The sequence below is a fragment of the Musca domestica genome, unplaced genomic scaffold (assembly GCF_030504385.1).
Source record: "Musca domestica strain aabys unplaced genomic scaffold, Musca_domestica.polishedcontigs.V.1.1 124, whole genome shotgun sequence".
In the NCBI taxonomy this organism is placed as follows: Eukaryota; Metazoa; Arthropoda; class Insecta; order Diptera; family Muscidae; genus Musca; species Musca domestica.
The window spans coordinates 177,883-292,945 of NW_026712162.1; the positions used below are offsets into that span (position 1 = coordinate 177,883).

The 115,063-nt window shown below is 34.2% G+C and overlaps 6 protein-coding genes across 10 annotated transcripts; 3 read left to right on the top strand and 3 right to left on the bottom strand.

The window, feature by feature from the left end:
• The first annotated feature begins 8,007 nt into the window (after nt 1-8,007).
• Nucleotides 8,008-12,818, top strand: LOC131800707 (rab5 GDP/GTP exchange factor-like). Its single transcript, XM_059118382.1, has 7 exons — nt 8,008-8,649; nt 8,709-8,963; nt 9,680-9,992; nt 10,058-10,215; nt 10,283-10,539; nt 10,604-10,846; nt 11,687-12,818. Exons 1-7 carry the CDS (start codon nt 8,511-8,513, stop codon nt 12,704-12,706), a joined length of 2,385 nt encoding a protein of 794 aa, XP_058974365.1. The 5' UTR covers nt 8,008-8,510; the 3' UTR covers nt 12,707-12,818.
• A 2,726-nt stretch (nt 12,819-15,544) lies between these two features.
• Nucleotides 15,545-18,811, top strand: LOC101889930 (transmembrane protein 11 homolog, mitochondrial). 2 transcript variants are annotated; one of them, XM_005185325.4, is made up of 3 exons: nt 15,545-15,770; nt 16,632-16,968; nt 17,784-18,811. In XM_005185325.4, the coding sequence occupies exons 1-3, from the start codon at nt 15,745-15,747 to the stop codon at nt 17,946-17,948; spliced, it is 528 nt and encodes a 175-aa protein (XP_005185382.1). In that variant the 5' UTR covers nt 15,545-15,744; the 3' UTR covers nt 17,949-18,811. The 2 variants fall into 2 exon arrangements, with proteins under 2 accessions (XP_005185382.1, XP_005185383.1); XM_005185326.4 differs by having other exon boundaries at nt 16,632-16,965.
• Nucleotides 18,812-28,459: 9,648 nt separating this feature from the next.
• Nucleotides 28,460-42,623, top strand: LOC131800708 (peptidoglycan-recognition protein LD-like). Of its 2 annotated transcripts, none has more exons than XM_059118384.1 (5): nt 28,460-29,075; nt 35,502-35,879; nt 41,773-41,954; nt 42,036-42,183; nt 42,248-42,623. In XM_059118384.1, the coding sequence occupies exons 1-5, from the start codon at nt 29,042-29,044 to the stop codon at nt 42,406-42,408; spliced, it is 903 nt and encodes a 300-aa protein (XP_058974367.1). In that variant the 5' UTR covers nt 28,460-29,041; the 3' UTR covers nt 42,409-42,623. The 2 variants fall into 2 exon arrangements, with proteins under 2 accessions (XP_058974367.1, XP_058974366.1); XM_059118383.1 differs by lacking the exon at nt 28,460-29,075 and adding an exon at nt 35,245-35,415.
• A 4,872-nt stretch (nt 42,624-47,495) lies between these two features.
• On the bottom strand, nt 47,496-85,223 carry LOC101890201 (clavesin-2). Its single transcript, XM_005185327.4, has 2 exons — nt 84,998-85,223; nt 47,496-48,825 (listed from the first exon to the last, which is right to left on the bottom strand). The coding sequence occupies exon 2, from the start codon at nt 48,768-48,770 to the stop codon at nt 47,793-47,795; it is 978 nt and encodes a 325-aa protein (XP_005185384.1). The 5' UTR covers nt 48,771-48,825; nt 84,998-85,223; the 3' UTR covers nt 47,496-47,792.
• Nucleotides 85,224-90,079: 4,856 nt separating this feature from the next.
• Nucleotides 90,080-93,635, bottom strand: LOC101889486 (transcriptional repressor CTCF). Of its 3 annotated transcripts, none has more exons than XM_005185323.4 (7): nt 93,495-93,635; nt 92,866-92,986; nt 92,611-92,796; nt 91,289-92,513; nt 90,395-91,206; nt 90,262-90,317; nt 90,080-90,197 (listed from the first exon to the last, which is right to left on the bottom strand). In XM_005185323.4, exons 2-7 carry the CDS (start codon nt 92,981-92,983, stop codon nt 90,114-90,116), a joined length of 2,481 nt encoding a protein of 826 aa, XP_005185380.1. In that variant the 5' UTR covers nt 92,984-92,986; nt 93,495-93,635; the 3' UTR covers nt 90,080-90,113. The 3 variants fall into 3 exon arrangements, with proteins under 3 accessions (XP_005185380.1, XP_019892968.1, XP_019892967.1); XM_020037409.2 differs by lacking the exon at nt 93,495-93,635 and adding an exon at nt 93,366-93,471; XM_020037408.2 differs by lacking the exon at nt 93,495-93,635 and adding an exon at nt 93,069-93,344.
• A 3,265-nt stretch (nt 93,636-96,900) lies between these two features.
• LOC105261925 (uncharacterized) lies at nt 96,901-97,636 on the bottom strand. Its single transcript, XM_011294986.3, has 2 exons — nt 97,538-97,636; nt 96,901-97,480 (listed from the first exon to the last, which is right to left on the bottom strand). Exon 2 carries the CDS (start codon nt 97,475-97,477, stop codon nt 96,989-96,991), a length of 489 nt encoding a protein of 162 aa, XP_011293288.1. The 5' UTR covers nt 97,478-97,480; nt 97,538-97,636; the 3' UTR covers nt 96,901-96,988.
• Nucleotides 97,637-115,063: the final 17,427 nt, after the last annotated feature.

The window sequence follows — 115,063 nt, forward strand, 5'->3', positions numbered from 1 at the left end:
GGGAGTGTTATGATATGCGTTTTTTTTTTTTTCAACAATTTTTATTCCCCATACCACAAGGTGGTCAGGGTATTATGTCTTTGTGCATTTGTTTGTAACAGGCAAAAGGAAACGAGATAGACTCATAGTTCCTTTTGATGATCTGCATAGAATCACATTCTGAGTCGATTTATGCATTTTTGTAAACAAAGTACAGGCCGCATTTATTGCCCGATCCAGAGGAAATTTTGCACAGATCATTTGTTTGGACCAAGGACGAACCCTATTGAAATTGGAGATAATCGGTCAAAATTTAGATATAGCTCCTATATATATCTTCGTCCGATTTGCCTTTCATTGTGCACCAAACGTGTAATATCAGCCCGAATTGTATGGAATTTTTCATATACACCCAAATTAGGCCTGAAAATATGTAAGCCAAATTTGATCGAAATCGGTTCAGATATAGCTATAGCTCCCATATATATTGTTCATCCGATTTGTTATTTTTGTCCTCCGCAGCCGTAATATGCACTCTGTAACAACAATATTTGGGAAAATATATCAAATACAGCTCAGAAATACATTTGCTAAATTTTATCGAGATCGGTTCAGATTTGGATATAGCTTCCATATATAACTTCGTCCGATTTACCTTTTATTGTGCACCAAACGTCTAATATTTGTCCAAATCAGATGGAATTTGGCACTTACGACCGAATTGAGTCTAGAAGCTAGTATGGTGAAGATCGGTTCAGATATAGCTATAGCTTCCATATATATTATTCGTCCGATTTGTTATATTTGTTGCCCACAACCGTAATACGCACTTCGTAACAACGATATTCAGGGAAATATATCAAATACAGCTCAGACATATCTTTGCCAAATTTTATCGAGATCGGTTCAGATTTGGATATAGCTCCCATATATATATTTATCCGATTTCAAATTAATTGTGCACCAAATGGGCAATACAGTTCCGAATTTAAAAGATACAAATGCTTCGCCATATTTAGTCCTTTGAACTTTAAATTATAATTATAATCATAGCGTGCATGATTGAATTCTCCAATAAAAACTTTTAATTGTTATGTGGAGCTCTACTAAATTAGCAAAGTGGTGTAGGGTATCATAAAGTCGGCCCCGCCCGACTTTAAGACTTTCTTTACTGGTTTCAATTCCAAATTGTCCCAGCAACTGTGTCGATGCGACTACCTGTATTATTCTACCATGGCTCCTACAATATAATAAAATAAAATATTTCATTATGAACTAGGTGAACTAAAGGAACTTTGGGAACTAGTTGCACAAAAGGAAATATCAAATTAAAGCTGTTATAAAGAAAATATTTTTTATTTCGTTTCTTTTATAAAACAGGAATCCAGTCCCTGGATATAGTTCCCTTTATGGCCCAATCGTAAGGCCTAGGAAATAGTTTTCATTTCATATTTTCCTAGATCAAGAATCAAGCCCAAGGGCTTGATTCTTATCCCATATAAATGTGAAATGAATACTTTTTTAAAGAAAATTTTATTAAAAATAAAAAAAATGTTAAAAAGAAAATATTTTTTACCTCAAATTTTCATAGAAAAAAATGATACTTTTGAAAAAAAAATAATCTTCATAATCGATCTCTCTGAGGTTATGATTTCCATCAGTTCCCCGAGATAACCCCTTAGTTGGTGAAAAGTATACTTCATAAAAATGTTACCAAAAAAAAAAAAGACAAATGCATTTTTCCCATTTAAAATATTAATTTCAATTCCTAATCTACATTATAAACCAATGTTTTCTGTGTATATCTCTTGAATTTTGGATTTATTTATGTGTATAACTTCAAAAGGCCCCCTGAGACAAGGATTTGCAGAATATAGATAAGTTGTAGGTACGTATGTATATGTTGTAATTCCCACATTTAGCCTTTAGTCTTAAAAAGGCTTTGAAATTAAATGCAGGTTTACACAAAGTGTATTTGTGTGTGTGTGTGTGTATGAATATGTGGCAGCAGATGAGATTCTGGAAGACAAAGCAAAGATTGGTGTCAATTAGTTGTATGATAACAAAAAATAATTAATAAGTTAATTTTAGATTACAACTTACTATATATGTATATTTATGTACGTATGTGTCGGTAGTTATTTATGTATATTATATTATATTATATTAAGTCCTTATTTGGTTTCTTCTATTTCAACTTACATGGTCATTATCCCTACCAAGACTTATTAATATCTCCAAAACCCTGAAATACGAAAAACAAACTAAGATTTCTGAAAGAACTAATAAGAAAAGAGACTCAAGCGTTTCATGTTTCCTCTACATACAAATAAATAATAATAACAAATTAAAACAATTTTCATCTCCAATTTCCAAAAGTTGTTTTCTCCTAAAATTGTAGTTTCATCTTTAAACTCACAAGAAATAGTAAATAGAATTAGTTTATGGATAAAACCTAAAAGCAAATAGCGACAACAAATGAACGAAACTTAAAACACCATAACCTACGAAAGAAACAGTAGATTCCATAGGAAATAATTACGAAAACCAGAAAAACACCACACCACCAACGATATAGTAATGAAAAAACCCAAAAAAACAATATTTTTCTCCAAAAAAGTAAAAAAAAATGATAATACGTCCAGTTCCAAACTACTTTAGCATGAATGAATGAAAATACCAAAGATTGAAATAACACACGTTTTAACCAAACAAAAAAAAATACATTGACATCCATTCATACAAATGTACGTAAAAATATTACCAACAAAACAAAAAAACTGAAAAATATTTACTTAGAATCATGCTTTTTATTATTAATTAACACCCCCCTATAAGAAACAAAAAACAAGGAATTTCATGGTTTATTTCTGAGAAAATCAAAAACATTAGAATGGGGAAACTCGAATTCATCTAGTCATTAAATATTATAATAAAACATAAACAACACATAAATACACAATAAAAAAAAGTTATAAGAAAAAAATCACATCACAACAATTTGTCAACTCAACATTAAGAAATATAAACGCAAAGAAATAGAGAAAAAAAATGGAAAATATGGAGATTTTAAACAAGTTAGTATTGGAATTTTATTTGGAATATTTAAAAGTAAGTACAAGTTTGGTACAATAACAGAATGCGAAGAAAGCTAACTCTCAAATAATTTTTTTTTCTCTCTGTTCGTTCAAAACTTTTACAGTGCACAGTGGTCGAGGTCGTATGGGAACAGCGGCCAAAAATACTTTCAGTGAAGATATCAATATGATTCTTTGGTTATGGTACCTTGATAGGATAAAAATAAAAAATGTGACAAAATGGATATGGTCGATGCATGTTTTGGCATGGTCGCCTTACAACGTACCTCCCGAATAAGGGTTATTTGCCCAATTTTGGTCACATTTCTACACTAGATTGTTTTTTTATTTGACATTTTACGTTCTAAAGAGCTAAAAAAATGGTCTTACTGAAAATTATTTGGAACGGCCCGCCTTCAGGTAGAGGTATTTTTTATACAAATCAATTCCAAATTTGATTATTTTTTGTAAACAAAATAGACAATTTTTCTGTAAACAAAATAAACCATTCAATATAAAATTAAATCAAAGTTACTAATGGATATTTATACATTTCAGTGTTATTCAAGTAAATCAAATGCAGATTTTAATAATATAGATTTTTTATTGATTGGTAACGTTCGCTGTTCCGTTATAAAAGGGTCAGAGCTCAGAAGAAGGCGGTTAATAAGATCTGTGTTTGTTGAAACACGAGAATTTTTTCGGGTATGATTTAGTCGAAACTTTTTTATATCTTTGTTTCTAGACTCCACGTCCACCTCCTATAATTCTCCAATCAATACAATGACAAATTTATAATGTCGGGTGCATGTATTAAAATGTTATTAGCTGCGGTGGAAGATAGTGCCATGGATATCTATTTGTTAACTCTTTAGCCGTTTCCTGTGCAGAGGCCTTAAATTTTTCGACATTAATATTATACCCAGAAGACAATGCAGGCAACATTATTGAACACCCCTCAATTATATCCTTATCAATCCCAAACTACAAAAACATATCCTATGTCACTAGCACCATAGAACTGACAAAATTGGAGCGAAGTCACTTCAGTATATTGGGCATAACATACAAATCTGACAAAATCTGAAAGTTAAATTAGCACTTCTAGAATCTTAGGACCATTACTAATGGCGTGAAAAAAATCACATTGGAGGATTCAGGGGGGAAAACAATTAAAACTTTAATTGAAATCCACTTTTATTTTCAAAATTAATCTTAAAGGCCACTCAGAACACTCACATCGTCTATATTATACACAACTACTAAACACACAAATTACTGCACTAAAAATAAGTCAATAGGTGTGTCTGGTTACCCCTAAAATTTGTAACAATTGTTACAAATTGTTACTGGAAGTCGTCTGTTAACCCGAAAGTTTTGCAAAAGAGAGCAATTGGAGAGAGAAATTTTGACAGTTCTTTCAGTGAGAGTTTGCAAATTTTTGCTGGACAAATTTTTTCTTGCAATCTCTTGCAACTCTTCTTCTTCTCATTCATCGACATTCAATCAGATGTTTATTATTTTTGTTTATATATTTTTTTGTGCTTTTAATTTGAAAATATTGTTTTGGAATTAGCAAGGCTAATTGTTTTTGGAGAACAACTTTACAAATTGTGAAAAACACAAATTAATATGTAATTAGAAAATAAAAGACCAATATTTTTAGACAAACGCCAATAGCAACAGGTTTCAAGGATTCCGCGGAACACATCAAATCTATCTTCCTTTTATTGCTCATATTATTGGCAATTTGCTTTTTATTTATAAAACTTTGTAGAATTGGTAGTGCTCCCTTTCTTTTAATTCTTTTAATGGGGGACAAATTGGTTTGTTTTGACAAATCAGCTGATTGGTTGCAAGCTTGTGCAGGAATGCCGTCTGTTTACTTTTCGCATTTTCCTTGCAAAAGAGAATAAAACTACCTTACTCTCTCAGAAAGATGTTGCTGGACAATTCCTGCAGGAAAAGTAACCAGACACACCTTATGTTTTCTTTAATATCTTGTGTAAAGACGAAAATGAAAATACATTAAATGCTTTTTTGACTGGCTTAAGTCACCGGCTAGTTGGTTTCTTTAAAAAAGAACAAACAAAGACATAGGCCGGTTATTACATCTTGACGATAAACAAAAAAGAATTTTGTCGGACACATAAATCATTTTTATACCCTCCACTATAGTATGGAGCATGGTAGAAGAATCTAGGTAGATGCATCAACGCTTGAGGGCATTGATATGTCCCAGCAGCTGTATCGATGCGACTACCTGTATTCTTGTACCATGGTATGGAGGGGATATTAAGTTTGTAACACCTCGAAATATACATTTTAGACCCCACAAAGTATATCTATTCTTGATCAGCATAAAATTCTATGTCGATTTAGCGATGACCGTCTGTCTGTGGAAATCACTCTTAGCTTCCGAACGAATTGAAGTAGATTGATACAATTTTACTCAAATGTAAATTATGTCTGCAGGACTTTTGGTATTGAAAATGGGTGCTGTAGGTCCAAGTCTTGGTATAGCTCCCATATAATGGTACCTCCGTTTTTTCGGTATTTCGGTGATTTAAGCGATATTATTCACCGGATGTGTTTCAAATTTTGTATTTGAAGTTCGTAATGGGTACTACCGCCTATGGCAGAAAATTATCTGTTTAGGTACACGTCTTCGTAGTGCCCCCATATAACGGTACCTCCCAATATTCGGTATTTTGATGATTTTGGCGTCATTCTTCGCCGGAATTGTTTCAACTTACGAATTTAGAGTTCGTAATGGGAACTACAGTCTGTAACAGAAAATTGTCTATGAAGGTCCAGGTCTTTGTATAGGCCCCATATATCAGTACCTCCCTATATTCGGTATTTTGACGAGTTTAGGTACAATACCCACCGAAATTGTTTGAGATCTCTAATTTGAAATTCGTAATGGATGCTATAGCCTGTGACAGGTCTTCGCATGGCTCCGATATAACGGTACACCCTTTTATACGGTATTTTGATATTTTTAGCTACATTATTCACTGTTTATTTCAAGTTTCGAATTTGAATATGGTAATGGCTTCTGACAAACAATGTCTATGTAGGTCCACGTCGTTTAGACCCCAATATAACGGCTATAATCGGTATTTTTAAAATTTTAACAGAATTTTTTAAGGGTTTTATTTTTTTAAATTTGCAAATTCGTTCCAATTCGTTCCGAACTTACTGCTTTTTAACTTGTTTTAATTTTATTGAATGAAAGCAAAAATGTCGGAAATAGCATCAACTTTTAGAATAAGTTTAGATTTGTTGGAATTGGTCATCATTGGCACGAATTATGGCCTTCAAACGGCCAATGAAACCGTTACACGCCGCCTGAATGTTACTCAGCGGTATTTTGGCCCATTCCCGGCGAAGCGCTTGCTTGATGCGATCGACACTTTGTCATTTTTTAGTGCCAACCTTGCTTTCCAAAATACTCCAGACACAATAGTCTAACGGATTGGTATCCGGAGTTTTTGGTGGCCATTGTGCACTGGAAATGGAGCGAGGAACCTCATTTTGTAACCATTCTTGCGTGGCGCATGCTGGGTGCGATGGTGCTGAGTCCTGTTTGAATGTCCAAGGTCTGCGGCCAAAATGTTTGCGTGCCCAAAGCTTTAATACACCCTCCAGAATATTTTCGCGATAATATTCGGCATTTATTCTAATGCCACGCTTTTTTTTTTTGGCTTTAACCCGAGCTCATTTTTTAATATTTGCCGAATGGAATATTGCGATATGATATGAGATACGCTACCAATATCACGGTATCGAGCGATGGGACGAGACACAAAAGATTAATTCACATTTAAATGCCGAGTGCTCTAACGATAGCCACTTGTGGTTTGCCAGCCAAATATAAAGAAATCTCAGTATCACGCTTTAATTCCATCACGAATAACTTTTTTTCTGGAAAATGTTCATAATGAGCTGTCGGATGAGTGGCTTAGAAATGACAGCAGTCTGAAGTTGGTTGCAGTTTTTTCATCTCACCCTGTATGGCAAACTAAAACTCATTTGTTCCTCTACGAGGAAGTCAGCCGATGACTTAAGCCAGTCACAAAAGCGTTTTATGAACTCTAACCTTAAGACTCCCGTACTGAGTTGAATTTTCCTAGTTCCTTTGAGGTTAAACTACTTTTCTGCTGCCATATTGTGATCAAGTAACGCATAAACAGGTAATAATGAACATATTACAAATGTTGATGTCCACATATTTGCAACAGCGATTGCTATATTAAGGCGAGAATGCATAACACGCTTAAGTCATCGGCTGCTGACTGGCTTATGTCATCGTCTGGCTTCTTCGGAAAAGAACAAAGTAGCCTAGGACCAAAATCGAACTAAGTCAATCTAAAACTCCTTTGTTCCTTTACGTAAAAGCCAGTCAAAAAAGCGTTTTATGTATTTTCACCCTTACTTCATCGGAGACGGAGAATGATAAAATTGACTCAACTGACTTCATTTATTGCTTGCACTACAGTTATGATGGTTTTATTTCAATGTTTTGCCCAAAATTACAACTATTTTCCAATTTTAAATCTAATCACAAAAAAGAATTTGTTAGTAGAGCCTTTTCATAGACTTGATTAGAGATATATTCATAGGTCAGAGGAACACAAAGAATATTTAATGCAAAAGATATCGCGAACTTCAATTCGGGAGTTATGAATTGTCCATTAACAAAAACTAGTGAAGCGGCGTAACAAAATTATTTGTACAAATATATAGTTTCATTGATATTGCTTTTTCCAGTTCTCAATAAATCACCCTAATACAACCCCCCATTTTATCTAGTTCACTTATTCATTTTAGTGAACTCTTCAATTGAACCACTTTCGTGGCTAATTTCCAGCGATTGTGTTTCATTCGTCTCATTCGTAAACAAACAACAGAAAAATTTGTTTTTTGTTTACACTTTATCCGGCCTTGTGTTTTGTCTTTCTCATTCCTTATTTGACTATTTTGGAATATTTTTCATTTAGGAGTTGCGATAAGAGTTGGAAACAAACGAGTTTTAATAAATCTTTTGTTATGGTATATTGCAAAAACTCATTGCTCTTGTGTTGGTGTCAGCTCTATTAGATAAATTGTCAATGGAGCCCAGTAAATTCTCATTTTTGGTGACTGTAATGACAGGAAAATTGTGGCCGCTAGTCAAAGAAAATAATGACGTCGCCGCCGTTAGTCAACGACTGGCAACTGCCGTCGTTGAAAAAAAATCAATCAACTTCGTTGTCTGCATACGATGAAGAAAATCTTGGCCGCACGGGTGTGTTCCAAACCGATAATCCAATAACAACTGGAAAACTCAATATGTTTCGCAAGAATTAAATGTGTGATTTAAGGCAATAATAGAGATACAAAAGTGAAACAGGCATAAGAAAAACAGATAATATAACAACGCAACTTTGACAAAGAATACGACTAATCATGTCCAACACTAAGGTGCAATTACGTATGCCACAACAGGACCTCAAGTGCAGGAATGGTTGTGGCTTTTATGGTTACTATCAATTTGAGGGTTTATGTTCCAAGTGTTTTCGCGAACGTAACGAGCAGAGGAAAAAATGTATGTACTGCCAAAAAAGAGTTTCATGACTTCACATATTAATTTTAGCTATTTTTCAGTGGACCAAGTGAGAACAGCATCCCCAACATCATCGGTGACAGGTGGTCAACGTCATGATGGTATATCGGTTTCACCTAGACATCAACCTAAATCAACTTCAAGTGGACATCAAAAGAAATCGGAAACACCGGTTGAAAATATTAGCAATACCATGACGAAAAAGAAATCTTTGGTGCCATCGCTGGTAAAATCTTTGACCCTACAACCCAGCAGTCAATCATCGAAAAAACATTCACGCCAACAACAGCAACGAAGTAAGTCTCTGTGTTTGTGTGTCACACGCATAACGTTTACCAGAATGTAAGCGACACAAGTTTTTTATTTTTTGGAATTATCAATAATTGCCAGCCACCAAGCGAGACCATTTATTTCATGTAATCTCAAGAAAACAGACTTCATAAAACAACAATTACACGGAAGTGATGATGCCACTTGACAGTGGCATTATAAATATCTGGGCCACGATAGGAAAGACTTGTGGAGAAAAGAACTAGATAAGAGGAAATTTATTCTCAACAAAACCAGTCTTGTTCTTTAGTTGAGCAAGGGTTGAATAAGATTTTCTTGGAAGAGTTAGTCATAATGCGTTTATTTAAATGATAAAAGAATAATAATAAGCTTATTTTAGAAGTCATTTTATTATTGCAGCGTAGAGTAAATTGTCAGTTCCTGACCCGAGTATGGGAACGAATACCTCTTAGCTAGGAATATCGTGACATATTAGGATCAAAATATTTCTTCAGTTTTGGTATAAATTAAATTTTTTAAGGAAACTTAAAACACCATATCATTGGTAGTTCAAATTTAAAAGCTTCTGAGAAACAGAAACATAAAAATTGTCTAATAATTTCTAATTTACATTTGTATAACGCCCAAATGGGCGTTACTGTTACCCAGATTGTGGTGTCAATTTGACCTACCAATTTTGAATTAATATTCTTATTGGTTTCTTAATTTCTAAATACAATAGGCCATCATCACAAAGATTATGTTCCTGATCCAACCGAAGCTCAATTCATTTTGAAATTACGTCAATTGCGTATACCCGATGATGGCCGGGCGAAGTTGAAAAACGAAATTCAACACCTTGACTATGAGATACGCTCATATTTACAAGGTAATAACACCAAAAATATCGATGAATTATCCGAATTGGTACAAAATGCCTATAGTAAATTTTCCGATTTGGTACACAATGATGAAAGTTTTCAAATTGCCACAAATGAGGATAGAGAGATGACAATTGATTTTTTCGAAAAGGTGGTGATGACTAGGAATCACAAGTAAGTTGGAATATCTTATTCACATTGTGGTGAAGCATTTTTTTTATTAATATCTTGCTGCTTAGATTCCTTTTTAGTCCATACTTTACCAGCGATGAAGAGAATGATGTGAAAATCCAAAAACGTATACGGCAACTAAGCTGGATAACAGCCAAACACCTGGCCTGTTGCATCGATGAAGTAAATGCCGAGTCTAGGGAATTGGTTTATAATGCAATAACTGGTAAAATTCAATTATTTTTGTAATATTGTTTTCGAATTAATATTTTCCGGACTACTTTTTCTTTCAGAACTTGTCGGCATCGATTCATTCTATTCACCGCAAGAGAAACTTGAGTGCACTGTGCGTTGTTGCCGTCACATTTTTGAATTGCTCAAACACTCTGTGGGTGGACCAGCAAGTGCCGATGAATTTTTACCAGCTTTAATTTTTGTAGTTCTTAAGGCCAATCCTGTACGTTTACATAGCAATATTAATTTTGTGACACGTTTCACAAATGCCTCACGTTTAATGAGTGGCGAGGGTGGTTACTATTTTACAAACTTGGTAAGAACACCTTTGATTTTATATTTTTTTTATTTTTGTATTCACTTTTGATCCTTTTTTTTAGTGTTGTGCCATTTCGTTTATTGAAAATCTAACTGCTCAAAGTTTGAGCATGGACCAAGAAGAATTTGACATGTTAATGTCCGGCTCCAAGCCATATAGTACACCATGGGAAAGTGCATTAATGGCTTGTGAAAGTTTACATTTGATTTCGGAGAATATGAAACGCATGGAAATGTTAAATACACGCAATCAAAATATTAGCAAGGGTATAGCTCAATTCAATGAGGATTTGAAAGAGTTTCAGGTAATTATGAATTTATTACTTTAAGGCAATATCAGTTTTAAAAAGGAAAATAAGTTCAGAAGGGCACAGAGAATGTATATGCATTTGAGAAATAGAAAGTATATTAAATAAGAGAACATTTTAATATATTACGAGAACAGCTTTAAAAAAACATTGCCAAGACCATAAATGCCCGACTGCAAGAGACGCCTCAATGCTCCTTTAGCGTTGTTTTCCCCTCCAAACTCTTTAGGCGGATATTAGGATAAGGCGACGATAAGGAAACTCATCTAAGTGTATATGCCAATCGCAGATTCTGACAAACAATCAGGTTAAATAAAATCAAAAATATGTTGTTCCGATAAAAGTACAAATGGTCAATACAAAGGACACCTAGTAATTCTGTTAAAGTAATAGCGAAATTTGTGTCACTCACACTATCACCAAGAAGGTGTTAAAAAAAGCATTACCTGAGTCAGACGGGCAAGTCATTCAAAAAAAAAGAGATTAGTGTGAATGTGCTTAGAATATTTACAGATTCTTTTTTAATAATATTGCAGCATGACTGTGTAGTTAGTTGAACCAATTTTAGTTCTTTCTACCAATAAGTCAACATGTTTTAAATATAGTTGGACAATCAGGTCACCTTGTAGAGCTCCCAATTTTATTAGTTAATTGAGTTGCAGTCATTTAGCGTAAAATTGTGAAGTTCTATTTAGTAGATGGCCATTGGGAAGTTTGTAATCTGGCGGCTCTCTGTGAGTGCAACTTTTGCCATCAGGGATGTCAAATATCTTGTCGTAGGGTAGAAAATATTAATAAGTTTAAAATACGTTAAAAATTCTTGTTTTTTCCTTCCAGCTTGAAATAACCAATAAAGTTGAAGCGGTATTGGCCAAAGCTCCCCTCACAATATTGGATATAAAAACTCCGGAATTTCTGATACCCAAAGCAAGGGCCCATTTGGAACGAGATCAAGAGCAATTACAACAAATAGCGCGGGTGTTAGGTGGCCACTATCAATACAACTTAATCTCCGCAATGGATAATAGCAACAAATTATCGACAACCTCAACTTCACGCGACAAACATTTGAATTCCAAAGTGTTGCCTTTACCGTTGACACCACAAAGAGTGGAAACCAGTAGCTCTCCTAAAAAGGGTATCTCAACGGATGATAGCCTCCTGCAGACTTCAACTCAAAGTCATTATTTAAGTGCTACAGATAATGAGAATATTGCAAAAATGCCGGGACGTTTGTCGCCGCTACCACCAACGGCAGGTGCTAATCCAACTAATGTGGATCTTCTGTTTGCTTCACCCATCTTCAATTACACTCCCTTTGACGAACAGCATATAAGGATGCATGATGAGACTAACGACTCTACAGATGATCTATTATTAACCGCGGAATTTCGTGGTGGTCTTACAAACATCAATTATGATTTTGATCTGTCCGATCACAGTAATGACAATAGTACAACGGAAGATGTAAAAATGAATTTAGCTGAATTCGATCCATTGGCCGAGACCACGGGGCTAACAGCATCGTCATTTGTAAGCGATAGGCCAACATGTCTTGCATCTACACCGCGATTTCCAGTTGAATTTCCACTCGATGGACCAAACGATCAACAACAGCGTATTAAACATGAAATATCCATAAATTTAGCAGATCCTCCAAGCTTGCTGGATGATTCGCCAGCCAATGAATCACGTTTGCCGTCACCCCTCAAACCCATGGTTACCGACTATCGTGGTTTCTCTTCCTTTGAAATACCCTCAATCTCATGTAATACCGGTGATTTTAGCTCCCTCAATCATAGTGTTAGCAATACAGATGCCGATTCGTCAACCTCAATGGACAACAAACCAAAATAGCTGATAATGATACAATGATCAGGAACTAAAATTTGTTACCCATTTATAATGAGAAGACCTTAAATTGTACATTTTTTTCCTTTTTCTAAATTTTGCCTTGTTTTATATTGGAGCGTTTAATTTATATCATATTTGTATATTATAATTTTAGTTTAATTTACAAAATATATATGTTGTTTTTGTAAACAAATAAAATACTGTTTTATCTGAACATGAAATATAACGAGTGTTGTCAGAGTGGAAGTTATAGAGTATATATTTTTATGGATTTTAAAGTCACAAAACTCGGATTTTTTTGAGAACATGTTTAGGGACTTTCAGAGAAATACAACATAAATTTTCCAAGAATATTTTCCGGGACCAGCAATGCCACACAAATATGAATAACCATATCAAGTCAGCTATGTAATTATTTGTCCTCCCAAAATGCCAAATCAAGTAAGAAATTAGTTCACAAGTACATTTAACGTTTAGATTTTGAAAGAGAAAGCAGAAAGATTAAAAATTTCCTCATCAAGACACAGCCAATAAAAAAATATATTTCTAAAAAGTCAAATAATTTGTATATTTTCGTCAAAATTTTCGCAAAATATGCGATCCGTCTGGACTTAAAAAATTGTCTGTATAATTGCTTACATATAAATACCAACTCCTATGCATTTTCTATTTCACGCTTTAAGCGCAAATCTTCACGGTGTTTATGGGTAACTTCCAAAAATTTTAAATATTCCAAGTCAATGTCATCTGCAGCATTTTCAATTTCGTCCACGGTACTGTAATCATCCAGAAGCCCATCTTTCTCCTTCTCCTCATCGTATTCTTGTTCCTCCTCAGAGGAAGATGTTTCATACTCATCAGCATACAACTGCAACAATGAAGATTCATTTGTTGCACCATCGAAAAGGTTAGTTCCATGATGCAGCCAATGTCTTCGCTGTTCACTGTGATACTGGAGTGCCGTGCAATAGGTTCTCCACCATAATTTCATACTTTCCGTATAGGCATTTATGCGATTGTTTTGTAGATTTTGAAAGTTCCGTTGATTTGGGAAGGTGGGATTGGTATAATTTTGTTTATTCCTGTTGTAACTCTTGCAGTTGTGGCAGTTATTGGCGGCAGCTAGTTTCCTTTGATTTTCTAATTTATGAGAGTTTTTGCGTCTGTCCTCTCTTTCTTTTTCCTTCGTTTCTGATACATTTTTCTTCTGGATGGAGTTTTCATTCAAAAAATTTGTTAATTTGTAAAATAATTGGCTTATTTGTTTATATTTGTTATCAGAGAACGACAATTAGGAGCAACAGAGAGTTAAAGTCAGGGACATGTAAATCGACCTTTGACCGTCGTAAAATCGAACTATCGATTTTGTAATTATAGATTTGTGGGAGATTTTTCTTTGAGCCTGAAACAAGTAGTATAATAATCATGGTAGAAAAATTCAGGAAGATGCAACAACCCATGGTACAATATCAAGGTAGGGCTATGATACCATATGATTTTAATTTTTTTTATTTTCTTGGCTTAATATGTCATCTTTATCTGTTTATGTATGTATTTTCTTTTCAATAACAAAAAAATTGTTCAGAAAATATTCAAATTCGGGTGTTTTCAAAATGTTTATTTCAACGTATGCATCGACAAAATCTAGAGTTATTGTAGCGAAATAATCCTTTAGAGATATAGTATATGATTTTGAAAAGAAGTTTTGACCTTTCATTCAGTTATCGCGTTTTTCAATTATTTATTCAAAATAAATGCAACAAGTTGTTTGATTTTTTATTGTTTTGATACTAATTCTGACATTACAAGCCGAACAGGTAGACCTCTATACTTGCAATTTTTTCAAAGTTGGCCTACCTTCTCTTCATTGTACCATGCAACAACCCTTGGCAACATTGATTTGTTAAAAAATATTCTTCTGTCATGATAAAGTCATGCAATGTTTAAAATTGCTCAGAACGTACAAGAATCTAATAGCATTGCAAATTTTAACGATATTATAAATGAAAAATCGGTTATCGTAGTTAACAGCTTTACATTCTTGCAGTTTTGGAACAAACCAAAAATACGTACGTTGAGCCATTTTACGCGTTAAGCAAAATTAAACAACGCGTTTATACTACTAAGAGATTTAATAATTGTTGTTATATGTCCCCACTGAAAAAAAAATAGTGGAAAATGTACGGCAACGGAAAATCTTGTCAACAATAATGTCACTACCAAATAACTGATGAAAATAAAATAACAAAATTAAAAGATTTGTGTGTTTGCAGATTTTTTGACATTTTTCATAGGAAATGTAACATAATTGTCCAATTGGTTTCAAGTGAAAATGGATGAAATTAGCTGTTTGACAGATTTTCAAAGCTTACACGACCAAATTCTAAAGAGAACAAAAAATCGAGGAGGTTGTTTAAAGGAAAAATAATATTTTGCAAGTTTTTTTGGAATAGGGAAATGGCTTTTTGGATAAAATGTGCAAAAGTAACAGAAACTTTCTAGTTCTGGAACACAACTACTGGTAAAATTGAAAATATTTCACTTTCCTTTTCCTTTCAAGTGTCATCCCTATTCATATTATGTTTACATTAGAGCTTTTTGTAGAATTAACCTCTTTGATGAGGATTTATTTGACGTTCGTTGGATGGAATGGGCAATTTATCGAGTTAATAAATCTAGTAAACTCAACGTGATATAACATTCATTGAAATATGTGTGAATGTTAGCACCCTAATAAGAAGTATGCAAGAATAAGCATAGAACGAAGGAAACCACAACTAACCGATTAATAGAAAATCGACTTTGAGATCCCTTGTCTCCAAACCAAAACAAAACAAAAAAATGTCATGTTGTCTGTGTTCAGTGTTTTCTCTCATCAGATTCTCAGATTCGCTAGATCTCGTCCGTCGATTGAATATTTAATTTTCGATTTGTTGTGTTTTTGTGCAAAAAATATACGGGTAGCAGCTATTGACAAAGATAAATGTTAAAATTTTAATAACCAAATACGCAGTAGAAGAAATCAAACGTCCGAAGGAAACATGGTTGCTGTTACAGATGATGAAGGGTAAGCAAGCGTAATGAAATACATACCAACCACCGTCCGCCGCCGCCGTCGTCGCCGTGCCCAACAAAGGAAGTGGTACTGGAGAGAATTTTCAAGTACAAAGACCAATGACCAGAACATCCATAGCATCATCATCTTCGTTGGATTTTTTTTCAACACTAATGTCGCATTTCAGACCTATTGAGAAGAAGGATGAGGCATGGATGTTTTCACTCGGGTTGCAAATGATGTCGCCACTGTTATGCAATGCAAAAAAATTTTGGAGTCTCAATGCGTTCTGCCCCGCTGGTAGATTTCTGTGGAGCTATTGTTGTTGTTCTACAACATTCAAATGCACAATTGGTCAAAAATGTTTGGCAGACGACTTGCTATCAATAAATAAATATAATCAGTTATCAGCTGGTTATTGGCGTTTCGTTTGTCGCATTACGTTTTTATACGCTCTATAACAAGCGGCTACTTGCCCCCCACACCTTTCGCACCCCACCTTTAGATATCTTCACCCATTCAATGATTGTGTTTGTATTCTCTCGCTGCCTCTCTTGAGACGCAAGTACCATCATCTAGCGGTGGGTGGCTATTGGTAGTATAATTGGACCCTACAATAGATTTACCTCTCTGTTAAGTTTACTTCATGTATCTCTCTAGGTTCTGTATACATTCCTTCGACCATACGAATCTCATCATATCCGATGATAAAAAAAAAATGCACGTATAACTGACCTTGAACTCTAAATAATGCGATATTCTCTATCCCCCTCCCTATACCAGCTGCTAGCTATTTGTTGTTGTTATTTGCTTTCACTTGTGTATTACTTTAGTATTCTAATAATAATTTTCTCTTTTTTTCTTATTTTGCAGTACCAAAAAAGTGCCCACATTTCATATTATACGTGAGGTGTATGACAGTGCAAATGCCCATCAACGGTTCGAGGCTGAACTCGAAAAGGCCCTGGAGGCAAAAGTCGATTATATTATCATAGAACCCCCCAGATTGGGTGATGAAACTGGTCGCTGGATATCTGTGGGTAATTGTCTACACAAAACCGCTGTTGTTTCTGGTCTGGCCTCGTTGCTGTCGTCATTGATATGGCCCAGCCGGCCTGTCATAGCGGGGCCCATTTGTGCAGTATCGTTATTTTGTTCCGGCTTGTATACAGTATCATGGAATTATGATCCCTGCTGCCAGTACCAGGTATTAGTAGAAAAGCAAATTTAATATTTAATTTTATCATTTATATCACTTCAGAAAATTAATGTCTTTAAAAATATCGGATTACATTCCTATAGACCTTGAGAAATATTTCCTAAAAATCTACGCTGCTTATATTCACAGTCGTTTTAAAAGTTTTTAAAAATTCGCAATTTACCTGGTAGATAGCTTAGAATAGCTTAGATATGTTCTTAGAAAACTCAATTCTACGGCTGATATGCTGAAAGGAGTGTTTAACAGTCCACGTTTTTTGGTTCCATAAATCGTTAAAATTTCACGTTATTAAAAGGTCAACGTTTTGTGGCTCCGCTAGCTCTTGAACAATATTTATGAGTTATGACCCTAAGGGCCTTTAAAAATTTTCTCAATCTACTTCATTTCGGTCGGAAGCTAGAGTGATTTCCACAGACGGACATCGCTAAATCGACATAGAATTTTATGCTGATCAAAAAAATAGAATTTTATGCTTGAAAAAAAAAAACTTTCATAAAAACACGTATTGTGACATGGTTAGTCCTTGAAAAATATTTTTAAAAATACAAATACTATAGCTGTTATGGTTCTTAAAAAATGCTAAAACTCCAAAGTTGAAGCGCATCATTGATGCTTTAAAAAAATATTCTTAGAAATTCCATATTTTATTATGAAAAAAACTCCTCTTTAAAATCAACGTTGTCATTGAAAAAATATACTTAATACCTTGTAGTCTTTGATAGTCCCCAACATTTATATACTTTTTATTTCAAAGATATTCTTAAAAAATCCACAGTTACTAATTCTTTTCCTTTCTCACCCAACAGGTTGAAAACGACGAAGAAGTTTTGAATAAACTGCCCTTAGCTGATGTCTCATCTCCTGTGATCTTGGGCTATGAGCCCAATACAAAAACCAAATATTTACAACGTAGTGTTACCCTCCTTTCCGCTGCATTCTGTGCTTGGCAAATCTGGCGATCCTACAAGTAGTCTGGCCAGACCACTAAACACAAATATTACAAAAAAGAAAAAAGCAAAATCCAGCAGTAAAAAATTCAAAATATATCCAAGAAAACGCGAGCTCATCCCTCTAAAAGAAACAAAAAGCAACAACAACAACAACAACACAATATTACTTCTCTGCACATTTTGTTGTAAAAACGCAGCAGCAGTAACAGCAATCCTTAATTTTTTCGTGGCATAGAAAAATTTTGAAGGCCAATACCGAAATATCTCAGTTTTATTTTATATACATATAAAGAATTATTTTCTGATTTTATTATATTTGTTAAAATATACGTATTTTTGTTTTGTTTGCAAAGAACAGAAGAGACAGACAACACAAGAAAATGAAACGCAGAAACAAACAAACTATGAAACAATAAGTTTTTAACATTGATTACTTAGCAAGAACTTATTTTGAACAATTGCGCAGTGTTAAGGTTTACAATTGTGGACATTTTAAATGCATTTTTTAATTTATATTATAAAGTTAGTAAGACATAATTAATTAATTATTAAATACTACTTATTTTAATTTCCAAGTTCTCTTTTAAATGTTTTTGCTTTATTATTTTAGTTGATGTTTGAGTGTTCTGTCATGTCTAACCGACCTGCCCAACTGCAATTGAAGCCAGCCAGCTTCCAAAAATTTAGATATTTTGTCAATTCAAAAGCACTTTAGAAGAAACATTTTTCTTGATTTCAAGTACTTTTTTTTTTTTTGGTTTGTAGAAGAAATTTAATTTTTCGTTCTTATAAAAAAATGCATTTCTGTTTCTTTTTATTAATAATGAAAATAATCCTTTTTTGTTTTTTATTCCATGTGTTTGCTGTTTTTTTTTTTTTTTTTGGTTTTATTGAAAAAAGAAAAACAATGCTAGAATTTTCTTTATGTCTTCAATTGTGTAAGAAAGATCCTGTGTTTATACTCTGTTTTCTTTTCTTAGAATATTTTATTTTCCAACGTAAAAGAAAAACAAAGCATGGTTATTTTAGGCGATTTTGTATTAGTTGTAAACGTAAATGAAACTCACTCAAAATTGTTAATAATATGTAATATAATTCTAAAGTGAAAATAAATAAAATTAAATAATATAAACGATGTAATGGCATATATTGATTATGGATCTAAAAGTCAGGGAAAATATTAAAAAAAAGTCACGAATATAGCGACGAATATAGAAGACATAGTAGAAGTAGAATAAACAAAACAAACACCTCAATATAAAATTTTACAACATGACTGTGCCACTCAATAAGTTATAAACAATTTTTGTATTATACCCGTTTTTAGCTTCGGATACCTCCTGTGGATGCACGATGCTGACACCTGAAGTCCAGACGGGTGTGAAGGAAAAGAGAAAATTGGCTTTATGTTGTTAACTAGAAAGTATCCTCTCTGGTCATGGAAGTGATGGTCCTTTAGACACAACTCGTTGCAACTCGCATTATGTTGCAAGCTGGCCACGACTTAAGCGGTTTACAAGCTGGTCACGACTTATGGTGTGAGTTGTTTTATTTTTGGACATGAGTCATTTGACATTAAAAGATTCAGAATAGGGTTTAGCCGTGTTTCGAGCAATTTAGGATGAAGCTTGACGAGTTGAGAGAATATAATATATACAAGGTGAGATGAAAAAACTGCAACCAACTTCAGACTGCTGTCATTTCTAAGCCACTCGACAGACAGCTGTTAAAATTATTCCAGTGACAGCTCATTATATTGTTTACAAGCGTACAAAAGCATTTTGGTGAGAATTTTCCAGAAAAAAGTTATTCGTGATGGAATTCAAGCGTGATTGTGTGATTTCTTTATATTTGTGGGTATTGTTAGAGTACTCCACCATTTAAATGTGAATAAATATTTTGTGTCTCGTACCATCGCTCGTTGGACGGAAGAAAACAGCAACATTAACAGAAATGGTTCGAAAAATGATGAAGCGACGTGATCGAAACCCGCGTCGCATTGGCCGAAAAATAGCTCGTGAGCTGAACATATCACAATATTCCATTCGGCAAATATTGGAAACTGAGCTCGGGGAAAAGCCATTGAAATTTCAAAAAGTGTAAGAACTTACATCGCACTTACACCTTCATTTGGCCGAAAGTGGTGAACTGCCGAATTTGGTTTTCTCCGATGAGAAAACATTCATTGTCCAGCAGTTTGTAAACAAACAAAATAATCGTGTTTACTTGCCAAAGAGGTCAGTTAAAAATGTGCGCCTTCTGTTGGCCCCCAGAACTTAAGCGCCGGCCATGGTGATGGTATGGGCCGCCATAACAGCCGATGGTCGCTCTCCGCCACCAAAATCTCCAGATACCAATCCGTTGGACTATTGTGTCTGGAGTATTTTGGAAAGCATGGTTGGCACTAAAAAATATAAAAGTGTCGATCACCTCAGTAAGCGTTTCGCCGGGAATGGCCAAAATACCCCGGAGCAACATTCGGGCAGCGTGTGACGGTTTCATTGGCCGTTTGAAGGCCACAATTTGTGCCAATGGTGACCAATGCGAACAAATCTAAACTTATTCTAAAATTTGATGCTATTTCCGATATTTTTTGCTTTCATTCAATAAAATTAAAAAAAAAAACAAAATTATGGCGCTTGACTTTATTGCATTTTTTTTATCTCACCATGTATTCTGCAGATGCACGATGAGTCTAGTTTACAAATGGTCACAGGTGAACTGATTTCTTCACCTTTATATCTATAATTTTAGAGCATACCTTTAGGCGTTCCCTTTAACTTTTTAACCTAAATAAAAAAATTTGTTAACTAGCCTTTAGGTCATCTAGCTGTATCGTAGACTAATAAATATATAGACATCGAAAAGTTAGTTTTGTCTTTTTATCCAGGTGGCTCCTAGCATGTTTTGCATAGTTAACATGCTGATTAACGCATTCGACCCGTATTTTTCTGTCAAATATTCTAAAGTTTTTGTTATTTTTAACATTTTAGAATTGAGTGACTTTAATATTTTCACTCATACCCATGGTAGAAAAATACAGGTAGATGCACCAACGCTTGGGAGCATTGATATGTCAAAATTTTTTTTAATTTATTTTCAAATATAAGTAGATTTTTATATGTTTTCTTATGCGACGTCATTCGGAGGTTATTATAAAGTGCCTTTTTCAACAATTTTTAATTGCTATTAATACTCATTTTTAATCATAAGATGATTCGTATCACATTTCAAAATGTTTAGCATTTCTAATCATCAGTTTTATGGTTTGTTTCTCAATTGCACTCATATGGTTCATTTGGCGCTGCGGTTATGTGGTTACATTTGGCTGGTTCCATGTGATATTTATGGAAATGAGGTGGTAGAAAAGATGAATGTTGTTAAAGTATTGAAAGAGGATGGATTTAAAATTGCATTTAAGTATTGCATAGACACTAAGGTGTGAGGTGGAGTCTTTCCTATATAATATGGAAAATTTAGCAAAACTCGTAAATTTTTACAGGTTCTGGTACAGAGTACTTGTAAAATTTAACTGTAAGCAAGTAAAAAAGGTGCTAAGTTCGGCCAGGCCGAATTTTTAAAACACTCCCCCAATTTGGAGGATCTTAAATAATTTCAACAAATCCTTTGAAAATGCCACTTTATTGAAAACCGAATTGAGACGTTATTATGATTGGTATTAATAATCATTTTAAATCATAAGATGATTCGTATCACATTTCAAAATGTTCAAATACCAAATTTGAAACAAATCCGGTGAATAATGTCGCTAAAATCATCAAAATACCGAATATCGGGAGATACCGTTATATGGGGGCTATACCAAAACGTGGACCTATATGGCCTATAGGTTTCAATAACAAAAGTCCTGCAGACATAATATACATTTGAGTAAAATTTTATCAATCTACTTCATTTCGTTCGGAAGCTAGAGTGATTTCTAACATGTATATTTCGAGGTGACAAACTTAATATACTCTCTATATTGTGGAGGGTATAAATAAATGTTATAATAACTATAATAGCATGAAGCCCCCTTTCCTATTTATATAATTTTGTAATGCAATGGAGAATGCCTTTCATATATTCTAAACTTCCCTCCCTCAAATCAATTTTTCTTACTAGGCTCTTGAGCTATTAATGTTTTATCGAACACACCTAATACATTTACATATATCATCTACTCAAAAAAATCCTTGGTCGTATTTTAAAATTGTAACACATTTGCAAATAGACCTGACAACTCTACGGTCAGCAGCGGCAAAACAAAGATGGTGGTCATTATAATGGGTGACTTTGTTTATCAAACAAAAATTATCACACAGATTACACAGATTGGCTACGGCTTTGCCTGTGACATAAATGTCAACATAAAACGCCATTCTGCCATTCTCAATGGGAATGCTGTACCAAAACATACATAGGCATAATTATTATGTTTTCAATGTACCGGCAGAGCATCAGTAAAGTAGCAGTATTTTAAAAACTAATTTTGATTTAATTCTCCTCTCATTTGAAAAAAGAAAAAAATAGAAATACTCCTTGTTTTGTTTTTACAAAGTGTTCTCTCCTCCAAAACTCTCTCTCTCTCCCCCGTTCTCTTTGAAACTATCAGTTTTTTGTTTACGGCTTCTTATCTTTACGACCGTGTAGCGAAATTGCCAATAAGTTTGTTCCATCCATGGGTTTGACCACGCTTTGTCATGTCATCTGTACATACATATAAAAATACAAAAGTGTTATTTATTATGACTTCAAATTACGTTACTTTATTTGTTCTTATTTACTCTCAGAAATTAAAAAATAGTAAAATATGTCGTATATAAGAAGAGAGAGAATGAGATCAAATTCAAAGACAACAAAGATTGTTGAAATATAAGTTGGTTGAAGTTCTGTACTCAAATTAGAGGATACGAGGTTGAGCTATTAGAAATTTGGCATCGAATAAGAAATATTCAGAAAAACTTACAATATAAGGAGGTAAATAGAGGTAAATAAATAGTACCGATATATAGTGAACCGATTCCGACAAAATATGGCATTCCTATGTGCCGACAAAGTATTGCTCTGTTCCAAAACCTGCAAGAATCTACTAATTTTGCAATTTTTTGGATATTATAAAAGGAAAATCGGTTATCGTAGTAAAAACTTGTACATTTTTGCATTTCTGGAACAGACCAATTATTGTTCTAGAGGGCATTATACAATATTGTGGGACTTAAATATGGTTATGGTCCCAACGCCAGACTTATATTCCTTTCGGCCCCGGGGGGACTTATTGAATATAGAAATTTCTCTTTTTGTGTTTTGTTGATTATTTTTAATATTTTGCAATAGTTTAAATGAAATAGCAATATTCAATGTTTAACTCCAGATACAAATTATTTTTAGTCGAATCAATTGAGATATTTATTTGCAGCTTCGAAAGTAGGGCGGTACAATTGTGTGGCGCCCAAATCAAAACGTGAATCTTAGACTCCGATATCCCAAAAGTACAGTGGGGGAGAGACAGAGAGAAAGATAGAGAGAGCGAGGAAAGAGAGCAAGATTGACAGTTGAATTACTGGGATTTTGGAAATTACGACTGGGAAATTGTTCTCAGTAAGAATTATTTGAAAATGTTTAAACATTTAAGGAAATAATTATTATTTTTTTACACCATTTACTGAATAAATTTTTTACTATAACAATCTTTTGATAACTATTTGCAATGTTTTTACTTGAGAGAGAAACTTTTCTCCTCAAGTCTGGCTGGCTTCTTCAGAAATGAACAAAAGAGCCTAGGGCCAAAATCGAAATAATTCAACCTAAAACTCCTTTGTTCCTCTACGAAGAAGCCAGCCGATGACTTAAGCCAGCCAAATATGCGCTTTATGTATTTCCACCCTTATTTTTTCATTTTAGTACTCAAAATGTACAATTTGTTGAATTGCAATTGTTCTTGGACAAAATATCCAAACAAATCTTCATACATCGCACTAAAGTCGCATCAAAGTCTTCAAAAAAATTCGTTTTGAAGTTTGTCGATGAACATATTAGTTAAACCCTTGTACAATGGTTCCACATCCAATTTTTCTGAACAAAACCATTTCAATGTCAATAATAATTAAATAAAAAAATAATAATAATAATATAATAATAATAATAATAATAATAATAATAATAATAATAATAATAATAATAATAATAATAATAATAATAATAATAATTATAATAATAATAATAATATAATAATAATAATATAATAATAATAATAATAATAATAATAATAATAATAATTATAATAATAATAATAATAATAATAATAATAATACTAATAATAATAATAATAATAATAATAATAATAATAATAATATAATGAGAATAATAAATATAATAAAAATAAAAAAAATAAATAAAATAATAATTTCAATAATAATAACAAGTAAAAAAGCAGCTAAATGGGGCCGACCCGAACTTTTAATACCCTCCGCTATTTGGAAGGAACTTGCAAAATGTTAATAAAATTTCGTTTTGTTAATAAAATTTACGAATGCGTAGACCTGTATACTCAAATTTTTGTCATTAGCTGTAGTACACATTACGAACTTTAAATACGAAATTTGAAACAATTCCAGTCTATAATGTCTCTAATACCATAAAAATATCGAGTGTCGTTATATACGGACTATACGAAGGCCTTGACCTGCAAAAGCTTTTTTTTGTCCCATTTTTTTAGTACCCATTAACATCTTCCAATACGAAGTTTGAAACGATTCCGGTCTATAATCATAATTATATGGGGACTATACGAAAATATGGACCGACATTTGCGAAATTAACCTGTCTGTCTGACAAAATACACATTAGGTCTGACATGAGTATTTGGAGAAGTTACAAACGAAAATATGGACCGACATTTGCGAAATTAACCTGTCTGTCTGACAAAATACACATTAGGTCTGACATGAGTATTTGGAGAAGTTACAAACGCAATGACGAAGTTGATAAAAAAAATTGAAACCAAGAGTGACATCAATATCAAATTTCTGGATTCAAGTTCTACCCATTCACTCAAAGGTAAATTATGTACATTTTGGTACTTTTCGAACAATTATAGTACGCATTCCCAAATGTACTTACTTCTCTCGAAAGTATATACCAACAGTAGCCTACAATCAAATGTCAGAGTTCCAACAATATCCTAAGATCAAATTCCAATTTTATTACCATATTTTTCGTACAGTTATGTCTAAAACCACCGCCTTCTCTCCACCTTATACACAAACAGTGACCTCGATGCTAACTTTCAGAATTACATATCAATCTCAACTCTAAGCTGCACAAACCTCCTCTTTATCAAAATTCCAACAACTCAATACCAACCAATTCAATACTCAATTCAATACCAACAGATACCTCAATATCAAATTTGCGGATTACAGACCTATCCCTTCACCAAACACCAAATTTAATAATATATAGTACTTTTCATACATTTATAGCACATATTTGAAAAACCACCTCCATTTCTCAATATCAGATGCTAACAGTGACCACAATATCAAATTTCGGGATTCCAGCTCCCAATACCCAAATAAGTGCCATGTAATACTTTTCGTACAATTATGGTATAATTTCCAAAACCACCTACATCTCTCAATTCCAGACCACACAGTGACCACAATATCAAATTTCGGGATTCCAGCTCCTAATACCCAAATAAGTGCCATGTAGTACTTTTCGTACAATTATGGTACACATTTCCAAAACCATCTACATCTCTCAATTCCAGATATCAACATAGACCTAAATATCAAATTTGCGGATTCCAGCCCTATCCATTCATCCTATACCACCCTATTTAGTACCACTTAGTACTTTTCGAACAATAATAACAGTAATAGCAATAATAGTAGACATTTGCAAAACCAAGTTCATATCTCAATTCCAGATACGAACAGAGACCACAATATCAAATTTGTCCATCCCTCTCAAAGTTCAAAAAAAAAAAAAGCATCCTCCTCTCAAAGCTCAAACACACTCTTATTCCAAAAGTATTCAATTATAAGTACTTCTCGTACCCTTTTTGCATGAATTTCCAAAAACTCAGCGCTACCACACACCTACGCCACCAAGACTGAACTTCGTGCAAAATTTCAAGATTCCAGTTACATCCGTTTCGCCTGGACTATTTTTCTTCTTTAAGAAACTACAATCAAAATGATGCTAAAAACCCCGAAATGTCAATATTTAAGGAGTTACGAGCATTTTAAAATTGGCTATTTTTCCTCTTTAAATATCTGCAATCAAAATGATGCTAAAAACCCCGAAATGTCAATATTTAAGGAGTTATGAGCATTTTAAAATTGGCTATTTTTCTTCTTTAAGAAACTACAATCAAAATTATGCTAAAAACCCCGAAATTTCAATATTTAAGGAGTTATGAGCATTTTAAAACTGGCAATTTTTCCTCTTTAAGTATCTGCAATCAAAATGATGCCAAAAACCCCGAAATGTCAATATTTAAGGAGTTATGAGCATTTTAAAATTGGCTATTTTTCCTCTTTAAATATCTGCAATCAAAATGACGCTAAAAACCCCGAAATGTCAATATTTAAGGAGTTATGAGCATTTTAAAATTGACTATTTTTCTTCTTTAAGAAACTGCAATCAAAATTTTGCTAAAAATCCCGAAATGTCAATATTTAAGGAGTTATGAGCATTTTAAAACTGGCAATTTTTCCTCTTTAAGTATCTGCAATCAAAATGATGCCAAAAACCCCGAAATGTCAATATTTAAGGAGTTATGAGCATTTTAAAATTGGCTATTTTTCCTCTTTAAATATCTGCAATCAAAATGACGCTAAAAACCCCGAAATGTCAATATTTACGGAGTTACGAGCATTTTAAAATTGACTATTTTTCCTCTTTAAGTATCTACAATCAAAATGATGCCAAAAAACCCGAAATGTCAATATTTAAGGAGTTATGAGCATTTTAAAATTGGCTATTTTTCCTCTTTAAATATCTGCAATCAAAATGATGCCAAAAACCCCGAAATGTCAATATTTACGGAGTTATGAGCATTTTAAAATTGGCTATTTTTCCTCTTTAAGTATCTGCAATCAAAATGATGCTAAAAACCCCGAAATGTCAATATTTAAGGAGTTATGAGCATTTTAAAATTGACTATTTTTCTTCTTTAAGAAACTGCAATCAAAATTTTGCTAAAAATCCCGAAATGTCAATATTTAAGGAGTTATGAGCATTTTAAAACTGGCAATTTTTCCTCTTTAAGTATCTGCAATCAAAATGATGCCAAAAACCCCGAAATGTCAATATTTAAGGAGTTATGAGCATTTTAAAATTGGCTATTTTTCCTCTTTAAATATCTGCAATCAAAATGACGCTAAAAACCCCGAAATGTCAATATTTACGGAGTTACGAGCATTTTAAAATTGGCTATTTTTCCTCTTTAAGTATCTACAATCAAAATGATGCCAAAAAAACCCGAAATGTCAATATTTAAGGAGTTATGAGCATTTTAAAATTGGCTATTTTTCCTCTTTTAAATATCTGCAATCAAAATGATGCCAAAAACCCCGAAATGTCAATATTTACGGAGTTATGAGCATTTTAAAATTGGCTATTTTTCCTCTTTAAGTAGTAATAATCAGTAATTTCAGTTCTGAACAGATTACGCCCAAGATACTTGCGGATGAAATATACTTTCTATAGTCATGAGGCTTGAATGGTATCTCTCCTGTAATGTTTTGAAATATGCTAAAAATTATAAAGATAGCGATTTTTCATATGTTCATCATAGATTAAAGAATCACGGAATCTTAACCCGGCGTTTCAATGAGTTTAATATTTGTCCCGATCAAATTTTATATCTATACCCTATTTAAGCATTTTTCCATCCCTGTCATATATAATACAATCAAATTTATCACCTTCCGCCTTGTAGTAATTTAGTATTCCATCAGACATTTATTGAGGTATTGCTTTAATATTTGCCAGTCAAGGCGATAACCTTGACAGATGCTGTTAAAAAATCCATTAAAGATTACTCAATTTAAAATTTATTTTTAGTATCAAAATGAGTGAAATGAAAATAAAATTATTCTTCCCGAAGAGTACAGCTGCTCTAGAAACACCATTTTCCAAACGTTTTTAAACCACCCTCGTATCTAAGGCCTATTTACAAGGAAATGATATTTACATAAAGCGCACTTGTTTATTTTCATACATACCTACATGCAGATCTATTTGATCTCTCAAATATGCCACTTACCGCTAGAGAGGGAAAGGGCAACGATGGCCGACAATGCAACAGAAAGAGTATGCGAAATGGAGAACGATGGACGGCTGGGTGGACGGACGGCAAGAGGAGGTACAGAATGATCTGTCAGCAGTATTGATTGCATTTTTGTGTTTTTGTTGTAAAAGGAACACCCAAAACAAAACAAAAGTCGAACCCACGCTTTATCATAAACGTTCTATCAACAACAACAAGTGAGCTTCGTCGTCGTCAATACACGACTCTTCTCATAAAACTGGCAGCGGCAGAACTCTGGCAGGCAGGCAGACAGACAGGCCGGGCATGAGGAAGAAATGCATTAAATAGACCTCAATTTCATGGCGAGAATTCAGTTCAGTGAAGATTGTGATTTGAAAAGAACGAAAAAAGAATCGGTATTGAAATTTGCATTTTGTTTGTTTGGGGGGCAGCAAAATTTCAATTGAATTTCTTTTTTCAAATTACCAACTTTCTTGTAGTTGTTGTATTTTTACTCTTTCCTGTAACAACAACACACATTTGTATTCGTGTTTAGAAAATGGTAAATGTCAGTTCAGCGCGATACCCAACAAATCACATCACATTTGTGATTGAAAATCACCAACCTTTTGCCAAGGATGGACTGCATTAACAATTAAGTCAGTGTTTGTATTGAATGTGAGAATTAATGTGCATCCTCCTGGATACCACAAACGAAAATTGCACAGTGAAGAGTCCAAGTCCAAGGAAATTTGTGCCGAAATAAGAAAGTGATTATTACTTGGAGAAAAAAAATTAAAATAAGAGTGAAGAAGTAATTTACATCCAAAAAGATAATACCACAGAAGCAATGAACCCCAGAGATAACAGTAACAGCACGCGAGGTAAGCAAAACAAAATCCATAAAGACAATTAAAAGTTTTTATTTCCCATATGGGGATATTGGATAAAGAATAAACAACTCGGTATTCAAGTTGAAGATCTCGCATATCTCCCCGGCAATGTTAATGCATCCTTTGTTGGGTTTCGCGGAAAGTAGAATAAAAAGCAGGAAAAAAGTGCGTTTAGTTTGTGGCCTGTATGAATCCTTCCATACTCCACCTGGTGGAAAGGAAGCAAATTGATTAAAAAATGCAGTTAAATCTTAAATAAGTTGACATTACCAAACAGTGGATCTGATCATGTTTTGCTGAGATAAACATATTTATACCCTACACCTCATAGTGGTAAGGATATTATGTCCTTGTGCATTTGTTTGCAACAGGGAGAAGGAAGCGAGATAGACCCATAGTTACTTTTGAGGATATGCATGGAATCATTTTCTGTGTCGATTAATGCATGTCAGTCCGTCCGTCCGTCCATGTATTCTTGTGAACAAAATGCAGGTCGCATTTACTATCCGATGAAGATGAATTTTTGCAAACAATATTTGCTTGGCCCAAGGACGAACCCTACTGAAATTGATGATAATCGGATCTGATTTAGATATAGCTCCCATATATATTTAACCGATTTCGGGTTAATTGTGCACCAAATGGCCTATATAAGTCCTAATGACCTGAATTTTGGTACATCTGACCGAACTCAGTATAATTTGGAGAAAATCGGAAATTCACCGGAATTGTTTCAAATTTGGTATTTGAAGTTCGTAATGGATACTACAGCCTATGACAGAAAATTGTCTGTGCATGTCCGCTTCTTCGTATAGCCCCCATATAAAGGTACCTCACGATATTAGGTATTTTTGTGATTTAAGCGACATTATTCACCGGAATTGTGTCAAATTTGGTATTTGAAGTTCGTAATGGATACTACAGCCTATGACACAAAATTGTCTATGCAGGTTCGCGAGGTACCATATAAAGGTACCTCACGATATTAGGTATTTTTATGATTTTAGCGATATTATTCTTCGAAATTTTTTGACATTTGGTATTTGAAGTTCGTAATGGATACTACAGCCTATGACAGAAAATTGTCTGTGCATGTCCGCTTCTTCGTATAGCCCCCATATAAAGGTATCTCACGATATTAGGTATTTTTATGATTTTAGCGATATTACTCTCCGGAATTGTTTGAAATTTGGTATTTGAAGTTAGTAATGGAATGAAAGCAAAAACTGTCGGAAATAGCATCCACTTTTAGAATAAATTTAAATTTGTTCGAATTTATCACCTTTGGAATGAATTATGGCCCTCAAACGGCCAATGAAACCGACACACGCTGTCCGAATGTTGTTCTGCGGTATTTTGGTCCATTCCCGGCGAAACGCTTGCTTGAGGTGATCGACAATTTGGTATTTTTGAGTGGTACCCTTGCTTTCCAAAATACTCCAGACACAATAGTCCAACGAATTGGTATCCGGAGATTTTGGTGGCCATTGTGCGCTGGAAATGAAGCCATTCTTGGGTGGCGTGTTTGCGTCCCAAGTGTTTAATACACCCTCCAGAATATTTTCGCGATAATATTCGGCATTTATTCTGCTGCCACGGTCGATTTATACGAGCGGAGAGCGAACATAGGCTGTTATGGCGGTCCACACCATCACCATGGCCAGCGCTTGAAGTCTGGTGGCCAACCGAAAGTGCACATTTTCAGCTAACCTCTTTGGCAAATAAACACGATCATTTTCTTTGTTTACAAACTGCTGGACCAGGAATGTTTTCTCATCGGAGACGGAGAAAACCAAATTCGGAAGTTCACCACTTTCGGCCAAGTGAAGCAACTTTTTACCTCCTTTGAGTCTATTTCCTATCCGTTGCGGTGTAAGTTCTTGCACTTTTTGGAATTTCAAAAAGCTCCTTTTTCAAGCTCATTTTCATGGCTCACGAGCCATTTTTCGGCCACTGCGACGCGGGTTTCGATGAAGTCTCTTCTTTGCTTTTTGAACCATTTCTGCTGATGTTGCTGTTTTCTTCCATCCACTTCCTTGACGTCGGGCTACGCTACAAGTATTACGGTAATGAGCGATGAAACGAGACACAAAAGATTTATTCACATTTAAATGCTGGAGTGCACTAACGATAGCCACTTGTGGTTTTCCGCTTGAATTCCATCACGAATAACTTTTCTTCTGGAAAATTCTCACTAAAATCCTTTTGTACACTTATAAACAATATAATGAGCTGTCACTGGAACAATTTTAACCGCTGTCGGACGAGTGACTTAGAAATGACAGCAGTCTAAAATTGGTTGCAATTTTTTTTTATCTCATCCTGTATTTGTCACTGTTGGTGACTGTGGTGGAAATTTGGTGGTGGTTTTGAAAATGTGTACTATAATTGTACTAAATGGTACAAAAAATTTGTAATCAGAGAAATGAAAGTGCTGAAATCCTGAAATTAAATATTAATGTCACTATCTGAGGTTGAGATATGGAGGTTGTTTTGAAAATGTGTACTTTAACTGCAGGAATATAACTAAATAGTACTAAATTTGGATAGAGGTAAGACCCTAAAATTTGATATGTATGTCACTGTTGATGTCTATAGTTGAGAGAAGATGGTGGTTTTTGAAATGCGTGCTATGAACTTACGAAAAGTGCGAATTCCTTCGAAATGTTGGTATAGAGATATAATTTGGAAGCGAGAGCACTATTTAGTGTCTAGGGTGGAGAGAACATAGACGTGCGTAGTATATAACAAGTAAAAAGCTGTAAGTTCGGCCGGGCCAAACTTTTAATACCCTCCACCATTTGGTAAAAATTTGGCAATTTCCAAAAAAAAAGAAAAAAAAAATAATAATAAAATCCGTTAAAAATTCTGTTAAAATCTTAAAAATACCGAATGCTTATACGACGACGTGAACCTGCATAGGCAACTTTTGTCATAAGTTATTACAATATTTAAATGCGAAACTTGAAGAAAAATCTGTTTATAATGTAGCTAAAATCATCAAAATTCCGAATATGGGGGGTACCGTTATATGGGGGCTATACGTAGACGTGGACCTGCACAGACAATTTTCTGGCATGGGCTGAAATATCCATTACGAACTTCACATGCGAAATTTGAAACAATCCCGGTAAATAGTGTCGCTAAAATCATCAAAATGCCGAATATCGGGGGGTACGGTATATGGGGGCTATATGAAGACGTGGACCTACATGACCCATTTTCTGTTTTATGCTGCAGTATCTTTCACGAACTTCAAATACCAAATTTGAAAATGCGATCAAATACCAAATTCACATGCGAAATTTGAAACAATTCCGCTAAATAATGTCGCTAAAATCATCAAAATACCGAATATCGGGGGGTACCGTTATATGGGGACTATATGAAGACGTGGACCTACATGGCTCATTTTTTGACTTAGGATGTAGTATCTATTACGAACTTCAAAAACCAAATTTGAAACGATTCCGGTAAACAATGTCGCTAAAATCATCAAAATACCGAATATCGGGGGGAACCGTTATATGGGGGCTAGACGAAGACGTGGACCTGCACAGAAAATTTCCTGTCTTACGCTGTAGTATCCCTTAAGAACTTCAAATCTCAAATTTGAAACAATTCCGGTAAATAATGTCGCTAAAATCATCAAAATACCGAATATCGGGAGGTACCGTTATATGGGGGCTATATGATAACTAGGACCTACATGGCCCATTTACGAACTTAACCTGCCTACTGGTAAAATATACATGTGTGCAAAATTTTAGCCTTCTTGTTTTTAGCCTTGTTCGAAAGATAGCGTGATTACAACAGACAGACAGACGGACAGACAGACAGACAGACACACAGACAGACAGACGGACATGGCTAAATCGTCTTAGAATTTTACGCTGATCAAGAATATATATACTTTGTTGGGTCTGACATGAGTATTTCGAAGAGTTACAAACGGAATGACAAAATTAATATACCCTCCATAGTATGGTGGAGGGTATAAAAAGTATGGTAATACATTTGGGGTTGGGTCTTGGGATAAAGCTGGTGCTACTGAAATTTGATATGGAGGCCATAGTTGGTTTATAGTTTTTAGAGAAGGAGGTGGATTTGGGTTTAGTTTCAAAATGTCTTGACATTTTTGAGTAAAAACTTTTCCAAAAAAAAAACAAAACGCGTTCGGCGATTGTTTTTTCGATACTAGGTTTTGGTATGACATCGATATAATGTTATCGCAGCGGACTGGGTCCCCAAATTTATTATATTTAGAAGGAAGAATTCTTCTAACTCCTATTATGGTACCAAGGGAAGTATGCATATTTTTTATACCCTCCACCATACTATGGAGGGTATATTAATTTTGTCATTCCGTTTGTAACTCCTCGAAATACTCATGTCAGACCCAACAAAGTATATATATTCTTGATCAGCGTAAAATTCTAAGACGATTTAGCCATGTCCGTCCGTTTGTCCGTCTGTTTTAATCACGCTACAGTCTAAACGAATTAAGATAGGAAGCTAAAATTTTGCACAGATCTCTCTTTTGTCTGCAGGCAGGTCAAGTTCGAAGATGGGCTATATCGGTCCACGATATCGTATAGCCCCTATATAACGGTACCCCCCGGTATTCGGCATTTTGATGATGTTAGCCACATTTTTCAACGGAATTGTCTGAAAATCCACACAAGGAGTTCCTTGTGGGTACTTTATACCTCGACGGAGAATTATCTATATAGGTCCACGATATCGTATAGCCCTTATATAACGGTACCCCCGATATTCGGTATTTTGATGTTTTTAGCCATAGTTTTCAATGGAATTGTCTGAAATTCCACAAAAGGAGTCCCTTGTGGTCAGTTTACCCCCTCAAAAAGAATTGTCTATATAGGTCCACGATATCGTATATCCCCCATATAACTGTACCCCCCGATATTCGGTATTTTGATGATGTTAGCCACATTTTTCAATGGAATTGTTTTAAAATCTACACAAGTAGTTCCTTGTGAGTACTTTACCCCCTGAGAGAGAATTGTCTATATAGGTCCACGATATCGTATATCACCCATATAACGGTACCCCCCGATATTCGGTATTTTGATGATTTTACCCACATTTTTCGACGGAATTGTCTGAAAATCCACACAAGGAGTTCCTTGTGGGTACTTTATGCCTCCGCAGAGAATTATCTATATAGGTCCACGATATCGTATAGCCCGCATATAACGGTACCCCCGTTATTCTGTATTTTGATGATTTTAGCTATATATTCCAATGGTATTCTCTGAAAATCCACACAAGGATTTCTTTGTGAGCACTTTAACCCCTGAAAGGTATTTATCTATATAGGTCCACAATATCGTATATCCCCCATATATCGGTACTTCCGATATTCGGGATTTTGATGATTTAACCACATTTCCCAATGGAATTATCTGAAAATCCACACAAGGAGTTCCTTGTGAGTACTTTACCCCCAGACATATATTTGTCTATATAGGTCCACAATAACGTATATCCCCCCATATATCGGCACCTTCCGATATTAGGTATTTTAAAGATTTTAACAGAATTTTCAATGGATTTTATTTTTTTTTGAATATTTTCTAATTCGTTCCAAATGGTGAGGGTATTCAAAGTTCGGCCCGGCCGAACTTACTGCTTTTTTGCTTGTTTATTTTTTAAAATGCTTCTTGAATATGAAATTCCGAAACCTATAACTTATCTCGCCAATATATGTCTGTAGTGGAAATGATGCCAAAATGCAAACAATGTAGCTTTAGTATTTTCGTCTGCTGTTTGTTTGAGCAGACATCGAATTAATCGGTCACTCAACTCTTTTTCATATGCATGTAGATGTCAAATAAAACATTTTAATGGTGCCTTCATATCCATATATTCGCTCTGCAGAAGTTCCACTGTTTACATACCCCCCTAATATATGTAGTTGTACATGGCCATTGCAAAATTTATATATTTTTTTGCTTCCAACAGCATCCCTACATGATTTATCTTGCTGAAAATTGAGATCCACAGATAAGACACCTCAAGATATTCCGTTAGGTGTTTGTTTTTATCTCTGGACCTTATCAAATGTCTACAAAGCTACTCGTTATTTTTATTATTATTTTTTTTTTTTTTGCCCCCGTACATTTATTTTGTGAAACGCATTTCATTACAACACATCGCCAACAACAACAACACTTACAAATACCATAATTAAAGGCAAAAAAAAAAAAATGCCCATCTTGCTTAGCAATGCCGGTGTGGGGCTCTTCATTTGGAAATTGCAGTCGGACCATGATGTCACTTACCCTTTGTATCACCTTTACAACTGGTGCCGAGATCTTCTACAGCAGCTGATGCATTTGTTATTAGCATTGAATTTATTAAATTTGATTTCAAAACGTTCTATCTTCAAAGGTTCCAAATATGGCGGCAAATCGTATGGATCGTTGGATGCCAACAGTACCGTTATATTGATCGAAGCTGATGAGAGTACGCCTCTGTTGGTGGATCGCAGATGGGCATTGCAGGGTAATGGTGATGGCAATAATAACCAAAATATCAACTTCAATAACAACAACAACAACAACAACAACGATGGAAATGGCAATAAGGACAAGGATGATGGCCAACCGGAAAATGTGTCCTTGTGGTCATACGGAAGTAAGGATAGCCAAACTTCCGGCCATAGCACCAAATCCTTTCGCAGCCATTTTTGGGAATTGAAAGTGTTAATGTTTGCCCTATTGCTAATCTTTGGACTTGGTATTGCCATCTATTTGCTAATAATAGAATGTAAGTTTTGAGTAATTGTAGTGTTGTTGAATAAAGTATTGTATGATAGAGTAGATTTTTTGAAAAAAAAAAAAATATACATTTAGTAAATTGCATATGGAATCCCAATAGAAGGTCAAAGTGAAGACCATTTGATGGTCAAATTAAATACCAATAGATGGTGTTATATGTACAATAACTCTGTAGAAGGTTTTGGAGGTTTTAATGAACTGGAAAAGTTCATCCATTTATGTAAGATCAATTTAAGGTCATCCATCTATGAGAGGATACATGGTTTTCCTGGTCAGGGTATTATGTCTTTGTGCATTTGTTTGTAACAGGCAAAAGGAAACGAGATAGACCCATAGTTCCTTTTGATGATCTGCATAGAATCACTTTCTGAGTTGATTTATGCATGTCAGTTCGTCTGTCCATGTATTCTTGTGAACAAAATGCAGGATTGAGATGAAATTTTGCAAACAACATTTGTTTGGCCCAAGGACGAACCCTATTGAAATTGGAGATAATCGGTAAAAATTTAGATATAGCTCCCATATATATCTTCGTCCGATTTGAATTTTATTGTGCACCAAACGTGTAATATCAGTCCGAATAGTATGGAATTTTGCACATACAACCAAATTAGGCCTGAAAATAAGTATGCCAAATTTGATCGAAATCGGTTCAGATATAGCTATAGCTCCCATATATATTGTTCATCCGATTTGTTATTTTTGTTCTCCGCAGCCGTAATATGCACTCTGTAACAACAATATTTGGGGAAATATATCAAATGCAGCTCAGAAATACCTTTGCTAAATTTTATCGAGATCGGTTTAGATTTGGATATAGCTCCCATATATAACTTCGTCCGATTTACCATTTATTGTGCACCAAACGTCTAATATTTGTCCAAATGGGATCGAATTTGGCACATACGACCGAATTTAGTCTAGAAGGTAGTATGCCAAATTTGGTGAAGATCGGTTCACATATAGTTATAGCTCCCATATATATTGTTCATCCGATTTATTGTATTTGTTACCCACAGCCGTAATATGCATTCCGTAACAACGATATTCAGGGAAATATATCAAATACAGCTCAGAAATATCTTTGCCAAATTTTATCGAGATCGGTTCAGATTTGGATATAGTTCCCATATATATATTTATCCGATTTCAAATTAATTTCGCACCAAATGGGCAATACAAGTCCGAATTTAAAAGATACAAATGCTTCGGCATATTTAGTCCTTTGAATTTTAAATTATAATTATAATCATAGGGTGTATGATTGAATTCTCCCATAAAAACTTTTAATTGTTATGCGGAGCTCTACTAAATTAGCAAAGTGGTGTAGGGTATCATAAAATCGGCCCCGCCCGACTTTAGGACTTTCTTTACTGGTTTTCTTTCTGTGTTGGCAGAGGGTCTTCCTTCTGTGGAAGACGTGTAGAATTTGTTGTGTGTTGAATATCTATTGGAGATCTTCTATGTATGGTTAGGTTCTAAAAAGTTATCTTCGATGAAAGTTCATTTGAAAAACTGTAAAAAGTATGGAATATCAGTAGAAGGTTTTCTGTCTATGAAAGATGGGTACACAGACAGAAGGTCACAGACAGAAGATTTCTAGAAGGTCTTCTACATATAAAATAGAAAAATGTATGTATCGAAGACCTATGGAGAATCGACCATACAGGGATGACCTATCGAAAATCTTTTGTAAACAGAAGATCTTTTATGTCTGGATGGCCAACAGAACGTTGTTTTCTATACACAGAGCACCTGCAGAGGATGTACAAATAGAAGGTCTCCTATGTAAACATAAGCATAGACTGATGAATATATAGACAAAGAAAAGTTAAGGGGTAAGTACATAAGAAGCTTGAAGTCATGGCTAGGCATATTAATGTCAAATCCAATTTGGCATTAACATGCCTAGCCATGACTTCAAGATTTTTATGTATTTGCAGCCTTAGTTTTGTCTTTTTATGCTTCTCTTATGGAACAGTTTTAAAACTGTCAAATATCCTTTTATTGTTGACATTTTTAAGATTTTCGAATTGAGTGACTTCAATATTTTCACTTAAACCCCTGAAACGACATAGACGACATCTGCTGATCCGGTTTTTTCGATGACAAGCGATAAGAGCTTTTATTTGTTTATATATTAGGTCCTTTCGTTCGCTTTCTCAGTAAAATTTACTAATAAAAAGTTACTGAGAAAAGAAGTTACTTTAAAGAGGGAGATAGAGAGAGAGAGAGGGAGAGAAATCAACTTGCAACAAGTAAACGAACAGCATCGTGCAAAACATTTGTAATATTACAGGTGATAAAAGAAAACTTGGCTTAGCTATAATAAATAGCTACAGTTCCTGCATCTTCCATTAATATAGGCATGGGCAAAGGTGTTCCACGGATGAACATTTTTATACCCTACAACACTATGTGTTGGGGGTATTATAAGTTTGATTGGGCCAGAATTTATGTAACACCTCGAAATATTGGTTTCCCATATAGGAAAGTATATATGGATCTTCCTAGCTCGCCGAGCTGAGTTGATCTAGCTATGTATGTCCGTCCGTCCGTCCGTCCGACTGTCCGTCTGTCCATGTTAATTTGTAATCACGCTACAGGTCGCAATTATGGCCCGATCCTTACGAAATTTTGCACGAAGGTGGGGTTAGGGTCAGAATAGAACCCTATTTCTTTTGGAGATGATCGCCAAATGTTTAGGGGTTGAAATGGACCAAATACTGAAAAAATGTCGGATTTTGCAGTAGCTATACAGGTCGCAATTATAGACCCAATTTCGCATGTAGCTAGAATTTAGGGCGGGGAAGAAGCCTACCAATTTGGGTGGTCATCGGATAATATTTAGCGGGTAAAATAGAACATATATTTTGTGTTGAAAAAATTCAAAATTTTTCATTAAACCGCGAATATTTTAAATCCCGGCGAAATCACAAAGCCATGACAAGGTTACTTCTGATCTTTACATTGATGTTAACATCCATCAAATCGGATATATAGCAAAATATGTGCGATATATATGTCTATCAAAGAAGATATGCTTGAAAGATCTCTTATATGTCGAGAACGGCTGAACTGATTTCGACAGTTCTCATTAATTCAGAATGGCCTCTTGGCAGGAAAGGAAAAACGTCTAAAAAACGCATACACATATCTCTCTAAAGATGAAAATATTGATTTTGTAAAATTTTCTCATATTTTTTCAATTTTGTCATATTTTTGGCATATTTTCATTTTGAATTAAACATTTGGTAATATTTCTACAGCTAACAAAACTAAGTAGTTAGGATATCAGGATATCATATACAGATCGCATTTATGGCCCGATCCTTATGAAATTTTGCATGGGGATAAGATGAGGGTCAGAATAGAAGCCTACTCTTTTTGGAGATAATCGCCATATATTTAGGGGTTGAAATGGACAAAAAAAAACTGCAAAATTGTCTGCAGGTCGTAACTATCGCCAGATCCTCACGCGCATTTGAATGGAGGTTACCGGACATTGCAAAAGCCAAATAGTTTTGGATGGCCATCCAAAAATATTCAATGTGTGAAATAGTTTGCCAACTTTTGTAGACAAAATACGAACATGTCCATTCCAGTGACTTTTTCGAGAATTCACAAATACAGGAAAGACGCACTTCTGACTATTTTGTTAACGCTGATTTCGTGGAAGAATGTAGTCAAATGTCTGTATCTCATATAGATGCGTTTGAGTCAAAAACGAATAATAAATGTTAATCTTTTGCCACTTCTGAGAGATTATAGGTCTTTGGGAAATATTGGTTCCAGATCTAGGAAGACCATTTACGTGCAACATCTACCAATAAATTGGAAATCAACAAATTAGTTTAAGTTGCTATTATTCGAAAATTAGAGAACGAAACCTGATGGTTTTCTTTTATAATTTGTCACAATATCTTGTGGAATTCTTTCGAGTATCTCGCCTATATAAACTGTATCATTTATTATAGTGTTGTAGGGTATTCAACGGTCGGCCCCGCTCGACTGTAGCCTTTGCTTACTTGTTTTCTTTTACTTTTTTCCTATTTGAAAAGTAGGGAATGTTAACTTTGTCACTCTGTTTTTAGCTTCCCTAAATATTCGTCGTAGACCCCATAAAGTATATATACTTATAATCCGCGTAAAATTCTAAGTCGATTTAATGATGTCCGTCTGTCTGTCTGTTGAAATCACTATACAGCCCACATAATTTGACGAAGAGCTTAAAAATTACGCTGAATCATTTTATTGTGTCTAGGATGGTTGGCATTGAAAATTAGATATATTGGTCCACATTTTGGTATAGATATATAACGACACCTCCCGATGTTCGGCATTTTGATGATTTTTGCAACATTTTTTTATGGATTTGTCTAGAAATTGGCTCTTGTTGGCCTTAATAGGTTCTAGGTTCGGTGGCGAAACATTGTATGTATAGGTCCACTTTTTGGTGTAACCTCCATATAAGGATTCCTCCCGATATTCGGTATTTTGATGATTTTCGTCACATTTTGTCACGGATATGTCTAAAAATTGGTGTTTGTAGGTCATAATGGCTTCTAGCTCTGGTGGCGGAAGATTCTATGTATAGTTCCACGTTTTTGTATAGCCCCATATAAGGGTACCTCCCGATATTCGGTATTTTCATGATTTATGACACATTTTTTATGGATTTGTCTAAAACTTCTTGTTGGCCTTAATAGGTTCTAAGTTCGATGGCGAAACATTGCATGCATAGCTCCACTTTTTGGTGTAAACCTGATATAAGAATTCTTCCCGATATTCGGTATTTTGATGATTTTCATCACATTTTTTTACGGATATGTCTAAAAATTGGTATTTGTAGGTCATAATGGTTTCTAGCTCCAGTGGTGGAATATTGTATGTATAGTTCCACGTTTTTGTATAGCCCAACATATAAGGGTACCTCCCGATATTTGGTAGTTTGATGACTTTTTTCCACATTTATACGGATTTGTGTAAAAATTGGTATTTGTAGGTCATAATAGGTTCTTGCTCAAGTGAGAAAAGATTGAATATCTAGGTCTATGTTTTCCTATAGCGCACATATAACGGTACCCACCGATATTCGGAATTTTTATAATCCTAGTAACATTTACCCACGACATTTTTAAATTTTCAAAATTTCGCATTTAAGACCCGCTATAGATAAGAATTGTTGTAATATCAATTTATCTATATAGGCACCCATTTTGTTATGGCCCCATATAACGGCCTCACGCACTCTATGGTTATTAACTGCATTATCCAAACGGTTTTACATGTATAAGAAGTTTAAAATGGAAAACGCTTGAATTCAGATACTTTTATATAAAAATGTTTCCTTTACCCAAAGTTGGAGGGTATAAAAATTTCGGCCCGGCCGAACTTAATGTTTTTTCATTTGTTATTTTTTGCGTGCTTCTTTTCTTTTTTTGCTGTTGCTGTAACATTGTTATTTCTTGACAAAACAGCTGATTGCTTGCAAGTTTTTACAGGGTCTCCGTCTGTTTACTGTTCAGAGTTTTCTTGCAAAAGAGAATAAAATCAGCAAAAGAGAATAAAAATCAGTAGGAATTGCTTGACTATTTCTGCAGGATAGGTAACCAGACACACCCATTGTGTATGTGAGAAACTTTTTTGCTGTCAACAAAACAGCTGTTTTCCATTAGCAAAAGTGGTTGCCATAGGTTTTGAAAATGTATTTTTTCCTTTGAGGGGAAATTACCGATAAAAAACATTATTAGATTTGCAAAAAACAATATATATATAGGTGTTATATTCTGTTTAGAAGTGCATTAAAATTCTTTACAAATCTTTAAAATATAATAAGCCCTGAAAATCATAAATTAATAGTATTAGTTTATTTTTTCCAGCACGTTTTCCATTAATAACATTTTCCTTGGACTTGGTACATCATGATGTCTGGAGTTTGAAACAATTGCCAATGGGTCATAGATTAAGTTCAAATGATGTTGATAGTGTGGTAATCACACAAACCGGAAGCCAACGCTGTGATAATATACATCAATGCATACCGCTGTTGCAACAATTGCAGGTAAGAATTCTCCATAAATGTCTAAAATATAATAAAATATTTAAATCTCATATTTTAAATATTTTTTTTCTCTATTTTCAGGAAGAACACTCCCAAAGGGTCCGCGAAGAGTTGCCATATAATTTCCTAATTGGCAACGAGGGTGTGGCGTTTGATGTTCGTGGATGGAATCATGAAAGTGGCTTGCAGGATGTTGATAAACCTCATACATTAGTCATAGGATTTATAGGTAAGGGATATTTAAATATAAAAGCGAAATTAAAAACAAAAATTAATTGCATTTATTATTTTAGGAAACTTTGATAATTCACCACCATCTCTGGGCCTGCTGCATACGTTAAGATGTCTTCTAATCGAATCCGTTAAACGTCGTAAACTACAAAAGTCTTATCAGGTCATAGGCCTGAGCAAATTTTGCCCCGACTGTCATTATGATGGTCCCAAAACTAAATAGTGGCGAATAATTTGTAAATGTCCACACGGTTCCTCAGGATACACTTTTTACACAGAGTACAAACACATTTCATGCATGTTGTTTTTTAAACAAGTCATGTTTAAAGGAATTAATTTTTAAATTATTTTAAGAAAATAAAATGGGAAAAAAGAACTGCCATATATGTAAATCTAATTTTTGTTAAAATTTTGAAAATAAATTTTTGTTATATTAAATTTTGTTTTTGTTTGCGTGAGAGTACGTACGAGTCTCTTCTGTTTGAAAAATTAGAGTGGTAACAGAATCGCTCAAAATAGAGCAAGAGTTTGCTCTATGAATGAAAATAAGCAGAAACAAGTTAAAAAGAACTAAGTTCGGCCGGGCCGAACTTTTAATACCCTCCACCATTTGCAACGAATTTGGACATTTTTAAAAAATAAAATCCTTAAAAAATTCTGTTAAAATTTTAAAAATACCGAATATAGCCGTCATATTGGGGTCTATACGACGTGGACATACATAGGCATTGTTTGTCATAAGCCATTACCATATTCAAATTGGAAACTTGAAATAAACGGTAAATAATGTAGCTAAAATCATCAAAATATCGTATATAAGGAGGTGCCGTTAAATTGGAGCTGTGCAAAGACCTGGACCAGCATAGACAGTTTTCTGTCACAGGCTGTAGCATCCATTACGAACTTCAAATACCACATTTCAAACAATTTCGGTGGGTATTGTACCTAAAATCGTCAAAATACCGAATATGGGGAGGTACTGATATATGGGGCCTATACGAAGACATGGACTTGCGCAGACAATTTTCTATCTTAGACTGTAGTATTCATTACGAACTTCAAATACCAATTTTCAAACAATTCCGGTGAATAATGTCGCTAAAATCATCAAAATACCGAATATAGGGAGGTACCGTTATAGGGGGGGGCTATACGAAGACGTAGACCTGCACAGACAATTTTCTGTCTTAGGGTGTAGTATCCATTTTGAGCTTCAAGTACCAAATTTGAAACAATTCCCGTGAATAATGTCGTTAAAATCACCAAAATACCGAATATCAGGAGGTACCGTTATATGGGGGCTATACGAAGAAATGGACTTGCACAGACAATTTTCTATCTTAGACTGTAGTATTCATTACGAACTTCAAATACCAATTTTCAAACAATTCCGGTGAATAATGTCGCTAAAATCATGAAAATACCGAATATAGGGAGGTACTGATATATGGGGCCTATACGAAGACCTGGACCCGCACAGAAAATTTTCTGTCACAGACTGTAGTTCCTATAACGAACTTCAAATACCAAATTTGAAACCATTCCCCTGAATAATGTCGTTAAAATCATCAAAATACCGAATATAGGGAGGTACCGTTGTATGGGGGCTATACGAAGACATGGACTTGCACAGACAATTTTCTATCTTAGACTGTAGTATTCATTACGAATTTCAAATACCAATTTTGAAACATTTCCGGTGAATAATGTCGCTAAAATCATCAAAATACCGAATATAGGGAGGTACTGATATACGGGGCCTATACGTAGACCTGACCCGCACAGACAATTTTCTGTCACAGACTGTAGATCCTATAACGAATTTCAAATACCAAATTTGAAACAATTCCCGTGAATAATGTCGTTAAAATCATCAAAATACCGAATATAGGGAGCTACCGTTATATGGGGGCTATATGAAAACGTGGACCTACATGGCCCATTTACGAACTTAACCTGCCTACTGGAAAAATAAACATGTGTGCAAAATTTTAGCCATCTATCTCAATTCATTCGAAAGATAGCGTGATTACAACAGACGGACAGACAGACAGACAGATAGACGGACATCGCTAAATCGACTTAGAATTTTACGCTGATCAAGAATATATATACTTTGTTGGGTCTGACATGAGTATTTCGAGGAGTTACAAACGGAATGACAAAGTTAATATACCCTCCATAGTATGGTGGAGGGTATAAAAATAATTTGTTTTCAGATTTGTATGTGCGTGTAACAGCAAACGGGATTTTATATTGTGTACAGCAAAAGAGGGCGATAGGTGGAAGGGGGAAGAGGGTAAAGAGTGGGTAAGTTATCTGATAAAAAACTCATGCATAGAAATAAAATTGCGGTATAACAACTGCTCTATTTCGAACTAATTTTGCTCTCACCAAAAAACTAAGATAATATTCGAGCTCGAAACTCTGAATCGATTATTAACAAATTTAACGGAGGCTTTTGTACCTTTAGTACCAAATAACGTTGATGTATAGTGCATGATATGACTTCGATAAGGATTATATTAAACAAGTACAGAAGTTTTAATACCCTCCACCTTATGGTAAGAGAAGCATTTTTATATAAAAGTACCCGAATTCAAGCGTGTTTCATTTTAAACTTTATATGCCAGTAAGATCGTTTGGATAATGTACTTAAACTTATCGGAACGTACCGTTAAATGGGGCTATACAAAAACGTGGACCTATACATACAATGGGGAGCTAGAACCTACAAATACCAATTTTTAGACAAATCCGCGAAAAAATGTGGCAAAAATCATCAAAATACCGAATATCGGGAGGTACCGTTATATGGTTATATGGAGACTATACCAAAACGTGGACAGATATATCTCATTTTCAATACCTACCATCCTAGACACAATACAAATTGTATCCTGATTTCAACAGACAGACAGACGGACAGAAAGATCAATAGGTATGTCGGCAAATATTGAAATGAGCTTACTTACACCGCGGCAGAAAGAAAATAGACTCAAAAGAGCTAAAAAGTTGCTTCGCTTGGCCGAAATTGGTGAACTGCCGAATTTGGTTTTCTCCGATGAGAAAATATTCGTTGTCCATCAGTTTGTAAACAAACAAAATGATCGTGTTTACTTGCCAAAGACGTCAGCTGAAAATGTGCACCTTCGGTAGGCCACCAGAACTTAAGCGCCTCCATGGTGATGGTGTGGGCCGCCATAACAGCCGATGGTCGCTCTCCGCTCGTATTAATCGTCCGTGGCATCAGAATAAATGCCGAATATAAGTGCCATGGGCACGCAAACATTTTGGCCGCAAACCTTCCAACATTCCAACAAGACTCCAGGCACCATAGCACTCAGCACGCGCCACCCAAGAACGATTACAAAATGAGGTTCCTCCCTTCATTTCCAGCGCACTATGGCTACCAAAACCTCCGGATACCAATCCGTTGGACTATTGTGTCTGGAATATTTTGGAAATCAAGGTTGGCACTGAAAAATAGCAAAGTGTCGATCACCTCAAGCAAACGTTTCGCCGGGAATGGCCAAAATACCGCAGAGCAAAATTCGGGCAGCGTGTAACGGTTTCATTGGCCGTTTGAAGGCCATAATTCGTGCCAAATGTGGCCATTCGAACAAATCTAAACTTGTTCTAAAATTTTATGCTATTTCCGACATTTTTTGCTTTCATTCAGTAAAATTAAAAAAAAAACAGCAAAAAAAGTCTTAAAGTCGGGCGGGGCCGACTTTATGATATCCTACACCACTTCGCTAATTTAGTAGAGCTCCACATAACAATTAAAAGTTTTTATGGGAGAATTCAATCATACAAGCTATGATTATAATTATAATTTAAAGTTCAAAGAACTAGATTTGCCGAAGCATTTGTATCTTTTAAATCGGGTAAAAATATATATGAGAGCTATATCCAAATCTGAACCGATCTCGATAAAATTTGCAAAGATATTTCTGAGCTGTATTTGATATATTTCCCTGAATATCGTTGTTACGGAGTGCATATGTGAGTAACAAATATAACAAATCGGATGAGCAATATATATGGAAGCTATAGCTATATCTGAACCGATCTTCACCAAATTTGATATACTAGCTTCTAGACTCAATTCGGTCGTAAGTGCCAAATTCCATCCCATTTCGACAAATATTAGACGTTTGGTGCACAATAAAAGGTAAATCGGACGAAGTTATATATGGGAGCTATATCTAAATCTGAACCGATCTCGATAAAAGTTAGCAAATGTATTTCTGAGCTGTATTTGATATATTTCCCCAAATATTGTTGTCACAGAGTGCATATTACGGCTGCGGAGGACAAAAATAACAAATCGAATGAACAATATATATGGGAGATATAGCTATATCTGAACCGATTTCGATCAAATTTGGCATACTTATTTTCAGGTCCAATCTGATCGTACTTATTCGGACTGGTATTACACGTTTGGTGCACAATAAAAGGCAAATCAGACGAAGATATATATGGGAGCTATATCTAAATTTTGACCGATTATCTCCAATTTGAATAGGGTTCGTCCTTGGGCCAAACAAATGATCTGTGCAAATCGACTCATGCATAAATCGACTCAGAATGTGATTCTATGCAGATCATCGAAAGGAACTATGGGTCTATCTCGTTTCCTTTTGCCTGCTACAAACAAATGCACAAAGACATAATACCCTGACCACCTTGTGGTGTAGGGTATAAAAATGTAAAAATTGTGGCGTTTGACTTCGTTGCAGTTTTTTATCTCACCTTGTATATGAGAGCTATATATAAATGTAAACCGATTCTCAGCAATTTCAATAAGGTTCGTCCTTAGGTCAAACAAATATTGTTTTGAAAATTTCATCTCAATCGGATAATAAATACTATATGCATTTTGTTAACAAAAATACATGGACAGATGCACGGACGGACAGGCGGACTGACATGCATAAATCGACTCAGAAAGTGTTTCTACGAAGATCCTCAAAAGTAACTATGGGTCTATCTTGCTTCCTTCTCCATGTTATGCCATGTTTACGTTAGAACTTTTTGTAGGGTTAACCTACTTTGAGAGGATTTATTTGAAGTAAAAGTAATGGATATGACAGTTTAAATCCAAATCTAGTGGGTTAACCCCCATATATATAAACGTACTATTACAAACAAATGCACAAAGACATAATTTCTTTACCACTAGGTGGTGTAGGGTATAAAAATTATTATTTCAGTCAAATATATTTTAAACCCACAAGTCATTAAACGTCCCATTGCAATTTCCAAAAAATACAAATATTGAAATTATATGCATGATTTTTATTCTCAACATTATTCTCTCTCTCTATTCCAGTTATATGAAGTGCAGCCAAATTTATTTTAATTTTATTTGAATGAATTTTGGTGCATAATACATTAAACATGATTGAAATATCAATTTTACTATATGCCTACAAACAAAAAAGTCTAACATATATATAATTTCAATTTCTTACCACATAATACAAAACTACATACTTATCTTAAAACTAACAATAGAAAACAACATAATAATCATTAACAAATATTACAAAACATTATTTCGAAAAAATCATCTAACCCCCCTCATAAATGTAGCTCTCAATCAAATTCCAATTTACGAAAACTGCCCTGTATCGATTCGATTTGTGACACAAATGTCGGTTGATTGCTGGACTTTTCGGAATTGTGAGAACTCTTTCGCAATATACCACGATCTGTGAGCAGCTTCATTTCATCTAATTGCAAAATAATATCACGTTTCTCGGCCAGCTCACATTTCCACAGTTCCACCATTTCTTTTTGTGGGATTTTGCCACCCAATTCCAGTGGCAGGCATTCGGGATCGACGGCCTTGTGTAGATCCTTGTCACTGGTGTAGACATTGAGGCGGTTACGCATTTTCGAACTGACACGATTCTTTACGAAATCCACCACCCATTTTAGCGTGGTGGGAACATTAATCAAATGAATCTCTTTGTGTCTGAGCGGCAGTGACTGTTCACCCCATTTGAAGAGACGCCCAAATTCTGTGGGATTCCAATTGGTCACATGGGCTGTAGTTATGCCTCCAAAATCGCCAATATGTGTCAAACCCATGACCTGAGTTTGGGCATCTTCCATCAGACACTCATATGTTAAAAAGTGAACCTTGGCCTGATCCATGGCCGTGTATTTTTTGGCATTGAAATACTGGGCATTATTGATGATAACCCGACGTCCATTCTTGTCACGTTTGGGTGTGGCATAAATATAGCCATTGGTGATGATATCATTCAAGCGTTCATCAAAGAAATCCAAAGTGGTGGTCATGTGAGGGAAGGTACGTCGAACATTAAGATATTTCAGGAGAGTCTGTTCAGCCATGGGAACACTAAACTTTTTGGCTCTCAAAAAACGTAAAAGAAAATGATCATCGGTGCGCACATTGTGGACATCTTCATTTTTGGCCAACCAATTGCGGAACTGTTCAAGGCATTGATCCCTTGTGCATTTGTCTTCGCGCAATTCGCGTTTGGCAACTTTCAACACGCTCTCCGTGAGCATGGCTTCGTTTTGATCCACTGTGGTTTGTTTCATTTTGAGAGATTGATTTGAACAATAATTTGAGAGTAACTGGACAAAGATAATAGATCTGAAATAAAGAAGAAGAAGAAGAAGAAATTTAATAATAATAAAAATAATAATAAAAATACTAAAAATAATAATAATAATAATAAAATAATAATAATAATAATAATAATAATAATAATAATAATAATAATAATAATAATAATAATAATATAATAATAATAATAATAATAATAATAATAATAATAATAATAATAATAATAATAATAATAATAATAATAATAATAATAATAAAAATAATAATGATGATAGTAATAATAATTTCCATTAAAAAAATTATTTATGTAATTTCCCCAGTTTTTAAATCACTTATTCTAAATGGGTTATTAGAAGCATCTCTTCGGGTAGAAAATCTGTTTAGAAGTAACATCTCTTCATATAAAGATCCTTAGCATCAAAATTCTTAGAAACATTAGTTATTGGGAAAAGGATAGCCCTTTGTAATAAGAGTAACAGTCCCATGATGCACCATTTTTTCTAACAAGATGCCTTAGAAGAATCCTTTTTTAAAGAAGAGATTCAAAGAAGCATCTTTTCATGTGTTGAAAGTCCACAGAAATACCCTTTCTTTAAAAAAAGATCCATAGAAGGTAAATCCTCTTTAAAAATTCGATTCTTAAGGAAGGATTCTTAGAAGGTCTATAGCAAAAAATTTTCTTTAAAACAGGCTGAATAGACTTCACTTCACTTTTTCACTTTTTTTAGATTAAATTTACGATACCTCCAATGTCCCTGATGCATCACTCTTTGCAACAAGAGCGCTTAGAAGAATCCATTTTTTTGAGAAGGGTGTCCATAGAAACATATTTTTTTGTATAGGAAGTCCACAGGAATTTCCTTTCTTTAAAGATGGGAAGTCTATAGAAGATGAAGACCTTTGAAAGCTTCCTTTTTTGAAAACGGATTCTATAAAAAAAAATTAAAACAAACTTCTAAGACCTCACTTCACGCTTTTTTTTAATTAAATTAACGGCTCCATTCTGCTATATTATTTTGGAGAAACGGTCATTAGAAACATAATTTTCAAGGGAAAGTATCCTTAGAGGAATCCTTTCCTACAAAAAAAGATTTTCTTTAAAAAGGCTACAAAAGTACCCTTATTTTTAGAAAGTAGGTCCTTTGAAGCATCAATTCTTGAGAAAAGGGGCCTTAAAAGCTTCTTGTTTTATAGAAAGGGTCTTTAAAAACTACGTTTTTTTCACAAGGCGTCCATTGGACAATAGAGGCACAATAGCTTAGAGAAAGGTTCCTTAGAAGCAACCTTCTCAGAAAAAGCGTATATAAATGTCGTTACACCTTTTTACTCTATTCAAAAAAAGAAAACCTAGGACAAGGAATAGGCCCTTAGAAGAACCCCTTATTAGAGAAAGAGACCTTACAATACCGCTTTCCTAAAAAAGAAGTCCTTTGAAGAACTGTTTTAAAGAATGAACCCCCGGAAGTTCCTTTATTAATATAGGTCTACTTATAAATACAAAATCTTACTACCTATGGAAGACCTACATATAGAAGATCTCCTGAAGGTGTCTAAATTTTAGAAAACTCCCGAGGGCGTTCTCACTATAGAAGACCTCCTGAGAGCTCCTAAGGATCTAATATATTTAAAGCCCACCTAGAGATGTTCTATCAATAAAGGACCACTGAGGGTCTTTAATATCTAGAAGATCTGCTGAGTGCCTTCTATCTACAAAATACCTTCCGAGGGGTTTCGATGTACATAAGACCTACTGCATGTCTTCAATGTGTAGAGGACCTCTTCAATGTGTAGAGGGGTTTTCAAACTATTTTGAGGGCTTTCTATCTTCGGAAGATACCATGATAACCCCTGAGGGACTATTATCGTTAAAATACCCCCTGAAAATCTTCTATCTATAGGTGAATTTCGAGGGCCTTCTATCTGTAGAATAACTCTTAAGTGTCTTTTATTTTTATAAGATCTTCTGAGGATACTCTATCTATAGCAGTCCTCCTGAGTGTCTTCTACGACCTTCTGGGGTTCTTCTATCCTTGGAAGGTATCCTGAAAGTCGTCTATCAATATGAAACCTCCTGTGGGTTTTATATTTATAAAAGAGCCATAAGGTCCTTACATCTAACGAAAATCTCCTTTAGATTTTCTATCTGTAGAAGACCACCTAAGGGTCTTTTAACTTAAAATGTCCCCTTGAGATTATTCTGTCTATATAAGGTCCCTGAAAGTCTTCTATCAATAGGGGACCTCCTAAGGGTTTAATATTTGTAAAAACCCTACGGGGTTTCTATCTATAGAAGACTTCCTTTACATCTTCTATCAACAGAAGACCTCCTGGGGGTTTACTGTGAACAGAAGAAGCTTTCTTTCGGTAAAACAACTCCTAAGGCTCTTCTATCTTAAGAAGACCTCTTAAGTCAATTAAAAAAGGTTTATTGCTGTAAAACAACTCCTAAGGGTCTTCTATGTACAAAGGGACCTCCCGAATCAACAGAACAACTCTTCCTAGGGGTATTTCGTCTACTGAAGACAATCCGAGAGTCTTATATGTGTAGAAAACATATTGAGAACCACTAAGTGTCTTCTATCTATAGAAAACCTCCTGAAAGTCTTCCCTATATACAGGATCTACTAAAGGTCTTCTATTAATAGAAGACACCCTGAGGGTCTTCTATATCAAGAAGATCTCCGTAGGGACTATAATCTATAGATGGCCTCCTGAAAGTCTTCTACCTAAAGAACCCCATTTTAAAGGCTTTTTAATTGCTGAAGACCTCTTCTAATTTTTTTTTTATCTCTAAATGAACGTCTGTATATAGAAAAACTTCAAAAGGCAAGTTTTTCAATCCTTCTATAGAGGATTTTTTGGGGGTCTTCTAGTTAGATATTAGTGATGATGGATGTATAATTGTTTCATTATGGGGGAAACCCATGTATTACTAAACTTAATCTTGACCTAATTCTTTTTATTATTTTCTTCAAAATTCGATTATGGTTTATGACTAACTTATTTAGCAATCCGATTATTGCCGTTTAAATCAAACGATTTTATGAGATGTGATCATAAATGCCGTAATTGACACGAGCACACGAGCATAAAATAAGGTTAAATATCTTTGGAGCTGACTGTAAGTGGAAGTAATGCAATAATAAGTAGAGTCATTTACTAGCACACCAACTCAAAAACACATATATTGACAGTTGTCATTTAAGATTTTATCCATCTATGTAGGTAGGTAGATTGGTTGATACGTCACAAATTGGGCTATGTTTTGTGTCTTCCATAGGCAGCCCCGCCATCAAAAAGTTCAAGTTCATCCAAAAACAAAAAGACCAAACTCAACTTTGATGACAGCCTTAAAGAGTATCCATGGTTCCAGTGGATGCCATCATAAACCAACAAACTTATAAATATGAATTAGCAAATTGCTGTTGTTTTTGGGGATTTTAATGCTTCGCCGCAGCATTGTTTGTTTATGTTTATATGAAACACAAAAACAACAACAATAACTGAAACTTTTGGTTTTAAGTTTTAATGTAAAATACACACCACTCACACAAATACATTTTTAATGAACATCTCCATGGAGGCAGGCATTGACTTGAAAATGTAGTCTAAAGTCAATATGGCAAATACAAATTAGTTCAAGTTCAAGCTAATAATATTTCTTTTTGTCTTTTTTTTTGGTTTGAATTTTTGTTCTTCGTATTTTTGGTGGTTAGTGTGCCATGCAGAGTTGGATAGTAGACCATAATGTTTTTGTAAATCGGTGTTTAAAATGTATTTCAAGTTCGAATCAATTTTCTTAATGTTAATGTCAGTGGGGTAATTAGTGCACGCTGTCTAAATGATAACTGCTATCAAATATCTGGAGTATATTTTTTTATCAATGGCAATTTCAATTTTTTTTAAATTTTTAAATAAAACTTGATTTTCTAGTTAAGGCAAAAATTGTCGATACCTGCAAATTTTCATTTGCTTACAATTAAGGTAATTAACACAAAGGATTAACCGATGAATTGTTGTAACAATTGCAAGTATTTTCACAACTATTCCAACCGAATGCACTAGAATTCTGAAATTAGGCATGAAAGTCACTAATGCAGTGCATGATTGACATACCAAAGGGATTTTGGAAATTCAAACTTTAATGTTACGAAAAGTGCTTAAATGGTACTAAACTTCTAAAATGGTACCATTTAGTATTACGTGTACGGAAAGAGCTAAAAGGTTGAAATTTGGTAATAGAATCAAGGTTGGAAGGTTAGTTTTATGCATAAAGGTGATTTTGGAAATGTGTACTAAGTGTGCGAACTGCATGAAGCTGGAATTTTGAATTTTTTGTTAAGGTGGCTGGTTTGTAATAAAAAGGTGGTTTTCTGAAATAAGTAGAACAAATGAACGAAAAGTACTAAATAGTAATATATTTGGTCCAATTTGGTGTTGGGTGAACAGTTAATGCTAGAAATCTGAAATTTGGTATTAGGATCGCAGTTCATGTGTGGCCTGGACATGTGGAGGTAGTTTCGGAAATGTGTACTATAATTGTACGAAAAGTACTGAATGGTACTATATTTGGTATGGGGTGAAGGGATGCAGATAAAATTCTTTACTTTAATTTACCATCACTATTTAGATTAGTGATGGTATTTATGTTTGCGATTTGACGCTGGCTAGGAAATTTGTCCTTTATTTGTACGAAAAGTACTAAATGGTACTAAATTTCGTATTGGGTGAAGGAATAAGGAAATTTGATATTAAGGCCTCTGTTGGTATCTGGAATTGAGATATGGAGGTAGTTTTGGAAATTTGTACTATAATTGTAGGAAAAGTACTAAATGTGTGTGGATGCCACTGTTGGTGTTCGTTTTTATACCCTACACCACAAGGTGGTCAGGGTATTACGTATTTGTGCATTTGTTTGTAACTGGCAAAAGGAAACGAGATAGACCCATATTTCCTTTTGATGATCTGCATAGAATCACTTTCTGAGTCGATTTATGCATGTCAGTCCGTCCGTCCGTCTGTCCATGTATTCTTGTGAACGAAATGCAGGTCGCATTTATTATCCGATTGAGATGAAATTTTACAACCAACATTTGTTTGGCCCAAGGAAGAACCCTATTGAAATTGGAGATAATCGGTAAAAATTTAGATAGAGCTCCCATATACATCTTCGTCCGATTTGCCTTTTATTGTGCACCAAACGTGTAATATCAGCCCGAATAATATGGAATTTTGCACATACAACCAAATTGGGCCTGAAAATAAGTATACCAAATTTTATCGAAATCGGTTCAGATATAGCTGTAGCTCCCATATATATTGTTCATCCGATTTGTTATTTTTGTCCTCCGCAGCCGTAATATGCACTCTGTAACAACAATATTTGGGGAAATATATCAAATGCAGCTCAGAAATACCTTTGCTAAATTTTATCGAGATCGGTTCAGATTTGGATATAGCTCCCATATGTAACTTCGTCCGATTTACCTTTTATTGTGCACCAAACGTCTAATATTTGTCCAAATGGGATGGAATTTGGCACATACGACCGAATTTAGTCTAGAAGGTAGTATGCCAAATTTGGTGAAGATCGGTTCAGATATAGTTATAGCTCCCATATATATTGTTCATCCGATTTATTGTATTTGTTACCCACAGCCGTAATATGCACTCGGTAACAACGATATTCAGGGAAATATATCAAATACAGCTCAGAAATATCCTTGCCAAATTTTATTGAGATCGGTTCAGATTTGGATATAGTTCCCATATATATTTTTATCCGATTTCAAATTAATTTCGCACCAAATGGGCAATACAAGTTCGAATTTAAAAGCTTCGGCATATTTAGTCCTTTGAATTTTAAATTATAATTATAATCATAGCGTGTATGATTGAATTCTCCCATAAAAACTTTTAATTATTAAGTGGAGCTCAACTAAATTAGCAAAGTGGTGTAGGGTATCATAAAATCGGCCCCGCCCGACTTTAGGACTTTCTTTACTGGTTAAGATATGGAGGTTTTTGGTAACTGCAAAGCTGGGATCCTCAAATTTGATATAAAGGTTAATGTCTGAGCTTGAGATGAGGAGATTGTTTTGAAAATTCGTACCATAGTTGTTCGAAAAGTACTAAATTCGGCATTGGTACTAAATTTGGTAATGGTAGAAATTAAAAAGCTGGAATCCTCAAATTTGATATATAGGTCACTCTTGGTATCTGAGGTTGAGATGTGGAGATTGTTTTGAAATGTGTACTATAATTGTTTGAGTAGTACTAAAGGTTAATTTATTTGGTGTTAAGTGTATGTATAGACCTGTAATAATAATTTGATATTAAGTTCACAGTTGGAATCTGCGGTTGAGATTTGGAGATTGTTTCGAGAGTGCCTACTACAATTGTTCAAAAAGTACTGATTGCTACTAAATTTCGTGAAGGGGCAGTGTGGAAAACGTGAAATTTTATTTTGCTATAACTGTTGGTGCCTACGATTGAGATGTGGAAAGGTTTTGCAAAGCAGTACTAAAATTATATGAAAAGTACTAAATATTGCTAAATCTGGTATTGATTGAATAAATAGAACTGGAATTCTGAAATTTTATATTGAGGGGTCTGTTGGTATCTGGTGTTAAGATATGATGCTGGTTTTGCAAATGCTTACTATAATTGTTCGAAAAGTACTTAATGCTTCTAAATGTAGATCACAGTTGATATTAAGTGAAGGGATAGACCTGAAATTTGAAAATTGCGTCTGGGGTTTACATATGGAGAAGTTGAAATAATTTTGGACAGAAAAATTTGCATGTGGGTCCATTTTTGTGCATTTGTCTACTCACAAGAAAAAAAGCAGCTACTCTCCACCAATTGAAAAGAACTTGAAAAATTAAAAAAAAAATGTGGACATTTTTTGTCATAGGCTGGTACCCATAAGATCTTCAAATACGAAATTTAAAAAAAAATGCCGGGGTATAATGTCGCTAATAAAACGAATAAAGGGAGGTACTGTTATATACTAAGAGGTGGATCTGCACAGACAGTTTTCCGTTATAGATTATAGTACTCCTTACCATGGTACAATAAAAAGGTAAGGTAGAGCTAAAAGCTGATTATAATTTTTTTTCTAAGTGTGCCCGACTTCTGCCAATTTTGTGTATGTATCAATTGTTTTGAAAAACGGATTTTTTTTTTTTTCAAAACCAATGATTGGAAGGCACATGAATTGCTGCTCGCACATTAAAGCTATTAACCAGTATAGCCATGAAATTGAAAGATTGAACAGTTAGGATCATATTTTTGAGAGAAAAGTCCAGACATTTTATTCATTTTTCGCTCAATTTAACTCAAAATGAGGAAAAATATGAAAAAAAAAAGAAAACAATAATTTTGAATGAGTCTGACAGGAAGCGGGCATAGCCTCAGGGCTGTATTTTTGTAGTTTTACGAAGCTGTTCTACCTCCTTATTGTACCATGCTCATTACGAACTTTAAATACGAAATTTGAAGCAAATTCAGTGAATAATGTGGCTAAAAATCATGAAAATACCGAATATCTATATTCATATATTCAGACAAATCTCTTCCAAGGTGTAAAGTAATTAGAAGGAACTCCTTGTGTGGATTTTTAGACAATTCCAATATAAAAATGTGGCTGGAATCATCAAAATACCGAATATGGGAATGAACCGATTATAGGGGGGCTATACGATATCGTGAACCGATACATGAGCTGTCTGTAGACAAAAGACTGATCTGTGCAAAATTTAGCCCAAAAAAACAGATGAAATGTCAAACATTTTTAACACTTTGTTGGATATTTGTTTATATTTTGTTCTGTGATTTAAATCGTAATTATGCATTTTGACATTCAATTTGGTAGCTGGCTTGGAAGGGAACCTTATATTTGGGCCAATGCACTATGGGTAAAAGCATGATTTTTTAGCATAAAGTCATTTTTTTTTGGTTTCATATTTTGAAATTTAACTGATTTCCTAAATGTAAATACCCATATTAGAAAAAAAATGTTTAATATCAATACGGGTGGCAACCCTTTTTTGCTGGCGAGCTTTTAAAGTCAGCTGTTTGAAAGTCACTTTGTTTTGGTACAACTGGCGGTAAAGATCAGCTAAGTTCAAGTGCTTCTGATTTGACAAAATTGAAAAAAAAAATAAAATGTGTAATTATGGAAAACGTTAGTGCAGGTATGTAAAATTAAGACGAGGTGCCCTTTTTGTCATAATTGTCTGTTGTTGTAATACTGTGAAATGTTTCGTTTATGTATAGCTTTATATAAAATCTATAAATTGTAGTTGTCTTCCGTGGAGTGTAACTTGTGAATGGCAAAACATTGAAAAAAGGTATAAATGCCAAGTTATTAACAAAAGTGTGTTAATTAATGAGTAACTAGCCTTTTTTGTTCTATTTTGTGCCAACACGTGTTTTGCAGATAAACACGTGTTTGCCCATGCAGCGCTTATTGAAATTTGGAGCAGCAACAATCGCTCAGAAGATGCACTAGTAAAATATGTGGTACAGAATATCAATAATATCACTTTAAATGAAGACCAAATACGTTTGATATCAAAACAAGTTAAAAATTTTGTTAACTATATAAAAAAGCATTTGCCAAAGTGCAACCGTAAATTAGAGCGATTTAAAACTAAACATTCAAAGTGGCTTAGCAGAAGTATAATTATAGTAATGGATGAGCAGTATGTTTCCCCAAACAAAATAGGTCGCCCAAAATTAAATTAAAAAATTCGTCGTTTTCACATAATTTTAATTGCGATATCTTGCGAGTATGCCTTGAATTCAGACAAGTTTAAACACTTTTGCGCTGACACATTCACAATGTACATGGAAAAATATTTCTGGTATCCAATGTCCCCTACTGTTCACAAGGTATTAGTACACGGATATCAAATAATGGATTGTTGCGTACTCCCAGTTGGTTGCCTAGGGGAAAGTGCATCGGAGACAAGGAACAAGCTATATAAGAGCGACAAAAGACACAATGCCAGAAAATGCAGTCGCCTAGACAATATTACAGATGTTTTCAACAGAGCCATGGATTCTTCTGATCCCTTATTGTCTAGCCTGTGTTGGAAGGAACGTAAAAATCGAAACAATAAGAAAAACTTACCATCAGAATTCATCGGTCTTCTACAAACACCAAGCATGGAACTTATAGAAGTAACTGAAGGTGGCGAACCCTCTCAGTGCTCTTCAGATGAAGAAGGTGATGATCAGGACATTTTTGAACTTGATATAGTATTAGAAGAAGAATATGAAGAGAACTAATTTGAACAACGTGGAATGATGAGAAGTATACCCTCTTTTTATTTTAAACATAGCTAATGAATTTTGTTTTGTTCCCAGAATCAAGATAAATTTCCGACATACAAACCCAATCTACATACGTAATATGAATTAATAATGATATAATTTGTATGTACTTTATATTGTATTAATATTTTATGCTTTTGAAACAAGGTAGGTCATCTTGGAAGAATAAAAAATGTATAAAAACCAAATTTCACTTCAATAGCTTCATAAACAAAAAAGTTGGGTCAAATCGGCCAGATCGGCTATATAGCAGCTATATGAAATAGTGCCCCAAATCATATGAAAATTGGTAGGTCATCTTGGAAGCATAAAAAATGCATACAAACCAAATTTCAATTCAATAGCTTTGAAATTGGAGTTTATGCCAAAATAAACGTAAAAAAACCCATAGTGCAATGGGTGAGATGAACACTTTCTTATTCTCTTAGAGAGAATTTTGCATTTTTCTCACCAATAGCAATGACAGTTTCGTGTTGTGCCTACACGACCTGTTTAATTGAGATGGATTGTATTTTCGATACCATCGACTTATATAAAGCTAAAATATTTTCAATTGGGCGGGTTATGGAAAGAATTTTTGAATAAGCTTTTTCACCTACTGAAATGAAAAAAAAAACAGCAAGTTCTGTTAGATCCATTTAAAAAAAACTTAATCTTCTACGAACTTATATACTAACCTCACACAATAATCTCTAGAGTCTACGCGTTTGCATTAAAACCCAAATTTTATGATTTATTACTAAAGTGTCTGAAAATGTTGGTTGCTTTCCATATAAATCAGTGAATAACAGTCTACAATGATTTGTGAGTATTGAACTAACTAGGCATGTCTGCCCATGCTCATCTATTTTACTACAACTTCATCATCTGTTAATCTCTTGTTTGCTGACCATTAGTTTCATGGTTTTGTTTATTTTCAATTTTGATTTTTAGCTGCACAAGGTCAAAGAAAGAAGTTAGGGTATTTTGGAATGTGGACACATGAATTTAAGATGAATTTTTTACGAGATTTTTTATTTATATTTTATTTCAAGTTGGCAATGAGCCGGTTCGAGATGTTTACTTGACACGTGATGGTGTTTCAGTCAGCTGTATCAAACGCAGATATCATTTCAATATCAATTCTAAAATACTATTAACATTGGAATTGAATTGTATTCAAAATTAGGATTTTATAACTATGATATCTGGCACTAGCGAACTAATAATATTTTTGCCCTGAATTAGTTTTGAGTTTGAATGAAAACCTGATTTGAAGAAATTTAATGAATATTTGGAATGGTACAACTTTGTATTTCCTCAAAATTTGCATATTTTAAAGGTGTTAATTAAAGACCAATGTAAATTATCTGTATACCCATGACATTGACCATTTTTTTGCAGATCTGCAGATAGCTGCATACAAAATCTCCATAATTAGGGGATATTAATTTAAACAATGTGTTTTTTTTTTCTTGTTGTGGTTTGGAAGGTCAATGGCCATTGCTAGGCAAATACAAGATTTACAATAGTTTGTTTTGTTTTATTTTTTTTTACTTTATGTTAATTTTTTGCAAATTGGTTATTATATTGTCGAATTAGATATCAATGCTAGGGGGTTAAAGCAAATGCCTTTGACAGGTGTTAATAGATTTGTCGCGGTTTATTTTTTTGCTGTTAAAAAAAATCGAAGATTATAGATAACATGTGATCATTATATGTCAGTTTCGGGGACTACTGGAAGTGTGTATATTTTATGGTTTTGAGTAAGGATTTAAAAAGTGGGAAAAATACTTAAAGTTCATGTGGGTTAAACCGTATAAGCTTTTGTATCTAAACGCGCTTTCGCCCATTTCGTTCCAAGATGTATTTTTTTTATTTTTGTTTTTAAAAAAATTTAATTTTTTTTTGCGTAATTTGGGCTCACTGATGTCAAAAATGTACTCAGAAAATGTTTCCGATTTTTCATGTTTTCAGAAACCAGTGTTCGAAATTTCGAACCGTCAACTTTACACATATCTAAAGTTATGCTGCTGCGTGCAAACCATGTTTTTTATACCCTACACCATTCATAGTATGGAGGGTATATTAAGTTCGTCATTCCGTTTGTAGCTCATCGAAATTATAATTTCAGACATAACAAAGTCCGTCTGTCTGTCCGTCTTTTGTAATCACGCTAGAGTCAAAAGCAATAAAGATAGGAAGCTACAATTTGGCACAAATCAGTCTTTTGTCTGCAGGCAAGTCAAGTTCGAGGCTGGGCTATATCGGTCCACGATATTATTATTCGGTATTTCGATGATTGTAGACAAAATTTTCAATGAAATTGTCTGAAAATCCACAAACGGAGTTCCTTCTGAGTACTTTACCCCCTGAAAGAGAAATGTCTATATAGGTCCACGATATCGTATAGCCCACATACAACGGTACTCTCCGATGTTCGATATTTTGACGATTTTATTATATAGCGGAGTTGTTTCAAATTTCGTAATGGGAACTACAGCCTGTGACAGAAAATTGTTTATGGTGGTCCAGGTTTTCGTATAGCCCCGATATAACGGTGCCCTCTATATTCGGTATTTTGATGATTTTAGCTACATTATTCACCGGATTTTTCCAAGTTTCGTATAGACCCCAAAATTAGGGCTATATTTGGTATTTTTAAGATATTGAGAGAATTTTTAACGGATTTTATTTTTTTTGAAAATTTTCAAATTCGTTCCAAATGGTGGAGGGTATTCAAAGTTCGGTCCGGCCCAACTTACAGCCTTTTTACTTGTTTTTATACCCTTCACCACAAGGTGGTCATGGTATTATGTCTTTGTGCATTTGTTTGTAACAGGCAAAAGGAAACGAGATAGACCCATAGTTCCTTTCGATGATCTGCATAGAATCACTTTTTGAGTTGATTATGCATGTCAGTCCGTCTGTCCGTCCGTCCGTCTGTCCATGTATTCTTGTGAACAAAATGCAGGTCGCATTTATTATCCGATTGAGATGAAATTTTGCAAACAACATTTGTTTGGCCCAAGGACGAACCCTATTGAAATTGGAGATAATCGGTCAAAATTTAGATATAGCTCCCATATATATCTTCGTCCGATTTGCCTTTTATTGTGCACCAAACGTGTAATATCAGCCCGAATAGTATGGAATTTTGCACATACAACCAAATTAGGCCTGAAAATAAGTATGCCAAATTTTATCGAAATCGGTTCAGATATAGCTATAGCTCCCATATATATTGTTAATCCGATTTGTTATTTTTGTCCTCCGCAGCCGTAATATGCACTCTGTAACAACAATATTTGGGGAAATATATCAAATGCAGCTCAGAAATACCTTTGCTAAATTTTATCGAGATCGGTTCAGATTTGGATATAGCTCCAATATATAACTTCGTCCGATTTACCATTTATTGTGCACCAAACGTCTAATATTTGTCCAAATGGGATGGAATTTGGCACATACGACCGAATTTAGTCTAGAAGGTAGTATGCCAAATTTCGTGAAGATCGGTTCAGATATAGTTATAGCTCCCATATATATTGTTCATCCGATTTATTGTATTTGTTACCCACAGCCGTAATATGCACTCCGTAACAACGATATTCAGGAAAATATCAAATACAGCTCAGAAATACCTTTGCCAAATTTTTTCGAGATCGATTCAGATTTGGATATAGTTCCCATATATATTTTTATCCGATTTCAAATTAATTTCGCACCAAATGGGCAATACAAGTCCGAATTTAAAAGATACAAATGCTTCGCCAAATTTAGTCCTTTGAATTTTAAATTATAATTATAATCATAGCGTGTATGATTGAATTCTCCCATAAAAACTTTTAATTGTTAAGTGGAGCTCAACTAAATTAGCAAAGTGGTGTAGGGTATCATAAAATCGGCCCCGCCCGACTTTAGGACTTTCTTTACTGGTTTTTTTTTACTTTTGGTTTGGAGTAAGGATTATTGGTAATAATTCCTCATCGTTACAATTTACATTTATTATTTTTGTTATTGTTTAAAATAAATTAATTTTTAAAATTTATTTTTAAGGGGGCGGGGGAAGGTTGATTGTGGATTTCTTTACTGGCCCACTATCTACACAAAAATTTGTTTCAAATTTTACTCTTTTCATACATAAATACTTTTTTTTTTAAAAAAGCGTGGTTTTTACTATTCTAAATATCGAACAGAGGAGCGAAAAAGGGCCTGAGTAGATCCGTTCATTGTTTAATGTACTTTGTCCGATAAAAGAAAAAAAAAATAAAAAAATGGACTTAACAATTGACTGGGAAAAAATGCCTATAATAATCCTTCTTTATATGGAAGATCTATAGACCTTTCATACGTTAGACCTAGGTACAGAATATCGTTTTTAAAATAATTTCTCTTATTGGTTTTGTTGATGTTCTCCAACATTCAAATAAACTTCCGAAGAATTTGCACCCATAGAAGATCAGAAGGAGAGGCTTTCAATAATTGTCTATAATTTTTCCCTAACCCCTTTTTAGCAAAAATTCGACAAAGATCTTTTTCTCTGCCCTTTCAAATCTCATTGGGCTGAAGGTCATGTCGACAACTGCATTTCACAGTGAAACCCAAAAATATCAACAAGGTTATAAAAATTTAATTGAACCTTATCGAACGATTAACATTCAATTAACAAAAATAAAAAATGCTCAAGGCATGCATCAATGGTGGTAGCCAGCTAGACCATCATCTATGCCCTCCATACATCACTACAGTTCTCATGATGTATCTCTATCATAATATTATAATTAATATTGACACAATAAATCATAAACCTGATTATATGGTAGAAAAAGTTACAATCCAAAAGGTTTTTAAAGAAGAAGAAGAAGAAAAAGCTCCAAAAACAAAAAAGACATCCCAAAGCAAAATAAAAACACACACACACACACATCTAAGTAAAATACATTACACTCAGTTTGAAAACCATACGATATTGGCAACCAAACACAAGAAAATCTCCAGCCACAACATTTTGGCTGTTAGCCTTTGTTTCTTCAGTCGCTGTATTTTGCCAGGTAATGAGTGTGGGCTAAGTCTGGTCTTGCGGCCGTTGCTGCTGCTGCAGCATTTACTTCTATTGCCCAATACTTCAGACCGGTAGAGACTGGTTGGCTATGACCGTTTAGGCATATTTGATTCCAGTCAAGCTGCAGTTGTTGGGGCTTTCGTTTGTAGTGCCATGAATGTGTTTTTCGGTTTTGTTGTTTTTCAAACATCCCAGCATCACATAAACTTTCCGAAACAGAAAATGTGCAACCAAAACCTCAGTGTTTTAATGCGGCCAATTATTCGTTTTTCCAGAGCCCCTATGTAAAATAGTGAATCGGTGTGCTTTGTTGAAAATCGGCCTCTTAGAGCACAGGAAAATTTACTGGCAATTTATTGTTTGAGTAAAACCAATAAAAAATGCCAAAATATTCACGAAAAAATGCAAATAAATTAAATGTAACTATACTGTTGCCTAAATCGGTTAGATTTGTGATAATTATTTATTTTTTTTTTCACCAGACATTTAATAAATCCTGGAATGTCAATAGAGGCGATTCCGACATGAAATTGATAAAAGTTATTCGATTTTATTTTAGTTATTGTAACACCCTTCGCCACATAGTATTATGTCTTTGTGCACTTTTTTTGCAACAGGGAGAAGGAAGCGAGATGTATATTTACTTTTGAGGATCATCACAGAATCATTACGTTTGACTTTATACCAGTTTTTTATCTCACCCTGTATATTTATATGAAAGTTACCCAAATACGTTGGACATACGAAATTTTAAAGATGAATAATTTCAACATTTCTATTTTTATACCCTCCACCTTGGAAAGGAGGGTATATTAACTTTGTCATTCCGTTTGTAACATCCTTAAATATTCGTCTTAGACCCCATAAAGTATATATATTCATAATCAGCATTAAATTCGGTATTTTAGTTTTTTTTGCCATTTTTTTCACGGATTTGTCTAAAAATTGGTATTTGTGGGTCATAATGGTTTCCAGCTCCGGTGGCGAAACATTGCATGTATGGGTCCATGATTTGGTATAGCCCCCATATAACGGTACCTCCCGATATTCGGTAATTTGATGATTTTTGCAACCTTTTTTCACGGATTTGTCTGAAAATTGGTATTTGTTGGTTATAATGGGTTCCAGCTCCGGTGGCGAAACATTGCATGTATGGGTCCATGTTTTGGTATAGCCCCCATATAACAGGACCTCCCGATATTCGGTAATTTGATGATTTTTGCCACATTTTTTGCCACATTGGTATTAGTTGGTCATAATGGGTTCCAGCTTCGGTGGCGAAACATTGCATGCATGGGTCCATGATTTGATATAGCCCCCATATAACGGTACATCCCGATATTCGGTATTTTAATGGTTTTTGCAACATTTTTTCACTGATTTGTCTAAAAATTGGTATTTGTGGGTCCTAATGGGTCCTAGTTTGTGTAGCGAAACATTGTAATTATAGGTCCACGTTTTCGTGTGGCCCCCATATAACGGTACCTCCCGATATTCGGCATTTTAATGGTTTCTGCCACATTTCTTCTAATGTTTCTTTTACCCTAAGGTGGAGGGTATTAAAAATTTGGCCCGGCCGAACTTAATACATTTTTGCTTGTTCTATTTTTTTTTGTGTGTGGAAAATATAAAAAAATAACACAAAATTGCAAAATATAACAATTCGTAAATTTTAAAATGATTCAATTTTTACAACGTTAATAGTTTGTAGAGTTTAAGATATGGATCTGGCGTATTTGGGTAATACGGACAAACAAATAATTTTACTATAGCGGAGAAGTTGAATATTTGTGTACGCCATGTCGGGTTTTAGGCAACGCAGTTATATATATATATATTTTTTTTTTTTTTTGAAGTTTACCAAGGAGGATTTTATTAAATTCATTGCACAATGGATCCAAATACCATTTTTATGTCCAAAACTATTTCAACATCTCCATATGTAAACCCTCTCTATCCCCTCACCCAATTTCAAATTTAATAACATTTAGTACGCCTAACCAAAACAATCTACATCTCTCCATCCTTGACACCAACAGTGTTCGAAAATTAGTACCATTTAGTACTTGTAGTAGTGATCATTTGCAAAACCGTTACACATCTCAATCCTAGACAACAACAGGGATCTCAATATCAAAATTGAAGATTTCAGACGCATCCCTTCACCAAATACAAAATTTAGTACTATTTAGTACTTGTTGTACAAATATAGTACGAATATCCAAAACCAGCTCCTTCTCTCAATAACAGACACCAAAAGTGACATCCACATCAAATTTCACGTTTCCAGCTCTATCACTTCATCCAATATCCTATTAAGCACTATTTAGTACTTTTTGTACAAATATGGGACGCATTTGCAAACTACCGCGAAATCCCAAACACATATCAGATTTAAATAGCACGCATTAGTGATCTTAATATCATATTCTAGAATTTTATCTCTATCCCTTTACCCAATACGAAATATTGTGCCATTCAGTACTTTTCGTACTATTATAGTATACATTTTCGAAACGAAATCTTATTATACTACACATTTCAGATTTCAGTTACCTTAAATTATGAAATTCCAAAAACCCTTCCATACATATATCCTGCGCTCCATCAGTGGCTCCTATTTCAAATTTCAGAATTTTAGCACATTTCATTTGTCCAATACAAAGTATTCAATTGTAAATAAATTTAAGTAATTTTCCTGAAAGGGTACGAAAGCATGAAAAATTTGTTCCCTCCTATTAAAACACAGTGGGTCTGTCTGGTTATTCTTCCTACAGGAATTGTCTAATGGGATCTTTCTGAGATAGTAAAATAGTTTTTTTTTCGCATTTGCAAGAAAACAGTAAAAAATAAACAGACGACAAGCCATCAGCTGATTTGTCAAAACGGAACAATTTGTTCGCCATAGAAAGTAAATGAAGTACACAAAACTTAAAAATGATCGGAAAAAAATTATTATACTTGCGATATTCATAATAAATATATTTTAAAATTCCTTGCCTATATAAGGTCACCAGAAGGAGAAGAAGCAGCGTTACAGGTAATTGCAAGAAAAAATGTGTTCATCAAGCATTTGCAAACTCTCAGTGAAAGAACTGTCAAAATTTCTCTCACGAATCTCTCTGTTGTTCAGAACGCTTGTGTCAATAGACGACTTCCAGTGACAATTTGCAACAATAGGTGTGTCTGGTTACTTTCCCTGCAGGAATTGTCCAGCAACATCTTTCTGAGAGAGCAAGGTAGTTTTATTCTCTTTTGCAAGGAAATTGCGAAAAGTAAACAGACGGTATTCCTGCAGAAGCTTGCAACTAATCAGCTGATTTGTCAAAACAAACCAATTTGTAACCCATTAAAAGAATTAAAATAAAGGAAGCACCACCGATTTTACAAGTTTTATAAATAAAAATGTTGGAAATAGTCTTTTATTTTCATATTACATATAAATATTTAGGTTTTTCACATTTTGCAAAGTTGTTCTCCAAAAACAATTAGTTTAGAAGAAATTTGTCCAGCAAGAATTTGCAAACTCTCACAGAAAGAACTGTCAAAATTTCTCTCTTCAACCGCTCTCTTTTGCAGAACTTTCGGGTTAACAGACGACTTTCAGTAACAATTGTTACAAATTTTAGGGTAACCAGACACACCTAATTGTTAAAAATTTTAGGATAAACAGACACACCTAAATTAAATGTCAAGATCATTATTTGACCGTTGTGTTTCGACGTTGATGACATGTCAATTTTTTCTCCTCCAACATATGACTACAGTTTTTTAATTTAAACACTCCGCTGTCGTATTTTATTTCCGTTGTTGTTTTTTTTTTTCAAACTTTAGAATGTGTCTGCTAATGCAACTACATGTTTTTTCCTCTGCCGAATTTTCTAGACTCTTATTTTGAGGAAACAACTTAAACTCGTTTCTAAACGACATTTTATCACCATTTTTTGCCAACAAATGCATTTGAATGTTCTTTTTAGCCACTTCTCGTTTGACCACACTGACGCAATTTTTTTTTACAAATAAAGATTTGTGACGTATTTTTTCTAGTTTCACACATACATATACTTATGCATTTAAGTCGATGTATATTATGTAATAGTGGAAAAGTTTGTGTTAGAGATCAAAATGTGTCTTCTAGAGGAATCGAAACATTTTTGTAGAAAACTGAAGTATGTGGACAGCATTTCTGAAATATTTGGCTTTGAGAGTCATGATTATGACTCGGATAGTTTTTAAAAATATATAAATATATTATGGAAACATTGAAAGGCCTTGGGGAACAAATTTTAACATCTTAATATGCCTTAAGTCATAATATTAAAAATCGCGCTTAAGACTTTAATAGGCCTTCAAAAAGAAGCATATTTTTTAGCGTTTTAATAGGTTTAAAAAATAACCTTAATGTTAGGTTTCCGATAGAGCTTAAAAAATAATCCTAAAATATGATTTTAAAAACATATTTTTTTTTAATTTTAATAGGCTTGAAACATCTTAAAAAATAATTATAAACAAGTAAAAAAGAAGTGAGGCCGGGCCGAACTTTAAATACCCTATTTGAAGCAAATTTGGAAAAAATAAAATCCGTTGAAAATTCTGTAAAAATCTTAAAAATACCGAATACAGCCGTTATATTTGAGTCTATATACTAAGACGTGGACCTGCATGGCCAACTTTTGTCATAAGTCATTGAAATATTTAAAATACGTAACTTGAAAAAATCCGGCGAATAATGTAGGTAAAATCATCAAAATACCGAATATAGGGAGATACCATTATATGGAGGATATACGATATCGTGCACCCATATAGAACATAATCTCCCAGGGTTTAAAGTACTCAGAAGAAATTCCTTTTGTGGATTTTCAGACAATGTCATTGAAAAATTTGGCCACAGACAAAAGACTTATCTCTGCAAAATTTTATCTTCCTATCTTTATTCGTTTTGACTATAGCGTGATTACAACAGACAGGCAGACGGACGGACGGACAGACAGGGCTAAATTGTCTTAGAATTTTACGCTGATCTAGAATATTATACTTTGTTATGTCTAAAATCTTTATTTCGATGAGTTACAATCGGAATAGCGAACTTACTACTACTATGTATGGTGGAGGGTCGTTAAGTGGTTCTTGCAAAAATATTTAAAATACGCAGGCTTATGGTTTTGAAATCCTCGAAAAGATATACTTAACCAGTAAAGAAAGTCTTAGAGTCAGGCGGGCCGACTTTATGATACCCTACACCACGTTGCTAATTTAGTAGAACTGCGCATAACAATTAAAAGTTTTTATGGGAGAATTCAATCAAACACGCTATGAATATAAATATAATTTAAAGTTCAAAGGACTAAATATGCCGAAGCATTTGCATCTTTTAAATTCGGACTTGTATTGCCCATTTGGTGCAAAATGACTTTGAAATCAGATAAAGATATATATGGGAGCTATATCTAAATCTGAACCGATCTCGATAAAATTTAGCAAATGTATTTCTGAGCTGTATTTGATATATTTGCCTGAATATCGTTGTTACGGAGTGCATATTACGGTTGTGGGTAACAAATATAACAAATCGGATGAACAGTATATATGGGAGCTATAGCTATATCTGAACCGATCTTCACCAACTTTGACATACCAGCTTCTAGACTCAATTCGGTCGTAAGTGCCAAATTTCATCCAATTTGGACAAATATTAGACGTTTGGTGCACAATCAAAGGTAAATCGGACGAAGTTATATATGGGAGCTATATCCAAATCTGAACCGATCTCGATAAAATTTAGCAAATGTATTTCTGAGCTGTATTTGTTATATTTCCCCAATTATTGTTGTTACAGAGTGCATATTACGACTGCGGAGGACAAAAATAACAAATCGGATGAACGATATATATGGGAGCTATAGCTATATCTGAACCGATTTCGATCAAATTTGGCATACTTATTTTCAGGCCTAATCTGGTTGTATGTACAAAATTCCATACCATTCGGGCTGATATTACATGTTTGGTGCAAAATCAAAGGCAAATCGGACGAAGATATATATGGGAGCTATATCTAAATTTTGACCGATTATCTCCAATTTCAATAGGGTTCGCCCTTGGGCCAAACAAATGACTTGTGCGAAATTTCATCTGGATAGGGCAATAAATGCGAACTGTACTTTGTTTACAAAAATACATGGACAGACGGACGGACGGACATGCATAAATCGACTCAGAATGTGATTCTATGCAGATCATCAGAAGGAACTATGGGTCTATCTCGTTTCCTTTTGCCTGTTACAAACAAATGCACAAAGACATAATACCCTGACCACCTTGTGGTGTAGGGTATAAAAATCCACATTTTGGGCTTCATAAACTTGAAGAATATTTCATGCAAAATCCGTAAATAATTATTGGGAAAGAAATAATTTAAGGGACTAATAGCTTCGAAAATTTTTTTTCCAAAAAACCACTATCAGGAATTTTATAAGTCGATCAAAATCTTTCAACCTACCTTTGCTATTTTCCAATTTACTACATATTAATTCATATCGTGACCATGACATTGTACTTTTTGTTTTATATAATGTATGTAGTATATATATACATTCCAATTATTATTATGATTATTGTTTTAAAACAAATCAGGGCTCTTCGTCTGCAGTCAGTTAAGTAAGCCGATGTATAGACAACAATTTAATTGGGTTTATTACCAACCGTCATTACAAAATATTTCGTTTTTAATCTCATTGTTATGGTAGCATTTATTATTGTTGTTATAAAATCGTTAAGTAATAAAAATACTATGTACCTACATATGTTCACACATATGTACATGCGAAGAGGAGCAAGTTGTTTTGTCTTCGTATTTTTCGCACAATATGTTTGGAGGTTTCTTTAATAATGTTTTGTTCAAGCATTTGTTTTTTTGGATTTTTTACCAATGACATGGTAGAGCTGTTAAAAATATAACAGCAAAAGTTCGTCGGACCAGAAAAAAACCCAAAATGAAAAATAAACACACATACATATGCGCATTCTCTTGTTTTAAACAATAGTACAGAAATTAATGAAATATTTTTTCTACAATTTTTTAGAAAATACCTTATGACGGAATGCCATAGTACAATTAGTCTGGTTGTACCTGGTTTGCTTCTGAAGTCATTTCGACAATTGCTATAGTTTACTGACAGACTACAGACATATGTACATACTTATGTTGATATATTTCTATATTTTGCTACGATATGCGTTGAAATGTGGCAGAGGAAATCAAAAAAAAAATGAACATTATGTGAAATCATTTCGCCGGCAACCGGTACCAGAAATAATAATTGAACAATAGTTTTTTGTCCTAAGGCTCAATACAATTAGACAACAGCCAGCCAGCCAACCAGCCAGTCGGTCGGTCGGTCAGTCTATCATTCGTTTAGTAAGACATAGAGTGTGATTTCGACAATGTAGGTCTTTCATATTATGTTTCCTCCATAAATAACACACACCACAAGATGTACAATGAAATGTATCTTCATTGGTCGGAGTTTGGTACGCACTGACATTTCAATAGGAAAAATAACAACAAAATCTTGACAGAAGTCATAATAGACATGTTATAGATTGCTATGCTGGGTCTAATTATAATATAACAATAGTAATTACAAGTATTGTTGAATAAAATCGAAAATAAAACAACTGTAATTATTCTTTAAAACCATAATCCCGATGAAGCCCTCCAAAGAAATTTGTTTTCAAAAATACTTTTTTTAATTAAAATGTTTGAAACCACAAATAAGTCCTTCATAAGCTTTCCCAAATTATAAACAGAATTCACAATTAGGTCTGTCCTTCAAAAATATTTTTTTCAAAACCCTTTCCAGTATTTTTTTAATTAAAAAGTCTCTAATTTTTTTAAATAACCAAGATAAGGGTTGGTCGGCACTTTCGAAGTTGTCTTAAATATCCACTATTTCAGTTTTAATTTTTTTTAAACACTTGATGATTCATTTATAAATATTCTGAATAAATTATATTTAAAACTTTTTAAAATATTCTTAAAGTGGCATTTTCTTTTAAAGTCTAATGGCATTTATTATAATTGAGAATTATGGCTTCAATGTCCTTTCAAATCCATTAAAAAATCCATCCAAAATTATTACTATAATGTTTTTCTTTTCTTAAATGTCACAGTATCTTAAAATTCCACAGTTATTGCTATAATGGTCCTTCGACATGTATTCTTAAACAAATCGTCGATAAGTGCTTCAAAGTCTTTCGAAAAATATTCTTACAACATCCGCATTTAGACATTCTCCTAAAAATCGCAAAATTTTGCTTTAAAATTATTCTTAATAAATTCACGACTTTGGCATTTCAAACTTGTTCTTAAAATACCAGGATTTGAGCAAGGCTGATCTTTTCAGAAATATTCTTAAAAATTCGCAAGCACTTTTTACTAAGAATACGAATCCATAAGACAGATCATTTTGATTATCACTTTCTTTGGTTATACGTCAAATAAATGAAGAATTGGTGTAAAGCTTACCCTAAAACCACGTTCATTCAAATACATGACTCGTTTTTTCCAAACATATTTTTAAGAGTCCGCGATAAGGGTAACGACTATTCTTTTTAAAAAAATCAATCAATCAGTTGAATTATCAAAACCAAACATAAAGTTCGGCCGGGTCAAACTTTTAATACCCTCCACCTTAGGGTAAAGGAAACATTAGAAGAAATGTGGCAAAAACCATTAAAATGCCGAATATCGGGAGGTACCGTTATATGCGGGCTATACCAAATCGTGGACCTACACATACAAGGTTTCCCCAAAGGAGCTAGAACGCACTATGACCTACAAATACCAATTTTCAGACAAATCCGTGAAAAAATATGGCAAAAATCATCAAATTACCGAATATCGGGAGGTACCGTTATATGGGGCTCTACCAAAAAGTGGACCTATAATTACAATGACTCGCCACACGAACTGGGACCCATTATTATCTACAACTACCAATTTTCAGAGAAATTCTTGAAAAAATGTGTCAAAAATCATCAAAATACCGAATATTAGGAGGTACCGTTATATGGGGACTATATCAAAACGTGGACCTATTTATTGTTTCGCTACACGAACTAGGACCCATTATGACCCACAAATACAAATTTTTAGACAAATCAGTGAAAAAATGTGGCAAAAACCATAAAAATACCGAATATCGGGAGGTACCGTTATATGGGGACTATACCAAACCATGGACCCATACATGCAATGTTTCGCCACCGGAGTTGGAACCCATTATGACCAACAAATACCAATTTTTAGACAAATCCGGGAAAAAATGTGGCAAAAAAATTAAAATACCGAATATCGGGAGGTACCTTTATATGGGGGCTATACCAAAACGTGGACTTATACATGCAATGTTTTGCCACACGCACAGGGACCCGTTATGACCTACAAATACCAATTTTCAGACAAATCCGTGAAAAATGTGGCATAATAAATCGTCAAAATACCGAATATCGGGAGGTACCGTTATATGGGGACTATACCAGAACGTGGAAAGATATATCTCATTTTCAATACCAACCATCCTAGACACAATACAAATTGCTCTGCTTAATTTTGGCGCTCTACGTCAAATAATGTGGGCTGTATCGTGATTTCAACAGACAGACGGACAGACAGACGGACATCATTAAATCGACTTAGAATTTTATGCTGATTTTAAATATATATACTTTATGGAGTCTACGACGAATATTTAAGGATGTTACAAACGGAATGACAAAGTTAATATATCCTCCTTTCAAAGGTGGAGGGTATAACAAGCAATTGTCCGCAAATAAAAGACATTAAGAACACAAAAATTAAAAATCAATGAAAATAATTGCGGTTGCGTTGCAAAAAAATTTATCCAGCAAGAATTTGCAAGCTCTCAGTAAAAGAAATGTCAACATTTCTCCCTGGAAGGCTATCTTTTGCAGATCTTTTGTGTTAACAGACGGCTTCCAGACACACAATATATTTGCCTACACATTGGAAGATGCATTCTTGCAGGCAGCCAATAATGATATAATTTTACACAAATGTATATTATGTCTGCAGGACTTTTGGTATTGAAAATGGGTCATGTAGGTCCACGTTTTGGTATAGCCCCCATATAGTGGTACCTGCCTCTATTCGGTATCAATTTAGTATCCAAAATGTATTTTACAATACGATTGCAGGATGGAAAACAATTTGAAGGCAATCCTTCGGAAGATCTGTTCGACCAATCTGATATTATTCTTTTATAAAGTAATTGTTATTGCAAAAGCCCCAACTGTAACATTTTTACATAAAAATAGATACTAAAAAGGAACGCATTGCTGAGAGACAATAAAACTAGTTAAAAAATGCGTGTAGGGTAAGAGTGTATGTAAAATCGCAAGTTTAAACCACTAGTTCTATTAAACTCTGTGAACTAACCTTCAACACTGTAAAAGTAGGTTTTAATTGAAAATAAATTTAAAAAAAAGATTTTTTACCACCTAATTCTCCATAAATTTTATTTTAAAAAATCACCGCTATAAATGTTTTGTAAAATCTTCATTACTCGTTTTCAGTTTCAAAATCACACTTTAATTTTTTGCATGAGTCAGTGTTTACATGGCTTTTAAAATATAACGATTACATCTTCGACCCTACCCATATTTAGCACGCTTAATTTGTTGGTAAATAAATTAGCAACTTGCGTTTTCACTTACAATATACGAGAAATACAAAAAAGGGCTTTTGAAGCCGCTGACAAGATTTGAATGGAGATGAATGAAACCAACAAACGAGATATACAAAAGCTACTATGTAATAATACATTAAATGGTCGTATATTTATTTACATATATACATAACAAATGATGATTAATTATTTACAACAAAAGATTTAAGCATTGCAAGGCAAGTTCCAAACAAAACGTTTTACAAAAAGGTACATTTGTACATATGACATGCTTGTAAGATGTCAATTAGAGAATGGCCAATTGTTGAAAGTTACATTTTTCATTTGGTTGTTTTGGGGAGATGTATTGTTTTCAGAATTTTATTTGTACTTTAAACCTAAAGTGACCCGTAAACTATGGGAGGGCATGATGACACATTTACAAGTACCTCCAAACGTTTTTATAATATTTGGTTGTAATACGAAAGTTTTTAGGCATTGGTTTTTTAATGCAATAGTTTTAAGTCTAAGGTCCATGATTACAAACAAACTTTTTATTATTATTTGTATTTTATGAACCATATTCGTTGCTTTTAATAAACAATTTGGGTACTTTGTACATTGTAATAAGAAGAAGTTAGAACTTTGGGTTTAAAGTTACATTATAGCTTTGATAGTTTATTTATTATACCCTCAGCCATATGGCTAGAAAATGTATATTTCATTTGATACGGCCAAAACGTGCCTCATCGAAATAACGGTTTTAGACCCTAGGTCTAATTGGACCAAATCCATTTCAGGACATTTGGAATCGATCTAGCGATGTCCTTCCGCCTGTCTGTATGTCTGGCTGGGGTGCACGATAACTCTCGAAGGGAGTATCCGATTTGGTTCAAACTGGGTACATCATAATATAATAATCAAACTTAGATCGGACTCGGAGATGGTCAATATTGGTATATTTATTTACATATATACATCGTATATACATAATATATATATATATATATATATATATATATATATATATATATATATATATATATATATATATATATATATATATATATATATATATATATATATATATATATATATATATTTCTGGTCCCAACCTCCCCCGCCAAAAAAAGTATTCTTTACAGAAAGATAAAAAATAATACGATTTTGTTCCAACTTTGCAAATCCTAATATTTGCATTAGAGCTAGGTCAGGTGCGAAAATGGACAATATCGGTGCACTCCATCAAGTACCTTTCCCACAACGGGTCAAAATTGTAAATAATTACAACTCTTATACAATGTGATGTAAGATTCCGATTACACATATCACAATATTTTTATTAACCCAAGGTCTGGTGTGAAGATGGTATATATCGGTTCACTTCCTTCTGGTACCTCCCCACAAAGGGTCAAAATTTTGGGTATTCATGAAGCTCATAAAACGAGAAATTAACATCCGATCTTTTTCCGGTTCTCTTCATATTTCATACATCCCATTATTTCTACCAGTACAAGATCTGCTGTAAAAATGGGATATATAGGTCTACTCCTTCTGGTACCTCCCCCATTTGGAATATCCATGAAGTTCAAACATCTCAATATTTTTCTTAACACGGGTTTGCTTCATAGATGGTAGAGACTGAACCATTCCTTCTGGTACCTCCCCCACAAATGTCCAGCGTTTCAATAAGCAAAACGATTATAAAATCCGAAAAAGGCATCCAGTTCCCTTCATATTTGACACATCCCATTATTTCTACCAGCACAAGATCTGCTGTGAAAATGGAATATATAGGTCCATTCCTTCTGATACCTCCCCCCACAAAGGGTTAAAATTTGGAATATCCATGAAGCTCATAAATTGCGAATTTAGCATCCTATTGCATTCAGACTTGGTACATATCAATATTTCCATCAACACAAGATCTGTTGCAAAGATGGTAGATATCGGATCATTTCTTTAAGACTTTGGAAAACAAAACGTTCAAAGAATGCGAAATAAGCATCCAACTCTCTTCAAATTTCACACATACAAACATTTTTGCTAACACAAGATCTGCTGTGAAGATGATATATATCTGCGAACTCCTTCTGGTACCTCACCCATAAAGAGTCACAATTTTCAATACTTTTATCTGTCATAACTTGCGAAACAAGTCTGCGATTCTTTACAACTTGCTATATTTAAATATTTTTATACCCCACACCACAAGGTGGTCAGGGTATTATGTCTTTGTGCATTTGTTTGTAACAGGCAAAAGGAAACGAGATAGACCCATAGTTCCTTTTGATGATCTGCATAGAATCACTTTCTGAGTTGATTTATGCATGTCAGTCCGTCTGTCCGTCCGTCCGTCTGTCCATGCATTCTTGTGAACAAAATGCAGGTCGCATTTATTATCCGATTGAGATGAAATTTTGCAAACAACATTTGTTTGGCCCAAGGACGAACCCTATTGAAATTGGAGATAATCGGTAAAATATTTAGATATAGCTCCCATATATATCTTCATCCGATTTGCCTTTTATTGTGCACCAAACGTGTAATATAAACCCGAATAGTATGGAATTTTGCACATACAACCAAATTAGGCCTGAAAATAAGTGTGCCAAATTTTATCGAAATCGGTTCAGATATAGCTATTGCTCCCATATATATTGTTCATCCGATTTGATATTTTTGTCCTTCGCAGCCGTAATATGCACTCTGTAACAACAATATTTGGGGGAATTTATCAAATGCAGCTCAGAAATACCTTTGCTAAATTTTATCGAGATCGGTTCAGATTTGGATATAGCTCCCATATATAACTTCGTCCGATTTACCATTTATTGTGCACCAAACGTCTAATATTTGTCCAAATGGGATGGAATTTGGCACATACGACCGAATTTAGTCTAGAAGGTAGTATGCCAAATTTGGTGAAGATCGGTTCAGATATAGTTATAGCTCCCATATATATTGTTCATCCGATTTATTGTATTTGTTACCCACAGCCGTAATATGCACTCCGTAACAACGATATTCAGGGAAATATATCAAATACAGCTCAGAAATATCTTTGCCAAATTTTATCGAGATCGGTTCAGATTTGGATATAGTTCCCATATATATTTTTATCCGATTTCAAATTAATTTCGCACCAAATGGGCAATACAAGTCCGAATTTAAAAGATACAAATGCTTCGGCATATTTAGTTCTTTGAATTTTAAATTATAATTATAATCATAGCGCGTATGATTGAATTATCTCATAAAAACTTTTAATTATTAAGTGGAGCTCAACTAAATTAGCAAAGCGGTGTAGGGTATCATAAATTCGGCCCCGCCCGACTTTAGGACTTTCTTTACTGGTTTTCAATCAGAACCCTGAGATGAATATGGAATTTTTGATTTCGCATAAAATTTGATATAAATGTTCGATTTTCTTGTCATTTTGCCCATACCAATATTTTCATCTTTATTAGATAAACATTTTAACATTTTCGTACATTTCAACATTTTCGTAAAATTATCAGATATCTCATATAAAGTGAAGGAAGTAACCAATATAGTCCAACCTGGCACGTCGTAATATTTATATCATATTTATTTAGGTCCAATACGAAATGGACAATATTGGCTCATTCCTTCGGAACCTACACCATAGAGGATTAACAATTTGAATAATCATAACAGAAGTCAAAATATATTTAAATAATCGAACATTGGCTGAGGGTATACATCTATCGGCAAAACCGTCTGATATTTTTTAACTCGTTTTTTTTTAATAGTTAAACTAGTGAATAGATCGAAAAATGAAATTCAATTTGAGAAAATCACATTGCGCTGAACTAGTCAATTAATGCCAAAGTAGTGAATTTTAAATATTTTTAAATTGCTAATATCTATTTTACTTATAAAAGAAAATATATATATATTACAATAAATAACCATTTTAATTGATTTTATAAAATTGTACTCCAAAAAATGCTTACAGTACTATCCTCATTTATTTTTAACAGATACCATGCGTTCGTATTCCAAACAAATTCGCTTTTAGCAAATCATCCCTTCTTCTACTCTCGCAGATGATAAATAAATTGAAGGTGACTTTGGCATTTTGTTTCTTGTTGTTTTTCTTTTTATTGCTGCTTTTTTATGGTCGTTTTTATTAAACGCTTTGTAATACCCTGAGTGTAATGTTATTTCTTGTTTTGGATTTTGAAATAATTTTGACGCCGAACACTTAAATATTCACATTTGCTGTTTTTGTTGAACCATAGACGAATTGAATTGGCAAAGGTCTAATTTATTTCCAAGAGGTTATGGTCAAGCAGAAGTTGTAAATGGCAATGTAAAATAGTGTGTAATGTTGTGAGACCATAAAATTGTAGAAAAAAAAACTCATTATAATGATATTTACACACTATATTGCAACGCAAATTGTCTTCTATCAGAGTTTTATATAAGGTTATATTTAACTTAACTGTGACACTAACATCGGGTACATATTATTGAAGATTAACCCACTGGGTTTAATAGATCTAAAGGGTTAACCTTGTGTGTTCCGATACACCCTTAGGAGGATATAAATGCCGCTCAGCATAGACAATCAAAAGAGAATACAACAAGTTAAAAAGTAACAGTCGCTTTTGCCGACAGATGTATACCCTCAGCCAATATTCGATTATTTAAATATGTTTCGACTTCTGTTACGATTATTCAAATTGTTGACCCTCTAAGGAATTGGACAATATTGTCCATTTCGAATTGGGCCTAAAAAAATGCAATATAAATATTGCAACGTGCCAGGTTTGGACTCTATTGGTTACTTCATTCACTCTATTTCAAATATTTGATAATTTTTGGAAAATATTGAAATATGCATTATGTACCAGATATGGTCGACCAAAGTATTCCATTTCCATACTTCATCTAATACAGATAAAACCAGTAAAGAAAGTCTTAAAGTCGGGCGGGGCCGACTTTATGATACCCTACACCACTTTGCTAATTTAGTAGAGCTCCACATAACAATTAAAAGTTTTTATGGGAGAATTCAATCATACAAGTTATGATTATAATTATAAGGTAAAGATCAACGGGTTAAATATACCGAAGCATTTGTATCTTTTAAATTCGGACATGTGTTGCCCATTTGGTGCACAAATAATTTAAAATCGGAAAAAAATTTATATAGAAGCTATATCCAAATCTGAAGCGATCTAGATATAATTTGGCAAAGATATTTCTGAGCTGTATTTGATATATTTCCTTGAATATCGTTGTTACGGAGTGCATATTAAGGTTGTGGGTAACAAATATAACAAATCGGATGAACAATATATATGGAAGCTATAGCTATATCTGAACCGATCTTCACCAAATTTGACACACTAGCTTCTAGACTCAATTCGGCCGTAAGTGCCAAATTCCATCCCATTTGGACAAATATTAGACGTTTGGTGCACAAAAAAGGGTAAATCGGACGAAGTTATATATGGGAGCTATATCCAAATCTGAACCGATCTCGATAAAATTTGGCAGAGATATTTCTGAGCTATATTTGATATATTTTCCAAAATATTGTTGTTGCAGAGTGCATATTACGGCTGCGGAGGACAAAAATAACAAATCGGATGATCAATATATATTGGAGCTATAGCTATATCTGAACCGATTTCCATCAAATTTGGCATACTTATTTTTAGGCCTAATTTGGGTGTATATGCAAAATTCCATACTATTCGGTCTGATATTACACATTTGGTGCACAATAAAAGGCAAATTGGACGAAGATATATATGGGAGCTATATCTAAATTTTGACCGATTATCTCCAATTTCAATAGGGTTCGTCCTTGGGCCAAACAAATGTTGTTTGCAAAATTTCATCTCAATCGGATAATAAATGCGACCTGCATTTTGTTCACAAGAATACATGGACAGATAAAATCAACTCAGAAAGTTATTCTATGCAGATCATCAAAAGGAACTATGGGTCTATCTCGTTTCCTTTTGCCTGTTACAAACAAATGCACAAAGACAATACCCTGACCACCTTGTGGTGTAGGGTATAAATATTGATATGGGCAAATTACAAAAAATTCGAACATTTATATCCAATTTTATGCGAAATCATAAATTCCATATTCATCTCAGGTTTAAATAAATATTTAGATATTGCAAGTTGTAAAAAATCGCTGACTCGCTTTACAAGTTAAGCCAGATAAAAGTTTTGAAAATTGTGACGTTTTGCGGGTGAGGTACCAGGAGGGGTTCGCAGATATGTATCATCTTAACAACAGATCTTGTCTTAGCATAAATGTTTGTATGTATGTAATTTAAAGAGAGAGAGAGAGAGAGAGAGAGAGAGAGAGAAAGTTGGAGCTTTTTACGGTTTCTTTGAGCGTGTTGTTTATCAAAATCGTGAACCCTGTGTGGGGCAGGTACCAGAAAAAGTGGTCCATCTTTATAATATATCTTGTGTTGATGGAAATATTGAAATGTACCGAGTCCGAATGAAATCTGATGTTAATTTCGCGTTTTTTGAGCTTTATGGATATTTAATATGTTGATCATTTGTGGGGAAGTACCAGAAGGATTGGACCGATATATCCCATCTTCACACCAGATTTTGTGTTAGTAGAAATAATGGTATGTGTGCAGTATGAAGAGAACCGGATGCTTATTTCGGATTTTATAATCGTTTTTGTTATTCAAAACTTTTTGACGCTTTATGGGGGAGATACCAGAAGGAATGGTCCGATCTCTACCATCTTTGTAAAAGATCTTGTGTTGATCTTGTGTTGTTGAGATTTGGCAAGTCTGAATGAATTCGGATGTTAATTCCGCGTTTAATAGGCTTTATGGATTCAAAATGTTGACCCTTTGTGGGGAAGTAGCAGAAGGAGTGGACCGATATATTTCATCTTCACACCAGACCTTGGGTTAATAACAATATTGGGATATGTGAAATTTGAAGACAATCAGACCCTTATATCATAGTATATAAGAATTATAATTATTCAAAATTCTGACCCTTTATGGGGAAGGTACTTGATGGAGTGTATCGATTTTGTACCTGGGTATGTGAAATTTGAAGAAAATCAGACCCTTATATCATAGTTTACAAGAATTGTAATTATTCAAAATTTTGACGCTTTGTGGGGAAGGTACTTGATGGAGTGAATCGATTTTGTCTATTTTTGTACCTGACCTAACACTGATGCAAATATTAGGATGTGCAAAGTTGAAGCAAAATCGAATTATCGTTTCTTTTTTTGTACAGAAAATATTTTTTTTTAATGTCGACCATTTGTGGGGGAGTTACAAGAGCGACAGAACCGTTATTGGCCATCTTCGAACTCGATCTAAGTTTGATTATAATATTACGAAGTACCAAGTTTGAACCAAATCGAATACTCTCTTCAAGAGTTATCGTGCGCACCAATCAGACAGAGTGACGGATCTAGGGATCGACTCTCAATGTCCTAAAACGGATTTGGTCCAAAGAGATCTAAAACCGTTATTTCGATTATTTAACAGCATTTTATTCATTCCGTGCATTTTCAAAACCAGCTCCTTCTCTCAACCACTGGCACCAACAGTGATATCCATCTCAAATTGCAGGATTTCAGTTCTATTCCTTCACCCATTACCAAATTTAATACTTCTCGTAGAATTATAGTAGACATTTCCAAAACCACCTCTATATCCTAATCCCAGATGCCAACAGAGACCTCAATATCACATTTTAGAATTTTATCTCTAACCATTCACCCAGTATCAAAAATAGTAATATTCAGTACTTTTCGTAGAATTATAGTACAAATTTCCAAAGCCACATGAACAGCAACCCTAATACCAAATTTCAAACACTACCTTTTCACTCAATAGCAAATTATACCAAATATAGTAATATTTAGTATTTTATAGCGTTTGTAGTACACATTTGCAAAAATCACCCCTTTATAACAACACTACCCAAATTCTAGCTTCATCCGTTCACCCTAAGCATAACTATTCCCAATTTACAATCATTTAATACAGTTCGTAAACTTTCTAAAATCACCTTCATACATCAAACATACTTTCGAATCTTGATTCTCAAATCAAATTTCATGTTTTTAGCTCTATTTGTTCACATAATACCAAATGGTTCCATTTTAGAACTTTAGAACCATTCTAGAACTTTTCGTAATCTTAAAATGCGAATTTTCAAAAGTCCTTTAAACATCTATCCTGCACTCCATGTAAATTGAATTTCATTCCAAATTTCTGAATTCTAGCTCATTTCGTTTGTCCAACACAAGGTATTCAATTTTTAGTACATGTAAATACTTTTCGTATTTTCCAAAATCCAGAATTTTCAAAAATCCAGACTCGAAAAACTATGTATTTTTATACCCTACAGCACTATGTGTTGGGGGTATTATAAGTTTGATTGGGCCAAAAATTATGTAACACCACGAAATATTGATTTCCCACATAGGAAAGTATATATGGATCTTCCTTTCTCGCCGAGCTGAGTCGATCTAGCTATGTATGTCCGTCCGTCCATCTGTCCGTCTGTCCGTCTGTCCATGTTAATTTGTAATCACTCTACAGGTCGCAATTATGGCCCGATCTTTAGAATGGAGGTGGGGCTAGGGTCAGAATAGAACCCTATTTCTTTTGGAGATGATCGCCAAATGTTTAGGGGTTGAAATGGACCAAATACTGAAAAAATGTCGGATTTTGCAGTAGCTATACAGGTCGCAATTATAGACCAATCGACGCGGAATTTCGCATGTAGCTAGAGTTTAGGGCGGGGAAGAAGCCTACCAATTTGTGTGGTCATCGGATAATATTTAGCGGGTAAAATAGACCATATCTTTTTTGCTGAAAAAATTCACAATTTTTCATTAAACCGCGAATATTTTAAATCGCGGCGAAATCACAAAGCCATGACAAGGTTACTTCTGATCTTTACATTGATGTTAACATCCAACAAATCGGATATATAGCAAAATATGTGCGATATATATGTCTATCAAAGAAGATATGTTGAAAGATCTCATATATGTCGAGAACGGCTGAACTTATTTCGACAGTTCTCATTAATTCAGAATGGCCTCTTGGCAGGAAAGGAAAAACGTCTAAAAATCGCATAAAAATATCTCTCTAAAGATGAAAATATTGATTTTGTAATATTTTCTCATATTTTTTCAATTTTGTCATATTTTTGGCATATTTTCATTTTGAATTAAACATTTGGTAATATTTCTACAGCTAACAAAACTAAGTAGTTAGGATATTAGGATATCATATACAGATCGCATTTATGGCCCGATCCTTACGAAATTTTGCATGGAGATAAGATGAGGGTCAGAATAGAAGCCTACTCTTTTTGGAGATGATCGCCATATATTTAGGGGTTGAAATGGACCAAAAAACTGCAAAATTGTCAGGAGGTCGTAATTATCGCCCGATCCTCACGCACATTTGATTGGGGGTTACCGGACATTGCAAAAGCCAAGCAGTTTTGGATGGCCATCCAAAAATATTCAATGTGTGAAGGAGTTTGCCAACTTTTGTAGACAAAATACGAAAATTCATTCCAGTGTCTTTTTGGAGAATTCACAAATACAGGAAAGACGCACTTCTGACTATTTCGTTAACGCTGATTTCATTGAAGAATATAGTCAAATGTCTGCGTTTCAGTCAAAAACCAATAATAAATGTTAATTTTTTGCCACTTCTGAGAGATTATAGGTCTTTGGGAAATATTGGTTCCAGATCTAGGAAGACCATTTACGTGCAACATCTACCAATAAATTGGAAATGAGCAAATTAGTTTAAGTTGCTATTATTCGAAAATTTGAGAACGAAACCTGATGGTTTTCTTTTATTATTTGTCACAATATCTGTGGAATTCTTTCGAGTATCTCGCCTATATAAACTGTATCGTTTCTTATAGTGTTGTAGGGTATTCAAGGGTCGGCCCCGCTCGACTGTAGCCTTTGCTTACTTGTTTTTTTAAATTCAATTCTAAATCGTTTAATTGTCAAGTTTTTAGCACTATTCATTCATATAATGCCAAATGGTTCTATTTTAAAAAAAATTAGCACCATTTTAAAATATTTCGTAACAATGAAATTCGAATTTTCAAAGCCCTTTGGTACATCTATTCTGCAGTCCATCAGTGAATTTCGTTCCAAATTTCTGAATTCTAGCACATTTCGTGTGTCCAATATAAAGTATTCAATTTGCGGTACATATATATACTTTTCGTACTCTTTTAGTATGAATTTACAAACAAAACACGGAAGTTGTAAAAAAAAGAAGTAAATTCTATATCGGTTTATTGTTAAATATATGTGACAAAATCACGCAAGAGTTCTACCAAATTTAAAAATGTTAAATTTTCCGCTGAATCTACAAAGCTTTGTATCCAAATTCGCCATTTTAATTTGAAAAAACATCTCTTTTTATCTGATGCTCGTTTAATTTTATTGCTGTTTAAAATGAAAAATTGTGAGATTTTTTTGTTTATTTCAATCCATATTGACATTAGTTTTTTTTTTTTTTTTCATAAAACAATAACATATTTTAAATGGGAATTTTAGCACAATCACAAAACTGAAGAAATCGAAAGAATTCATATTCAAATCCACTCACGCTTGAACTACATTTATCTAATTAACTAAACGTTTCATTAACCCACTAACCCAAAGTAAATAAATATTATAAACAGGAAATGGAATGCACATCTGTATTCCAAACCATGTACATACATATTTTACTGGCCAACGAGGCTGGCCAGCTAGCCATGCAGCCAGCATCTATGCAAATGAATGTAAAATTTCGTAAAACTTGCCGAACAAGAAACAAAATTTCGTAAAATTGCCAAATATTTGTAAGTGCTTAACGTTCAATGATGTTTGAAATGTCTATGGGCCAGCTGAAATGTTAATGCATGGACGCATGCGTCTTGAGTCAATACAACACAACATTTATTCAACAACACTTGAAGAAGCCAATCAATTAGATTATTTGAATATCAATATTTTCCAGGCAGTGGTTTGAAATCAACAAACTGTATTGTTTTTGGAAATAAAATAAGATAACATTTTTAACTTTTTTTTCAAACATACCTTAGTTGAAAGGTTTTTTTAAATTTTTTTAATAACACAGTCGAGTTAAAGTGTTATTTTTATGTTAAACGTTTGAAGTTTTGAATAATATCTTTTCAATAATATCTTTATTTTTTGAAGATTTTCTTTAAAAATATTTTTATTTTCAAAATATATTTTCAATGTTTCATTTATTCACTTCCACACACACATATACACGATTTTGAAATTCCAAAGAATTGTTGTTTGGTTTTTTTTCCTTTTTTGTTTCGATTTTGAATTCAAGTTTTGATTTTCTTTGTTTTCTTGACTTTGGATTACACCGAACCTTGCCGTTCGGTAGCCAGATGCTGAATGATCTAAAGCGGCAAATGACACGTCTAATGTAGACTTGTTGTGTATGTTGGTGTTTCGGCCAAACTGTATAAAGACTCCAAATGTTTTATTAAGGTTGTCTCAAGACACATTCGAAGTTAACGTTTTATTAATGCTTGAGTGGTGTGATGAGTTAGGTAAACGTAAACGTAAGGTATACACGGAGGGTATATTAATTTTGTCATTCCGTTTGTAACTCCTCGAAATATTCATGTCAGACCCAACAAAGTATATATATTCTTGATCAGCGTAAAATTCTAAGACGATTTAGCCATGTCCGTCTGTCTGTCTGTGTGTCTGTCTGTCTGTCTGTCTGTCTGTCTGTCCGTCTGTCTGTTGTAATCACGCTATCTTTCGAACAAATTGAGATAGAAGGCTAAAATTTTGCACACATGTATATTTTCCCCGTAGGCAGGTTAAGTTCGTAAATGGGCCATGTAGGTCCAAGTTATCATATAGCCCCCATATAACGGTACCTCCCGATATTCGGTATTTTGATGATTTTAGCGACATTATTCACCGGAATTGTTTCAAATTTGGTATTTGAAGTTCGTAATGGATGTTACAGCCTAAGACGGAAAATTATCTGTGCAGGTCCACGTCTTCATATAGCCCCCATATAACGGTACCCCCCGATATTCGGTATTTTGATGATTTTAGCGACATTGTTTACCGGAATCGTTTCAAATTTGGTATTTGAAGTTCGTAATGGATACTTCATCCAAAGTCAAAAAATGAGCCATGTAGATCCACGTCTTCATATAGCCCCCATATAACGGTACCCCCCCGATATTCGGTATTTTAATGATTTTAGCGACATTATTTACAGGGATTCTTCCAAATTTCGCATGTGAAGTTCGTAATGGATACTTCAGCCCATGCCAGAAAATTGTCTGTGCAGGTCCACGTCTTCGTATAGCCCCCATATAACGGTACCCCCCATATTCGGTATTTTGACGATTTTAGCTACGTTATAAACAGATTTTTCTTCAAGTATCGCATTTAAATATTGTAATAATTTATGACAAAAGTTGCCTATCCAGGCCCACGTCGTCGTATAAGCATTCGGTATTTTTTAGATTTTAACAGAATTTTTAACGGTTTTTTTTTTTGGAAATTGCCAAATTTGTACCAAATGGTGGAGGGTATTAAAAGTTCGACCCGGTCGAACTTACAGCTTTTTTACTTGTTTTGATATCGAATGAGAGATTTTGTTGTAGGTCTGGGCCTCAATTCTTGTTCTATGAAAATTTGAAATGGAACTTTTATAAAGGAAAGAGATGTCATATGAAAAATTTTATAAAGGAAATATTTTTTATTTCATATTTTCATAGAACAAGAATCCGGCCGCTGATTTTAAGATTATAACTCAATTGAATATATTTTTCTTAAGAAAAGATTCTTAAAAATTGATGATCAAAAAAAAAAAAAAACTGTAAGCTCGGGTCGAACGAATGGGGCTACTACTTCATTTCGTTCGAGGCTAGGGTGATTTCCACTGACGGAAGGATATACATACTTTGTAAGGTCTAAAATGTATATTTCGTGGTATTACAAACGGAATGAGAAACTTGATATACCCTCCATACTATGGTGGGGGGTATAAAAATAGATGTATCAAAAGGGTTTTCGGATATTCGAACTTTAAGGTTACGAAAAGTTCTAAAATGGTACTAACTTCTAAAAATGTCCCATTTGGTATTGTGTGAACGGAAAGAGCTAAAAACTTGAAATTCGGTATGAGAATTAAGTTTGGAAAGTAAGTTTGGTATATGAAGTTGGTTTTTGAAATGCGTTCTAAGTGTGCGAACTGTAATAAATAATAATAAATTCGGAACTGTTTTGTTTAGGGTGAACGGATGAAGCTGGTATTTTGAAGTCTTGTATTGGGGTCTCTGTTGGGGTTAGGTTTGTGATAAAGAGGTGGTTTTGCGATTTTGTACTGCACGGAAAGTACTAAATAGTACTATATAAGGTACAATTAGGTATTGAGTGAAAATAGTAGTTGAAATCTGAAATATGGTTTAGGGTCGTCATTTATGTGTAGCCTGGAAGTGATCTCAGATATATGTACTATAATTGTACGAAGAGTACCATGGCTGAAATCCTGAAATTTGAAATCGATATCTCTGTTAGTGTCTGTGGTTGAGATTGAAATATATGTAGATGGTTTTGGAAATGTGTACCATAATTGCACAAAAAGTACTAAATTTGATATTGGCTGAAGAAATAGATTTGAAATTTGTTATCCACGTCACTGTTGGTTTCTAGGGTTCACATTTGGAGATTTTTAAAAAGTTTTGTATAGAAAAATTGGATATGGGTCCATGTAAACTTCAAAATGAAAGTTTTTGAAGTGAGTAAAAGGCAAATATGTTCGAATTATTGAAAGTCTGAAAATTTAGTACTACAGGGTGAGATAAAAAAAACTGCAGCAAAGCCAAGTGCTATATTTTTTACATTTTTTTTAAATTTTGTTGAATGAAAGCAAAAAATGCGGAAATAGCATCAAATTTTAGAATAAGTTTAGATTTGTTTGAATTGGTCAACATTGGCACGAATTATGGCCTTCAAACGGCCAATGAAACCGTCTCACGCTGTCCGAATGTTGCTCTGCGGTATTTTGGCCAATTCCCGGTGAAGCGCTTGCTTGGGAGATCGACACTTTTGGTATTTTTTTAGTGTCAACCTTGCTTTCCAAAATACTCCAGACCCAACGGATTGCTACCCAGAGATTTTGGTGGCCATTGTGCGCTGGAAATGAAGCAAGGAACGTCATTTTGTAACCATTTTTGGGTGGCGCGTGCTGTGTGGCCAACATTTTTGCTTGCCCAAGGCGTTAATACACCCTCCGGAATATTTTCGCGATAATACTCGGCATTTATTTTGATGCCACGGTCGATTAATACAAGCGGAGAGCGGCCATCGGCTGTTATGGCGGCCCACACCATCACCATGGACGGCGCTCGAGTTCTGGTGGCCAACCGAAAGTGCACATTTTCAGCTGATTTCAGCTAACTAGCGATGGTACGAGACACAAAAGATTTATTCACATTTAAATGCTGGAGTGCTCTAACGATAACCACTTGTGGTTTTCCAGCCAAATATATGAATATATATGAATTCCATAACGAATAACTTTTTTTTCTGGAAAATTCTCAACAAAATGCTTTTGTACCCTTGTAAACAATATAATGAGCTGTCACTGGAATAACTTTAACAGCTGTCGGACGAGTGGCAGCAGTCTGAATTTGGTTGCAGTTTTTTCATCTCAGCCTGTTATTTGATTGATATTAAATTTGATATTGGATGAATAAATAGAGCTGAAATTTGTTATTGAGGTCCATTTTGTTTTCTAGGGTTTACATGTGGAGACGTTTAAATAGTTTTGGATAGAAAAATTGGATCGACTCACATCCAATTTTTCTTCTGGTTTTACTAATATCCTCCTCGTAAACGTCAAAATGAATGTTTTTGAAGAGAGTAAAAGATAACAATTTTCTTATTATTTAAAGTCTGAAAATTTAGTACTATGTATGAAGGTTTGATAAAAAAATTTTGTCATACTGAACAAATTGTGCATTTTGTGTACTAAAAAGGACTAACACGAACTGTTGGAACGAACCTTATTAAATGCAGATTATACATCTCCAGTCTCTTCAAAAAATATTCTAAAAAATCCATGATTATACTTCTAAAGATCTTAAAATATCTTTTTAAAATCTACGTTGAATATTGAAAAACTATTCAAAAACATTTAAAAAAATTGAAAAATATTTTCAAAAAACTGTTTTTTGATTGCTGTTGAAAAATGGTTTTAAAATAATGCACGATTAAAATGGAGTTTTGGCACCAATTCTTCAAAAAATATTCCTAAAAATCCAAGATTGTACTTCTGAAGCTTTTAAAGTATATGTTTTTAATCTACGTATAATATTAAAAAATCACCATAAAATTTGGTTTTTTCAACAATTTAATATTATTGAAAAATAAAAACGCACGGATTATTTTGGTAAAAAGTTTTAAAATTTCAAACGAGTCATTTGAAAATATGGATAGGAACTCCCTTAAAACAGGATCGTAGCAGGTTACAATTATTAGCCATAAAATTCTAGAAGATGTCAGAAGTCTAAATCATACCTAAAAATAAGGAATTCATATATATTAAAAACCCCTTTTAACGGTTAAAGTCGTAGTTTATGTAAGTCTACTAAAAAGCTTAATTTTAAAGGGATGACGTCGAAGAGAAAGGGATCTCTGTTTCCATTGTATATCAAAATAATGTTTGCATCAATGTTTTAAAAAACGCCGAATATATTTCCCACTTTTTTTCATTTAAATTATTTTTATTTAAAAAAATATTTCTAAAAAATGCAATACAACTTGAAAAAATACAACTTACTATTTCAAAGTTATTAGCCCTACGAATAATTATACTTAAAAAACCTATGAATAAAATATATATGTTTAATTTATTTTTTTTAATTGCAGAAGACCTAATCTTACTATGACTTTTTTCTCTGCTTAGGACCGTCACAAGTAAACTAGAGAACTATAAACATACTCCATTGTTGAATATCTGTATGATTACAAGCGGTTTTTATTAATATTATAAATAATTAATTTAAGATATTTTCAAGCAATACCTTTAAAATTCTACAGCTATATCAGTATATAACTTTTATCATATTTAACAAACATAGAATAAATACATTGAAATTACTATAAAATTAAATAAAAAACATAAATAAAAGAGTTATGCTTATTCCTTGAGGATTTCTATCAACTCCGATGTTTCAGTATGTTCAGTATTTTCGGCTACCTCATCATCAGACTCAACGTCATCCTAAAAGAAGTAAATATTAAAATTAAGTAACAAAGAAGATTATATTTTAGGCAGAACAACTTACATCAAAGCCAAAACAATCCTCGGTAATAGCCTTTAAAGCCGAAGTTTTTGATTTGCCTGTAAATAAAATAAACATAAATTAGTTCATTAATAAATAATAAGTCTCTGGAAAAAGCTTTTTACACTACACTCACTTATAACAGAAGGTGCTGGTTTGGTAATCTTTGGTTGTTTTTCTGGTGAATTTTGGCAAAACTCTTGTTGTCCCTCCAAGTCGACTTCTTCTGCATCTTGCATCACTTCAATGATCATATATTCATCATCTTCTGTTGCAACCACAGATTCTTTCTCTTTCTTTACATTTAATTCAGCGGGCAAATCAATTGTCGTAAATTCTCGATTACATTTTTCTGTTTTTATTACAAACTGTGGTTTTTCATCCTCCTCTTCGTAGTATTCCAATTCCTGATAATTTTCATCGTATTCCTCCTCTTCCTCTGGTTCTTCCTCTTCAGGCTCATAATCCTCGTACACGTATTGTACAGGTTCGCCATTTTCATCTTCAAAGATAACATTTTCTTGATTATCGGCAGACATTTCACGTTCATTAGTGGCATTCACCACCTCATCTTCGTTGTAAATAAAGGAACTTTTTATTTGTGTGACCACTGTACCATCTGGTTGTACCCGTTTTAAACGACCCATTTTTATTTTAAGTTTCTCCTCATTTATTTTAGAATTTGGATCATGAGTTTCCATGTGGCGCATTAGATTGCCTTTAAAGGCAAATGCCCGCTCACAGTGTGGACACACGTGACCCTTTTTCAGGGGTTTTGGTGGCTCATAATTTGCCGTATGATACAATTTCATGTGACGTGCAAGTAATTGTTTTTGGCGGAAGGACTGTTGACAGAGGTCGCATACAAAGGGTTTGGTATCTGTGTGTATTAGCATGTGAGTGTCCAGTAGACGTTGTGATATGGAGGCATATGGGCAATATGTGCAGCTAAAAGGAAAAAAGTGAAATGTTAGCACTCATAATTTAAAAATAAGGGTAAAAAGTCTTGCTATAAGCAGCTTTAACTCACCGATAACATTTCTCTCCTTCGTGCGTTTTAACATGCATTTTATACTGATAACGATCGGGCAGTTCTTTGCCACAACGTTTGCAGGGAAATGGTGTCTCGGAATTATGCAATTTCTGGATGTGCAAACGTAAATCTGTTTTACGTCCACACGTTGTGGGACACAAGTTACATTGGAATACCGGCTTATCATTGACCGAGTGTATAAGACGATGATATTTCAGTGAATTCGATTGTGTAAATCTGGCATGGCAAATATCGCATTCATATGGCTTTTCACCGGTATGGGTGCGCATATGACGTTTCAATTTAAAGGTATCTGGCGAAGCATAGGTGCAATGAGGACATTGGTAGGGCCTTTCTCCCGTATGACAACGCATATGGCGACGAAGTTTACTTAACTCCACACTACTATAATCACATTCAGTACATTTGTGGGGTTTTACGAGGGTGTGACGGTAACGTCTGTGCCTTGTCAATTCACCCGATGTGGTAAAGCTCATTTCACAATCGCCACATTTATAGGGTTTGTTGCCCAAATGGGTATTTATGTGGTTCATCAGAGAATTGTGAGTTTTGAAACCCCTCTCGCAAACAGAACATTTATAGGGTCTGTCATCGGAATGTGTCCTAAAGTGACGCGTCAAAAGAAATTTCTTATTTGTGCTGTAGTCACAGATCTGACACTTAAATTGGCCCTCAGAATCTGGAGTAATATGAAGTGGTTTAAGCAATACTTCGCTCTCGATGACACCTTCTTCTTTGCTCTCGTCCACGGTAAAATCTGCCCCATTCACAGTTCTTTCAGTTTCATCGAAATCGTAGACCTCACCATTAGCTTCGGAGACTTCAGAGGCTATGGTTTGATCTACCGTCGTTGCTGTTATATTGGCATCAGTTGTATCGGCCGGCTCAGTTTTTGTTGTCACATTGAGCTCTGTGGCTTTTCGTCCCCTGGTACGAACTGTTGTAGCCCTTGGAGAAATGGTCGCCTTTTTAACAGCCGTTTGCTTTCTGGCTGTGGTTTTTGTTTTTTCAGGACTTGCGGGTGTTTCAGCTTTTGTTTCTTTGGGTTTCTTTTGTATATCAAGATATTTTAATATTGAATTATTGCCTGCATTTTTATTTCTAGAATTAGTTTTTGTGGATTTTGTCGGACTAGGTGGTTTAGGACTTTCCTTACTAGTGTTGAGTTTTTCCTTTTTCACAGGACGTTGTGGAGATTGAGCTGGAATTGTAAAATTATTTTTGTATTAAATTTGCATTTTTTGTGCTTTGGCCAGTATTGTGGCAACTTTATCATAAAAAATGTAAAAAGTACATACATAGTTTTCTTTTCTTTACTGCAGCAGCCACTGATTTTACAATGGATTTTTCCTTTTTTACAGGTTTTACTTGAACTGCTTTTTTACCGCTTTGATAGTAATAATTTCCTTCCTCATCCATAAATATGGTACCATCTTCTAGTTCGGCATCATCCAAAGCGTCGTCATCTTCAACATCATCTTCCTCTTTATTTGTATTTAAAATACAATTAAAAATTTATTATTTAAAAAAAGGTCATATTAAATGTTATATACCTTGTTGTTTTTCCTCTTCTTCGTTGGCAACCTCCGAATAAATCGCTGTGATATCCTCTTCTACATGTTTCTCCAGTTCATCCAAATATGATTCCAGATCCGAATTATCGTCGGCCATGCTCTGATAACAAAAGTAAAATGTAATTAGAAAACGCGCCTTGGTTTAAATTTAAATTCGAATTGTTTTTATTGATTCTCCCCACCAGCAATTGTTTTGCCCCAGATGTCGTAGTTGGATACATCTACAAATAATAGATATCGCCCCCTGTCATCAAATTGTCAGAATTTAGCAACACATATTTCATTTCTCTACAAAGGCGAGGAATGGGGTATTCCTTTTGCATGGATGACTTGCAAATATATTCTGCAAATTAAGTATGGCTAAAATTTATTGCACTTAAAACAGATTGGTCCTTGTAAAAGGGTGAAGCCTTATTGGCGCCCTTTTTCCAATTATTCTTATGTGTATTATGCGACACCATGCGGCGGCCGACTCTTACTTTATGGTACACACACAATTCACCGAATGACGATGGTGTCGCTTTTTGTTATTGATTTTTTCTGTCGAATTTCATTTTTTGATGCGAAGATTTTCGTTCAATTTATTTGAAATATGTTTTAACACACACCTTTTGTTGATATTATTCGTGTTGAATTAATGCGTTTGCAGGATATTGAATACTTTAATGCTAAAATAATTTTCTCGGCCAAACAATTGTGTTTAATATTTTCTCCGTCAGGTAAATATAGAATGGAGAGTTTGTTTGATGCACAGGGTTGTATTTACAGTAGTTGCAATCGAAATAAAATTCGTTCCCCTAAACGACAAACTATGTAAAAACGGCTTAAAATGGGCAAAAGTAAGCAGCCGGCGTTTGTTTGCACAACAACTGTAAGTATAAATTTAAATAAATAAAATAATAAATATTCACGACAATTATTCAAGGAACATGTGATGTTGGAGTACTCTACCATACAACATGCTTGACAATGTGGTGGTTTGTTATGAGTCCAGAAAATCCTTCCGAGAATAAGTACCTACGTAAATTTGCCCGAAGTTCTTGAAGTTGAATATATGGTTTTTAAATATGTAATAATATAATGTAATAATAATTAGAAATTGTTATCGTTCATTGTGGTTGGGTTTTTGAATTTTTTTATACAATGACAAGTTAAATTATAAATCATCTTTCGCAAAATAGTCACTGGGAAAACACCAAAACAGGGATGGGGAAAATACCATGGAATGGGGTATAAATAACTATTTATGAATCATAAAGTGTGAAATGTCCTAAAATTCAGCGCCTATCATGATAAAATCATAGAGGTAGTCGCTGATAAAATTAACTGTCAAACCAATTTTGGAGTTGAAAATTTGTGATATAAAACTATTCAAATTTGTTAAAATGGGGAAAATACATATTATAACAACCTTTGAAAGTCATCGTATAAGAAAGCAACAAATTGTTGAGTAAAACTTTTAAAAATTTTGACATATGAATGTTTCAGAGCGTTGATGCATCTTAATGTATTATTCTACCATGTGTCAAGTGAATCAGCTGATGTTGTAGTTTTGAGGATTGTTATTTTCACGAATAATAGTACGTTCAGACGTAGTAGAATAATACAGGTAGATGGCATCAACGCTTGGGAACATTGATATGGCAACATTTTCAAAATGTTCTGTCAAAAATAATTAGATTTTGATATGTTTTGATATGTATGCGACGCCAATCGGAAGTTATTATGATTACAACAGATTTTCCAAATTTCAATAATTTTACATTAAAATGTGCCATCCCAAAATTGGTTTGACAGTTCATTGTGCCACCAGCTCGCCAATGCGACTACCTGTATTCTTCTACCATGGTTTAGACTTATTAAAGCGAGTAAATTTCAACTGTCAATTCCTATCAAGTGATGGAATGGAATTGACAGTTAAATTCCACTCGATTTAATAAGTCTAAACTTACGTTATAATTAGGCACCGGCACAACAGACCCTGGCACAATAAATAGGTACATGATGTGTCGCAACTGATTTTCTAGGAGAGTTATCAAAAAAGTTATTGTGATTGAAATCACATCACGAAATCACATCTTGACAAAAAGGTCAAGAAATTTTTACATTTCGTCTGATTGGTGTGTCACCTTACTATTACACCATGCAATAGACATTGTACGAGGCGTACTATTCAAAGCAGAATTAAGAAGGTAACCTCAATTAATCTAAACATAACCAGGGGCTAGATTCTAGTTGAATGAAAAGTTTCCACATTACATTTTTATAAAACGAGTATTGATGCCCAGCTTTGCATTTTCCGTAATTAAAATCTAAAATAGATCAAACATTAAATCGTGGTTTCGGGGTTGAAATACAACACTGTTGTCACTTGTAGCTGATAGACGGACGACCAACAAATAATTAAATTCCGGGTTGTTATTTCATGCAAAGAAAGAAGAGGTATTAAAAAGGAAAAAGGAGTGAACAATGGCGATTTATATTGATCTTTATTTACCTTGTCGTTGAGGTACAGGTGGTTAGGACTCCGAATTGAGCTCAACTCTGGATTAGGCGACCATCCTTCGATGTGTTCTAGCGTTGTCGATTCTGTTTTTTAGGCGACACTTTCCTTTGTTTGTCCTTAATCTGTAATGAGAAAAAAGAAAATGTATTAAATATCGTTAATTCGGAATATAATTACAACGCTAATACTCTAAAACATACAAATACTTACATTACATATTGGGAAGAGCCAGAATTTAACAGCCGCATTCAGCATTCATGTCCGTCTGGGCAACCTGAGGTGGGAAAGAAGGGAGTTAATTGGCGTTCAGCGCAGATTAGTTTAAATATTTATTTGAATTGCCTAAATTATTATTAAACGTTGGTTTTAATTGCTTCAGAATTATAATTACGATTTAATTTTCAACTATGTCTACATTACATAAAAAAAAATCATTGAATTAGTTGTTTAATATGGATAAATAGGAAATTCCAAGAAAACTGTATTAAATTAGAATGAATAAAGATATTTATAACGTGGATTTAAAATGAATGAAAAATATGTGTTGTAATATGGAGCACTAAAATAAAATAGGTAAGGAAGTGTAGATCTACACAGGTGGGGAAAGTATGGGGTATTCCATAATAAAAAAATTGGAGAACAGGAATGCCATGGTGGAGAGGGAATTTCTCCAGGCACAATAAACAACCAAACGTGCCCAAATAACTAATCAAGTTCAGACCGAAAAGAATTTAATTCACTACCAGATGACTCGATGTTGTGTTCCTTTGTTTATCCTCCCGCTGGCCATAGATATTTTAGTTTTTTTGTCCACTTTATCGAGGTCTAGTTTACTGACAAGAACTGCGACCCCCATAGACTGAGCTGTTGCCGGAGCAAACTGTCAGCCAGCCAACCCCGTCTGTAAATTAGTTCCCACTCCAGACGATAGAGGTCCGCAGGACAGGACAGGCTCATGTTAAATTTAACTTTATAAAGATTTCTTAAGCGTATAAATAATTGGGTTGACAATTAGACTACCTTGTAGCATGGTAGGATAATGAATTAGAACAGCTTCGTAAAACTTCAGAAATAGAGCCCTGAGGCTATGCCCGCTTCCGGTCAGACTCATTCAAAATTATATGCGACATTTTCATTTTTCCCTCAATGAGTCACAGCGCGAAAAATGAATGAAATGCCTTCGTTTTCTCTTAAATATATGATCCAAACTGTTCGATCTTTCAATTTCATGGCTAAACTTGTTAATAGCTTTAATGCACGAGCCGCAGTGTACGTGTCACACTTAGAAAAAAATTGTAATCAGCCGGTAGCTCTACCTTACCTTTTTATTTTACCATGCCTTGGACTAACTAAATCCAGTACAATGTAAACGTTCTATAAATTAGTGTATGATTCTCTTATTGTTAGCTTAACTATAGTGTGGCCATAAATAGGGTATTTCTCTTCTCCTGGAGTTGTCATAATACAATAGTCAAATAGATAAACACGTTAAAAAAATAATAAGAATTGCTCTATTAACATTTACTATCACTCAACATAAAAAATAACTTTAAATAAAAAAAATAAATTCTTAAATTAAACGTTGTTCTATTGACTTCATCGCTTCTCGCTGTTTTCATGTAACTCAAAAAGATTTATAATGAAAACGGTCGTGTAAATGGCAATAGCAAATAGAATTATATAAACAATGCGATTTAAACATTTCATTTGCTTCTGTTCACCTTCGTCATAATAAAAATTCTCTTTGCAGTAGATATTGTAGTTATCTTTGTAATATTCAAAGTCGTTTGGCTCGATTAGAACACTTTGTGGAATACCATCAATAGCATCGTAGTTTTCGTTACATAAAATCGATGATTCACAATCGTTTTCACAGGTCTGTGAGGCATTGGTACTCATGAATGATTCTTCATCGTTGTTTCTACTGTCCACTGAATTATTGTAACCTATAAAAGAATTTTTAGACTGGCGATGCGACAGAATATTATCCAAATAATTAAAAACTTCAGGCGTTTCGTAAATAGTATTGTCATCCACATCACAGCATTCGATTTCAGTTACCTCAATGACTGTCTCAACTACCATAATCTGAAAATGTTATTTTTTCAAAAATTGTTGTTTTTTATTCAAAATTGTGTCACTTACTGTAGATATTGTTATGAATAATTTCCATTAATCTTAGTTCTCTGATCGTTCAATTATAACTGGACTGTCATGTAAAAAACGGATGTGTCTAGTATCAAGCAGTATAACAAAAGTAAAGATTTTATATTAATATCAGAAAAAGAAAAAAAAAAAACAATTGTGGTTAAGATGAGCGTAGCTGACTTCTAGATATCATTTTTTTTTAATTCACAAAAAATGCTCTTCTGGTTTTATATCTATAGGGGAATGAGTTTTGGTTTTAAATATTTTTTAAAAATGTATTTTTTGCGTGATGGCACAATGACAGGAGGTAGATTAAAGCTACCTCTAAAATACACTTTAGTTTGTGTCCCAATTCTGACAAAACAAGTACACAGTTTTATTTTTGATAGAATTGAGATGGTTACGTCATGCAATTATATGTTCGAACTTTTTCCAAAATTATACATCGTATTATCAAATCCATTGTATATACACAAATCAGAGATTAGAGCATATTGTCAATGAATTCAAATTTGACAAGATTAATAGGGAAAAATATAGAGCTGAATATTATTATTTCAAATAAGATTACCTTGATTTAATATTACAATGACAAACTTTTTGTAATTGGCGTTAATGGAATAATTAACAATTTTCGAATAAAACAATCAGGGCTGTCATAGAAACCAATTTTGTCACTATTGGTTTTAAAAACGACAAGAAAAAATGATTTGGTGTCATGAAAATCAATGGTATCGGTTTTATTTTCGAATTAGAATTTTATCGGTTTTGGTTGTCATAGAAGCCAATGTTATTGGTTTTGTTATTGGAAATAAAAAAGTTGCTTAGAGCTGTCACTTTTCATTTGCTTTGGATTTTTTAAACAATTTTTAAAGGATATTTAAAGGACTAAAATGTGGATTTTTTAAACAATTTTTAAAGGACTATAAACGTGGATTTTTTAAAGAATTTTTAAAGGATATTTAAAGGACCATAAACGTGGATTTTTTAAAGAATTTTTAAAGGATATTTAAAGGACCATAAACGTGGATTTTTTAAAGAATTTTTAAAGGATATTTAAAGGACCATAAACGTGGATTTTTTAAAGAATTTTTAAAGGATATTTAAAGGACCATAAACGTGGATTTTTTAAAGAATTTTTAAAGGATATTTAAAGGACCATAAACGTGGATTTTTTAAAGAATTTTTAAAGGATATTTAAAGGACCATAAACGTGGATTTTTTAAAGAATTTTTAAAGGATATTTAAAGGACCATAAACGTGGATTTTTTAAAGAATTTTTAAAGGATATTTAAAGGACCATAAACGTGGATTTTTTAAAGAATTTTTAAAGGATATTTAAAGGACCATAAACGTGGATTTTTTAAAGAATTTTTAAAGGATATTTAAAGGACCATAAACGTGGATTTTTTAAAGAATTTTTAAAGGATATTTAAAGGACCATAAACGTGGATTTCTGAAGAATTTTTGAAGGATATTTAAAGGACCATAAACGTGGATTTTTTAAAGAATTTTTAAAGGTTATTTAAAGGACCATAAATGTGGATTTTTAAAGGATTTTTAAAGGATATTTAAAGGACCATAAACGTGGATTTTTAAAGAATTTTTAAAGGATATTTAAAGGACCATAAACGTGGATTTTTTAAAGAATTTTTAAAGGATATTTAAAGGACCATAAACGTGGATTTTTTAAAGAATTTTTAAAGGATATTTAAAGGACCATAAATGTGGATTTTTTAAAGGATATTTAAAGGACCATAAACGTGGACTTTTTAAAGAATTTTTAAAGGATATTTAAAGGACCATAAATGTGGATTTTTTAAAGGATATTTAAAGGACCATAAACGTGGACTTTTTAAAGATTTTTTAAAGGATATTTAAAGGACCATAAACGTGGACTTTTTAAAGATTTTTAAAGGATATTTAAAGGACCATAAACGTGGACTTTTTAAAGATTTTTTAAAGGATTCACCTTTTCTGAGCGTTCTTCGTCCAACAACACAAAAACTACCACTGCTGATGTCATCTTACTTTATTTGTAGCGACTTATTCCTCTTTTTATTTACTTTACTTTTACCGATATTTCAATGACAAATAAACAAACAACACATGTAAGCAACAACAGCTGTTTCGAACATTGGTTTTATTTACATTCGAAATTGACAAAACCAACTTGGTTTCATGACACCAAATGAAAACAACATTGGTTTACAAATACGACAATAAGCAAAACCGACATGGTTTCTGTGACAGCCCTGAATATCTTTTTCATATGTTGAATAATATTTTGTCTAAAATCCAAAATTACATTTATGTCTTGGGTTATTTTTACAAATTACGAAATTTGTATAAAACAAGCATAGCAAGTGGTAAAGAATCGCAAGTTATGAGAGATAAAAGTATTGAAAATTGTGACTCTTTGTGGGTTAGGTACCTAAAGAGGTTCTCAGATATATATCATCTTCACAACAGATCTCGTGTTAGGAAAAATGTTTGAAGAGAGTTGGGTGTTTGTTTTGCTTTCCTTAAGCGTTTGGTGAGGCCTATGTGAGGGAGGTACCAAAAGGAATGGTCCGTTATTTACCATATTATTAACAGATCTTGTGTTGATGGAAATATTGAGATGTGCTAAGTCTGAATGGAATCGGATGTTAATTTAGTTTTTTATCAGCTTCATGAATATTCAAAATTTTAACACTTTGTGGGGGAGGTACCAGAAGGAATGGTCCGATATATTTCATCATAACACCAGATCTTAGGTTAATAAAAATATTGTGGTGTGTGTAATTTGAAGGCAATCAGACTCTTATATCACATTTTATAAGAGTTATAATTGTTCAAAATTTTGATTCTTGTGGAGGATGTACTGGATAGAGTGGATCGATATTGCCCATTTTCGCACCTGTCCCAGCACTGACGCAAATATTTGCAGCAAAATCAGATTATTCTTTCTCTTTCTGTGCAGAAAATTATTTTCTTTGAAAATACAGGGTTACCCATATTCGATGGACCCATCTGGCAACGCCATAACTTTTGACAGAGATGTCACATCGCTTAATGACATACCGCGTTTGAAGCGTCAGTCCAAGCAGATTTTTACCATGAACCAATACACGCCACGCGAGCCCTCAGAAATTTACATTCAACAGAAGAAGTCAATTGTGAAAACGACTGGTAAGGCTCTTTCTAATCCGAAGAGGCCATATAAAAGTCGACCCAGGCCAAAAAACGCCGTTCTCAGCAGTTGGACATGGCTCGGTCCACTTTACAACGGATTATTCGCATTGATTTGCATTTGTTTCCGTACAAAATTCAATTGACGCAAAGAATGTTACCTGCGGACAAGCCTCGTCGATTGGAATGGGCCCAAAGGGCCCAAAGGTCCGTCGAATATGGGCAACCCTGTATTGACATTTTGTGGGGAAGGTACCGGAAGGAGTGGACCGATATTGTCCATCTCCGAATTCAATCTACGCTTGATAAAATTATTGCGGTGTACCAAGTTTGGACGAAATCAGATACTCCCTTCGAGTGTTATCGTGCGCACCAGCCAGACAGACAGACGGACGGACGGACATCGTTAGATCGACTCTAAATGTCCTGAAACGGATTTGATCCAAAGAGACCTAGGGTCTAAAACCGTTATTTCGATGAGGCACGTTTTGGCCATATGGCTGAGGGTATAACGAGCCATATGACACACCGTTTGTAACATCCCTAAATATTCGTTATTCAGCAAAAAAATTCTACGTCGATTTAACAAAGTCGGTCCGTCTGTTGAAATCACAATACAACCCACATTATTTGACGTAGAGCTTCAAAATTTGGCAGAACCATTTCTATTGTGTCTATAATGGTTTTGGTATAGCCACCATACTACAATACCTCCCGATATTTGGTATTTTGATGATTTGGGCCACATTTTTTCCACGGATTAGTCTATAAATTGTTATTTGTAGGTCGCAATGGGTTCTAGCTCCGTTGGCACATCATTCTATGTATATGTCCACGTTTTTGATGACTTATGCCTCATTTGACTAAAAATTGGTATTTGTAGATCATATAACGGTACCTCTTGATATTCGGAATTTTTATGATATTTGCCACATTTTTCCACGGATTGATTTAAAAATTGGTATTTGTGGTTCGTAATGGGTTCTAGCTCCTGTGGAGGAACATTGTATGTAAAGGTCAACGTTTTCATATAGCGTACATACCCACCGATACTCGGTATTTTGATGATATCCTAGTCACATTTACCCACGAAATTGTTTCAAATTTGGTATTTGAGAAGATTTGGTAGATGACAATTTTTGAAGTATAAAATTGTCTATAGAGGTTCCCGTTTTGATATGGCCCCATACAACGAGATCACCCACTTTATGGATTCGGATTAAAATTTGGCATATCCATTATCCATTGCTTTGAAGGGATACATCGCATAGACTCATAAATACGGCTTCAAAACTAAAATGAGGTTTTAGAGGATTTGAATTCTTGGGGTTTAAATATGATTTAGACTTTTCACGTTACCTGGGACCTAAGTAGGATAAATAATTTTTTTGAAGAATGCTATGATCCCTTTCAAAAGGGAATTCTTAACCAAAAAGACTGACTCATCGGCATTACTCACCGGAATTGTTTCAAATTTGGCATTTGAAGTTCGAAATGGATACTACAGCTTAAGGCAGATATTTATCTGTGTAAGTCTACGTCTTCGTATAGACCCCATATAACGGTACCTCCCAATATTCGGTATTTTGGAGATTTTAGGTACAATACGTACCGAAATTGTTTGAGATGTCGTATTTGAAGTTCGTACTGGAAGCTACAGCCTGTGACAGAAAATTGTCTATGCAGGTCTACGTTTTCGTATAGCCCCCATATAACGGAACCTGCGAAATATTCGGTATTTTGATGATTTTAGCGTCATTATTCACCGTAGTAGTTTCAAATTACGTATTTAGAGTTCGTAATGGGAACTACAGTCTGTGACAGAAAATTGCCAATGCAGGTCCAGGTCTTCGTATAGCTCCTATATAATGGTACCTCCCTATGTACGGTATTTTGATGATTTTGGCTACATTATTCAACGTTTATTTAAAGTTTCTAATTTGAATATGGTAATGGCTGACAGGCCCTAATAACAGAATTTTTGGAGAATGTTATTTTTTTTTTTGAAATTTTTCAAATTCGTTCTAAATGGTGGAGGGTATTCAAAGTTCGACCCGGCCGTACTTACTACATTTTTACTTGTTATGTAGAATCAGCACCGGATTAAATATATTTCCGGTCTTACGGCTAATAATTTTGCATGGAAACCAGAATAACTTTAACGTCGAGCTGACTATTGTAAAGGAAATTCATAACCATTATTCTTCTTTCAGAAAATGTAGGACATTTTTGTGGCACAGTGTAATACATACCATGCGATTCATTTTGTAAGAAAATATATATTTTTATTGTTCCTTTGCCCCTTTCAATTTTATCCTTTTTTGTTTTCCAAAACTTCCGCAAACTTTAAGACAATAGTCACAATAAATATTTCAATTTAATGATCTCTGCCTGCTGGGAGCATGATGCGCGCAGGCATACAATATTATGGCCGCAGTTCAGTGTAGTTAAACAAAAATTGTTGAATAGCCGAAGACAAAAATAAATGTAGTTATTACATCAATACAGTTTTAAAATACCACCTCGATTATTATTTACGAAATCTCGTCTACATTATTATTATTGTTGCTGTTATGGTTGGAATTCTTTAGTTGTAACGCCGGCCAAGAAATACATATATGTAAAGGAAAGGAGAACATAGACCACATTTAAGGTCGATGGATCATTTGCTCTGTATGTAATTATATAATATTGTTGTTTATTTTTGTTGGTAGTTAATAAAAACCAGTAAAGAAAGTCTTCAAGTCCGGCGGGGCCGACTTTATGATACCCTACACAACTTTGCTAATTAAGTAGAGCTCCACATAACAATTAAAAGTTTTTATGGGAGAATTCAATCATACACGCTATGATTATAATTATAATTTAAAATTCAAAGGACTAAATATGCCGAAGCATTTATATATTTTAAATTCGGACTTGTATTGCCCATTTGGTGCGAAATTAATTTGAAATCGGATAAAAATATATATGGGAACTATATCCAAATCTGAACCGATCTCGATATTTCTGAGCTGTATTTGATATATTTCCCTGAATATCGTTGTTACGGAGTGCATATTACGGTTGTGGGTAACAAATATAACAAATCGGATGAATAATATATATGGAAGCTATAGCTATATCTGAACCGATCTTCACCAAATTTGACATACTAGCTTCTAGACTCAATTCGGTCGTAAGTGCCAAATTCCATCCCATTTGGATAAATATTAGACGTTTGGTGCACAATTAAAAGTAAATCGGACGAAGTTATATATGGGAGCTATATCCAAATCTGAACCGATCTCGATAAAATTTAGCAAATGTATTTCTGAGCTGTATTTGATATATTTCCCCAAATATTGTTGTTGCATAGTGCATATTACGGCGGCGGTGGACAAAAATAACAAATCGGATGAACAATATATATGGGAGCTATAGCTATATCTGAACCGATTTCGATCAAATTTGGCATACATATTTTCAGGCCTAATTTGGGTGTATATGCAAAATTCCATACAATTCGGTCTGATATTACACGTTTGGTGCACAATAAAATGCAAATCGGACGAAGATATATATGGGAGCTATATCTGAATTTTGGCCTATTATCTCCAATTTCAATAGGGTTCGTCCTTGGGCCAAACAAAAGATCTGTGCAAAATTTCATCTGGATCGGGCAATAAATGCGACCTGTACTTTGTTTACAAAAATACATGGACAGACGGACAGACGGACGGACGGACGGACGGACGGACATGTATAAATCGACTCAGAATGTGATTCTATGCAGATCATCAAAAGGAACTATGGGTCTATCTCGTTTCCTTCTGCCTGTTACAAACAAATGCACAAAGACATAATACCATGACCACCTTGAGGTGTAGGGTATAAAAATGTGGATATGCGGTTATTTTTTCGGTAGTATATCAATTGATATATATATCAATGTTGATATGTTACAGCTAACTTATGAGGCAATGCCGTAATAATTGTTTGTTATTTTCTTAAAGTTTTTTTATACCCTTAGCCTTATTGCCAGAGAGGGTATATATCATATGATACGGCCAAAACGAGACTCATCGAAATAACGGTTTTAGACCGTAGGTCTCTTTGGACCAAACTCGTTTCAGGACATTTGGAGTCGATCTAGCGACGGCCTACCGACGTCTGTCTGGCCGAAATTTCCAAAAAAAAAAAAAAACAAGATAAGATAAGACGTATCAGTCGGTTTTGCCTACATATGTATACCCTCTGTTATGATTATTCAAATTGTTGGGCCGAATTTTATAAATTTTTTGATTATTCAAAACTTTGAGCCTTTGTGGGGGAGGTACCAGAGGCAATGGTCCGATCTCTATCATCTTTACAATAGATCTGTTTTTGATAAAAATATTGAAATGTGCCAAGTCTGAATGGAATCGGATGTTAATTTCGTGTTTTATGAGCCTCATGAATATTCAAAATGTTGACCCTTTGTGGGGGAGGTACCAGAAGTAGTAGACCGATATATTCCATCTTCACACCAGACCTTGTCATTAATAAAAATATTGTGATGCGTGTAATTTGAAGACAATCGGACTCGATATTGTCCATATTCGCATCTCACTAGCACTGATGCAAATATTAAGATTTGCATAGTTGGAGCAAAATAGGATTGACCCTTTGTGCGAGAGGTACCAGAAGGAGTGGACCGATATATTCCATCTTCACACCAGACCTTGGATTAATAAAAATATTGTGATGTGTGTAATTTGAAGACAATCGGACTCCCGATATTGTCCATTTTCGCATCTCACATAGTTGGAGCAAAATAGGATTATCCTTTCTCTTTCTGTGCAGTAGAATATTTTTGTTTGAAAATTTCGACATCCTGTGGGGGAGGTACCAGAAAGATTGAACCGATATTGGCCATCTCCGAACCCGATATAAGTTTTACAATAATATTACGATGTACCAAGTTCTGGTGTGAAGATGAAATATATGGGTCTACTCCTTCTGGTAGCACAAAGGGTCAAAATTTTGCATATCCATGAAACTTATAAAACGCGAAGTTAATTTCCGATTCCATTTAGACTTGGCACATCTCAATATTTCTATCAACACAAACCCTGTTGTAAAGATGGTAGATATCGAAACATTCCTTCTGGTACCTCCTCTACAAAGGGTTAAAGTTTTGAATAAGTTTAATATTTAGATTACTGATGATATCTGTGTTTGTAGGAAAAGTACTAAATCGTACCATATTTGGTAAAGGTATAGAGATAAAATTCGGAGATTTAATATTTAATTTACTGATGGTATCTGTGTTTGAGATTTTTCAGTGGTTTGGAAATGCGTCCTATATTTGTACGAAAAGTACTAAATAGTACTTAATTTGGTTAGGGCAGGAATCCTCAAATTTCATATTACGATCTCTATTGGTATCTGGAATTGAGATATGGAGGCGATTTTGGAAATGTGTACTATAATTGTACGAAAAGTACTAAATATGGTATTGATTGAGGGAATAGATATAAAATTCTGAAATTCGATATTTAGATTACTAATAGTATCTGTGTTTGAGATATGGATGTGGTTTTGTAAATGTGTACTATTATTTGTTCAAAAAGTACTAAGTGATACTAAATTGGGTATTGGGTGAAGGGATGGAGATGGAATTCTTAAATTTGATATTGTGATCTCAGTTAGTATCTGGTGTAGAGATCTGGTTGTGGTTTGGCAAATGAGTCCTATTTTTGTACGAAAAGTACAAAATGGTACTAAATTTTGGTATTGGGTGAAGGAATAGGGCTTGAATACTTACATTTGGTATTCAGATCTCTCTTGGTATCTGGAATTGAGATATGGAGGTGATTTTGGAAATGTGTACTATAATTCTACGAAAAGTACTAAATATGGTATTGATTGAGGGAATAGATATAACATTCTGAAATTCGATATTTAGATTACTAATGGTATCTGTGTTTTAGATATGGATGTGGTTTTGTAAATGTGTACTATTATTGTACCAAAAGTACTAAATGGTACACAATTCCACAGTAGGTGACGGAATATAGTTACAATTCTAAAATTTGATATTGGTGTCACTGTCGGTGTCTGTGGTTAAGATATGGAGGTGGTTTAAGAAATGTGAACAATATTTGTCCGAAAAGTGCTAAGTGATACTAAATTGGGTATTGGGATAGAGCTGGAGTCCCAAAATTTGAAATTGAGATCTCTGTTGGTAAATGGTGGTGGTTTTACAAACGCGTACAATAATTGTTCAAAAAGTACAAAATGGTACTAATTTTGGATAACTGTTGGTGTCTAGCATGGAGACAAGTAGATTGTTTTGGATATGCTTGCTAAATGTTACCAAATTTGGTATTGGGTGGAGGGATAGAGCTGAAATTCTGAAATTTGATATTGAGGTCACTATTGGTTTCGACGGTGGAGAGAAGGAGGTGGCTTTGAACATGAGTAGTACAACTGTACGCAAAGTATGGTAATACATTTGTGATTGGATCTTAGCATAGAACTGAAATTCTAAAATTTGATATGGAGGCTACTCTTGGTATATAGTTTTGAGAGAAGGATTTGGTAATACGTACTATAATTGTTCGAAAAGTACTAAGCGTACTTAATTTGGTATCGGATGAAGAGATAGAGCTTAAATCCTGAAATTTGGTGTTGAGGTCACTGTTCGGGATTCTGAGGTTTGCATATGGAGACGCTGAAATACTTTGGGACAGAAAAAGTGGATGTCGGTCCATTGTGCAATGGTTTTATTAATATTCTCCCAGTTAAATTTCAAAATGATAGAATTAAAGACCTTGACCTGAGAATTTAGTACGATGTATGATTTTTTAACTAAAATTGTTTGTCAAACTGAACAAATTGGACATTTTGACTACTAACAAGTAAAAAAACAGTAATTTCGGCCGGGTCGAATCTTGAATACTCTCCATCATTTGGACGAATTTGAGAATTTTCAAAAAAAAAAAAAAAAAATAAAATAAAAAAAATAAAAAAATAATTAAATAAAATCCATTAAAAATTCTGTTAAAATCTTAAAAATACCGAATATAGGGATTTGCCGGTCTATTGAGGTCTATACGAAGGCGAGGCCATTACAATATTCAAATACGAAATTTGAAAAAATTCGTCAAAATACCGAATATAGTGAGGTACACTTATATATAGGCTATACCGACACCTAGACATACATACATGGGGTGAGATGAAAAACTGCAACTAACTTCGACTGCTGTCATTCCTAAGCCACTCGTCCGACAGCTGTTAAAATTATTTCAGTGACAGCTCATTATATTGTTTACAAGCGTACAAAAGCATTTTGGAAAGAATTTTGTTTGTCTTGTTTCATCGTCCGTTACCGTGATACTGGTAGCGTTCGAAAAGTAAAGAAGCGACTTGATCGGAACCCGAGTCGTTGTGGCCGAAAAATGGCTCGTGAGCTGATCATATCGTAAAAAGCAAAAACTTATACCGCAACAGAAAGAAAATAGACTCAAAAGAGCTAAAGAGTTGCTTCACTTGGCCGAAAGTGATGAACTGTCGAATTTGGTTTTCTCCGATGAGAAAACATTCGTTGTCCAGCAGTTTGTTAACAACCAAAAGGAACGTGTTTACTTGCCAAAGAAGTCAGCTGAAAGTGTTCACCGTCGGTTGGCCACTAGAACTCAAGCGCCGGCCATGGTGATGGTGTGGGCAGCCATAACAGCTGATGATCGCTATCCGCTCGTATTAATCGACCGTGGCATCAGAATAAATGCCGAATATTATCGCGAAAATATTCTGGAGGCTGTATTAAAGCCTTGGGCAGGCAAACATTTTGGCCGCAGACCTTGGACATTCCAACAGGATTCACAACCATCGCACTCAGCACGTGTCACCTAAGAATGATTACAAAATGAGGTTTCTCGCTTAATTTCCATCAATATCTCCGGATACCAATCCGTTAGACTATTGTGGCTGGAGTATTTTGGAAAGCCAGGTTGGGACTAAAAAATACCAAAATGTGTCGATCACCTCAAGTAAGCGCTTCGCCGGGAATGGGCCAAAATACCGCAGAGCAACATTCGGGCTGCGTGTGACGGTTTCATTGGCCGTTTGAAGGCCACAATTCGTGCCAAAGGTGACCAATTCGAACAAATCGAAACTTATTCTAAAATTTGATGCTATTTCCGACATTTTTGCTTTCATTCAATAAAATTTTTAAATAAAATATATAAATTATGGCGTTTGAATTTGTTGTAGATTTTTATCTCGCCCTGTATATAGCCCATTTTCAATACCAAAAGTCCTGCCGACGGAACTTACAAAATTAATTTTAATAAATTTCTCTTAATTCAAAGATTAACCAAAAGATCCCATAAACTTTAAATCTACCCTCGTATAAGATCAGATGTTGCTGCTTCTGCTATGCTTTGCCCGCCAGTCTACCTGCATACTACTACAATTTTGCTAGCAAACAGACGGTTTGCCGGTCGTGGTGTGCGCATGTGCAATTGCACAATTCTTTGCGTTTCTTCTGCTTTGAGCGTTTAGCGTTGCTGCTTCTTATTTCGAGCTTTAACGATACTTTTTTTTGTTGGTCTGCCTTGCTTTTGTTGTAATTTGAGTTTTTAACACTATTTTACGTTTTTTTTGTGTTTTTTCCTTAGTTAGTGAAACCATTCGTTTTATTTTGTTTTTTTTTGGAATCATGTGAAGGCCATGATCGTTCGTTCGTTTCCTCCCTAGTTACGGGTTATCTTTCCGATGATGAGTTTTTGTGGGCTTTTATTTTCTTTGTTTTATAGTTTGGCTTTTTGGTGTTGTAAACCTTATAAGAAATTGGTACGTGATGTGTATTATAGTATTGAAACGTCTTGATTGTTGTTGCAATAAAGTAAAACAGATTTTTTTGGGGAATATTGGAAATCATTAATAACTCGAAACAATGGCGGTGACTAAATCTCTGGTGGATAAATTAGTTCAATGTTTTAACAATATATTTTATTTTTTTTCTGAATAGCCAAGGGAAAGGTCGTTGGACGAGATGAATATAATTAAATCGATATTCCCAAGAGTTTTGGAACCAATAATAAGGTAATTTAATATTATTTTTTAATATGTCCACATGTATGACTTTAATAACGGCAATTTTCCGATAAAAAAAATTCTCGGGTAAATAATTATAGGAAAATCAAAATAAGCCAATTAAAAAAATCCATTAGTTTTTCTGGAATAGTAATCCACAGTCAATTTTCGTTTGATAATCTCCAACCGAAATTGTTTTGAAATGTATGTACTTTAAAGGCTCATTAAAATGAAATTTTGGAATCTGGAACATCTGAAAGTCATACAGCCAAATAATATAGCAACAATTAAAAACAAAACATTATCTCTCATCATACCCACGGCCAAAGGGGTTAATAATGATGAACTTGAAAACCACTAACCACAAAAGGTTGAAGGGGAGGGAAATAAACTAAAAAAACAAAATAGTTATCATGGCATAAATCATAATTGTGGTTGTGACACAAACACACACACACACACACAAAAACTACGCAATCCACTTCGGCTGACACGTCAGAAAAGGGGCTGATTTAAAAATACTTTTTTTTGGGAGGAAAGGAGAGTCCATCATGAAATTTATTTATTTAAAAAAATTAAATACCAATTATAAACAATTGTATGTCTAAATATAGAAATAAATTGACTAAATGCCCATGTCTATAACACAAAGCGATGACGAAAATTTTGACTGCCGTCAAATGCAAGTGTTGCAATTCCCATCGAACCTAACCATAACCCATCATACTTTAATAGTTTCCACTCCATTATTTTCGAAATTAAAAGTGGTTTAAGTGAGTCATAACTAATAAATTCCGCACAAACACACATACTCAAAAAAAAAATATCAAAATTTTAAAAATAGTAGAGGCATTTTAAAAGCCCTTTGAAAAACCTTCTTGAGGCAGCAGACTTTTGGTCGGACTTTCACAACTAAGATCTTTGAAAAATAGAAAGTTTTCAAAAGAGATTTTGTTGAAATGGCCTTTGTTGAAGGTCCTCTGAAGAACTTTTAATGATAGAAGAACTTTGAAGGGTTTCTACCGAGAAAGCACCTTTAAAAGCCTGTCTGAAGATAGAACCCAACAATTACAGGGTTGCCCATATTCGACGGACCCATCTGGCAACGCCATAACTTTTGACAGTGATGTCACATCGCTTAATGACATACCGCGTTTGAAGCGTCAGTCCAAGCAGATTTTTACCATGAACAAATACAAGCCACGCGAGCGCTCTGAAATAGTTGAAATTTACAAGAAGTCAATTGTGAAAACTCAACGTGCTTTTAAAATATTAAAAAATGTGAGAAGTGCGCCTTCTAAGAACACCATAAAGCGTTTATACGAAAACCTTTCGACTGGTAAGGCTCTTTCTAATCCGAAGAGGCCATATAAAAGTCGACCAAGGCGATCGGTCGAGAATATCGCTGCCGTACGAGCCAGTGTTGAGAGGTCCCCAAGAAGATCCCTAAAACGCCGTTCTCAGGAGTTGGGCATGGCTCGGTCCACTTTACAACGGATTATTCGCATTGATTTGCATTTGTTCCCGTACAAAATTCAATTGACGCAAAGAATGTTGCCTGCGGACAAGCCTCGTCGATTGGAATGGGCCCAAAGGTCCATCGAATATGGGCAACCCAATACTATTTAGTACTTTAATTATAGTACGCACTTGTAAAATAACCACCAGATACCAACAGAGACCTCAATGTCAAATTCGGAACTCCAGCACTATCTCTTCTCTCAATACCCAATTTAGTATCACAAGAAATTTAGAATTTTAAGTATATTCCGTCACCCAATGCCAAATTTAGTACCATTTAGTACTTTTTGTACAATTATAGAACACATTCCCAAAATCACCTTATCTCAATTTCAGATACCAAAAGAGATCTCAATACCAAATTTGAGGATTCCAGCCTTATCCCTTCACCCAATAACAAATTTAGTACCACTTAGTACTTTTTTTAACAATTATAGTACACATTCCCAAAACTACTTACATATCTCAATTTCAGATACCTTACAGTGACCACAGATCTATACATTCACTCAATACCAAAAGCACTTCCATATCTCATTTTCAGATACCAACATTGACCTCAACAGTAAATTTTGAGGATTCCAGCCTTATTCCTTCACCCAATAACAAATTTAGTACCACTTAGTACTTTTTTTTAACAATTATAGTACACATTCCCAAAACTACTTACATATCTCAATTTCAGATACCAACAGAGACCACAGCTCTATACATTCACTCAATACCAAAACCACCTCCATATCTCCACCATATCCAGATACCAACATTGACCTCAACAGTAAATTTTGAGGATTCCAGCCTTATTCCTTCACCCAATAACAAATTTAGTACCACTTAGTACTTTTTTTTAACAATTATAGTACACATTCCCAAAACTACTTACATATCTCAATTTCAGATACCAACAGAGACCACAGCTCTATACATTCACTCAATACCAAAACCACCTCCATATCTCCACCATATCCAGATATCAACATTGACCTCAACATTAAATTTTGGAGATTCCAGCCTTATTCCTTCACCCTATAACAAATTTAGTACCACTTAGTACTTTTTTTTAACAATTATAGTACACATTCCCAAAACTGCTTACATATCTCAATTTCAGATGCCAACAGAGACCACAGCTCTATACATTCACTCAATACCAAAACCACCTCCATATCTCATTTCCAGATATCAACAGTGTCCTCAACATTAAATTTTGAGGATTCCAGCCTTATCCCTTCACCCAATAACATGTTTAGTACCACTTAGTACTTTTCGAACAATTATATAATAAATATACAAAACAACTTCTATATCTCAATTCCAGATATCAGCTTCGGAATTCCAGCTCTTTACATTCACTCAATATCAAAACTACCTCCATAACTAAATTCCAGATGGCAACAGTGACCTAAATATTAAATTTGAGAATTCCAGCCTTATCCCTTCACCCAATACCAAATTAAGTACCATTTAGTATTTGTCGTGCAAATACACCTTTCCGAAACTACTTTCATATCTCAATTCCAGATATGTTGGTATCTGGTATCCTCAATATAAAATTTCAGGTCTTTTCCTTCCCCCAGCACCAAATTTTAGTAGTATTTAATACTTTCCGCCAAATCTCAAACACAGATACCATCAGTAATCCAAAAATTCAAATATCAGAATTTTTGTGTCTATCCCTTCACCCTATACCAAATATAGTGCCACTCGGTGCTTTTCACGCAATTATAGTACACATTTCCGAAACCAGCTCCCTATGACCAGATTATACATAAACAGCGACCCTAATACAAAATTTCAGATTTCATGCACATTCTGTTCACCCAATACCAAATGTTATCAAATATAGTACTATTTAGTACTTTTCGTGCACTTGTAGTACACATTTCAAAAAAGCCACAACTTTATCACAAAGCTACCACCAACAATACAAAATTTCAAAGTTCCAGCTCCATTCGTTCATCCTAAAACAAACTGTTCCAAATTTAGTACCATTTAGTACAGTTTGCACACCTAGTACACATTTCCAAAACGACCTTACCTTATTGTATCATCATTCACATCGAACTTACTTTCCAATCCGGTTTCCCATACTGAATTTCCAGTTTTTACCTCTATACGTTCACATGATACCTAATGGTTTAGTTCCATTTTAGATATTTTCGTACATAATTGGTACATCTATCCTGCAATCTATCAGTGACGCTCAATCCAAATTTCATTCAATTCTCATCCATTTTGGCCGAAAAGAAGCATTGAATTTTATGTACATTTTAGTACTATTCGTACCATTTCAGTACGAATTTCCGAAAACCCAACCTTATCACACGCCTACGCACCAAGACTGGCCCCTGTGAAATAATTTAAGATTCTACATTTAACCGTTTCGTCTGGACGTTGATTCTAGGCCAGTCAGTCAGTAATTACAGTAGCTTTTTATGTATTAAACAAGTTAAAAAGTAGTAAGTTCGGACGGGCCGAACTTTGAATACCCTCCACCATTTGGAACGAATTTGGAAATTTTCAGAAAATAAAATCATTAAAACATTCTGTTAAAATTTTAAAAATACCAAATATAGCCGTTATATTGAGGTGTATACGATGTGGGCCTACATAGGCATTGTTTGTCATAAGCCATTACCATATGCAAATTCGAAACTTGAAATAAACGGTGAATCATCATCAAAATATCGTATATAGGAAGGTACCGTTATATCGGAGCTGTGCGAAGACCTGGACCTGCATAGACAATTTTCTGTCTTAGGGTGTAGTATCCAATTCGAACTGCAAATACCAAATTTGAAACAATTCCGGTGAATAATGTCGCTAAATTCATTAAAATACCGAATATCGGGAGGTACCGTTATATGGAGGCTATATGAAGACGTGGACTTGCACAGACAATTTTCTGTCTTAGGGTGTAGTATCCATTTCGAACTTCAAATACCAAATTTGAAACAATTCCGGTGAATAATGTCGCTAAAATCATTAAAATACCGAATATAGGGGGGGAACCGTTATATGGGGGCTATACGAAGACCTGAACCAGCATAGACAATTTTCTGTCTTAGGGTGTAGTATCCAATTCGAACTTCAAATACCAAATTTGAAAGAATTCCGGTGAATAATGTCGCTAAATTCATTAAAATACCGAATATCGGGAGGTATTGTTATATGGAGGCTATATGAAGACGTGGACCTGCACAGACAATTTTCTGTCTTAGGGTGTAGTATCCAATTCGAACTGCAAATACCAATTTTGAAACAATTCCGGTGAATAATGTCGCTAAATTCATTAAAATACCATATATCGGGAGGTACCGTTATATGGGGGCTATATGAAAACGTGGATCTACATGGCCCATTTAAGAACTTAACCTGCCTACTGGAAAACTAAACATGTGTGCAAAATTTTAGCCATCTATCTCAATTCATTCGAAAGATTACAACAGACAGACAGACGGACATGGCTAAATCGACATCGAATTTTACGCTGATCATGAATATATATACTTTGTTGGGTCTGACATGAGTATTTCGAGGAGTTACAAATGGAATGACAAAGTTAATATACCCTTCACAGTATGGTGGAGGGTATAAAAAAATATGTTGCATATTGTAGGATAAAATCGGAAAAATTATAAAATAATGTAACATATTACATGTTTTTCTCTTTTTTGAGTGAAATTATGTCTTCTGTGTGACGACATTGAAACATAGCCTCAAGACTAATTGTTTTGGTGCATTTTCACTTATTTACTTAGA

Coding starts and splice junctions, on each gene's coding strand:
- LOC131800707 (XM_059118382.1), top strand. CDS start 8,511: ATGTCCAACACTAAGGTGCAATTACGTATGCCACAACAGGACCTCAAG. Junction 8,650..8,708: donor TAACGAGCAGAGGAAAAAAT/GTATGTACTGCC, acceptor GCTATTTTTCAG/TGGACCAAGTGAGAACAGCA. Junction 10,540..10,603: donor GTTACTATTTTACAAACTTG/GTAAGAACACCT, acceptor CCTTTTTTTTAG/TGTTGTGCCATTTCGTTTAT.
- LOC101889930 (XM_005185325.4), top strand. CDS start 15,745: ATGGTTGCTGTTACAGATGATGAAGG. Junction 15,771..16,631: donor GCTGTTACAGATGATGAAGG/GTAAGCAAGCGT, acceptor CTTATTTTGCAG/TACCAAAAAAGTGCCCACAT. Junction 16,969..17,783: donor CCTGCTGCCAGTACCAGGTA/TTAGTAGAAAAG, acceptor CTCACCCAACAG/GTTGAAAACGACGAAGAAGT.
- LOC131800708 (XM_059118383.1), top strand. CDS start 35,337: ATGCCGGTGTGGGGCTCTTCATTTGGAAATTGCAGTCGGACCATGATG. Junction 35,416..35,501: donor TTGTATCACCTTTACAACTG/GTGCCGAGATCT, acceptor CTATCTTCAAAG/GTTCCAAATATGGCGGCAAA. Junction 35,880..41,772: donor CTATTTGCTAATAATAGAAT/GTAAGTTTTGAG, acceptor TATTTTTTCCAG/CACGTTTTCCATTAATAACA.
- LOC101890201 (XM_005185327.4), bottom strand. CDS start 48,770: ATGAAACAAACCACAGTGGATCAAAACGAAGCCATGCTCACGGAGAGC.
- LOC101889486 (XM_020037408.2), bottom strand. CDS start 93,107: ATGTATCCAACTACGACATCTGGGGCAAAACAATTGCTG. Junction 92,987..93,068: donor CTGGGGCAAAACAATTGCTG/GTGGGGAGAATC, acceptor TTTTGTTATCAG/AGCATGGCCGACGATAATTC. Junction 90,318..90,394: donor ACCAGCACCTTCTGTTATAA/GTGAGTGTAGTG, acceptor TTTTATTTACAG/GCAAATCAAAAACTTCGGCT.
- LOC105261925 (XM_011294986.3), bottom strand. CDS start 97,477: ATGGTAGTTGAGACAGTCATTGAGGTAACTGAAATCGAATGCTGTGAT.